At 42.8% G+C, this 144,179-nt stretch overlaps 2 protein-coding genes across 4 annotated transcripts; one reads left to right on the forward strand and one right to left on the reverse strand.

Moving 5' to 3' along the window:
* Positions 1-10,384: 10,384 nt before the first annotated feature.
* Positions 10,385-64,908, forward strand: LOC147464406 (uncharacterized). 3 transcript variants are annotated; one of them, XM_086514740.1, is made up of 4 exons: positions 10,385-10,567; positions 10,773-10,888; positions 63,400-63,501; positions 64,347-64,908. In XM_086514740.1, the coding sequence occupies exons 1-4, from the start codon at positions 10,491-10,493 to the stop codon at positions 64,775-64,777; spliced, it is 726 nt and encodes a 241-aa protein (XP_086370866.1). In that variant the 5' UTR covers positions 10,385-10,490; the 3' UTR covers positions 64,778-64,908. The 3 variants fall into 3 exon arrangements, with proteins under 3 accessions (XP_086370866.1, XP_086370871.1, XP_086370881.1); XM_086514745.1 differs by having other exon boundaries at positions 10,386-10,567; positions 64,356-64,908; XM_086514755.1 differs by having other exon boundaries at positions 10,430-10,567; positions 10,778-10,888.
* Positions 64,909-72,665: 7,757 nt separating this feature from the next.
* On the reverse strand, positions 72,666-76,102 carry LOC147464407 (U-box domain-containing protein 13-like). The gene is made up of 4 exons (XM_086514733.1): positions 75,580-76,102; positions 74,767-74,883; positions 74,200-74,643; positions 72,666-74,080 (listed from the first exon to the last, which is right to left on the reverse strand). Exons 1-4 carry the CDS (start codon positions 75,856-75,858, stop codon positions 73,022-73,024), a joined length of 1,899 nt encoding a protein of 632 aa, XP_086370859.1. The 5' UTR covers positions 75,859-76,102; the 3' UTR covers positions 72,666-73,021.
* Between the last annotated feature and the right edge of the window lie 68,077 nt (positions 76,103-144,179).

A 144,179-nucleotide genomic window follows, 5' to 3' on the forward strand; every position in this document is an offset into this window, starting at 1 on the left:
GTTAGAGTTGTTTCGCCTATGATACAGATATCATAACAGAAAGAATCGATCGTGTCAAGCAATGTCAATTGAAATTGACCAGTACTGTGTGGGAAGCATCCTCTGTCAGCTGCTGCAGGAAATAGTAAGAAGGAGTCGGCCATGCCGAGCAACTTGCTGCCTTGAACAAGTCCAAAAATAGGCCATGCCTGTCTCCTTGAGATACCAAAAAAATTACAAATTTACTATGCTTTATCATCAAATTGAACCGTTGATGAGCCGTGCTTCAGATCAAGGTGGTAGGTACTCAAGCCATGCTTGAGTTGAATGAGTAATTGAATCATTGGTCCCTGGTATGCAATCAAAATGTAATGCTTAAAATAACTGTCACAAGCCGTGTGTGTGCTCGGAGTGCTTTAAGTGTACTTCCCTCGATTGCATGCGAGCCTTGTGAGAAGGCAATGCAAGCCTTGCTTACCCAAAATGTTATGTAAATTGTAAAGCAACAATGCAGCATACACCTGATTTAGTTGCATGTGCAAATGATGATCATGCATGCTAGCAAAACCATGAAAATCAATGGATATTGATATCCTGTACAACAGCCTTGCTGGACAAGAATCATTTATCATGTTCGAACAATTTGCCAAACAATTTTAAAAAAAAATGCATACCTCATTACTGACTTGTGCCGACTGACCTTGGTAGCTGCATGGCCTATGTGGTAGCTTTTTCCCTGATCCTTGCAACCCATGTTGAAACTTGAAGCTTGTCTTGCCCTCATGTACTCACATGGAGGTTGGTTGCAAGGCTTCTCTCGGAATGCGTTGCCGTACATGAAGAGCGATAATGGATCGTGAAGATAGTCATGCTATCTTTCGTCATTTTTAATGTACTCCACCAGAATAAATTCGTGGTTTTGCATATGCTTTGGTAAGCAATCGCATGGCCACATGCGAACATGCATGCTGCATGCAGTCTGATTTGGGGAAAATATCGTGTTTGTGCACGCTCCATAGCCTCATGATTTTGCAATAGCCCCTTGATCACCTTTGAAGTTCTGTCATACTACTGCGTCTTTAATCTCTGCAGTATGATAGTTTTGCTGATTTGTTGAAATCCCGAGCAGATGCGGACCCGTCGAGATGCCATGGTCCTTCCTCATGCCAAGGCTACGAGGGGGGGGGGGGGGGGGGGGGGGGGTTGGCCCGTGGGCAGCCTCCCTTAGTCAAATTTAATTGCCCAAGGCCAAAGGCCTTAGGGCGTTTTTCGTGTGAAAACAAAAAAAACTTTGAAGTGATGGTGTTCTCTGCTACTTGCGTAGGAAAAGAACCCGCGACCATGCGTTGCAGAGCCCGAATCCGAGGCGGCCGTAGTATCGAACAAGGAGGAGCAGGGCAGGGCGAACCCATAGAGCCCGTCCACGACGTGTTTGGAGGTGGCCGACCTGCCTTGCTTCCTCTGCTAGGGGTGCTTGCACACGATCGATTCAGCATGCTGACGGGTCCCGCCCTCGCCTGCTAAGGGCTCCTGCCCACGGATTCTTGAGCCCGCCATGGAAGCTCTCATGCAAAAGAGAGATAGAGAGACAGAACATTCGAGAGAGGGAGAGAGAGAGAGAGAGAGAGAGAGAGAGAGAGAGAGAGAGAGAGAGAGAGAGAGAGAGAGAGAGAGAGAGGGAGACAGAGAGAGAGAGAGAGAAAGACCTTCCCCCCTCCTCCATGGCTCTCCCCTCCCCCTGAGCTCTGATACCAATGTAAGGCCTAGGGAACTGAGACATAGGATCCTCCTCCCTACCGCCCTTTATATAGGCCTAGCTCGTAGCTCTTGCCCTAAGCGGATCCCCAGTCCACACTGGTCCAGTCCAGGACCTTGGCCTAGGTCCCTGACCCCCTAGGTTGGGCCTTGCCCCGTAGGACGCTTGTCCTGACAGCTATGTGGACAAAGAGGACTTCTTTATCTCTCCTCTCAAGCATGAGGATGTAATCCTAGGGGCACCATGGTTTGATCGCATGGCTGCCAATGTTAAAATCCCTGAAAGAAGAATCTACTTTAGGTTTAGGGAAAAAGATATGTACATAGATGCCAAGCAAATGGGTAACACCATACCCATTGTACATACACAAGCTTTCAATAAGTCAATAAAGACCTCTATTTCCATGTACATGATTTTTGTTAAAGATTCTCAAAATGAACCTAATGTTTTAACAAAAGAAAATAAACACACTCGCAAGGAATTAGAGTTATCCAATTTTCTCAAGGGGTTTCAAGATGTCTTTATTCAACGACATCCCTTGTGGCAATGATGACCATGCAATTGAACTTCTTCCAGGAAGTTCACCGCCTAACAAACCTCCTTATAGAGTTTCTCAAGCTCAACAAGAGGAGATTATGCAGCAAGTGCATGAGTTAGTTGAGAAGGGCATGGTTAGGCCTAGCTCATCTCCATTTTGTTCTCCTGTGCGTTTAGTGCAAAAGAAAGACGGCACATATCGTAGTGTGTCAACTATAGAGCACTAAATAGGATCACTATCAAGAATAGGTTTCCTCTTCCACCTACTTTAGTAGGATTGACCTAAAAAGTGGCTATCATCAAATAAGGACAGTTGATCAAGACATTGTAAAGACCCCATTTTGCACTATGTTTGGTCTTTACGAATATATTGTCATGCCTTTTGGCTTGACCAATGCACCAACCACATTCAACCGCTTGATGGAGAAGCTATTCAGGCCTCACCGAAACTTTACTGGAGTGTTCTTTGATGATATCATCATCTACTCTAATTCATTAGACGAACACAAGCAACACCTCCAGGTAATATTTCAAGTTCTAAGAGAGAATAAACTTTATGTTAATCGAAAGAAAAGCGAATTTTTCTTGCAAGAGATTCAATATTTAGGTCACATTATCTCTCAAGATGGCATCCAAATGGATCCATCAAAGTTAGAGGTAATAAGAGGATGGCCTAAACCAAGGAATCTTCATGAACTAAGAAGCTTTATAGGTGTGTGCGCATACTATAGATGCTTCATAGAAAAATTCTCACAAATTGCAGGACCATTACATGACCTAAAAAATAAAAATGTTAGGTATACATGGTCTGCCAAGGAGAACAATGCTTTCGAAAAGCTTATCTCTCAACTTATGCTTACACTAATGGATCTCTCAAAGCCATTTGAGGTACAATGTGATGCTTGTGGTGATTGCCTTGGAGCTGTTTTGCTCCAAGAAGGGCATGCCATAGGCTATGAAAGTCAAAGGCTCGACACTGTTGAGCAATCTCTAGGCATATATGAAAAGGAACTTCTCACAGTTCTACATGCCTTAGACTCATGGAAGCACTATTTATTGGGGACTCCTTTCATTCTGTGAACGGATCACCAAAGTCTTAAGTACTTCATGACGCAGCCCAAGCTCTCCGACAAACAAATGAGGTGGGAAAAATTTCTTTCACAATTTCATTTTCATATTGCTCACATTGTTGGCAAGCATAATCAAGTAGCCGATGCACTCTCAAGACGACCGAGAGTGAATGCGGTTTCCATAGCAACTCACAATGATCTATCTTCTATGATAGATGAGTATGCTATTGATCCCGATTTTAGAAATGTGATTTCAGCCCTTGCACTAGGGAAGAAAGAGGAACTATTTACTTTACATGATGGTTATCTTCTCTATGGCAATAGACTATGCGTTACTAGCTCACTACGTGAGAAAGTAATGTATGAATCTCATGCTCCTCCTTATCCAGGGCATAGAGGGATTCAGTCTATTCTAAAAGGGATTGAAACATATTTCGATTGGCCTACCATGAAAGCAAACATACAAGAGTATGTTTCTAAATGTGTGGTGTGCTAAAAGACGAAGTTTGATAGAGGGAAGCAACCGGGATTGCTTCAACCTTTGTCAACCCCTAATTCACCACGGGAGAGCATATCCATGGATTTTATCTTTGGATTTCCTAAGTCGATCCATGGGAATACGGGAATATGGACTATAGTAGATAGGTTTAGCAAACAAGCTCATTTTATACCTGTCAAAAAGACTATCAAAGACCATCAAATGGCAACCCTCTTCATTTCATAAATCTTCAAGTACCATGGCTTGCCAATGTCCATAGTGTCGGATAGAGATCCTAGGATGACCAATAATTTTTGGAAGGGTCTCTTTGAGAATTTAGGGACAAGGCTAAACTTCTCTTTGGCCTATCACCGGCAAACGGATGGCCAAAGTGAAATAGCTAACCTAACAATTCTTGATCTACTAAAAGCCTATGTAACGGAAGTAGATCAAAGATATTAATGGGAGAAGTACTTACCCTTAGTGGAGTATGCCTACAATAACACTGTACATACTTCCACGGGAAAAGCACCTTTCGAGGTAATCGAGGGAAGATCAAAAAATCCCCTGCTACTTAAGGTACATGGGAAGATCTTCGCTGCAGATGAGTATAGCCGAGACCTACAAGAATCTTTCCAAAAGATTAAGGATGCTATCTCTATCTCACAGCAAAGGAAAAAGACTGCTGCTGCTGATAAGCACAGGAGAGCCCAAGCCTTTAAAGAAAATGAATGTGTCTTACTCAAATTTCCCAAGGCTCGATTAAGGCACACGACGGGCAAGAATCCTTCGGGACACCAAAAGTACTATGCTAAGTTAGCAAAAAGGTACTATGGTCCCTTCCAGATTCTGAGGCCAATCAATGAGATGGCCTATCAACTCAAGTTGCCTAGCCATTGGCTCATACACAATGCTTTCCATGTGAGCCTTCTAAAGCCTTACAAAGAAGAACCACTAGAAGAACCAACTATTGAAGACCCACCGGAGATCGAGGACCAAGAAGAGGTGCTGTAGCCCGAGTCCATTCTCCGACATGAAGACAAGGTACTAAGAGGTGGTAAGACTATCCGACGATATCTTATTAAGTTTAAGAATTATCCTTTTGAAGATGCTAGATGGATGCAAGGCATACAATTAAAGGATAACCTAAACCCTGTCAATGATTACAATGCTTCCCTAGAGTAAGCAAATGTACAAATGTTTAAAATGAACAAAGTTTTTGTCTTATAAGACTCTCTTTTTCTTTATTGTGCACAAATGTGAAGTAGTATGGATGCTTAGATCAAGTTTGCAAAGACGACGTCTCCCAAACACCAAGTAGAGCTTCTCACTCTACTATGGAATATTGATAGGACTAATGTGCAGACATGCTTGCGGCACTTAGGCTCTCAAGCGCCAAATGGACTAGTCATCCATTCTGGAACAATGTCGTAGCGTAACATAGGGATCCTCTACCTGCTAGCAAAAGGACTAATGAATATGCTTTATCTTCTCTACCCTATAGTCGAGGATGACTATAATTTCAAGAGAGAGGTAATGTCAGAATAACTAATATCTAATTCTCCTAAATGATTTTCTCATGTTAAACTGATCATTTAATATGGGGAAGTGCTAGGGGAGAAAAAGCTAGAATATTGGTTAAGCTGGCAGACCAACCACAGTAGGGATCCAAAGGAGGGAAAATAGGGATCCAAAGGGGGAAAATAGGGATCCAAAGGGGGGGTCATCTGCAAAAGAGCTATGTGCAACAATGGGCTCCAAAGACCTTAGGGTTCAGCCCATTAAGACTTCCAAAATGCTCAGGTTCCAAAATTCAAAGGTTGTGTCCAATGGTCAAAAGCTTAGGAAATTGGATGCTTTGTGTGTGTCCCAAAAAGTCTTCCCAAGTCCTACAAAGGAGGGACGAGCCCAAGAAGTAGGGAATGAGAGAGACTAACACACACACACAAGCTCCCTTTACACAAAGGGAGTGAGGGACACATGTCAGCTCCCTAGGCCAGATGCCCACAAGGTGTACTCAAATCCTATTGGATGGCCATGGAGGTGGACCAATGAGAATTAGGCTAGAGTAAATATAGTTTAGTTAATTTAAAAACACTTAATAAAAGAATCAATAGGAATTAAGCTCTCTAGAAGACTATTGGACAGTCTCCTCTCACAAAGGGGAAAGGGGGACACATGTCAAAAGACTATTACTTATGCTACTTAACTTTCATTGGCTAAGCTGGGAGAGGTCCAATGAGGTGCTAGCAAGAGCAAATAGCAAGAGGGGTCGACCAAGAGAGAGAGAGAGGGGGTTGATTTTTCAAAGGCAATTATCCACACACACTCACACAAGCTCATGTGTAGAGTAAGAAGACTCTCTCTCTCTCTCTCTCTCTCTCTCTCTCTCTCTCTCTCTCTCTCTCTCTCTCAAGCTTTAATGGAAAGCTTATCACCTACTCCAAGCTTGTGAGAAGGGAGGCCTACACCAACAACTCTTGGCTTTGTGATGCAAATCCAACCAAGAGCCAAGCTTCAATGCATGCTCATCTCGTCTACCATGCTAATTACTAAGCTAAGCTATGTTAATACGAGTGATTATATGAACAGATGTACATCTTTTTCGTAAGACTACTCCTTCTTCCTCTCAATCTACTCTCATACCCCGCTAGCTCTCACCATCTTCGAAGGTGTGTGAGGTCTTGGGTCTGAGACCGTGAGGGAATTGATGTTGTGTTTGATAAGTGTTTGCTTAGTGCTTGAAGTTTCCATCTTCATTGCACTAGCTAGTATTGAAGGAACACAAAGAATTGTATTGTAAAATGTCTCTCTTGATGGGAGAAACCATAATACAAAGCCTTTTGGAGGGGGGACCGGCTCCATGCAAATCCAGTCCTCAACTGTTTTCAATTGCTTAATTTCTCTCTCTTTTGAAGTATTGTTCATGCTATCTAACTAGGTGTTATACTTTTTGTTGCTCTCTCCACCCAAGCACTCTTGTTATTCTCATTAGGAATCTATTCTAATGAAATGCTCACTATGTTCATACTATTTTCCGCTACACACAAGTTACTAGACCATTAAATGTTGCAAGACTAGATAAGGATATTAGAGCCAAAAGAAGAATGATGATAGCTGGGGATTTTCTTCAACTAGAAGAATCTCTCTCCAAAGCTGACCCTCCCCCTATAGGCTCCTACGACTTCAAGATTCTCTTAAGCAGGAAGAGCTCCTTGAGGCTAATAGTGCCCTTGGTTTCACTAGAGAATTTTGGGTTGGTAAAATAGATAAACCTACTAAGGCCATGTATGATCTATTGAAGAAGAAAAAATCCGAAGACTTCATCCCTTATTTGAAGGACAATTCTAGTGGTTTGGCTAAGTCTCATAAAGACAATATTCAAATAGTCCACGAGTTCTTTACAAATATTTTCTCTAGTCTCCCAAAGAGAGATAGGTCTATTCAAAAGGCTAGATCTTACATTGCTTAGGTCATAAGGAAGAATGTGACTCCCAATATAACACACTTCCTTGACTAGCCTTTCTCTCTAGGAGAGATTGAAGAAACTATTTGTAACCTCAAGACTGGAAAATATCATGGAATAGATGGCATTCCCAATGAATTTTACATTCAATACAAGGATTTTATTTCCCCATACCTTCTCTTGGTGTGGCAAGAAGCTATTAGAAAAGGAGCTCTTCCTGCTTATATCAATACTGGTGTTGCCAACTTGTGCATGCGAAAGGAGGCAAGGAGGATCTCAATAATTGGAGACCCATTAAATTTATGGCTTCCATTTATAAAGTGTTTTCTCTTTCCTTGGCTAGGTAGCTTAGCCCTCTTGTGTCTAATTTTACTCTTCAAGATCAAAAGGTTTTATCAAGGACATATTCAGTTTGGATGCAATCATTTCATTGTGGGAAGGCATGGAACATGCTATTGAGAATGGGGGGGATTTCTTTTTCTTCAAGGTAGACTTTGATAAAGCATATGATAGAATGAAGTGGGAGTTTATCTTGCAGTCTCTTTATGACATGGGTATGGGAAGAAGATTCATTAAATTTGTGCATGTACTCTTTGGTAATGCTTTTCCTAGAATCTCAGTTAATGGTGAATTGACTAATGTAATTGCACTTATGAGGTCTATCAAGCAAGGTTGCCCTTTGGCTCCTTTGGTTTTTGCTATTGCCTCTGATGCTCTTGGTTGGCTATGCTACAAACGGAAAACGCTCTTTATGAGCTTTGGCCATTTATGACCGGTCGGCCAGTTTGTACTCACTTTGACCATTCAAAAAATCTATAAAGTAAATACGTGCAAGAGGGAAATGGTCACTCTTGCATGGGAGAAGATTGCACCCAGTGTCTGCGTTATTCTTCTCTCCTCTCCACTCTTCTCTCTCGTGTGCGGGTATAGCACTCCGCTCTAGAAGGTTCGCTGCATGTGCTCTCTCACTCTAACTCTCTCTCGGTCTCTCTCTGTTCGCGTTTAGCTCGATCATGGATTTGTGCGAGTCGTCAGGTCTGCAGATTTGTTCGTTTATGACTCATAGTGTGCTAGTTTGGGTATTTTGCAGGGCCGCCGTGTTTTCTGTTTGTAGCAGGCTAGTCAAGAAGAAAATGCAAGATGGAAGTCTCAAAGGGATCAAAGTTGCTAGCTCTCAAAGTGACCTTTGTTTACAGATGTTTGCCGATGATACAAATGCACTTCTTAATGCAGATGATAAGAAAACAGATGCTTTCATGGAATGTCTCACTATATTTTGTTAAATTTGCTGGAAAGTGGATGGTCTGAGCTATAAATAGTAATGATTTTTGGGCTTGCTTAATCAAAAGACACAACCCTAACTTTAATTTGCAGGAATACAAGGTCTAGACCAACCTCTCAATGTAGGACCTGATCACTACCAAGTGGAAAGTAAAACCAATTGGAACTATTGTCTCTATTAGAATGTGGAATGCTTGGTTAACAATTAAAGAAGGCTTGTATTTACCCGAGAATGTTTTACTTGACTACTCTCTTTTGTGTCAGGAATCTATATGGATAGGCTGGTGTGCAAAGAAAAATGGTAGATCACTGTTTATCAAAGCACACAATTGCTTCAAAGATGGAATAAGAACCTAGGGATATATCCAAAGGAAGGGGCTCTGGCTAACTCCATAGCAGATCACTAACCAATTTAATATCTCTAATGGCTGTCTTAATGAAATTTTATGTAGGTTGGATGACTTAAAGAAAATCCAAGGTCAAGCTGAACTTAGACATAGCGAGAGTTGCACTCTGGTTGACATAGCAAATAAGGCTTACAAGCTATTCTTTTGCATCCCAGACTTTGATGAGGAGCCCATAAAGAATCTTAACAAGAAATGGAGTCTCAACTAGGGCTCTAAACAATGGATTTACATGTTTAAGTATTTGTGGGGATTCTCAATTTCTGTCAAACATAGCTTTTTGGCCTAGCTAATCATACATAAAAGGGTATGGACTGCTCAAAAAGCATTGAAGGCCAGCTTTGGAAATGGAATGTGCAGCAGATGTGGTGCTCCAGAAGACCTCAAACACTTATTTGTAGAGTGTCCATCCAACACCAGAAAGCTTCATGTGTTAAGTAGCTGCTGCAAGGAGCTTCATCCCAATCATTTTTCTTCATCCCAATCATTTTTCTGCTCAAGAACTCCTGATCAGAGACTGAAAAGGATGGACATACCATTATGGAATATGTGGAGACTATCCTATCTATGGGCATGTTGGACTCAAAGGACTGAAGCTGTCTTTCAATTGAAGGTAGAGGGAAATGCTACAACATTTATCATCCAGCTCAAGAAATTGTCCGCCTAGTGCGTGGGGAAGATGCGAGATGTTTTTAATTGTCCCCTATATACTCTCCAAAGAAGCCATAGCTGGCAATGTTGGAAGGAGCTAATGTTAAAGTTCTACTTTAGAGAGAGATTCATTATGGCAGAAACCTGTCTTGCTCTCTAATTTTCCTTTTCTCTCTCACTTGGGATGCCTCTCTCCCCACATGTGAGGCAAGATTGTAATTTTTTTCTCTCCTTTTGATCCATTTTTGCTCTCTTCTTTAAGAAAAGGGAAAATTACCAAAATACCCCTCAAATTTCAAAAATTCCCCATATACTTCTAATGTTTTGTCATAAATTCCCAAAATGCCCTTCAAATTTTCCAAAATTCCCACAATACCCGTGATTACTCCAAAGATAAAACAATTTGTACCTTTTTATAAGAAGACTGATTGTCTATCAATAAAAGATGCTAAAACTAGAATTTGAGTTGGTTATGTAAGCTTTGGAGATGAATTGCCTCCTTATTTTTAGACATAATTGCCCTTTTTGCGAGGTAAATTTATGACAAATTACATACTAAGCACTCAAAAATAAACCTCAATTGTCAATAAGGAATAAAGATTATAAAATCTTGAACAATCCAACCAAAATAAATACAAGGGTATTAAGGGCATTTTTATAATTTGAGGGGTATTTTGGGAATTTCCACAAATTAGAGGGGTATTTTGGTAATTTCCAAAAAAAAAAAGAAAAAAAAAAGCCTAAGTTTACTTGAGAACAATGAGCTCGCCTACTAACGTTGGGTAACTGGGATGAAGGAGTAGTTTTGTCTGGGATCGCAGGTCCTCGAGTGTCAATTAGTCACAGCTCTAGAAAGGCCCAGTTTTTAATGGCGGTCTCTTCTTCAGCGTCCAAGCAGACCGTGAATCCGTTTTTACGATCATGGGCTTGGAAGAGGGAGCACAGGTCTCTCTCTCTCTCTCTCACACACACACACACACACACACACACACACACACACACACACACACACACACACACACACACACACACACACACAAACTTTCCTTAGCATAAAATAGAAAAGGCTATGGTAACAAACACGTTCTCACCAGACGTAGCAGGTTTTCTCTCTTTAGAAGATTTTTTATTGATGTTGTCTTCTTGTTAGGCCAGATAAGGATCGTTTTGATCGCCCTTACATTCACAAAATGGTCGTGGATGGATGCCAGCACACGCTCTCCATTATTCAGGCCCCATTTTCTATCCGAGGGTTTGCATCTACAGGTGAAGTCCCTTCTATCTCATGTTTGATAGATTAGAGTATGAACTATTCTGGCTTAATTTTTATTAGTTTAGAGAGTGGAGTATTTTTTATTACCATTGTACTTTTCACTGGTGAGATGTGGCTATGAGAATAGTTGCTTATGTAAGGGTGGCCCTCTGAAAGTTATAGCATCTCAAGTGAATAGCACAATGTGATCCCAATATTTATTTTGCCTTTAGGTATTTATTTTACTTATTTGTCAAAGTCTTGGGTAGGGAATTTTAGTGAGGGGGTACATAAGGGTCCCTAGGCTAGTATATAAGAAACCAGAGTTACCCGGAGTGCGGAACAGGAACGGCGACGGGCCTCCTTGTGGAACAGGGGAATGGGAACGGCGCGGAACGGGAGGCTAAAAAAACACCCAAATATTGTTTTTTTTAGCGTTATGTGTTTGAATACAACTAGTAATAGAGTCCTTTGACTCTAATACCCATAAAAAACACGATTCGAAGACCATTCAACCTTATTATGACTTGATTGGGATGTGTGGCGCCCAGAGTACATAGCACATACACAACATTGAGCAAACACAATGCCCATACACAATTGTCAATAACATATGTAATTACAGATTAGAGCTCTCAAATAATTGCAAGAGTAGTAGTCAGAGATAACAATTTTCGCTTAATTATGGCTAACAAGGCCCGCCAAGGCGCTACAAAAAAACCAAAGGTGACATACCATAATGAGAGTCGAGACTACAAGGGGGGCAAACCAATGACCACAATACCAAAAGACTGAAGGTGACAAATACCATAAAGATGCTAGTAGCTACAAATGTCAAAGAGGGCAAGACTCAAGCAGCCATACAAAAAAGTAAGGATAATGGATGTCACGTGACACATCCAACCCTATATGTCCGTGGCCAAGCTACAGCATGATCAGGGTTCAGTTCAGTCCAGTCAGTCTAGATTAGAAGTGATCTGACACTTGTGTGAGTCTATTCGTAGACCGTGCATGCCCAGTCACTACATATCCTCTGGTTGTACACAACATGATCATAAGAATTCCCATCAGAATCAGTCAGGGGATTTTTCCAGTGCATTTAGCCTATTTTCCCTATTTTTGACATTTTTCACTTATTAATTTAAGTGACTTTCCAACAAAAGTAGGTAGGGCAATTTGGGTAAGAAAATATATAAGCAAACCAAAGCTAGCACTAAATGGCAGAAGAGGTAACATGAGCCAAGCTCAGCAGGCCACTTCTCAGCAAGACCAAGCCTTGGTGGCTCCCTCCAAGCAACAGATCCCCCCATTGCCTAGCGTTTCCAACAAGAACCATCGCCAGCCATCCACATTGGCGTTTTTGCATCAGCAGGTCCTCGCCAGAAGAACACAGCATATAGCGTTTTTGTATCAGCATCCTCGCTAGCAGAAACATCAGCCTAGCGTTTTTGGTCCAGCTTCAGCCTCTGGCGTTTTTGGTCCCAGATTCAGTGTTTTTAGATTCACAAAGGCAGCGTTTTTCATCATCAGAAGACCGGCAAGATCAGCCCTAAAAAGGTAGCAGATTCAGCCTAATAAGACCATCAGTTTTCAGCCTTAATGAACCTCAGTTTTCAGCCCTAAACCTGCAAATTTTCAGCGACAAAGACTCACAGAAACAACCCCCAAATGAGCGTTTTTGGACTAGTCGCAGATTTCAGCCTATAGCGTTTTTGGACAGCAGTAGAAAGATTGCAGATTTCAGCCCTTAGGTCGACTTCGTCATCACTGTCGTCATCGTCGACATAGCCTAGAATTGCATCAGTCTCATGCATACCATTTGTATCAGATTGTGCAATCATAAGTAGACCACTCTCGCCGACGAGAGTGGGGCCTTTGGAGGAGGGTTTTACAACGTCTCTGGTGTCGTATCTCTCTTCTCTCTCTATCTCTCAGTCTCATACACTTGCACGCATAGTGTCCATTCACTTTAAAGGTTTGTGATCATAGCATTCTCTTATTAAGAACGGAAGGCTCTCCCTTCCATAAGAACAAAAGGAACCTTGAGCACAGTTCGGAGCACTTATCTTGAGCAAAGTGCAAACATTCATTCCGCAGCACCTAACATTGGTATCAGAGCTTTGGCAGTGTTGTGTATAACTCAAGGAAAGAACCACAAGAACCATTTTTTTTTTTTTGCTTGTTGAAGTCGCACGAACCTAAGTTTGCTTGGGCGTGTCGATTCCTAATCGTGTTTTTGAAGAGTGACAGGAATCCCAAGAAAGAAGGGCTTGTCCAGCCTCCCCTTGTGTCTCCTTTCGCTTATTGAGAGCGGACCGCGCACTTAGCGGCCGGCCAATCGACGCGAGGTGGGAAAAAGCAACCTTGGTGTGAGCGCAAGGGGTGCGCCCGCAAAAAGAAGTAGAACTCGGGTGAAGAGAAGATCCTTCTCAAATGCGGTTTGCAAGCGAAAGAAAACCTCAAGAACCTCAAGAACCAAGACCCCCAAGAACCCAAGTTCCTCGTGAACTTAAGAACCCACAAGAACCCACGACTTCAGAATGGTCATCACTCGAAGCGGAATGGATACTTCGCTTGGAGGTGATGAGCATGAGAGAGACGAAGAAGAATTTTCCCCACCATGAGGTTTTTTCGACCCTCCCCCTTCATCTACGCCAAGGATTGCACTAGCTCCTATGGAGGAGTTGGAGTTGATGTTTATGGAAAGAAATTTAGAACGCGAAGCAAGAAATGCAGCAAGAATGACAGAAATGAAATGCAGACACGCAGAAGACAAAGCAGAAAGAAAGGCAAGACAAGAACAGCGCGACCGACACATGCAAGAGTTCTTGCGACTCTTTTCTCAAGTGTCGGCACAGATGCAAGAGATTCAGGAGACGGAGACTCTCTCAGTCTCTTTTTCTCCAAAGCATGACACACAGGATTTGAATGATAATGATTTGCATGATGATTTGAATGATGAGCATGGTGATTTGATTGACAATGACAAGCATGATGATTTGCATGATCAAGATGTGATTTCTCACAAGCATGATGATTTGCATGATCAAGATGTGATTTTTCACAAGCATGATGAGTTGCATGAAGATGATGTGATTGTTCACAAGGATGATGTGTTAGTTGATACTTTCTCCAGTGAAGCTAACCTCATTGCAGATTCGATCAATCACGAAGAACCGATCTTGGCTCTCGAGCTTCGGTCCAAAGAACCCTCACAGGAAGTATTATGTGTTCGCATGATTGATACGCACGCATTGTTCAAGTGTTTCATTCGTGATCGTTTCCTGTATTTTAGTCAACGTCTTTATGTGATCCCTTTTCCTAGGCATGACATATTGTACGTTGAGCACGTTTCAGTCATGAATGAGCACGAATGTATGCGGATTTTTCATGAAAAGTTGAAAAGTATGCATTCAAGGAAGTCACATTCCCTGTCTCTTCCTTGGCATGACACATTCGTAGAACGAGCACATGAAAGTATGAGCACCAAGCATGCGCATTTCCGTTGTGAATTGCCACGGTTGATTGCTCTAGACAAAAGAGAGAGATTCGATCTCATTGTTTGCATGTGTTTGATGAACGGTTTGTCACTCCGTCTCTTTGTTCATCTATATTGCATGCACAGTCTTTTCGGAAGACAAGATTTTTTCCATTCACTTTACATGGAATGGGTACGTTCATGGTTTTGTGTTGGAAATGGTTTCAGGAATTTTCAGCCATGGAGATTCTTGACGAAGAAAGAAGCATGACTCGACGAAGTTGAAGCATTGTTAGGTGCAGCGAAATGATTGTTTGTGCTTTGCTCAAGATGAGTGCTCCGAACTGTGCTCAAGGTTCCTTTTAGTTCTTATGGAAGGGAGAGCCTTCCGTTCTTAATGGAAAGTGCTATGATCACGAACAAAGTGAATGGACAATGTGCGTGCAAGTGAATGAGACTGAGAGATAGAGAGAGAAGAGAGATACGATCACCAAAGACGACGTAAAACCCTCCTCCGAAGGCCCCACTGTCACGAGGACGTGGCAGTTATTAACCATGTCACAGAGATGTGGCAACTGCTAACCTTGGTTGTTGGTTTCTTTCCAATGGGGTTTATTTTATTTGTTTTGAGACCCTCTTTTTGAAGTAGCAAACGGTCAGACATTGTATGGCCAATGTGAACGGTAGATTCACCCGCAGACGGGAAGTGGTCGGCACTGGAATTCGTATGGTAAGAGGATGTCTAGGCTCAGAGCAAGATCATATAGGTCCCCCCGTCGCACTTAGCAAGTTGGTGGATACTAGGAAGTGAACTCAATTAAGGCGTAAAGTCAAGGTGGGACTACAAACAAAAAGTATCCGACAGTTGGGCCACATTGCATTGTTGGATGCGGTCCCAATGAGGATAGATGGTCAGAAGACCAGTAGGAGCCCAACGGAAGCATCTCCTAAAATTTAGGAAACTGCTATTTTGGGCCGTGAAATGTGTTCGCGTCATTACCTCCGGTATGACTAGGGGAACATTTTATAACTCTGCCGCGAAGTCAACTGACGCGTCGGTTGGGATATTTTTAAGCGGCGAACCCGAAACGGGAAAATGCTTGTAAATGCACCAAGTGTCACATTTTCAGGGACTTGCCTTGTCACAAAGTGATGACGTGGCGGACAGCAGAAACCCTAATTTCTGCCAAAAACCCTAAATTTCGGAAATCGCGGAGGCGGATTATTATTTTTTTTTTTTGGGAAAATGATGAGCGACGCGAATTTTGCTTTTGCTTTTAAAAAAAAAAGAAAAAGATAAAAGACTCTCTAAGAGAGAGAGAGAACTGATGCTTTTGATTTTAAAAGCTTTTGGGGCTCTGCTTTTGGGCATCCCTTGTAACCTTTAAATTAGTGGTGAGGGCCTCACTTCTCAGGGCATCTGGACGCAAAGTCTGAGAGTGAAACCCTAACCGCTCTCTTGTACTTTGATGATTGATTAATATAAAAAGAAATACCGAAAGGGGCGCCAGTCTTTGGGGCCAATATCTCTAGGCACGGAACTCCGCCGGGCCAGTGCAAATCTATTGTGATCTGTGAATTGTTTTGAAGTGGTTATTTGGTGCTGTCGCTGAAACCGGCCTGTTCAATCCAAAAAGGGCGGTAGACTTTACTTCAAACCTTGATTTAGCTTTCACCCATTATTAGTCGTCTATTTTACCTGTACTTTCAAGACACAACAAAGGGGAGAGGGATACAGGCTGCTAGATTGCACCTGTATGAGTAGACGGACACCAGATTGGCCCCTAACTTAGGCGCCCCTTTCGGTATTTCTTTATTGTTCAAAAGAGGGAATAAACGCTGTGGTTCCCTACAAGCTGCCCCGCACAAACTCGGCTGAATTTCCACTGTTCCAGCCCGATTTCGGCAGCATAACTGTACTAGAACCCTTCACAGTCAGTATTCCCACGCATTGGCCGACTTTCCCGACGCATACGGGCACTTTGCAAAACCTGGCGAGAATCTGCAGCACGCTGAATTCTCTGTTTTCAGCCCTGAAATTGCGCCAGATCACCTGTACAGCGGTCCCCTTGCGTCCCCGAACCTCCTGGGGGTATTAGGGTCCGTTTAGGGCCAAAACCCTAAACCTGCAAAAATACACAGCAGGCTGTAATTCACTGTTTCGGGCTCCGTTTCGCGATCCGGTCGCATCCTTAGCAAGTCCTCGAGCTCCCGCACCTGTAGGGCTACTTGCCCTTTGAATCGGACGAGATTTCTGGAGTGAAACCTCTCCGAATTCACTTGTACCTGCAGGGGGATTAGCCGCTAGCTAATCCAGTACCTGTGCAAGAGGCTCTTGCCTCGACAATCGCGCATGAACCCACACAACTGTACATTGGTCAAATGAAGAGCCCACTAGAGGGGCATAACATACTGCCAAAGGGGAGAGAGAGGGCAGTGCGTAGCGTGCAGGGCATCACTCCTGGCACCGCACTGTGCATAAGAGGGAAAGCAAGCACTCCATAGCTCTTAACCTGTGACAGAGACTTGCAAAATGAGCCTCCCAGCTATAAATCACGTTTTTGCCTTCTCTATAAGTAGTAAACTGGCCTCAGAGTGCCAAGTGTCACTCATTTGTGCATTTTCCCGCTTTAGACCCCCGGGTCTAAAAATATCTCACCTGCAGCCTCTGTTGACTTGGCCACGGATTAACAAAATGATCCCCATGTCAAACTGCACGTAATGACGCGAAGACATTTTCAGGTCCCAAAATAGCAGTTCCCTAAATTTTAGGAGAGGCTGCCATTGTATCTTTCTAGGTCATCCGACCCTCTTTGTACACTGCGGCCACATCCAGAACTGAAATGTAGCCTCTGTAGCAAAGGATTCCACTTTGGCTAGTCAATGACCCCACTTGGCTAACCATAGTCCTTGTCCAACCTTAGTGCTCTCTTGCCCTCAGGCCTGGACTCCCTCTGGACAGTTCCACACTAGCTATGCAATGCAGGGCAGTTAGATTTTCCGAGGGGTGTTTCCAAAAAGTGAAAGTAACTAGATAATAAGAAAGAAATCAACAAAAAGGATAGATAGTAGTCACACGCTGGTGACAGTCGCGGTTGATTCTTGACTTGGAGTGTCTAAGTCTGTTACAGTGGTATCAGAGCACGGCCGATTTCTCTTCTATGGGAAATCCGATCTCCGAATTTTTTTTCCGCGGCACCTATGGCTTCAGGCAATGATCAGTCGACTCCCTCTGCATCTGGAGATGCGGGCTGGGATTACAACGAAGATTCAGGCAGAGAGTATGGCCCGCCTTGGCCTACTTAGGCGGAGCGGCGAGAGATAGAGCGTCGCCAGTTGATCGGCGATGCAACAAAGATGATGCTCAATTTTGCCAAGGACCCGAAGATGGCAAAATATATGAACCAGACCTCTTTGAAAGAGGTACAGATGGAGTGGCAGAGAACCACAACACCACTCCCGAAACCCGCTTTCAAGAAATCTTCTGCCTCCAAGAAAATATATGGAGCAGGAACTGGAGAACGTGGTTGATGCACGGATTGCTCAGCTTTTTGACTCGCAAAAGAAAGCCAAAAAGCACGGCAAAAAGCAGAAGAAAGGCACTGACTTCCCGGGATATTTGGGTCGTCGGTTGACATTTGACAAGGCAAAGAAACGGAAGAAGCGTGTTCGATTTGAAGGAGTACCCAGTTCTTCTTCTTCTTCTTCTGACAGTCCTTCTAGCTCCTCGGATTAGAGCGAAGAAGACAGAAAAGGTAAAAAGCGAAGCAAGAAGCAACGCTTTGGAAAGGGCAAGAGAAAGGCAAAGAAGGCTAAATCTCGCCCAGAGACTCACAGTTCTACTGAGGACTCGTCTACAGACAGCTCAGGTTCCGATGACGGAAAGTTTTATGCGAACAAGAAGAATTTTTACAAAGCCAACCAGTATGACTTTCTCGAAGATAAAAGCAAGAAAGTCCGAGAGTTTAAGGAAGGTGGCCACTCGATCAAGTTTGATACTTTTCAGGATACTCAGATGCTTCGAAGGCTTTGTCTTTTATACAGCAGTTTGACATCGCTTTCGCAGGAGGACGCTATTCAGAGCACTCCAAGATTCGGAGAGCTGCCTCTTATTTTAAGGGGAATGCTCGCACTTGGTGGTCCACGCTTCTATTAAGCAAGACTGTGCCAATTACATGGCTGAAATTCAAGAGGCTTTTTATTTCTTCTTGGTTGACTCAAGAGTTTGAGCGAGATATACGAGCTGCTTGGAACCATCTCCGGATGACCAAGAGCGATACAGTGAATTCTTATTGTGAAAGATTCTGGAGCTCTTTCCTACCCGCCTCTTCATTCAAGAAGATCTCATTCAGAGAACGGATTGAGCGGTTTACCTTGGGTCTACTTACAGAGATCCGAGATCACTGCTTGGAACAGAAGTCAGCTTCTATTCAAGAGTTGATGAGTCATGCGAAGCGGGGCTTTGCCATTCACTCTGGCAGTCTGACCTACCCCACAGATGAGGCCATGACACAACGAGCCGAACAGACTTCTGGGAATGAAAGTAGAATGAAAAAGAGCAACCCAGAGAAAAAAAAGGATGCACGACCTAAGCTTACTCCTGAGGAGAGAGCTCGCTTCATCAGAGAGGGGAAGTGCTTTGGATGCGGGGAACATGGACATATTTCCGCGAAGTGCCGTGATAAGGCACAGAAAGAACATAATGATAAAGACGACGACAGGTCTGAGAGTTCGAGAGCAGTTGAGGAATGTGGCAGACAAGGCAGATAGAAAAGTAGAACTGGTACCACATGGCGTGGGACTTGCACCGAATCAAATGAATGAAAGTACAAACTTTGCCGCTTTTTTTTGGGGCAAAGTGAAGGATCAGGAAGCTCTTTTGAAGGAGCCAAGGCCAACTTCTTTTCACTTGGAATTGGCGGCTCGATTTGGAACTACGCCCGACAGACTGACGCCACAGGCGAGGGTAGTTCGACTGGTACCCGGATGGGATGTTGCCATTACACCGAGCATTGGCAAACTTCGTTTGCAATGACAGGGGTGTTCAGGGCACGTGAGTGACGTTCTACTCGGGATCCCTTGGTACCACAAGAACTACGCCGTGGTTGACTACCGGGCCGAGAAAGCGACTTTGATAAATGAAGGGCTTAGAGATTGTACTTGATGAACTTCAGTTTTCTTACTCATTCTTTTGGGAGAACTGAACGATGGATAAAGGTTGAATATGTTTTGACCTGAAGAAAAGAACGCCAAGATTTTTTTTTTCTCCACGCTTATGCCGATTGCTTTTGAGAGGGCCTGAAGATCATACCATTGATCTGATATCTGGAAGCACGCCACCGAATCGGCCACCTTATCGTGTGAGCCGAGTACAAGATGAAAAGATTATGAACTCAGTGAAAGACCTCTTGGAAAAGGGTCTTGTCCAGCCTAGTACTTCACCGTATTGCTCTCCAGTGTTGTTGGTTTTGAAGAAAGACGGATCTTGGAGAATGTGCATCGATTATAGCACTCTCAACGAAATCACCATCAAGAACAGATTTCCGATTCCTAGGATCGATGATATACTCAACAGGTTACAGGGATCCTCGTGCTTTAGCAGGATTGACTTGAAGAGTGGATATCATCAGATCAAGATAGCACCAGGAGATGTCTACAAGACAGCTTTTCGGATGACTTTTGGGTTATTTGAGTTTTTGGTGATGCCTTTTGGCTTAACCAATGCTCCTGCGACATTTAACCGGATGATGGACAGGATTTTTCGAGAGTACAGGCTATTTGTTGGCACTTTCTTTGACGACATCATTGTTTTCTCGAAGAATGAGGCAGAACACAGAGATCATCTGCTTCAAGTCTTTCAGGCATTACGAGATCACACATTAGTGATTAATGCTAAGAAAAGTGAATTTTTCCTACCAGAGATACACTTTTTGGGACACATTGTGTTAGCAGCATAGCAAGAGTGAAAATGAACCCGGCCAAGATAGAGACTATCCGTGATTGGCCCGATTTGAGGAATGTCCATGAAGTTAGAAGCTTCTTGGGACTGTGTTCGTACTACAGGCGGTTCATACGAAAGTTTGCAGAGGTTGCTTCGCCTTTGCATATCTTGACACAGAAAGGAGTACCTTTTTCGTGGGGACCCACAGAGGTGACTGCCTTTCAGACATTGAAAGAGAAATTCACTACAGGACCAGATTTGACTTTGCCGGACTTGCAGAAGTCATTTCAAGTATTTTGTGATGCTTGTGGTCGTAGTCTGGGTGCGGTCTTGATGCAAGAAGGCCATGTCATAGCTTACGAGAGCCGTTTGTTCTCTAGGCCGCAGATGACAGCACAGATCTATGGGAAAGAGCTTTTGGCGGTTATCCACGCTCTTACTCAGTGGCGGCATTACCTACTCGGAGCGGATTTTACTGTCTTTACAGACCATCAGAGTTTGCGCTACTTCTTGTCACAGAAGCAGCTTTCGGAAAAGCAGATGCGGTGGGTGAACATCTTGTCACAGTTCCACTTCCAGATTGTCCATGTGCAGGGACATAAGAATGTGGTGGCAGATGCTTTGTCTGGGAAACCGTTGGTTCTGGCTATTTCCGCGATACATCATAGGAGCTTCGAGGATATGGTCGATCAGTGTGCCACAGATACAAATTTTGCAGATATTTTCACATGGATACGGGATGGGGAGACAGTAGCTGGATACTCCCTTCGGGAAGGCTACTTGATGAAAAAGACTATGTTGTGCGTTACACAGCCGTTGAGGGAAAAGGTTATGATTGATTGCCACTGTCCACCTTTTACGGGTCACCGCGGCATTGCTACCACCATGAAAGGGGTAGAGAGAGATTTCTTTTGGCGGAGACTGAAGAAGGATGTGGAAGAGTTTGTGCGCAGTTGCTTGGTATGCCAGGAGTTCAAGTTTGACAGGCATAAGGCACAGGGATTGTTAGAGCCTTTACCCATACCCACCCGCCCCTCGGAAAATATTGAAATGGATTTCATTTTTTTGATCTCCCAAGAATACAGAATGATCACGATGATTTTCCGATTACATGGCACGCCTGAGACGATTGTCTCCGACAGAGACCCCAGATTTATGAGTTTGTTTTGGAAGGCAATTTGGGAGAACATTGGCACGCGGTTGCAGTTCTCGTCATCATTCCACTTGTAGACTGACGGGCAATTTGAGATTGCCAATTAAGTGATTTTAGATTTATTGAAGTCTTGTATCTCGGATCAGAAGACTCAATGGGAAAAGAACTTACCTTTGGTGGAATTTGCCTACAATAACACGATACACTCTTCGACGGGGAAGACACCATGAGAGATTGTTGAAACTGCTGCGAAGGTTCCATCCTTCCTGAGCACGAAAGATTAGAAATTTGAAGCGGATGAATATTCGCGAGATTTGGATACGGCTTTTGCCAAGGTTCGCGAAACTTTGCAGGAGTCTCAAGAACGACAGAAAAAGGCAGCGGATCGCCATCGTCGCGACTGGAAACTGAAGGAGGATGATTGGGTGCTCTTACTTTTGAGAAGGCACGCCTAAGAAAGAAAAAGGGAAAGGAGAGGCTTTTTCCAAAGCTTAGTATGTGATACTACGGACCTTTCCAGATTACTGACAAGATAAATGATGTCTCCTTCCGATTGGAACTGCCAGATACTTGGAGGATTCATAATGCATTGCATGTGAGTCTCTTGAAACGTGTTAAGGGTGATGTGCCTGATGATGGGGAGCCTGATGAGCAACCCAAAGTGGAAGAAAACGAGGAGATCCTTGTTCCTGAACAGATTTTGGCACATAATGATACGAAGAAAGGTAAAGTCCGAAGGCGGTTCTTGGTTAAGTTCAAGAACTTTTCTGCATTTGATGCGAAGTGGATGGAGGAGGAGGACCTAGCAGATACTCCTCGGATTGTGAAACTTTACCTCGATGTTTTGGTTTAGCATAGTCTACTCCAAACGGAACCCAGAATTCAGCTTGGCCGGAGATCTGGTGCAGTGGGATGCACAAGAGGGGAGTCACTCCACTCCTTTGTCAACAGATGCCTCGATTTTGATACTAAAGTCACTGATGGCTCTTTGAGCTTCAGGGATACTGAGAGCTGACAGTATTCTGCTGGATGACTTTATGAAATGGAATTCCTGATTATGATACTGATTTGTTCTTGACTTCTTGTGAGTGCAGGAACTGATAGACGAAATGACTGCAGCATTTTGGTCTACTTGATCTCGAATAGACATGGTTGCAATAGGGGTTAGTCAATCGGACATCGATGAGGTCCCGATTGGACCTAGATGTGATTGCTAGCTACATTGCCGATAAATCATGGTCTAAGATCCGAATGAATGTTGAATGTCATGTGATGTCCTGTGATGTCTGGTGATGTCCTGTGATGTCGTGTGATGTGACTGTCGATTTTGTACATGTGCTAGATGTGTGTTCCTAGTACGTAGGTACTAACAGTCAGTGTCTGCTAAGACGGTTTATGGCTTTTGTCGGTTTTGCAGGGGTAATCGCGGTCGATTACAATGCTTTCAAGAGGGGGGTATGTCACAAAGTGATGACGTGGCGGATAGCAGAAACCCTAATTTCTGCCAGAAACCCTAAAATTCTTGCAAACCCTAATTTTTGCCAAAAACCCTAAATTCCGGAAATCGCGGAGGCGGATTATTAATTTTTTTTTTTTTGGAAAATGATGAGCGACGCGAATTTTGCTTTTGCTTTTTAAAAAAAAAAAAAAGAGAAAAGACTCTCTAAGAGAGAGAGAGAACTGATGCTTTTGATTTTAAAAGCTTTTGGGGCTCTGCTTTTGGGCATCCCTTGTAACCTTTAAATTAGTGATGAGGGCCTCACTTCTCAGGGCATATGGACGCAGAGTCTGAGAGTGAAACCCTAACCGCTCTCTTGTACTTTGATGATTGATTAATATAAAAAGAAATACTGAAAGGGGCGCCAGTCTTTGGGGCCAATATCTCTAGGCACGGAACTCCGCCGGGCCAGTGCAAATCTATTGTGATCTGTGAATTGTTTTGAAGTGGTTATTTGGTGCTGTTGCGGTTGATTCTTGACTTGGAGTGTCCAAGTCTGTTACATGCCTCTTCCAGAAAAATGGGTGCTGAATTTTTAAGCTGGGATGAGCCTCCTTTTGCATTTGTCACAGGTTAAGAGCTATGGAGTGCTTCCTTTCCCTCTCATGTACAGTGTGGTGCTAGGAGTGATGCCCTGTACACTACACACTGCTCTCTCTCTCCCCTATGTGCAGTTACGTGATGCCCCACAAGAGGGATACTCATTTGACTGATGTACAGTTGTGTGGGTTCATGCTTTTGTGCTGAGGCAAGAGCCTCCTTGAGCAGGAACAGGGGTAGCTAACTGCTGCTCCAAAGCAGGCACTGGTGAGGGTCATAACCTCACCGTACAGGTGCAAAATCAGCGCTGTGTATGCGCTGTAATTTCACTGTTTTTCAGCCATATGGACGCCAGGACCATTGGGAATCGTGCCCCACTGGCAGAGGACAGTTAGGGGACTGTTTGGGGCTGAAAACAGGGCAAAAACCAGTAAATACAGCGTGCTGAATTTACTGTTTTTGGACAGGAATCAGAGGGTATACGCCAGTGCAAGTGAGTTCTAGCAGGGGAATTGGTTTCGCGCAAGTTTTGGGGTTGTTATGCTGCCGAAATTTGGCCAAAGCAAATGGTATCTAGGTGGATACACGTGAAGGATTCTCAGGACCTTACCTTGTAATTTACTCTCCTAAAGAATAAAGAAATACCGAAAGGGGCGCCAATTTTGGGGCCTACAGGTTGTCGGTGTCTGCTCGGGGCATTCTAGCTCCGAGGCGTGTGTGTATTCAAGTGTTAATTCCCGTCGCAGGTTCTCTTTGCAAAGTGCTCTGTGTGTGTGTCTAAAGTAAAGAATTTCGGGTGAAAGCCAATGCCTACCGCCCTACGGGCCGGTTTCATGGTTCCGTTGCCGGGACATCAATCACTTTTTCCTCAAAGAGTGAGCCTGGATTGTTCAGGGTAAAGACACAGTGCAAGAACACGGGGATTACACTATGGCCGACAAGGGGAAGGGAATTATGGAAGAGGGTTCCTCTTCAAAGGACAAGCAGGAGATTCCTATGGTTTTTGAGATTGGCGAGAGCTCACGGCCACGTCAGTCTATACCTCCTGTCAACGTGAATGTCCCTCCAGTAGTACAGGGCTTTATGACAGGGCAACTTGAGGATGATGCGTTCAAGACTCAGTTAGTTGCCGCGGTGAATGTCTTTTCGCAGCTGGTGCAGAATCCGAGGTTTATGGAATTCTTGCAAGCGCCACCAGTGCAACAGCAAAATAGGCAACCTACACCGCGTACGGAGCTTGTTGATGCCCAAGCCCAGGTACTTCATGTGACGCAGGAGGAAAGGGAACACTCGCATGTTGCGGAGTCGGGGGCTTCAAAGCAGGTTTCTCCCGTGCTTGAACAGGTGGCTAGAACGCCTATTCCACAGGTTATGCCGGTTCAGCCCGCCACCTTTCAGAGCCAGCATGCTGTCTTGAATGGGCAGGGAGCTGGATACCAGGCTATGCACTCAGTTTTTCCACCACCCACGGTACATCCTGGGTATTTCGGGGGTGGATTAGTGTTCCAAAGTATGGCTGGTTATGCGTTTGGAAGTCAGCCGTACATGCCAGGAACAGTGTTCAGGGGTATGCAAGGCATCATGCCAAACCCCATGTATGGTAGTATCAGCATGCAGCAAGGTTTCCACTGCAACCAGGGCCAATTTGGGGTGCCACAGGCTCATTTTGGCATGGATGGTTTTTCTGGACAGCAGCCAGATATCGCACCTCCGACGCAAAATGTGAATGGCCAACACGTGCCGATCATGCCCAGTACAGTGCCCATGTTGGAGACCATTCCGTATGACAACTTGGGGGCACTAGAGAAGCCGAAGGCTTACAAAGAAGGTGGTGCAGCGGTAAAGTTCAATACCTTCAGTGATTTCGAGGATAAGACAAAGGCACTCACTTTCCTCCAGCAGTTTGATACAGCTTATGCGGGAGGGAATTTTAAAGAGGCCTCGAAGGTCAGGAAAGCTGCCACTTTCTTAAAGGACAATGGGGGCACTAGAGAAGCCGAAGGCTTACAAAGAAGGTGGTGCAGCGGTAAAGTTCAATACCTTTAGTGGTTTCGAGGATAAGACAAAGGCACTCACTTTCCTCCAGCAGTTTGATACAGCTTATGCGGGAGGGAATTTTACAGAGGCCTCGAAGGTCAGGAAAGCTGCCACTTTCTTAAAGGACAATGCGCTTACATGGTGGACGACATTGTTAATGCAAGGACAGGCACCCGCCACTTGGGTTTACTTTAAGCAAATGTTTGCATCTGCTTGGCTATCAAATGAATTTGAAGCCGATGTCTTGACAGATTGGCACCAGCTTACTTCAGCTTCGTGCAAGAGCTTGGTGGAGTACAATAGGAGGTTTTGTAAAGCATTACTCTCAGTGACCTCCTACAGATTTGTGCAATTGACAGAGCAGATAGAGAAGTACTGTTGTGGGCTGCCTAAAGGGCTTCGCGATTACTGTACAAAGAACAGAGTGGCTACCCTTACTCAGCTTATGGAAGTTGCGAACATTGGTCTTGCCTTGTTGAAAGGAGAGGACAGTGGATTTCCGAGCAGTGACAAAGGAGGGCAACAAAAGAAAAATTCAGTGAAGAAGCCCTTTGTGAAGACGGCTCCTGATGCGTCACAGGGGTCAGAAAAGGCCACCAAAGACAAGGATTCAGCCGGGACTTCTGGAGCGTAGGCAAAGAAACAAAAAAGGAAGCCTTTTGTGCGCAAGTCGCTCGAGGAAAAGAAGGTCCTAATGGTTGAGAACAAATGCTTTATATGCGAGCAGCCTGGTCACTTTTCTATCAATTGTCCACAAAGGAAAAGGCCAGCTGACTCAAAGGATAAAGAAGACCAGAAAGGCAAGAAGCCAAAACCCACGGCAGGTTTAGTGCCAGACATGGTGGGTGACAGGCCCAACACAGATGCCAGTGAGTTATGCAAGGCATGGGATAAAGTTAGGGATCAGACGGCACTCATCTTTTTTGATCCAGGTGCCAAAGCCAACTTTATCTCACCAGAGTTAGCTATGAAGCTCGGCATCAAAACTGAAGAGATGGGGTACACAGCAGAGGCAGGGTTGGCATGTCCTGGCCACTCAGAGTGTGTTACTCCCATCATTGGAAAACTGCGTCTGCATATTCAGTCGTATGTGGACACTGAAGAGTTTTACATCATGCCACTGGAAGGTTGTGACGCCTTGTTGGGGATCCCGTGGATGTTCCGAGTGCATGGAGTCTTGGATGCCTACAACAAAAAGATCACTGTACAGCATAGGGGCAAAACTCACATCTTGGATGTAAAGCTTAAAGGAGAGTCAGTCCCTATTGTATCTGCTTCTGCTATCACTTTTGTAATAAAGAATCATCTTTCTGTGTACTTGATTTTTGCACGTGATGTCTCAGATAGTGATCAGTCAAATTTATCTGTGTTAGATAAAGAAAGGTCAGCATTTTTGCAAAAGTTTAGTGACTGTTTTTCTGATTCACTACCGTCGCAATTGCCGCCAGAGAGACCTGAGGACCATCGGATAGATTTGGTGCCAGGGTGTAGCCCACCAAATAGACCTCCCTACAGGGTTAGTGCGGCGCAGCAGAAAGAGATTATGGGCCAGGTTGAGGAGTTATTAGAGAAGGGGCTGATTCAGCTTAGTTCTTCACCCTTTTGCTCCCTAGTGCTCCTAGTGCAGAAGAAGGATGGCTCATGGCGCATGTGTATTGATTACCGTGCGTTGCATAAGAATACCATCAAGAATAGGTTCCCTATTCCTCGCATTGATGATATTCTCGATGGTTTAGAGGGTGCTGCAATTTTCAGCAGGATAGACCTTAAGAGTGGGTACCATCGGATTCGTATAAGGCCAGAGGATGTGCACAAGACTGCGTTTAGAACGACATTTGGTCTTTATGAGTTTCTAGTGATACCGTTTGGGCTAACAAATGCTCCTGCCACGTTCAACAGAATGATGGACCGGATTTTCCGCTCGCATCAACAGTTTGTTGGAACGTTCTTCGATGACATGATAGTGTATTCGAAGAATGAAGAGGAGCATAGGCGTCACTTGACCATTGTGTTCGAAGAGCTGCGCAGTCACAGGTTACTTGTCAATCCTAAGAAAAGTGAATTCTTCCTTGAAGAGATCCACTTTCTGGGCCACATAGTCTCAAAGGATGGTGTTAGAATGGATCCCGCAAAGGTCGAAGCTATCAAGACATGGCCAGACTTGAAGACTGTGCACGATGTCAGGAGCTTCTTGGGATTGTGTTCCTACTATAGAAGGTTTATCAGAAATTTTGCAGAGATAGCATCGCCTCTTCACGCATTGCAAAAGAAAGAGGTCACTTTCAGATGGACCCAAAAAGAGATTTCAGCTTTTAGTCTCTTAAAGGAAAAGGATCCAGTTATTGTTTTGCCAGATCTTAGGATGTCATTTGTGGTCCAGTGTGACGCATGTGGCAGTAGCATTGGAGCAGTGCTAATGCAAGACGGACGGGTAGTAGCTTATGAAAGCCGAATTTTGCAAGGGCCAGAGAGGACTATGCAAGTCTATGAGAAAGAGCTCTTGGCTGTGATTCATGCGCTTTCTAGCTGGAAGCACTACCTCTTAGGTGCTGATTTTGTTGTCCAAACAGATCATCAGACCTTGCGATACTTCTTGACACAGTCAAAGTTATCCGAAAAGCATATGCGATGGGCAAACATTCTTTCCATGTTCCACTTCCAGATTATGCATGTGGAAGGCAAGAAGAATGTTGTGGCTGATGCGTTATCAAGAAAGCCACAAATTTCAACTGTGTCAATTCCTTATCATCATGAGTTAGATGACATGAAGGAAGAGTATACTGCTGATGAAGATTTTGCAAGGATCTTTGAACAGTTACAAGAGGGGCAACATCACGAGCACTACCTCCTCAGAGATGGTTTTATGATGATGCACGGCAGACTTTGTGTCACTAGGCCACTGCGACATAAGGTCATGGAAGAGAGTCATGTCCCACCGTATGCAGGGCATTGTGGCATTGATGCAACAGTTAAAGCGGTAGAGACGTTCTTCTATTGGCCTACCTTGAGGAGAGATGTGGATGCCTTTGTGCGAGCATGCATAGTTTGCCAAAAGGTCAAGTTTGATAGGCAAAAGGCACCAGGGTTGTTACAACCATTGCCGATTCCGGATAAGCCATGGGAAAGCATTGCTATTGACTTTATCTTTGATCTTCCAAGGACGCCAACAGGGAATGATGGTATATGGACCATTATCTGCAGGTTCAGCAAGCAAGCCCATTTTATCTCTGTCAGGAAGAAGATAAAATCTGATCAGATGGCACGCTTGTTCATGTACAATGTGTTTAAGTACCATGGTATGCCACTGTGACAAATTGTTGACGTGTCGACCTACTAAAGAACGGAGCTACCGGCCGAGGGACCTAAACCCTAAGAAGAACAAGCAACAGAGGAAGTGTCACAGAGTGATGACGTGGTTGCCCGAGTGCAGAAACCCTAATTTTGAAAACCCTAATTCTGGAAACCCTAACCCTAAAACCTGCAAACCCTAATTTCTGCAAGAAACCCTAATTCTGAAAACCCTAACCCTAAAACCTGCAACCCTAATTTCTGCCAGAAACCCTAACTGCTGAAACCCTAATTCTGCTACCAGAAACCCTAAAACTGCAGAAACCCTAACCCTAACCCTAAGGACAGATTTCTGCGTTTTGCGATGGCTGATGATGTGGCAGGCTGTACGGATTTCAATGTTTTACGCTGGCAGCTTTTGGCATCGCTTTTTGGACGAGAAGCTTTTGAGTTTGAAAGCTTTTCATGTAAACTGCTTTTTGGACCAGAAGCTTTTGAGTTTGAAAGCTTTTCATGTAAACTGCTTTTTAGGCCAAGGGCCTTTAAATATGAGGCTAGGGCTCATTCTCTGGCATGCTTCAGTACGAAGGTGCAGAGTCTGGAGTACCGGCTTGTACTGTGTTGATGCAATATAAAGAAATACTGAAAGGGGCGCCAAGGTTTGGGGCCAATACTCTCTGGGGTGGAATTCCGCCACTCCGTGTCGCGTGTCGTCTCTCTCTCTCTCTCTCTCTCCATTCAGTTCAGTTGTTATTTGAAGTGCTTAAAGTTTTTCAGTCTGTTCTTTTCTATTGGCACGTGGTGCCAGCCGTGTGACAGTGGTATCAGAGCATCAGGCGTGTGCTTTTCTAAAAGCATACCGGTCCTACAAAAGAGCAGACAGAGCTATTGGAATTTGATTCGAGGTATCTTCGCCCTCCAATCCAGACTTACTAGCCACTCCCACCCTTACTTCATCACGCATCGGGCGCGCTCCCGTCTTCACCGCAGTGTCTTACAGGGCATAAGCCAATTAAGATCACTTGCAAGAGAAGGATCCAGATTTGTTTCAAGTCACAGTTTTTTTTCTCAGAAGCAGTGTCATGCAGATGTTGATGTCTACAGCTACCAAGCAGCATACTCCAAGTACTTGGCAAGCTTTCAAGAAAATATTTGCCCGAAGTTATATGGTTTCTGACATCTTCCTTCGGAGTGCAACTTCTAGCAGAGTGGGGTATCTTGAAATGCTTGCCATGGAAACCCTAGCAGATTATAACTTGAAGTTTCTCGACATCTCCCAGTAGATGTCTCTTCACGAGCAGATGACCTTGGAGATTCGGTGCGATTGCTATCATGGGACTACCATCACTGCCAAAGAAACACTGTTTGTCCAAGAGCTGATGGACCATGCTGTGCTCGGCTATGACCTTATGGAATGAACCTAACCCTAATTTTTGGTGCAGGTTCCAGGATGGAAAGTCAGTCGACTTTTCGAGCTCAATTGATGTCGAGATTGCTTTTTAAATTTGAGTTCTGTTTGAGCTTGTTTGGTGATCCTGTTTGGAATTTGTTTGAAATGGATGGTATCTGTTTTGAACCTGTTTTGGTGCCGATTTGAATTGTTTGACTCTGGTTTGATACTGGTTTCAATGATTGGTGATTTTACTCCCGGGTGGAGAAGTGGTAAATACTGTTTTGGTATTGTTTGAACCTCGGAACGACGCAGGCCGATGCCTGGGGAGCGTTTCGCTGTATGTTTGAAAACCTCCGAACGACGCAGGCCGATGCATGGGAAGCGTTTGGTTGTATGCTTGTAAAATAATTATTGTTGTGACTCCCGGCCCGGACGTGGATGGTTATGCGGGAGGAGTATTAAGAAGTCTGAGCAGTGGTTACTCTCAGCACCTCCAAACAATGCAGGCTGCGGTCTGGGGGGCGTTTGGTTGTAAAAGGTCTCTATATCTCCCGGCCCGGACCTTTTTAGGTTATGCGGGAGGAGTGATGAGGGAGTCGTTGAATATCTCCCGGCCCGGACCTTGTTAGGTTATGCGGGAGGAGTGTTCATCGGCGGCTTTATGTTTCTATGTCTTGTAACATGTATATGTGAGCATTTGTGTTGCATTGTGATGTGCCAAACAGTGAATATTCCTAATTGGATGAGATTGCCTGGGTATGTAATTTTAGTACATCAAGACACCCGAGGAAGATCAGTATACGGTCTGGGTGTGATGGCTAATTTTACTACGCCGGAATATCAAGAGTTCCGATCTGGACGAAAGGAGAAGCTAACTCCTTGATCAAAACAGCCGAAAGGAGAAGCTAACTCCTTGATCAAAACAGCCGATAGGAGCAGCTAACTCCTTGATCAAAAGAGCAAAAAGGAGAAGCTAACTCCTTAATAAAAAGAGCAAACTGATTGTCCCTCGGAAATTTTTGAACTAACTTGAGTTGTTTTGCAGATATGCTGTAATCGCAGACGATTACTCTCTTTCAAGAAGGGGAGATGTGACAAATTGCTGACGTGTCGACCTACTAAAGAACGGAGCTACCGGCCGAGGGACCTAAACCCTAAGAAGAACAAGCAACAGAGGAAGTGTCACAGAGTGATGACGTGGTTGCCTGAGTGCAGAAACCCTAATTCTGGAAACCCTAACCCTAAAACCTGCAAACCCTAATTTCTGCAAGAAACCCTAATTGCTGCAAACCCTAATTCTGAAAACCCTAACCCTAAAACCTGCAACCCTAATTTCTGCCAGAAACCCTAACTGCTGAAACCCTAATTCTGCTACCAGAAACCCTAAAACTGCAGAAACCCTAACCCTAAGGACAGATTTCTGCGTTTTGCGATGGCTGATGACGTGGCAGGCTGTACGGATTTCAATGTTTTACGCTGGCAGCTTTTGGCATCGCTTTTTGGACGAGAAGCTTTTGAGTTTGAAAGCTTTTCATGTAAACTGCTTTTTGGACCAGAAGCTTTTGAGTTTGAAAGCTTTTCATGTAAACTGCTTTTTAGGCCAAGGGCCTTTAAATATGAGGCTAGGGCTCATTCTCTGGCATGCTTCAGTACGAAGGTGCAAAGTCTGGAGTACCGGCTTGTACTGTGTTGATGCAATATAAAGAAATACCGAAAGGGGCGCCAAGGTTTGGGGCCAATACTCTCTGGGGTGGAATTCCGCCACTCCGTGTCGCGTGTCGTCTCTCTCTCTCTCTCTCTCCATTTCAGTTCAGTTGTTATTTGAAGTGCTTAAAGTTTTTCAGTCTGTTCTTTTCTATTGGCACGTGGTGCCAGCCGTGTGACAGCCACAATCGATTATCAGTGATCGTGATCCTCGCATGACCAGTTTGTTCTGGAGAGGATTGTTTGAGAACATGGGCACTACACTCAACTTTTCGTCTTCGTTTCATCCACAAACTGATGGACAGTCAGAAGATGCTAATTCTACTGTCTTAGATATGCTGAAATGCTATGTGTCAGATAATAAGGGCAAGTGGGAACAATATTTGCCTATGCTTGAGTATGCGTACAATAATACGGTGCATTCGTCTACTGGCAAAGCACCTTTTGAGATTGTTGAAGGCGGCAAAAAGGTTCCTCCCATTTTGCATACAAAGGACAAGATCTTTGAGGCAGATCGATATGTTGAGAACATGGATGAGATGTATAAGAAAATTAAAGTTGCCTTGGAGAAGACTCAGGCAAAGCAGAAAAAGGCTGCTGATCGTCACCGTTGTGAATTGTTGTTATCACCTGGTGATTGGGTTTTGTTAAGGTTCGAAAAGGCAAGGTTAAAGAAGATGAAGGGCAAGGAACGGCTGTTTCCTAAGCTCAGCATGCGTTACTATGGGCCTTTTCAAGTGCTTGACAAGATCAGCGATGTGGCTTACAGGATGAAACTGCCTGATGCGTGGAAGATTCATAATGCGTTTCACGTGAGTCTTCTAAGACCCTTCGTGGGTGATGTGCCAGAAGATATGCCAGTTGAGGATCAACCAGAAGTTGAGGAACTTGATGAGATCCTGGTACATGAGCAAGTTTTGGCACATAAGGACATAAAAGTTAAAGGACAAGTTGCAAGACGCTATTTGGTGAAGTTCAAGAACTATCCACCTATGGATGCAAAGTGGATGGAAGAGCATGAACTGTCAGAGTCACCAAATGTATTGCACCTTTACCTTGAAGCCTTTGGGTTACAGCCTACTTATGCCCCAACCCAACGTGTGCAAAGGAGGGGTAATGATAGAGCTAGTACATCAAATGTACATATGAATTCAGTGCCATAGATGGAAATGGCAAAAGTATGAAGGCCTCATTAAGTCATTTGTATCTATGTATGTTACGACCTTTCTTGCGGATACATGCGATGATAAAAGAGTGTTTATAGCACAAGATCATCAGTGGCGTGTATTTATGGTATGCAATCGAGGACGTTTGCGATTTCAAGAGGGGGGTATGTCACGAGGACGTGGCAGTTATTAACCATGTCACAGAGATGTGGCAACTGCTAACCTTGGTTGTTGGTTTCTTTCCAATGGGGTTTATTTTATTTGTTTTGAGACCCTCTTTTTGAAGTAGAAAACGGTCAGACATTGTATGGCCAATGTGAACGGTAGATTCACCCGCAGACGGGAAGTGGTCGGCACTGGAATTCGTATGGTAAGAGGATGTCTAGGCTCAGAGCAAGATCATATAGGTCCCCCCGTGGCACTTAGCAAGTTGGTGGATACTAGGAAGTGAACTCAATTAAGGCGTAAAGTCAAGGTGGGACTACCAACAAAAAGTATCCGACAGTTGGGCCACATTGCACTTTTGGATGCGGTCCCAATGAGGATAGATGGTCAGAAGACCAATAGGAGCCCAACGGAAGCATCTCCTAAAATTTAGGGAACTGCTATTTTGGGCCGTGAAATGTGTTCGCGTCATTACCTCCGGTATGACTAGGGGAACATTTTATAACTCTGTCGCGAAGTCAACTGACGCGTCGGTTGGGATATTTTTAAGCGGCGAACCCGAAACGGGAAAATGCTTGTAAATGCACCAAGTGTCACATTTTCAGGGACTTGCCTCTTCCAGAAAAATGGGCGCTGAATTTTTAAGTTGGGATGAGCCTCCTTTTGCATTTGTCACAGGTTAAGAGCTATGGAGTGCTTCCTTTCCCTCTCATGTACAGTGTGGTGCTAGGAGTGATGCCCTGCACACTACACGCTGCTCTCTCTCTCCCCTACGTGCAGTTATGTGATGCCCCACAAGAGGGATACTCATTTGACTGATGTACAGTTGTGTGGGTTCATGCTTTTGTGCTGAGGCAAGAGCCTTCTTGAGCAGGAACAGGGGTAGCTAACTGCTGCTCCAAAGCAGGCACTGGTGAGGGTCATAACCTCACCGTACAGGTGCAAAATCAGCGCTGTGTATGCGCTGTAATTTCACTGTTTTTCAGCCATACGGATGCCAGGACCATTGGGAATCGTGCCCCACTGGCAGAGGATAGTTAGGGGACTGGTTGGGGCTGAAAACAGGGCAAAAACCAGTAAATACAGCGTGCTGAATTTACTGTTTTTGGACAGGAATCAGAGGGTATACGCCAGTGCAAGTGAGTTCTAGCAGGGGAATTGGTTTCGCGCAAGTTTTGGGGTTGTTATGCTGCCGAAATTTGGCCAAAGCAAATGGTATCTAGGTGGATACACGTGAAGGATTCTCAGGACCTTACCTTGTAATTTACCCTCCTAAAGAATAAAGAAATACCGAAAGGGGCGCCAATTTTGGGGCCTACAGGTTGTCGGTGTCTGCTCGGGGCATTCTAGCTCCGAGCCGTGTGTATATTCAAGTGTTAATTCCCGTCGCAGGTTCTCTTTGCAAAGTGCTCTGTGTGTGTGTCTACAGTAAAGAATTTCGGGTGAAAGCCAACGCCTACCGCCCTACGGGCCGGTTTCACCCACTCTCGTCGGCAAGAGTGGTCTACTTATGATTGCTCAAAGTGGTACAATGCGGATGCAATGGACTGATGCAACTTGGGACTATGCTGATGACAACGACGGTGATGACGACGAGGACGACACTAGGGCTGAAATCTGCAATCTTTCTACTGCTGTCCAAAAACGCTATGGGCTGAAATCTGCAAATCTTCTATCTGCTGAATGCTGACTCTATGTCGGTGACGATGTCGATGACGACGATGCGACGACGACGCGCTGAAAACACAGATGCTGAAATCTGCGTTTTCCGGGCTGAAACTGTAAACCTTGCGGAAACTGACCGTGCGGCGAGAAACTGCTGCGGGAAGGTGAGATTTGCGAGGTTCGGGACTTGATCTGTGAAGTCTAACTGCTGAAAACTGAAAACGCTGATGGTTCTGGAGTTTCCGTCGCAATGATGGTGCAAAACGCCGGGGCTGATCTGCAACCAAAAACGCTAGGCTGAACTTTGGGGTTTCTGTCGCCGGGATTCTGCAGATGCAAAAACGCTAGGCTGATCTGCTGGGGTCTTGTCGCCGTGGCTTTGCAAATGCAAAACGCTGGCCGGTCTGCGGTGGTTTGATCCAAAAACGCTAGGCTGTTGCTTGGGAGCAAAAATGCTAGGTCACTTGGGGGGTTCTGCGGGGGTTCTGCTGAGAAGGTGCGTGTTGAGCATGTGCTCCTGCTGCCTCTTCTGCCATTTAGTGCTAACTTGGGTTTGCTTATATATTAACTTAACAAAATTGCCCTACTTACTTTTGTTGGAAAGTCACTTAAATTAATAAGTGAAAAATACCAAAAATAGGGAAAATAGGCTAAATGCACTGGAAAATTCCCCTGATGGAATCTGATGGGAATACTGATGATCATGCTCCGTGCAACCAGAGGATATGCATCCACACTAAGTGACTGGGCATGCATGGTCTATGAATAGATTCACAAAAAGTGCCAGATCACTGCTAATCTAGACTGACTGGACTGATTGAACCTTGATCATGCTGTAGCTTGTCCACGGACACATAGGGTTGGATGTGTCACGTGACATCCCCTTCTTTTCAAAGTGAGGTACTGGTACCAAACTGTATGGCGTCGAGGGAGATCGCCAATAGCATCCGGAATCCTGAAAGGGACTCTTTGCCGGCCCACTCTGATGTGTGGGTTGTGCGGTACTTGAACTTCATAAAGGTCTGCAACGCTTGCTTCTTTGGGCTGCTCCGAAAGCGACACAAAGTCTTCTGTGGCTCCTTCAATGCTTCAACTTCGTCGAGAGTCATGCTTCTTTCTTCTTCAAGAATCTCCGAGGCTGAAAATTCGTGAAACCACTTCCAACACAAAAACATGAACATACCCATTCCATGTAAAGTGAGTGGAAAAAAAATTGTCTTCCTCAAAGAGTGTGCATGCAATGTAGATGAACCAATAGACGGAGTGACAACCCGTTCATCAAACACATGCAAACAATGAGATTGAGTCTCTCTCTTTTGATTTGAATCAATCCACTGTGGTAAAACACAATGGAAATGCCCATGCTTGGTGCTCATACTTTCATGTACTCGTTCGCAAACTGTGTCATGCCAAGGAAGAGATATGGAATTTGACTTCCTTACACACATACTTTTCAGCTTTTCATGAAAAATCCGCATACATTCGTGCTCATCCATGAGAGAAACGTGCTCAACATACAATATGCCATGCCTAGGAAAAGGGATCACATAACGATGCTGACTAAATATAGGAAACGATCACGAATGAAACACTCGAACAATGTGTGCGTATCAATCATGCGAACACATAACACTTCCTGGAAGGGTTCCTTGGACCTAGGCTCGAGAGCCAAGATTGGTTCTTCCTGAATGATCGAATCGTCCTGTGGGGGTTCTTCGGACCTCGACTCGAAAGTCAAGATCGGTTCTTCGTGATTGAACGAATCTACAACGAGGTTAGCTTCGCTAGAAAAAGCATCCAGTAACACATCATCCTTGTGAACAATCACATCATCTTCATGTAGCTCATCATGCTTGTGAGAAATCACATCTTGATCATGCAAAACATCATGCTCATTATTATCATCCAAATCATCATGCTTATCATTGTCATTCAAATCATCATGCTTTACACAATCATGCAAATCCTGTGTGTCATGCTTGGGAGAAGAAGAGACTGAGAGAGTCTCCTTTTCCTGATCCTGTTGCATCTGTGCCTGCATTCGAGAAAAGAGTCGCAACATCTCTTGCCTTATTGCTTTGTTCTCACGATCTATGGTTGCCATTCTTTCTGTGTAGTTACGCTCTATGGCTGCCATTCTTTCTTTGTGTTCACGCTCTATTTCTGCTTTTCTTTCCTGGTCCAACTCCTCCGTAGGAGTTAGCGCAATCCTTGTCGTAGATGAAAAAGGGGGAGGGTCGGAAAAACCTCCTGGTGGGAAAAATTCTTCTTCGCCTCTCTCATGCTCATCACTTCCAAGCAAAGTATCCATTCCGCTTTGAGTGATGACCATTCTGCAATCGTGGGTTCTTGTGGGTTCTTAAGTTCACAAGGAACTTGGGTTCTTGTGGGTCTTGAGTTCTTGAGAGTTCTTGAGGTTCTTGAGGTTTTCCTTTGCTTGCAAATCGCGTTGGAGAAGGATCGTCTCTTCACCCGAGTTCTACTCCTTTTTGCGGGCGCACCCCTTGGTGGCCTTGCGCTCACACCAAGGTTGCTTTTTCCCACCTCATGTCGATTGGCCGGCCGCTAAGTGCACGGTCCGCTCTCAATGAGTGAAAAGAGACACAAGGGGAGGCTGGACAAGCCCTTCTTTCTTGGGATTCCTGTCACTCTGCAACAAAACACGATTAGGAATCGACACGCCCAAGCGAACTTGGGTTTGTGCGACCTCAACAAGCAAAAAAAATTCTTGTGGTTCTTGTGGTTCATTCCTTGAGTGGTACAAAACACTGCCAAAGCTCTGATACCAATGTTAGGTGCAACGGAATGATTGTTTGCGCTTTGCTCAAGATGAGTGCTCCGAACTGTGCTCAAGGTTCCTTTTAGTTCTTATGGAAGGGAGAGCCTTTCGTTCTTAATGGAAAGTGCTATGATCACGAACAAAGTGAATGGACAATGTGCGTGCAAGTGAATGAGACTGAGAGATAGAGAGAGAAGAGAGATACGATCACCAGAGATGTAAAACCCTCCTCTGAAGACCCCACTCTCGTTGGCGAGAGTGGTCTACTTATGATTGCACAAAGTGGTACAATGCGGATGCAATGGACTGATGCAACTTGGGACTATGCCGATGACGACGATGATGATGACGACGACGACACTAGGGCTGAAATCTGCAATCTTTCTATTGCTGTCCAAAAATGCTATGGACTGAAATCTGCAAATTTTCTATCTGCTGAATTCTGACTCTATGTCGGTGATGATGTCAATGACGACGATGCGACGACGACGCGCTGAAAACGCAGATGCTGAAATCTACGTTTTCCGGGCTGAAACTGTAAACCTTGCGGAAACTGACCGTGCGGCGAGGAACTGCTGCGGGAAGGTGAGATTTGCGAGGTTCGGGACTTGATCTGCGAAGTCTAACTGCTGAAAACTGAAAACGCCGATGGTTCTGGAGTTTCCGTCTCGATGATGGTGCAAAACGCCGGGGCTGATCTGCAACCAAAAACGCTAGGCTGAATTCTGGGGTTTCTGTCGTCGCGATTCTGCAGATGCAAAAACGCTAGGCTGATCTGCTGGGGTCTTGTCGCCGTGGCTCTGCAAATGCAAAACGTTGGCTAGTCTGCGGTGGTCTGATCCAAAAACGCTAGGCTGTTGCTTGGGAGCAAAAACGCTAGGTCATTTGGGGGGTTCTGCGGGGGTTCTGCTGAGAAGGTGCCTGTTGAGCATGTGCTCCTGCTGCCTCTTCTGCCATTTAGTGCTAACTTGGGTTTGCTTATATATTAACTTAGCAAAATTGCCCTACCTACTTTTGTTTGAAAGTCACTTAAATTAATAAGTGAAAAATACCAAAAATAGGGAAAATAGGCTAAATGCACTGGAAAATTCCCCTGATGGAATCTGATGGGAATACTGATGATCATGCTCCGTGCAACCAGAGGATATGCATCTACACTAAGTGACTGGGCATGCATGGTCTATGAATAGATTCACAAAAAGTACCAGATCACTGCTAATCTAGACTGACTGGACTGATTGAACCTTGATCATGCTGTAGCTTGTCCACGGACACATAGGGTTGGATGTGTCACGTGACGAGCATTGAAGGAGCCACAGAAGACTTTGTGTCGCTTTCGGCGCGGCCCAAAGAAGCAAGCGTTGCAGACCTTTATGAAGTTCAAGTACCGCACACCCACACATCCGATTGGGCCGGCGAAGAGTCCCTTCCAGGGTTCCGGATGCTATTGGCGATCTCCCTCGACGCCATACAGTTCGGTACCAGTACCTCACTTTGAAAAGGAGGGGATGTCACGTGACACATCCAACCCTATGTGTCTGTGGATAAGCTACAGCTTGATCAGGGTTTAGTTCAGTCCAGTCAATCTAGATTAGAAGTGATCTGGCACTTTTGTGAGTCTATTCATAGACCGTGCATGCCCAGTCACTTAGTATAGATGCATATCCTCTGGTTGCACACAGCATGATCATAAGAATTCCCATCAGAATCAGTCAGGGGATTTTTTCAGTGCATTTAGCCTATTTTCCCTATTTTTGACATTTTTCACTTATTAATTTAAGTGACTTTCCAACAAAAGTAGGTAGGGCAATTTGGGTAAGAAAATATATAAGCAAACCAAAGCTAGCACTAAATGGTAGAAGAGGCAACAAGAGCCAAGCTGAGCAGACCACTTCTCAGCAAGACCAAGCCTTGGTGGTTCCCTCCAAGCAACAAATCCCCCCATTGCCTAGCGTTTCCAACAAGAACCATCGCCAGCCATCCTCAACATTGGCGTTTTTTCATCAGCAGGTCCTCGCCAGAAGAACATAGCATATATCGTTTTTCTAAGATTGCAGATTTCAGCCCTTAGGTCGACTTCATCATCACCGTCGTCATCGTCGACATAGCCTAGACTTGCATCAGTTATGCATACCATTTGTACCAGATTGTGCAATCACAAGTAGACCACTCTCGCCGACGAGAGTGGGGCCTTCGAAGGAGGGTTTTACAACGTCTCTGGTGTCGTATCTCTCTTCTCTCTCTATCTCTCAGTCTCATACACTTGCACGCACAGTGTGAACAATCACATCATCTTCATGCAACTCATCATGCTTGTGAGAAATCACATCTTGATCATGCAAATCATCATGCTTGTGAGAAATCACATCTTGATCATGCAAATCATCATGCAAATCATTGTCATTCAAATCATCATGTTGCTCACAATCATGCAAATCCTGTGTGTCATGCTTTGGAGAAGAAGAGACTGAGAGAGTCTCCGTCTCCTGAATCTCTTGCGTATGTGCCGGCAGTTGAGAAAAGAGTCGCAAGAATTCTTGCATGTGTCGCTCGCGCTGTTCTTGTCTTGCCTTTCTTTTTGCTTCTTTTTCTGCTTTGTCTTCTGCGTGCCTGTGATCCATTTCTGCTTTTATTTTTGCGTGTCTGCGATTCAATTCTGCTATTCTTTCTGCATTTCTTGCTTCGTGTTCTAAGTTCCTTTCCATAAACATCAACTCCAGAGCCTCCATAGGAGTTAGTGCAATCCTTGATGTAGATGGGGAAGGGGGAGGGTCGGAAAAACCTCTTGGTGGGAAAAATTCTTCTTCGCCTCTCTCATGCTCATCACCTCCAAGTGAAGTATCCATTCCGCTTCGAGTGATGACCATCCTAAAGTCGTGGGTTCTTGTGGGTTCTTGTGGTCTTGGGTTCTTAAGTTCACGAGGAACTTGGGTTCTTGGGAGTCTTGGTTCTTAAGTCCACGAGGAACTTGGGTTCTTGGGTTCTTGAGGGTCTTGAGGTTTTCTTTCGCTTGCAAACCGTGTTCGAGAAGGATCTTCTATTCACCCGAGTTCTACTCCTTTCCGTGGGCGCACCCCTTGGCGGCCTTGCGCTCACACCAAGGTTGCTTTTTCCCACCTCACGTCGATTGGCCAGCCGCTAAGTGCACGGTCCGCTCTCAATGAGTGAAAAGAGACACAAGGGGAGGCTGGACAAGCCCTTCTTTCTTGGAATTCCTGTCACTCTTCAAAAGCACGCTTAGGAATCGACACGCCCAAGCGAACTTGGGTTTGTGCAAGCGCAACAAGCAACAAAAATTCTTGTGATTCTTGTGGTTCTTTCCTTGAGTGATATAGAACACTGCCAAAGCTTTGTTACCAATGTTAGGTGCAGCGGAATGATTGTTTGCGCTTTGCTAAAGATGAGTGATCCATATTTGCTCAAGGTTCCTTTTAGTTCTTATGGAAGGGAGAGCCTTCCGTTCTTAATAGAGAGTGCTATGATCACGAACAAAGTGAGTGGACACTGTGTGTGCAGTGTATGAGACCGAGAGATAGAGAGAAGAGAGATACGACACCAGAGACGTAAAACCCTCCTCCGAAGGCCCCACTCTCGTTGGCGGGAGTGGTCTACTTATGATTGCACAATCTGGTACAAATGGTATGCATGGGACTGATGCAAGTCTAAGCTATGTCGACGATGACGACGGGGATGACGATGACGACGGGGATGACGAAGTCGACCTAATGGCTGAAATCTGCAATCTTCCTACTGCTGTCCAAAAACGCTATGGGCTGAAATCTGCGACTGATCCAACAACGCTGATTTCGGGGCTGTTTTCTGTTGGTCTTTGTGGCTGAAAAACTGCAGTTTAGGGCTGATACTTGAGGTGTCTTTAGGTTGAAAATCGATGGTCTATCCGGGCTGAATCTGCTACTCCTTTTAGGGCTGATCTTGATGAACTTTTAGGGCTGCAAATCACTGTATGTGCCGGATCTGCAAGTCTGAGAATGAAACCAAAAACGCCAAGCTGTTATGTTCCAAAAATGCTAGGTCTGCTAGTTTTCCAGAACGCTGTCAAAAACGCAAATTCTGATGCTTGCTTGGGCGATGAAGCTGGATGCAAACGCTGGGGATGCTTGTGGATGGCGCTGGCTTCTTGTGGAAAGAAAACGTTGATGATGGGGTTCTTGCTTGGAGGAAATCCACCAAGGTCCTGTTGAGAAGTTGCCTGCTGAGCTTGGCTCCTGTTGCCTCTTCTCCATTTAGTGCTAGTCTAGGTTTGCTTATATACAAACTTACTCAATATGCCCTACCTACTTTCCAACAAAAGTCACTTTTCAAAAAATAGAATCTTTTAAATATAAGGAATCTAATGGCATGCTATATATCAATGGGTAGATCTCCATGAGTCCATTCTAAATTCAAAAGGTCCGACAAGTTTTGATTTCATTTGTAAAAAATTTACAATGCGTCCATTTTTGGACGAGAGAGAGAAATTCAAAGTCCTTATAGGGTCCATTTGAGAGTCCAAAATAATTTTCCTAATGATCTGGCACCTAAAATAGGCTAAGCTGCATTGTACGTGGTACGTATAATACGATTTAACCAAGAACACCATCAATTCAATGGATGTATAATACCGTGCCACATAAGCAAGCTCATTGTATTGTTGAATTTCTTAGTATTTTGATGAGAATATATTGTTCTATATTAGAATGATTTGTGAGCCATTTACCATTGTGAGCTTCTTTATTGAAAACGTTAACTTGAGTTCAACCTAAAGGTGAACTTTGAAATTGTAAAACCAAAGAAAACTTTTGTTTTGTTGATTGAACTTTTAATTATAAATAAAGTCTACTTTACTAAAAATAAAATAAAATAAAATATTAACTTTAATTTTTTATAATAATAAGTGAAAAATGTCAAAAATAGGTAAAATAGACTAAATGCACTGAAAATTCCCCTGAAGGATTCTGATGGATTTTGATGGGAATGCTTATGATCATGCTGTGTGCAACCAGAGGATATGCATCTACACTAAGTGACTGGGCATGCACTGTAACAGACTTGGACACTCCAAGTCAAGAATCAACCGCAACAGCACCAAATAACCACTTCAAAACAATTCACAGATCACAATAGATTTGCACTGGCCCGGCGGAGTTCCGTGCCTAGAGATATTGGCCCCAAAGACTGGCGCCCCTTTCGGTATTTCTTTTTGTATTAATCAATCATCAAAGTACAAGAGAGCGGTTAGGGTTTCACTCTCAGACTCTACGTCCAGATGCTTTGAGAAGTGAGGCCCTCACCACTAATTTAAAGATTACAAGGGATGCCCAAAAGCAGAGCCCCAAAAGCTTTTAAAATAAAAAGCATCAGTTCTCTCTCTCTCTTAGAGAGTCTTTTCTCTTAAAAAAAAAAAAAAAAAGCAAAATCGCATCGCTCATCATTTCAAACAAAATATTTTATTTTAAGCCTCCGTGATTTTCGAAAATTAGGGTTTCTAGCAAAAATTAGGGTTTGCAAGAATTTTAGGGTTTCTGGCAGAAATTAGGGTTTCTGCTGTCCGCTACGTCATCACTTTGTGACATACCCCCCTCTTGAAAGCATTGTAATCGATCGCGATTACGCCTGCAAAACCGACAAAAGCCATAAACCGTCTTAGCAGACACTGACTGTTAGTACCTACGTACTAGGAACACACATCTAGCACATGTACAAAATCGACAGTCACATCACACGACATCACAGGACATCACCAGACATCACAGGACATCACATGACATTCAACATTCATTCGGATCTTAGACCATGATTTATCGGCAATGTAGCTAGCAATCACATCTAGGTCCAATCGGGACCTCATCGATGTCCGATTGACTAACCCCTATTGCAACCATGTCTATTCGAGATCAATCAGACCAAAATGCTGCAGTCATTTCGGCATCAGTTCCTGCACTCACAAGAAGTCAAGAACAAATCAGTATCATTATCAGGAATTTCATTTCCTAAAGTCATCCAGCAGAATACTGTCAGCTCTCAGTATCCGTGAAGCTCAAAGAGACATCAGTGACTTTAGTATCAAAATCGAGGCATCTGTTGACAAAGGAGTGGAGTGACTCCCCTCTTGTGCATCCCACTGCACCAGATCTCCGGCCAAGCTGAGTTTCTGGGTTCCTTTTGGAGTAGACTATGCTAAACCAAAACATCGAGGTAAAGTTTCACAATCCGAGGAGTATCTGCTAGGTCCTCCTCCTCCATCCACTTCGCATCAAATGCAGGAAAGTTCTTGAACTAAACCAAGAACCGCCTTCGGACTTTACCTTTCTTCGTATCGTCATGTGCTAAAATCAGTATCAGGAACAAGGATCTCCTCGTTTTCTTCCACTTCGGGTTGCTCATCAGGCTCCCCATCATCAGGCACATCACCCTTAATAGGGTTCAAGAGACTCACATGCAATGCATTATGAATCCTCCAAGTATCTGGCAGTTTCAATCGGAAGGAGACATCATTTATCTTGTCAGTGATCTGGAAAGGTCCATAGTATCACATACTAAGCTTTGGAAAAAGCCTCTCCTTTCCCTTTTTCTTTCGTAGGCGTGCCTTCTCAAAAGTAAGAGCACCCAATCATCCTCCTTTAGTTTCAAGTCGCGACGATGGCGATCCGCTGCCTTTTTCTATCGTTCTTGAGACTCCTGCAAAGTCTCGCGAACCTTGGCAAAAGCGGTATCCAAATCTTGCGAATATTCATCCGCTTTCAATATCTAATCTTTCGTGCTCAGGAAGGATGGAACCTTCGCAACACTTTCAACAATCTCACATGGCGTCTTCCCCGTCGAAGAGTGTATCGTGTTATTATAGGCAAATTCCACCAAAGGTAAGTTCTTTTCCCATTGAGTCTTCTGATCCAAGATACAAGACTTCAATAAATCTAAAATCACTGAATTGGCAATCTCAAATTGCCCGTCAGTCTGCAAGTGGAACGATGACAAGAACTGCAACTGCGTGCCAATGTTCTCCCAAATTGCCTTCCAAAACAAACTCATAAATCTGGTGTCTCTGTCGGAGACAATCGTCTCAGACGTGCCATGTAATCGGAAAATCATCGTGATCTTTCTGTGTTCTCGGGAGATCAAAAATGAAATCCATTGCAATACTTTCCCAGGGGTGGGTAGGTACGGGTAAAGGCTGTAACAATCCCTGTGCCTTATGCCTGTCAAACTTGACCTTCTGGCATACCAAGCAACTGCGCACAAACTCTTCCACATCCTTTTTGAGTCTCGGCCCAAAGAAGTATTTCTCTACCCCCTTCATGGTGGTAGCAATGCCGCGGTGACCCGTAAAAGGTGGACAATGGCATTCAGTCATAACCTTTTCCCTCAACTGCTGTGTAACGCACAGCATAGTCTTTTTCATCAAGTAGCCTTCCCGAAGGGAGTATCCAGCTACTGTCTCCCCATCCCGTATCCGTGTGAAAATATCTGCAAAATCTGTATCTGTGGCATACTGATCGACCATATCCTCGAAGCTCCTATGATGTATCGCGGAAATAGCCAGAACCAACGGTTTCCGAGACAAAGTATCTGCCACCATATTCTTCTGTCCCTCACATGGACAATCTGGAAGTGGAACTGTGACAAGATGTTCACCCACCGCATCTGCTTTTCCGAAAGCTGCTTCTGTGACAAGAAGTAGCGCAAACTCTGATGGTCAGTAAAGACAGTAAAATCCGCTCCGAGTAGGTAATGCCGCCACTGAGTAAGAGCGTGGATAACCGCCAAAAGCTCTTTCTCATAGATCTGTGCTGTCATCTCCGGCCTAGAGAACAAACGGCTCTCGTAAGCTATGACATGGCCTTCTGGCATCAAGACCGCACCCAGACTACGACCAGAAGCATCACAATATACTTCAAATGACTTTTGCAAGTCCGGCAAAGTCAAAATAGGTCCCGTAGTTAATTTCTCTTTCAATGTCCGAAAGGTAGTCACCTCTGTAGGTCCCCACGAAAAAGGTACTCCTTTCTGTGTCAAGGTATGCAAAGGGGAAGCAACCTCTGCAAACTTTCGTATGAACCGCCTGTAGTACGAACACAGTCCCAAGAAGCTTCTAACTTCATGGACATTCCTCAAATCGGGCCAATCATGGATAGTCTCTATCTTGGCCGGGTCCATTTGCACTCCTGCTGCTGCTGACACAATGTGTCCCAAAAAGTGCATCTCTGGTAGGAAAAATTCACTTTTCTTTGCATTAATCACTAACGTGTGATCTCGTAATGCCTGAAAGACTTGAAGCAGATGATCTCTGTGTTCTGCCTCATTCTTGGAGAAAACAATGATGTCGTCAAAGAAAGTGCCAACAAATAGCCTGTACTCTTGAAAAATCCTGTCCATCATCCGGTTAAATGTCGCAGGAGCATTGGTTAAGCCAAAAGGCATCACCAAAAACTGAAATAACCCAAAAGTCGTCCGAAAAGCTGTCTTGTAGACATCTCTTGGCGCTATCCTGATATGATGATATCCACTCTTCAAGTCAATCCTGCTAAAGCACGAGGATCCCTGTAACTTGTCGAGTATATCATTGATCTTAGGAATCGGAAATCTGTTCTTGATGGTGATTTCGTTGAGAGTGCTATAATCGATGCACATTCTCCAAGATCCGTGTTTCTTTAAAACCAACAACAGTGGAGAGCAATACGGTGAAGTACTAGGCTGGACAAGACCCTTTTCCAAGAGGTCTTTCACTAGGTTCATAATCTTTTCATTCTGTACTCGGCTCACACGATAAGGTGGCCGATTCGGTGGCGTGCTTCCAGGTATCAGATCAATGGTTTGATCTTCAGGCCCTCTGAAAAGCAATCGGCATGAGTGTGGAGAAAAATCTTTGCGTTCTTTTGATCAGGTCAAAACATATTCAACCTTTATCCATCGTTCAGTTCTCTTCCAAAAGAATGAGTAAGAAACTGAAGTTCATCAAGTACAATCTCTAAGCCCTTCATTTATCAAAGTTGCTTTCTCGGCCCAGTAGTCAACCACGGCGTAGTTCTTGTGGTACCAAGGGATCCCAAGTAGAACGTCACTCGCGTGCCCTAAACACCCCTGTCATTACAAATGAAGTTTGCCAATGCTCGGTGTAATGGCAACATCCCATCCGGGTGCCAGTCGAACTACCTCCGCCTAACTACCTCCGCCTGTGGCGTCAATCTGTTGGGCGTAATTCCAAATCGAGCCGCCAATTCCAAGAGAAAAGAAGTTGGCCTTGGCTCCTTCAAAAGAGCTTCCTGATCCTTCACTTTGCCCCAAAAGCGGCAAAGTTGGTACTTTCATTCATTAGATTCGGTGCAGGTCCCACTCTATGTGGTACCAATTCTGCTTTTCTATCTGCCTTTTCTGCCACATTCCTCAGCTGCTCTCGAACTCTCAGACGTGTTCGACACAACGAGCCGAACAGACTTCTAGGAATGAAAGTAGAAAGAAAAAGAGCAACCCAGAGAAAAAAAAGATGCACGACCCAAGCTTACTCCTGAGGAGAGAGCTTGCTTCATCAGAGAGGGGAAGTGCTTTGGATGCGGGGAACAGGGACATATCCCCGCGAAGTGCCCTAATAAGGCACAGAAAGAACAGAATGGGTAGGTCAGACTGCCAGAGTGAATGGCAAAGCCCCGCTTCTCATGACTCATCAACTCTTGAATAGAAGTTGACTTCTGTTCTAAGCAGTGATCTCGGATCTCTGTAGGTAGACCCAAGGTAAACCGCTCAATCTGTTCTCTGAACGAGATCTTCTTGAATGAAGAGGCGGGTAGAAAAGAGCTCCAGAATCTTTCACAATAAGCATTGATTGTATCTTTCTTGGTCATCCGAAGATGGTTCCAAGCATCTCGTACATCTCGTTCATATTCTTGTGTCAACCAAGAAGAAATAAAAAGCTTCTTAAATTTCAGCCATTTAACTGGCGCACTCTTGTTCAAAGAAGCGTGGACCACCAAGTACGAGCATTCCCCTTAAGGTAAGAGGTAGCTCTAAGAATCTTGGAGTGCTTTGAATAGCGTCCTCCCGCGAAAGCGATGTCAAACTACTGTATAAAAGACAAAGCCTTCGAAGCATCTGAGTATCCTGAAAAAGTATCAAACTTGATTGAGTGGCACCTTCCTTAAACTCTCGGACTTTCTTGCTTGTATCTTCGAGAAAGTCATACTGGTTGGCTTTGTAAAAATTCTTCTTGTTCGCATAAAACTTTCCGTCATCGGAATCTGAGGTGTCTGTAGACGAGTCCTCAGTAGAACTGTCAGTCTCTGGGCGAGATGTAGCCTTCTTTGCCTTTTTCTTGCCCTTTCCAAAGCTTTGTTTCTTGCTTCGCTTTTTACCTTTTCTGTCTTCTTCGCTCGAATCTGAAGAGCTAGAAGAATTGTCAGAAGAAGAAGAAGAAGAACTGTGTACTCCTTCAAATCGAACACGCTTCTTCTGTTTCTTTGCCTTGTCAAAAGTCGATTGACGACCCAAATATCCCGGGAAGTCAGTACCTTTCTTCTGCTTTTTGCTGTGCTTTTTGTCTTTCTTTTGCACGTCGAAAAGCTGAGCAATCTGTGCATCAACCACGTTCTCCAGTTCCTTCTCCGTATATTTCTTGGAGGCAGAAGGTTTCTTGAGAGCGGGTTTCGGGAGTGGTGTTGTGGTTCTTTCCCACTCCATCTGTACCTCTTCCAAAGAGGTCTGGTTCATATATTTTGCCATCTTTGGGTCCTTGGCAAAATTGAGCATCATCTTTGTTGCATCGCCAATCAATTGACGAAGCTCCATCTCTCTTTGCTCCGCCTGAGTAGGCCGAGGCGGGCCATACTCTCTGTCTGAATCTTCGTTGTGATCCCAGCCCGCATCTCCAGATGCAGAGGGAGTCGACTGATCATTGCCTGAAGCCATAGGTGCCGCGGAATTTTTTTTTTCGGGGATCGGATTTCCCGTAGAAAAGAAATCGGCCGTGCTTTGATACCACTGTAACAGACTTGGACACTCCAAGTCAAGAATCAACCGCGACAGCACCAAATAACCACTTCAAAACAATTCACAGACCACAATAGATTTGCACTGGCCCAGCGGAGTTCCGTGCCTAGAGATATTGGCCCCAAAGAGTGGCGCCCCTTTCAGTATTTCTTTTTGTATTAATCAATCATCAAAGTACAAGAGAGCGGTTAGGGTTTCACTCTCAGACTCTGCGTCCATATGCTCTGAGAAGTGAGGCCCTCACCACTAATTTAAAGATTACAAGGGATGCCCAAAAGCAAAGCCCCAAAAGCTTTTAAAATAAAAAGCATCAGTTCTCTCTCTCTCTTAGAGAGTCTTCTCTTAAAAAAAATAAAAAAAAAAGCAAAATTCGCGTCGCTCGTCATTTCAAAATTTTTTTATAAAAAATTTTAATAGCCTCCGCGATTTCCGGAAATTAGGGTTTTTGGCAGAAATTAGGGTTTGCAAGAATTTTAGGGTTTCTGGCAGAAATTAGGGTTTCTGTTGTCCGCTACGTCATCACTTTGTGACATGCACGGTGTACGAATAGACTCACAAAAGTGTCAGATCACTTCTAATCTAGACTGACTGGACTGACTGAACCCTTGTCGTGCTGTAGCTTGTCCACGGACACATAGGGTTGGATGTGTCACGTGACATCCGCTCCTTTTCAAAGTGAGGTACTGGTGCCGAACTGTATGGCGTCGAGGGAGATCGCCAATAGCATCCGGAATCCTAGAAGGGACTCTTCGGCGGCCCATTCAGATATGTGGGTTGTGCGGTACTTGAACTTCATAAAGGTTTGCAACGCTTGCTTTTTTGGGCCGCGCCTAAAGCGACAGAGTCTTCTGTGGCTCCATCAATGCTTCAACTTCGTCGAGAGTCATGTTTCTTTCTTCTTCAAGAATCTCCATGGTTGAAAATTCTTGAAACCATTTCCAACACAAAAACATGAACATACCTATTCCATATAAGGTAACTGGAAAAAATCTTGTCGTCCTAATAAAGAGACGGAGTGCCAAACTGTTCACCACACACACGCAAAGAGTGAGATCGAATCATTCTCTTCTGATCTAAATCAATCAACTTCGGCAATTCACAACGGAAATGCTCATGCTTGGTGCTCATACTGTCCTGTGCTCTTTCTACAAATGTGTCATGCCAAGGAAGAGACATGGAATGTGACTTCCTTGAATGCATACTTTTCAGCTTTTTATGAAAAATCCGCATACATTCGTGCTCATCCACGAGTCAAACGTGCTCAACGTACAATATGTCATGCCTAGGAAAAGGGATCACATAAAGACGCTGACTAAAATACAGGAAACGGTCACGAATGAAACACTCGTACAATGCGTGCGTATCAAACATGCGAATACATAATACTTCCTGTGAGGGTTCTTGAGACCTAGGCTTGAGAGCCAAGATCGGTTCTTCCTAAAGGGGTTCTTTGGACCTAGGCTCGAGGGCCAAGATCGATTCTTTGTGATTGATCGAATCTGCAACGAGGTTAGCTTCGCTAGAAAAAGCATCAACTAACTCATCATCCTTGTGAACAATCACGTCCTCTTCATGCTTGTGAGAAATCACATCTTGATCATGCAAATCATCATGCTCATCATTATCATCCAAATCATCATGCAAATCATTGTCATTCAAATCATCATGCGTATCATTATCATTCAATTCATCATGCTTCTCACAATGCAAATCCTGTGTGTCATGCTTTGCAGAAGAAGAGACTGAGAGAGTCTCCTTCTCCTGAATCTCTTGCATTTGTGCCTGCACTTGAGAAAAGAGTCGCAACATCTCTTGCATTCTTGCTTTGTTCTCGCGATCAAATCTTGCTTGACTTTCTTTTTCTTCCAAGTCGTACTGACGCTCTATGGCTGCCACTTCTTCTTCGTAGTCACGATCTATGGCTGCCATTTCTTCTTCGTAGGCCTTTCTACCTGCTTCTCTTTCTTCGCGTTCTAGCTTTCTTTCCATAAACAACTGCTTCAACTCCTCCATAGGAGTTAGTGCAATCTTTGTTGTGGATGGGGAAGGGGGAGGGTCGGAAAAACCTTCTGGTGGGGAAAATTCTTCTTCGCCTCTCTCATGCTCATCACCTCCAAGCGAAGTATCCATTCCGCTTCGAGTGACGACCATTCTGAAGTTGTGGGTTCTTGTGGTCTTGGGTTCTTAAGTTCACGAGGAACTTGGGTTCTTGGGGGTCGTGGTTCTTGGGGTTCTTGAGGGTCTTGAGGGTCTTGAGGTTTTCTTTCGCTTGCAAACTGTGTTTGAGAAGGATCTTCTCTTCACCCGAGTTCTACTCCTTTCTGCCGACGCATCTCTTGGTGGCCTTGCGCTCACACCAAGGTTGCTTTTTCCCACCTCACGTCGATTGGCCGGCCGCTAAGTGCACGATCCGCTCTCAATGAGTGAAAAGAGACACAAGGGGAGGCTGGACAAGCCCTTCTTTCTTGGGATTCCTGTCACTCTTCAAAAACACGATTAGGAATCGACACGCCCAAGCGAACTTGGGTTCGTGCGACCGCAACAAGCAAAAAAAATTCTTGTGATTCTTGTGGTTCTTTCCTTGAGTGATACAGAACACTGCCAAAGCTCTGATACCAATGTTAAGTGCAAGGGAAAGAATGTTTGCGCTTTGCTCAAGATGAGTGCTCCAAACTGTGCTCAAGGTTCCTTTTGTTCTCATGGAAGGGAGAGCCTTCCGTTCTTAATGAGAGAATGCTATGATCACAAACAAAGTGAATGGACATTATGCATGAAAGTGTATGAGACTGAGAGATAGAGAGAGAAGAGAAATACGACATCAGAGACGTAAAATGAAACCGGCCTGTTAACTTCAAAAAGGGCGTTAGACTTTACTTCAAACCTTGATTTAGCTTTCACCCATTATTAGTCGTCTATTCTACCTGTACTTTCAAGACACAACAAAGGGGAGAGGGATACAGGCTGCTAGATTGCACCTGTAAGAGTAGACCGACATCAGATTGGCCCCTAACTTAGGCGCCCCTTTCGGTATTTCTTTATTGTTTAAAAGAGGGAATAAACGTTGTGGTTCCCTACAAGCTGCCCCGCACAAGCTCGGCTGAATTTCAATTGTTCCGGCCCGATTTCGGCAGCATAATTGTACTAGGACCCTTCACAGTCAGTATTCCCACGCATCGAATGACTTTCCCGACGCATACGAGCACTTTGCAAAACCTGGCGAGAATCTGCAGCACGCTGAATACTCTGTTTTCAGCCCCGAAAATGCGCCAGATCGCCTGTATAGCGGTCCCCTCGCGTCCCCGAACCTCTTGGGGGTATTAGGGTCCGTTTAGGGCCAAAACCCTAAACCTGCAAAAATACACAGCAGGCTGTAATTTACTGTTTTGGGCTCCATTTCGCGTGCCGGTCGCATCCGTAGCAAGTCCTCGAGCTCCCGCACTTGTAGGGCTACTTGCCCTTTGAATCGGACGAGATTTCTAGCGTGAAACCTCTCCGAATTCACTTGTACCTGAGGGGGGATTAGCCGTTAGCTAATCTAGTACCTGTGCAAGAGGCTCTTGCCTCGGCAATCGCGCATGAACCCACACAACTGTACATTGGTCAATTGAAAAGCCCACTAAAGGGGCATAACATACTGCCATAGGGGAGAGAGAGGGCACTGCGTAGCGTGCAGGGCATCACTCCTGGCACCGCATTGTACATAGGAGGGAAAGCAAGCACTCCATAGCTCTTAACCTGTGACAAAATCTGAAAATGAGCCTCTCCCAACTTCAAATTCAGCGCTACTTCTTGTTGCATGAGGAAAGTGCACCAGAAGGTGCCACTTGGCACATTTACAAGCATTTTCCCGTTTCGGGGTTGCCGCCTAAAAATCTCTCAACCGGTTGCCCAGTTGACTTCACGGCAGAGTAAGAAAATGTTCTCCTTGTCATTCCGAAGGTAATGATGCAAACACATTTTCAGGTCCCAAAATAGCAGTTCCCTAAATTTTAGGAGATGCTGCCATTGTATCTTTCTAGCCTCTGTAGCAAAGGATTCCACTTTGGCTAGTCAATGACCCCACTTTGGCTAACCATAGTCCTTGTCCAACCTTAGTGCTCTCTTGCCCTAAGGCCTGGACTCCCTCTGGACAGTTCCACACTAGCTATGCAATGCAGGGCAGTTAGATTTCCCGAGGGGTGTTTTCAAAAAGTGAAAGTAAATAAATAATAAGAAAGAAATCAACAAAAAGGATAGATAGTAGTCACACGCTGGTGACATAAAACCCTCCTCCGAAGGCCCCACTCGTCGGCGAGAGTGGTCTACTTATGATTGCACAAACTGGTACAAACTGAATGCATGTGACTGATGCAAGTATAGGCTATGTCGGCGATGACGACGAGACTGACACTAGGGCTGAAATCTGCAGTCCTCTTTATCTGCTGTCCAAAAATGCTATGGCTGAAATCTGCGGCTAGTCCGAAAACACTGATTTTGGGGTTGTTTTTGTAGGTCTTTGTCGTTGAAAATCTGCAGGTTTAGGGCTGAAAACTGAGGTTCTTAAGGGCTGAATCTGCTACTCTTTTATGGGCTGATCTTGCAAGTATTTCATGGCCGAAAAACGCTGCATGCTGAGGTCATACCTGTTGAAAACACTAGGCCAGAACTCTGTCAAAAACGCTAGCTGATGGGGTCTGTGGCAATGATCTTCTGATGGAGAAACGCCAGGCTGATGCAGGTGATGGCGATGTTCTCCTGCTGAAAACGCTAGGTGCTGATGTCTTTCTATACCAAACAACTACCATAAAGATGCTAGTAGCTACAAATGTCAAAGAGGGCAAGGCTCAAGCAGCCATACAAAAAGGTAAGGATAATGGAAGTCCTAAAGTCGCAACTCTCGAGCCTCAAGACTCAAGACTCAAGAGCCACTAGCCTGAGAGCCCTCCCAATTCGTAGTAGCTGGCTGTAAATCATGCACATACTCCCATTCCTCATCATCGAGCTCTAGGGCCCGCTCGATCTCAGCCACGAATAAAGTACCTGGTGTTGGTGGATGTGCATCTGCCTGAGGAGCCTCTTGCTCCATCTCCCATTGTGTAAAAGGATCTGTCTGTTTGTCTGTACTCTTACAAAGCATTTTCAAATTTGCACTGACAAAGACAAGAACATTAGCCTTCTCCACTCCAAACTGATTCCTCTTCTTGGAAGCAATGTGGCTAAAGGTACTCCACAATTGCTCCAAGCATGAGGTACTAACTGATTGGCTGAGAATATGGATCGCCAATCTCTGAAGCTCAGGGCCATCATAGCCATAGTTCTCCCACCATAGCACTGAACCTATCTTCTTGCGATCAATCTGAGCATCTGGACCGACACATGACTTCCGCATCTCTCTGTACTGTCTCAACCGATCTCTGACAATGCATCGCCATTCTTTGTCTAGAACCATCTTGTTTAAGATCTCTGTAAATTGGTTCACGACTTCTCTATCTGTCTCTTGCCCTGCACCTTGGAACTCTGGATCCACCATGTACGCTGCCGCGTGTAAAGGAGAGGCATATGAATTCCACCTTGAGCTGCAAAGCGCATGGATCTCCTCATATCGCTTTACTGTCGGCTCAAGCTGTGCAAGCTGCTCGATCATGCGGTCCATTGCCTCATAAATCTTCCTATGCAAGGATCCATGCCATCCAGAACTCGAAGCAAATGAACCACCGGTTTTACCTGTGCGTCTAGACTCTTGAGCTCCTTCCACAACTCAAGATCCTTTACCTTATCCTTGCACAAAATCCCTACAACTGTCTTTGCATAGGGGGAGGTGGTGAACTCATCACTAATGAAGACCTATTGGACCGCATTTTGACATTCAGACAGCCTGCGCGCAAGAAGAAAGTTGAACGCGAAGCGGGTGTCTGAATACTTTAGAAGCACTTTGCCGCCCGACCTCTTGAGATACTCACTCCGAACCAAGTTGATTGTTGATGAAAGTAATAATCTTCACTGCATCAGCAATGACTGGAGCGATCCAGTCTAGCTTGCCGATGTCTTTTAGAAGGTTGTTCAAGCAGTGTGCCATGCAAAAGCACACTATCACATGCGGATAGTGGCCCTCTATAATAGTTGCTGCTGCTCTGTTTGATGCCTCCCCATCTGTGACAAAGGCCACCACGTGTTGCTCACCGATCGTTTCTATGGTCGCTGTCCACTCTGTAGAGAGGACATCGGCGGACTTGCCACTTTCGGTGGCATCATGAGAGTGCACAAAGTACACCTCTCCACTCGAGTATGCGACGAGACCATGGATAGATCTCTTCCTTGTATCGCTCCACCCGTCGGCAATGAGGGAAATGCCATGTTTGGCCCAAAGACGCTGAATATTGAGTGTTGCTTGCTCCAGGATAACCTTCTCTCAATCGAGCAAAGAGGTTCGGAGAGCCTCTGAAGATGGCGGCACATAGCAGGTGCCATACTCTCCTATCCATTGCACCATGACTTTCCAATACTCTGACCTATTTCGATCAAACATAGAAGAGGTTAGTATCAAAAAGGCGGAAACGACGATAACAGAAGAAATGAGAGAGAAGATTGATAAATCATAAAACATACCTCATCGCAACAAATGGAATATGGTCGTGGTAGAAGAATCGGACCACTGCCGCATCCACCTCTTCCTTCTTCTTTGGGTCCCAAGAGGTGGCAAGGGTCCTTTGGCGACGAATTGGACCCGATGAAGATCCACTGGCACCTAAACCGGGTAGAGAGGAAGAAGGGAAAATGAGGGTCTTTGGGTCGATACCTTTGCGTGCGGGTTTGGCTTTATGGTTGAATTGCCAATCCTTTTCCTCGAGCTCCTTCCTCTTCTTAATGGCTACGTTGGTGCAAAATTTCACCTCACGTCCCGGCACTCGAAGAAAGTGTGCCCTCACTTTGTCATGCCCCCCTTTCCGCGTGTAAGAGCATAGCTTGCATGCCCATGCACGAGAACCTCCCGCCGCCGACAAGGTGTCCTCTGAGGTCACTTCATCCCACCACGATCATTCCTTCGCCTTTTGAGTGTTGCCCGCATGAACGGAGGGGGTTGTACGAGAAGAAGAGGCCATGGAGTGATGGATGATGAAGACAAAAGAGAGTCACGATAGAGAGCTTGAGAGAGGCTTCACTTCTTGAGAAGTTGAGAGTCGAGCCCAAGGGAGAGCGTGAGCCTTGAAACCTTGAAAGTTGAGAGCAAGAGAGAGCTTGAGAGCCTTGAAGCAAGAGAGAGCTTGAGAGCCTTGAAGGCTTGAGGCTTGAGAGCTTGAGCAATGAGTAGACCGTAGTGCTGAGAGGAGGTTGAAGCTTGAGAGCAAGAGAGAGAGAGCCTTGAGAAGTTGAGAACTTGAGAGCAAGAGACTCGAGTGAGCTTGAGAGGAAAGGGTGAGGGGGTGGCTAGTTATATAGGAGAGCCTATGAGGCCTATGAGGCGTTTTTACAACTTGTTCAAAAATGGCCGTTTATGACCATTTTTTCAAAAATGCCCGTTTCTGTCCGTTGCAAGCCGTTCCGGGTCCGTTCCGGACTGTTCTGGACCGTTCCGGCCATCCGTTCCAGTTTCGAGCTGTCTGTCGGAACGTGCTGTCGTTCCGCAAAGTTCAATCTGTTTCCAGCCGGCCGTTCGGGCGTTCCAGGCATGAAATTGTCCGTTCCCCGGTAACTCTGTAAGAAACACCTAGCCCCGTTGTATAGTCACTAATTCTTTGCCCAATTGGTTGGTTCAGCAATCTCTCTCTCTCTCTCTCTCTCTCTCTCTCTCTCTCTCTCTCTCTCTCTCTCTCTCCCTGTTGCTCTACGCTTCTACATTGTTGACTCTGACATGGTATCAGAGCCCCGTGGATTTTTTATCCTTGAAGGAGAGCACGCGTTGAAGATGAAGACTTTGGGTAGTGTGTTTTTTGGCTTGAGGATCAGCAATCTTCCTCGTTGTGTATTAGTAAAAGTAGGCGAGTTTCTCAGAGTATTCCAAAACGCTGCCAGAGGTTGAGGGCTTGTTGAGGCAGCGTTTTAAAATGCAACCTCTGATAAGGTCCCTGACCGTGCCCGTCTCCGGTTTCTTGCGATGACTTTTTGAGGCGTCGATAGTTGAAGGTGCTGTTGTGAGCGTTTTGGAATGCTCATCTAGAGTTGTCGATAGAGCAGTTGTAATGGGATAGTATCACGTGCCAACGGAAAAGAACATACTGAATAGAATTTAAACGCTTCAAAACAACTGAACTGAAAGAGAGACACTTTACACGAGACACGGACTGGTGTAGTTCCACACCAACATGTTCTTCTAGCCTAGGTCTACATGCAGGTCATGCCAGATGCCCACCAAAGTGTAATAACATCTGTCAAAATGCGTATACAAACCATTTATGCAACAGGGTTCCAAAACTGGAAAACCTAATCTAATGGACTTGTGTGGACGTGCAGGTCTTGCAAGTTGTAAGGTGCAGCGGAAGTGAATGTTGAACTTTGCTCAAGATGAGTGCTCCGAACTATGCTCAAGGGTTCCTTTTACTTACGGAAGGGAGAGCCTTCCGTTTCTTTAGTGAGAGAGTACAATGGACACAAACAAAGTGGTGAACACTGTGAATGAAGGTGCTGAGACTGAGAGATAGAGAGAGAAGAATACGACACCAGAATGTTGTCAAACCCTCCTCTGAAGGTCCACTCTCTATGGCGAGAGCAGTCTACTATTGATTGCACAAATCTCTACAATGCTTTGGACTTGCCGACGATGTCGACGACGATGAGGATGACGACGAGATGGCTAAAATGTGAAAAGGCTAATGGCTGAAATCTGCAAATCTTTATTTGCTGAATTCCGACTCTATGTCGGTGACGACGGCGATGACGAGGATGCAACGACGACGCGCTGAAAACGCAGATGCTGAAATGTGTGTTTTCCGGGCTGAAATTGCAAACTTCGATGGATCTGACCGTGCGGGGAGGATCTGCTGCTGCGGGAAGGTGAGATCTGTGAGGTTCGGGACTTGTTCTGCTGTGTCTAAATGCTGAAAACTGAAAACACTGGTGCTCGTGGGGTTCGGTCGCGGTGGATCTGCAAAACGGTGAGATGCCAGGCTGATGCAAAAACGCTAAGGCTGATTTTGTCTTGATCTGCAAAAATGCTATTGATCAGCTGGTGCAAACTGCTAACGCTAGGGCTGATCTGTGATCTGTTGTTGCTAGGTTGCTGCAAATGCAAAAATGCTGAGCTTGTTTGCAATGCTGAAAACGCTAGGTTGATGATGCAGAAAACGCTAGGTGCCCTACTCCAAAAACTCTAGGTGTCCTGTGGGGGTCCTGCTGAGAAGGTGCTAGTTGAACACGCGGTTCCTGCTGCCTCTTCTGCCAGAAAGTGCTAGCGCTGGGTTTTCTTATTTACTTCCTTGCAAAATTGCCCTACCCAGTTTCACAACAAAAGTCACTTAAAAATAATAAGTGAAAATTTGCTAAAATAAGGAAAATAGGTCTATGCACTGTAAAAATGCTCCTGATGGGTTTTGACTATAATTTGATGATCATGCTGTGTGCAACCAGAGGATATGCATCTACTGTAAGTATCTGGACATGCACGATCTGCGAACAGACCCACAAAAGTACCAGATCACTTCCTAATCTAGACTGACTGAAGTAGCTTGTCCACGTACACATAGGGTTAGATGTGCATGTGACATCCCCTCCTTTTCAAAGTGAGGTACTGGTACCGAACTGTATGGCGTCCAGGAAGATTGCCAACAACGTCTGGAATTCTGGAAAGGACTCTTCGCCGGCCCACTCTGAAGCGTGGGTCATGCGATACTTGAACTTCATAAAGGTCTGCAATGCTTGCTTCTTTGGGCCGCGCCGAAAGCGACACAAAGTCTTCTGCGGCTCCTTCGATGCTTCAAGTTCGTCGATACTCATGCGTTTACCTTCTTCAAGAATCTCCGAGGCTGAAAATTCCTGAAACCACTTCCAACACAAAAACATGAACATACCCATTCCATGTAAAGTGACTGGAAAAATACTATTCCTTGGAAAAAACTGTGCATGCAATGCAGATGAACAAATTGACGGAGTGCCAAACTGTTCATCAAACACACGCATACAATGGGGTTGAATCTTGAGTTTTTGATCTAAATCAATCAACTGTGGCAAAACACAATGGAAATGCTGATGCTTGATGCTCAATCCTTCTTGTGCTCTTTCTAATACTGTGTCATGCCAAGAAAGAGACATGGGCTGTGAATTCTTTGGGTACAAACATTTCATCTTTTCATGAGTAATCCGCATACATCCGTGCTCATTCATGAGTGAATCATGTTTAACATACAATATGTCATGCCTATGAAAAGGGATCACATAAGGACGGTGACTAAAGTACAGGAAAGCATCACGAATGAAACACTCGAACAATGCGTGCTGACTAATCATTCGAACACATAATACTTCCTGTGGGGGTTCTTTGGACCTTGACTCAAGAGGCAAGATCGGTTCTTCGTGATGGATCGAATCTTCCTGTGGGGGTTCCTTGGACCTCGACTCGAGAGCCATGATCAGTTCTTCGTGATTGATCGAATCTGCAATGAGGTTAGCTGCACTAGACAAAGTATCAACTAAACCATCATTCTTGTGAACAATCACAGCTTTTTTCTGCAAATCATCATGCTTGGGAGTAATCACATCTTGGTCATGCAAATCATCATGCTTATCATTATCGTGCAAATGATGTGTGTCATGCTTTGGAAAAGAAGAGACTGAGAGAGTTTCCTTTTCCGAATTCTTTGCAATGTTCGCCTGCACATTAGAAATGAGAGATGAAGAATGAACAACTTGCTCTCCACAAATGATAAGGGGAGAGTCACGTTTGGCATTGAAAGTGAACGTATTTTCCGCCCAATCAATGAGAGGGTTATGCTCATGAAACCATCGAATGCCCAAAAGCATATCACATCTTGAAAGAGAAGAGACTACAAATTTTGTGCGAAAGGACACTTGTTGAACAGTGAACAAAACATCAAGGCACTCTTGCGTGATGAGAGAGTCCATACCGGGAGAAGCCTGACACCTCGAAAGGAGATGTCTTGCGAACCTCCAAGCGGGCTCTTTGAACAAGAGAGTCACTAATCAAATCATGCATACTGCCTGGGTCAAACAATATGACAAAACGTTGACTTTTCACATGACCATAACACTTAATGAGAGACTCATCAATGGGAGGATCATGAGAGACTCATGTTCTCATTTATTGCATTGACAGAGGAAGTGGGTTCTGTGGGTTCTTTAGTTTCATTAGTTTCAAGCTTAGAACATGTTCTTTTTATGTGACCCTTGATGTGACAATGAAAACAACGACCTTCCTTAGAATAAATGCTTTGTTCTTCCGACGTGATGTATCCTCCTAAAATTCCTTATTCTGCCTTTTCATCTAGAGTGAGCTTAGGTTTAGCAATGGTGTTAGCTTTACCCTTAGGTTCATTTGGAGAGTTCTTTTCTGAGAGACTATTGGAAGATTGGTTAGAAGAGTTACCATTCTTACCGTTCTTACCATTCTGAGGGTTCTGAGAAGTCTCGGAGGTACTTTGAGACGACTTGTTCTCCTTAGGCTTGCCCTTGTTGTGCTTCATCTCTTGGAGAGAGCAATTGCTATTGCCTTGTTGAGATCCGTGGGGTCGAAGACTTCTACATCAAACTTGATATATTCGTCCAACCCAAAAAGGGAAGCCTCTTTGCGCTCATCATCCGATTTGCATAATTGGGTGCCGAGCTGCAAAACACGGTTAGAAAAGGACATGACTGATATACCATTTTGCTTGGCGCCAATCCTCTTTCAACTGCGCTAGGTACTGTGGTGGCATAAACTGCGCCTTGAGCTTGTCTTGGAAGTCGGCCCAATTGAAGGAAAGGGGCCTGCCTTCCTCGGCTTCCTCTAGGTGCGCGGTCAACTATGCCTCTTGCCACGCGTGGTACCAATTAATGGCAACACCGGCAAGGTACATAGTTGGCGTCAAAACCTTGCTATTTCTTGTCTTCTTAGTTGTCGCAAAATAAGCATTAAATTGATGTAACCAAGAATGAATAACACTAGCATCCATCTTACCATCATACTTACTGAAAGTCAACTTCTTGGTGACTGTGTTGTTGGAGTCCAAATCTCGGCTTGCGCCACTTGATGAACTACCAACATCTTTGGTTGGCTCGGACTTCGAGGTGAGCACGTGTCGGATCAACTCTTGCATGTGTAGTTCTCTCTGTGCCTCACGCTCGGCCTCCGAGGCCGCTCGTCTTTCTTCGGCCGCCTCCTTTCTTTGTGTTTTTCATTCTTTTCGTTCCTTGGCCGCCAAGCGCGCTTCGCGGTCCAAGGTTTCGTGTCTGTTTTGGCGTTCACGCTCCATGGCAACGCGATTTGCTTCTTGTTGTGCCATCGCAACGCAATTCGCTTGTTGTTGTTGTGCCATCACAACTCGATTTGCTTCTTTTTGTTGTGCCATCATGTCCATCATCGACTTGACCAAAGCCTCCATAGGATTTGGTACAATCCGTGGCGTAGATGAGGAAGGGGGAGGGTCAAAAAAACCTCATGGTGGAGAAAACTCGTCTTCGCCACTCCCATGCTCACCGCCTCCATGCGAAGTATCCATTCCGCTTCGGGTGATGATCATCCACTGAAGTCGTGGGTTCTTAAGTTCACGAGGAATGTAAGGTGCAGCGGAAGTGAATGTTGAACTTTGCTCAAGATGAGTGCTCCGAACTGTGCTCAAGGGTTCCTTTTACTTACGGAAGGGAGAGCCTTACGTTCCTTTAGTGAGAGAGTGCAATGGACACAAACAAAGTGGTGAACACTGTGAATGAAGGTGCTGAGACTAAGAGATAGAGAGAGAAGAATACGACACCAGAATGTTGTCAAACCCTCCTCCGAAGGCCCACTCTCTATGGCGAGAGCGGTCTACTATTGATTGCACAAATCTCTACAATGCTTTGGACTTGTTGACGATGTCGACGACGATGAGGACGACGACGAGACAGGTTGAAATCTGAAAAGGCTAATGGATCTGCAAATCTTTATTTGCTAGATTTTGACTCTATGTCGGTGATGACGGTGATGACGACGATGCAACGACGATGCGCTAAAAACACAGATGCTGAAATCTGCGTTTTACGGGCTGAAACTGCAAACTTTGATGGATCTGACCGTGTGGCGAGGATCTGTTGCGGGAAGGTGAGATCTGTGAGGTTTAGGACTTGTTCTGCTGTGTCTAAATGCTGAAACTGAAAACGCTGGTGCTCGTGGGGGTTCCATCGCGGTGGATCTGCAAAACGGTGAGATGCCAGGCTGATGCAAAAACGCTAGGGCTGATTTTGTGTTGATCTGCAAAAACGCTATTGATCTGCTGGTGCAAACTGCCAACGCTAGGGCTGATTTATAATCTGTTGTTGCTAGGTTGCCGCAAATGCCAAAACGCTAGGTTGATGATGCAGAAAATGCTAGGTGTCCTGTGGGGGTCCTGCTGAGAAGGTGCCTGTTGAACACGCGGTTCCTGCTGCCTCTTCTATTAGAAAGTGCTAGCGCTAGGTTTTTTTATATACTTCCTTGCAAAATTGCCCTACCCAGTTTCCCAACAAAAGTCACTTAAAAATAATAAGTGAAAATTGGCTAAAATAGGGAAAATAGGTCTATGCACTGTAGAAATGCTCCTGATGGGTGCTGACTGTAATTTGATGATCATGCTATGTGCAACTAAAGGATATGCATCTACTCTTGGAGATGCACGGTCTGCGAACAGACTCACAAAGTGCCATATCACTTCCTAATCTAGACTGACTGAACCCTTGTCATGAAGTAGCTTGTCACACGTACACATAGGGTTAGATGTGCACGTGACACAAGTAGGCTCACAAAATTGCCAGTACTAATCCTCTTAGGATTCTAGACACTTCTATCTAGATATATGTACAGAATTGGCTTTGGAAGTCAATGAAGCATGTCCACATGGCACACAGAGTCATGTGCACGTGACATTTACTCAACAGCGCGCGCGCACACACACACACACTGGACAAGTGCCCCCAGCCCCTGCCTATACAGTAGATGAGAGCTGGATCGGGCAATGTCCACCGATAAACCGAACAATCCAGGAATATGGAAAATCTATGAAAATAAGATAAATGGATGTAGGACCTCAAAAACTGTGCAGTTGGACTAAAAGTGTGCAGCTAGGACCAGATGCAGCCTTAGTGCGTATGCAATGGGCGGCTAGCCGGGGCCACACACTAGCTGTACAAGCATGCCCTAGACAAACGTGAAGCACCAAAGTGGTGTAAACTCTAACAAAAGAAGTATTCTCTTTTCAGAGTGCTGTGAACTAACTCGTCTCTTGTGTTCTCGTTCAATTCAAATATGTTGTTTTTAGTCTGTTCGTTTTGGTGTTGCTCTATTTTACTCCCTCGTCAGCTGACTTGCCGTTTCAATTCAATTGACACAGCTGACAAATGCGAATACACGGCTCTAGGGCTAAGCTCTATTACCTATATGTGCCTTTTAAACAAAAACTTGTTAGAGGATATGATAGCTAACTAATGCACTACAAAACATGTTTTAATTCTATATGTAAATGAAGCCATATCCCTATTGGGGTGCAGAACACGGGGAAATTGAGTGTAACTGCCATCTTCCAACCACTCTCATTCATGTGTTTGTGTGCCTTTACTTCATGCAGAGAAACACTAGCTTGATGCATTCGTTGTGAATTTGCACACAGTTTGGGACAGTGCAATCGTGCTGAGCAAATATCTGGAAAGGTGGCCGTTGCTGGTAAATGGAAAGCGATGCATTGAGCTTGGAGCAGGCTGTGGCTTACCAGGTGACACTTTCATTCAGCATGCCTGTTATTTTTTGCTGACGTGTTGCCGTAGTTTAAGCTGCTTCCTGCTTCTGCACATATGCCGTTTATGTGCTGGTTCCTGGAAAATATCTTTGTGGTACACTGCTGCGGAATTGTGTGTGCAGGTCTATCCCTGCTAATGTAGTAGTTGAGAATTGAGGTTGCAGCAAATGGACTTGACTAGTTAAAGTTGCTCAACAGAAAATCAGTGAAACACGAGTAGACGTATTGTTAGAGTTTACACCATTCTACTGCTTTACCATGGTTTATGGCATGCTTGTACGGCTAGTGTGTCTCCGGAGATGGCCACCCTGGCACCCACTGCATATTGCATCTAGTGTGCATTTGGCCTGGCCACCCATTTATGTCTGGCCATGTGCACGCGTAGTTCCATGCAGCTGTAATACTACTCCCAGACACATAAATGAAACAAAAAATATGCAGGGCCATGGAGCACCTTCTCCCCAGATTGTGGATCTTGTATCTGGCACCCTCATTAGGGCTTGTGGTCATTGATAATTACGGCCGATCAGCCCCCTCTCCACTGCTCTGGCGTTTTCTTTCTGTCTCTGTGTCTGTCTGTCTGTCTCTCTCCTCTCACGCTTCCATACTTGCGCACTTTTACACATTTGTCGTGTTTGAACATTCACCACTTGAAGTGCAAGTTCTTGATGGTAATGAAGAAATCTCACCCTTCAGATTCTGCCCAATGACAAGCACAAAAAATGTGCCTGAAAACTTGCTCCCAATTTCACCTTCTTATGCAATCTTTTCAAGCAGATGCAAATGTGCTCACACACCTCCAATGCTGGCTTACGTTTTAGATTTTGCAGGGATAACAGCGGCATATTTAGGTGCTGCACACGTTTTGCTAACCGACTTATCAGAAAACCTCCCTCTGTTGAATCAGAATGTTTTAAAACACAATCTTGTGAACAAAGTTTCGGTGGCTAAGCTTGAATGGGGCCAGCAAGCTGATTTACACAATATCCAGACTTATGATGTGATTCTTGCTGCGGACATTATGTATGATGCTTCTCTGACTGCGGCACTTTTAACAACTGTCCGATGCATTGCATTAGCCTCGACACGTTTTTTTTTGGCTTATGGAAGAAACCGGCAAGCAGAGGAGACCTTCTTTGAACAGACCAAGCAGTGGTTTTCAGTTGAGAAGATTGACGCAGAAAAGCTGGATGATATTTATCAGTGTGTGGATGTAGATGTTTTTGTCATGCAAAAGAGGCGAGATTTGTAGGTGTAGATGTTTTTGCCATGCAACTGAGGCAAGATGTGTGGTTCAATGTCTGCTTGCTCTCTCTCTCTCTCTCTCTCTCTCTCTCTCTCTCTCTCTCTCTCTCAGACACACACACACACACACACACACACACGATATAATGCCATGTCTTGTTATATCTTGCTGATTGTGTTTTCATTTGTGTCAGCATACCATCAAATGTTTTTTAGAGGAACTCCTATCAAACTACTCTGGTTTTTGTAATTTTTCTGTCAATTTCTTTATAATGGTTGACATGACAAGCTATACACGTATCTCATAGCTGATGGGTGTCTAGAAGGTAGGAGTTGGATTTTGGTGTAAAGGCCGTATCAACTACATTAATGATTTGATGCTTTGTTAACATGTGCGCAGTGAATCATATGTACTTCATGGTCCTTGGGCAAAGATATGAGCATATCAGAGAAGTTTACATTGACATAGTACCTGAAGAGGAGGTTGAGGATTCAGGAGCAGAACATGTGGCAATGTATTCGTGTTGATGTATGATCATGTGTTTGTGCACGTGTGGTGTTGGTAGCATATGTTAGTACCTAGTTCTACACCCACTATTGGGCACTGATGACGTCAGTGGGGATGTTGTATTTAGTCAATAGTATGCATGATGAAGTTGATGGTTATATTGTCTTATGTGTGACTACCATGAGTCTGTACCTGCACTTTTCTTCATAGGTGAAATTGGGCTCTTCTTGGATTCATCTAGGTGTATATATAGATAGCTTATGCCATGGCATATCAGTAATGTGTATGTCTTTGGACCTAATTATACACTAATCATGAATTTTTTTGAGGTAATATTGGGTATGTGTGACATCTCATTTCTAGCATTCTCTTTACAAAAATTGACTATCACACTCTTGTTTAGCTTTTTAAGCCTAATTTTCTCGAGAGACATTTAGTACGCTTCTTTTGAGAACTCCGACCTGTGAGCAGGGCATATACTCCAGACTCACAAAACTAATGAAAGGATGTGGAGGTGGATATACTCTTTTTGGCTCTAATCTTCTCTTAAATTGATTGCATGTGTGCGTTCCTACTTTTTGGTGCGTGCAAATAGAAAGTGGAGGTAAAGAGTGGATCTTCCAAATTTCTTCCTCTTTTTTTTGCAATTTGTCACCATCTCTGCAAACTAAATTTATGTTCTGGGTATGTGGTGGTGTATGGAATTTGAAAGGAACTTGGACTACATTGCGTTGATGAATGTTAAATTGGGTGAAAGTCCCAATTAAGGACAATCAAATGTTCCCCTATAGATCTCTTGCATTAGTGACAATTTTCAAGCTGTCGAGTGAAATAACTTATATGAGTCGCCTAATCAAGCCTTGCATTCGGTAAAGATAAATCTCGTTGCTGGCAATGTTCTATACACAAAGTAATTGAACAATTTCAAGATTTGCATGTGATTAAAAGAAAAGGGGGTGTAAAGCATCCTTTAGTGTTCGGCATAGGGACAAGAAGGCTTGAAATCCTGCCCGTCCCTTGCAAGTGGAAGGCTCTACTTTGGGCATGACAATGGTTTTGGCTGAAAGTACTTTCATGCTTGGGGTGTAAGTATTCTATTTTTAGAACCATCCTGCTATTTGGCCTTGACTCTTGGTTTTGAGGTGGCTGTAATGGCAATCCTTACTCTCGTGTTCCTAAATTGGTGTCACCCTTAGTATTTGTTCAAGTCTTGTTTGAGCTGCAATGTGTGAGGAGTATTTCTCTGTCAATCCCATGTTTACTCCACTTCTTCCATGATTGAGCGATGCATGAATGTAGCTTGATATGAGGACTTATTTCAATGAAATTTTGAGAAGTTTTATATTGTCAAAGTGCCTTTCAAAAAAATAAGACCGGAATGAGTGTTGCAAAGTATGTGTGCAATCACAATACTAGTTCTTGTATATCCAAAATTTTGACGGATAGAAGTGTGTTGTTTCTCTTTTGAGCTTATAAATATGGAGGTAATATTCTTTAGTGAGGTAATGCCCTAACTAGTGAAAGGATGTAGTATGTAGAGTCCCCCCCCCCCCCCCCCCCCCCCTTTTTTGTGTATGTTTAATGTAAGTTGGTTCCTTGGAGTGTAAGTTGTGGTTGTGTTGGAGATTCATGAGAATTTACTCTTCAAGCACGTCAAAATTCGTGCTGGAGATTCATGACAACTTGCTCTTCCTGCGTGGCAAAATTTGTCACTAATTAGCATTCTTTCTCTGACATTATGCTTCCGTCTCGCGTTTTTCATCTCTAGCAAAGAGAGGCCTCATACTACATTGCATGAAAGGAAGCATAGAGTGGAAAGAAAACAAGTTACATATACATGTGCTCTGAATTAAACTACTAGCTTCAACATCGTTTTAGTAGTTGCTGGAGGATTTCCCTCTTGCTTCATACATCTTTGTTGCAAGGCCATTGGCTTGGTGCAGCCTCTATTAAGACCCGTGAGTACCATAACATCCAAGCACAAACTTTAAAAACAAAATGGGTGATAGTTCTTTATCCTAGTCTTCAGCATAGGTGTACATATCTTTACCTTCAATGCTTAGGTATAAGGTTTTTTTTTTTTTCCTTACAAGGACTTGCTCGCTTGGTGGAGTTTGATGAGATTATGTTCATAAAACCTGGAAATTATTTGCAATCTTTTGTTTGAAAAGAATTCATTGATGTATGAGTGCTGAATTAGAAGCCCTTACATGTAATGAGCTTACATTCCTCTTTTTGCTGTTGTAACGAGCTACTTATTGTATGCTTGAGAAATTCCATCTTAAGGTAGTAGATAGGAAATCTATTTTCATGTTATTGATTTGCTATTAGTGAAATTCAATTATTGCAGAGAGTGTGTAATAATGATGTGTACATTGATTTCTAATTTGGCTAATTTAACTATATTCTATCTAATGCTAGGCCTTATGGGGAGTGACGGTATCTGCTACAAGTTGTTGCATAGGTAATGGTGTTTGTATATTCTCCCTACATTCATATTAAGGAGGCTATTTTTGGTGTGAAAAAAATGGCATCACTTTGTGCTTGATTGTTAATTGAGCTTTGGTTGTGTGACATGTATCCATTTGATATGTTGTCCATTCTCGAAAGTGTTAAATTGAAACATGCCACTGGACCATTGGCAAGTCCATCTTAATGGCATGGTTGCTAGAATCATACACGCCTTTAGCTATATTTGGGTGTGTCTACCACATTAAATTCACGACACACAGTATATGAATTCTCATGACAATTTACAATTGAATATACATCCACATCTGACTCTATGATGTATACCATGATAGCATCATTTGATAAAAAGCAATGGCTCATAAGAGCGTAGTCCATTGGAGAAGTTGCTGCTTCTCCTAGTTAGGCGAGAGAGTCCCGCTATTACTTGCCACCATCCAAAAAAGAAAAGTGAGAACTTGGCTTGTCCTTGATGGGAAGATAGGTGTTGATACCAAACGTTGGTTGTTATCCTTGTCATACCAACAAAGAGTTAGCAAACCACCTATCCTACAAACAAAGAAACTGTAATATAGCCTGCCAAAATTTTAGCAAAGTTTTGTTCCAAAAAAACCAGCTCTCTTCATCAGAGACCTCACATGAGAATTTATATCACACAAAACCATACATCATGTAAATCTCAACCATGTTGAGCTTAACAAACCTCATGTCTTTCTGGAGATACCAAACGATATCAAAGTATAAATTAAGTCTCAACAAGGTTAAATGTGCATAACCCCTTATCTCTTTAAAGTATGATTTGAAATCAAATAGGGACACTTTTAAATGTATAAATTGGATGTCAACAACCATGGAGAAACTGTTAGGACAATGTTTCAAGACAAGACTCTTTTATCTATGTACCTTATATTCTCATGAGATAGAATCTAGTTCTCTTAGTCTGGTCGTGAAAATATTAAAACAGGTTCGTTAGTTCTGTAAATATCATGTTTTAGTATAATAAGTCCTATAAAAAAAAAAGCACTATTTGATTATGTAATATAGATTTTAACAATTGTTTCTAAAACCACAATTCTACTCCACAAGCTTACCTAAAGTTAGGCCAATAATATGAAGCTTATTCAATTTCTAATAATTTTATGGATCAAATATCATGAACAACTTATAAAACCTTGTTATTCATACTTTGGCTATAAATGATCTCAAACATGGTCCTTGATTTTTGGAATTTGTGAATGCTTGTATCCATTGTAAACTTCATGGGAAGTGACTTGCCATCAATAGGGCTGCATGTAGATTGCCGACTTGGAGCTTTCTTTTACTACCTTTGTGAAGGAGCGTCAACTTTGTGAAAGTGACTTCCAAGGGGAGGGAGAGGCAATACTCTCCAGCCGCTGTGTGTGTGTGTGTGTGTGTGTGTGTGTGTGTGAGAGAGAGAGAGAGAGAGAGAGAGAGACTCCTCTCATGTGCACTTTAGATAGGATAAGGGTTCTCAAAATAGAAGGCTTTGGGATCATGCACTTGCATGTGTATACGTGTGTTGCGCAAGTTTGGTACCGTTCCACGCTTTTGCCCTCTTTACTACTACCAAAACTACCAACTTGATCAAGGAGAGAGAGAGAGAGAGAGAGAGAGAGAGAGAGAGCACACTCTCTCTTCATTGATTCCCGTACTTCCAATGTTTGCATTGGTTTAACAAAGTAACAATATGCCACTTTTCATGCAGTCCACTGCTTTTGTCCATTGTATTTTTTATTTTATTTTTTTAATTGTGCATAATGAGCATGCAACTCAATGCATGAGGTGTAGGACATAGATTAAATGGTATCCATCCTTTAAACCCATATACTTTTGATCATATTATGAGTAATCTCCTGAATTTCCCTAAAAAAATTTAAACTAATAACCGTCCAAAGTGTCAACTAGTACTAGCGAGTGAGACAAAGTCATCATTATTTCCATTGAAGATGTTCTTATATAGGTATACATATGTGTGCATGCGTTTGTGAGATATACCTGGATGAAAATATGCACATGGTAGTCAATGCCTCGCATGTAGGTAGATTTTAATAATGTAGTACTCATCAATGAATCTTTACATCATGATATCTATGTTTAATCAGAGCAGGTAGAAAGTTGGAAAGTTGTATTTTAAAGTTAGTTAAACGATTGTTATGAGAATGTGTGTGCGTAGCTGTTTTTACTTAAATAATAAGACATAAATGAACTTTAGCATTCAAAAGACAACTGAATTTATAGAAAAGACAATGCTTAGTACAAAAACAACTCTTTTAGAATTATCTTTGTACATGGCTTATGAGAATGAAACCTCATTCTAGTATACAATGATAGTGACTCATTAAAGAAGTACTTCCCAAGTAGTAGGAGCAAGTGTAATCATGGATAAACATTTGCTTTAAGCCAAAAAAATTCTAAGAAAAGGTAGAGTCCTCACTTGCATCCATCCAAACAAAACAATAGATATGTTAGCCTTGGATGTTTTACAAATGTCAATGGACTATATCAATTGTTATCCATGTCCAACTTACAACTTTTTAAACTTAAAACCACTATCCAAAGTGTTCATGTATTCTAGTTCTTTGGTTATTTTGTAAAAAAGATTTATAAAAGTACTTATAAGTATGGTTTCTATATATCCCCATTTTTTATTAGATAGATAATAGCTTACATATCATTCTCATTAAAAGGTCACCACCCCTTTTGTCGCCATCGCCATCCCCTACTCCTACTTCTGTTGCGACTGGTTTCATTCTTCCCTCTTGCCATTGCACGCCACATGCATCCATTCTCCCCTTTGACCATCGCACGCCACCTGCACCTGCACCCCCTACCCGCTAACCTGAAATCTAAAGGATCTTGCAAGATTCGTATCAATAGGCATTTTTTAAAATCATTAGCGCATATTACTATATTACTAATCGGTCTAAGTTCACTTGATTAGATGGAATCTAACAAGATGCCAATATTGCTCCCCCCCCCCCCCCCCCAAAATCGGCGGCCCCCTTTTTTATTGCCACATGACAGAGGAAATCACAATTCGGCTCCTCTTCTCGTCCTCTCTTCGCATGGCCGGCAAGGGGGAGAGAGGCGTCACACTACCTCACGACAGAGAGGATCGGATTCTCTCTTCCTCAACCTTCCCCTACATTTTTTTATAGCTGATCTCTTCCATTCACTCTCTTTATGTGCTTCAGTCACATTCCCTTGATCATGTTCCACCCTCTCCGTCATTTCAGGCCTCTGCTACTGCGAATGTATCACCATCACCACCATATTTGTGAGATCACCATATTGATCAAATTCAATGTCAGTGGAGAGTCCCTCACGACGTTGTACATGCTTGAGAATATCCATTCTTCCTCTTCCTTGCCGGCCGCCTTCTCCTTCACGCCCGCCTGCACCTCCTTCATGTTCAAAGCAAAAATACACACACACACAATTTGGCACATGCGACAGATTTTTTGCCTCGGGCTCATAGCAATGAGACAAGAGAGAAGAAGAGAATTTTAATGGCGTAGGAAACTATCCCAAGAGACCTTAAAGATCTATCCGGGAGAGAGAGAGAGAGAGAGAGAGAGAGAGAGAGAGAGAGAGAGAGACCCTCATGTGCACGCGCCTACACACCTACAACAATGAGAAAGACGTAGACCAAGACCCAATCTCTTCACACGTGTGGAAAGAGGGGTTCTAAATGCTTACTCATATGGACGTGTTGAGTATGAAGGTGTCCTTGACGTTTTCAGAGATGATCTAAAACTCATCTGTATGCATAACATCAAGAAGTATGAGGGAGGAATGTTTCTCTACTTGTGATAAATTGGATGCAAATAATGTGGTGAGGAAGTATGGAAAAGGATACCAAAGATGTGATTGAAAATTATGATGTCAAATCAAGCGCAAATAGTGATATGGACTCGTGTATGGTTTGTGGGAATATGTACATGATAGATGAGATGATCTACATTGTTTTCAGCCCTCATATATGTGCTTGTTTTGAATGCAAATGAAGGAGGGGTGCATCAGGGGAGCCAAAGCATGTAAATGGAACAGTTGGAAACGTTCAATGGCTTGTTGGGGAGGCAATATGCGATGTGTTCTTGTCTTGTAAACTGATGTGCGTCACCCCAAAAGAGTTTTAGATATGATTTCTTATGCTTTACATGCACATAAATCCAACATTTAGCAAGTGTGCAATGTACATGAAAACAATAACAAAAAAGATCTTTTCTCATTTTTTTCCTATCATGAATGAGCTTCCGTTTTTTCTATCGAGGGGTGGAGATTGCAACACCTCGCACATGAGGCACCATGGTTGAACACTTTTCTGATGCGGCAAGTTCAACTTGCTGGTTGCGAAATTGATGAGGAAAGCTTGTACCATGGTACAGCATCGTAAGCAACTTGCATTCAAAAATCGGTGCTTTCTCGGTGGATACTCCCATAGTTCTCCTATCACGATAGTATCTCCTGTGCTAAGGGTGGTAGTCATGGTCAAATAAGGCATACGATTAGCATGTACAGCTAGAAGAGAGCTGGTGCCCCTATGCAGTGAAAACCACACTAATGAAACGATCGACAATACCATTTGAGCTCAACAGCGAGAATGGTGAGGACCAACTGGAGTTACTCTTGATCATTTGTGACACACTGACTTTTAAAATACCCAAAAAGAAAGCCACGAGCTGATGAGATCTCCTTCAGGGCCACGCCAGTCAGATAAAATGCTGATATTTAATCTGATGACTACTTGGCCAATACCCAACAGTTCATTGTGGTAAGCATATTTCACATCGACCTATTAGAGTCCGTCTATCACAAATATCGCCTATTCTGCTGGTGCTAGTGTGTCGTGCGGAATTTAGATTGAGAGAGAGAGAGAGAGAGAGAGAGAGAGAGAGAGATGCAAACATCACCAATCATACCAACAATCGGATATTTCCAGAGAACATGCAACTTGAAACTGCAGCTGGCAATTTCAAACCAGCAGCAACAAATCTCATGTTTAGGAAAACAAACTATACAAATCAAGTAATAAAAGTGGGGTTCCTTTGAACCATCCACAAGGCAACACACAAAACCACTACCTCTTACCACAACACTCCACCAAAACCACCTGAAATTGATTCCCTCAGCTCGAAAAGACTAGCAGCCTTTTACATAGCTTACTCAGACTCGACGGAGAGAGTTTAGTAAAAGGGACTTCTCTCAATATGGGTACAACCAAACACAACTCATGGGCAGCTTGTGTTCAATTTACCCCTGTTTGTGCAGAAGCTCTAAAAGGCTGGTCGCCTTTCGTTTGGCTCTCGCTGTTCCAGAAACTGTAAGCTCCACAAGAGGCCCTTCAGCTCCAAGCTGACAAGCTCTCACTAGATGACTTGGGTCACTGTTGCTTAACGCAAGAAGGATAGCAGCTGCATTCTCCTTATTGCGTGGTGAGCTATCCTTTATAAGCTCTACCAGAGCTGGCACAGCACCAGCATTACCAATTGCAGCCCTTCCTTCTTGATGCGTTGCAAGAATTGCTAGGATTGCCAACGCCTCATCCATCATCCCTGCACTCGGGTCTGTTAGCAGTCTCATTAGTGGGTCGACTGCTCCAGCTCTGACTGCTCTCGGCTTGTTTCCTTGGTATATGGAAAGGTTAAATAATGCTGTTGCAGCATCTTTTCTTCCTCTGGAATTACCAGTCCGGAGCAAGTCAACAAGTGCAGGAATAGCTCCTGATGCTCCAATTGTCATCTTGTTTTCATCTATAACAGATAGACTGAAAAGGGTGGCAGCAGCATTTTCCCTCGACTCCATACTTCCATGTCTCAATACTTCAACGATCGCAGGAATTGCACTAGCTTGCACTATTGCTCCTTTATTGCCCTCATGGATTGACAAATTCAGAAGGGCAGTGACTGCATGTTCCTGGGCTCGAGAATCTTGAGTAGAAAGAAGACTCACTAAGTGTGGGATGGCACCAGCCTCAGCAATGCAAATTCTGTTCTCATTATTTTGTTTGGCAAGTGACCTGAGCTCTCCAGCTGCGGCTCTTTGGAGATCTATTTGTCCACTGCGGAGATGCTCAATGAGCACATCAACAGCACCTCTATCTTTTGACACCACATCTGTACCACCAGGTTTACCAGCTCCACTTACCCATGCCTTTCTGGGAATTTCTATCCCATTAGCCTCACACCATTGCTCTATAAGGCTGCGGAGTACATAGTTAGGTGTCAAAACTGTGTGAGCAAGAACTAGCCTTGTTTTGGGACAGGTTCTATGTCCTTCCAGCCATCTCTCAATGCTGGCTCTCTCATAAGTCTGCAAGACGACAAAGAATAATTAGAACCAGAGAAAACCAACTGTGCTTGATTAAGACAAGCATAGGCGCACTTGACAAACAAAATCTCTCACAATAAGGGAAAAGAACAACTACTAACTTGTCCAGTTGCAACAATGACCGGATCCTTCATCAACTCGAGGGAGATAGGACATCGGAAATCGTTGGGTACGATTGGAGAGCCAGGCTTTTCAACAGAAGCCACTGCAGACAATGAGAGCTTCTCGAGGTCAACAGCATCTGCCTCTGTACATTCAAGATCTGTAAGACCTTTCAACCTTCTAAGCAAAACAGACATCTGCTCAAGAGTCTCATCAACTTCTGGACCCCTCTCTTTGATTAACCGTTGCAAAGCACGGGCCTCAGCCTTCAATTCTGAAATCGTTTTGAGCTGGATTTTGTCAGCCAACCTCTGTAATACAGCTGTGTCAAAAATCCGGTCATCTGTCTGTGACATCACCAACATAACATCCACAAAGAGCTCTACATCTTGGCTGTCTGCTCTGCCTTTGGCTCTTTTGATCTGAGCGTGAACAAGCTCCACCTACAATAACCATGAGCTCATATATAAGGACAACCGTACAACAGTTTGCATGGACTAGAGAGTTCAATAAAGGCTGCCAGTAAAAAAACACATCGAGATGCTTGCAGATCAGCCGCTAATTACCTGTTCTCGTACTTCATCGGATACATCAAGACAGTCCCAAGGCATACCATCAAAAGCTTTGTCCATATCTTCAGTCACTGCATAAAACCTGTTTGCTACGGCTTCACTCTCTAAAACCTATTCAAGCAAACAACATTTCTCATAAATAATAGATACGCTGGACAAGTGAAGCTAAAAAGTTTCAGAGACAGGTAAGAACATTGATATCCACGGCCAAGAACCATGCTTGTTATGCAAACACATGCACACATTCTCTGGAGTGTTTGATGCTCATTCACTAACATATGAAAACTTCCAAGTAACACACAGATACACATCAACTATTGTATAAATAGATGTAACAAAAAATAAACTATCTATACTTATGGCAAGTTAATAAACAGGTTAGTGTCTCCCTCTATGCGTGGCCATGGCATACTCGCATCCACTGTCAAGATAAGTGCTTGAAATTCAAATGATTGCTGTTTACTATGTGTAATCAACCCACAGCCCCACTCTTTCAACAGATATTAGTGCCTGGACTCAAAAAATAACTCCCGCTACGCAATGAAAAGCTAAGCTTTCTGGCAAGCTGGCGAACTGAACTTCCGGCTCTTACAATGCAAAAATGAGCAACGTTTCGATAAATGCAGGAACAAATTAAAGCATGCCAGACAAGGCTTGATGCCTACAGACGATCAGTAAAACAGTTACATCAGGTTCGACATCCAACAAAACATGAAACCCCACAAAAGGAAAGGGACAAAAACTTACTTAACAAGGATACTGCTTCGAAGAGAAAAACAAGAAATGCATTTCCATGATGGTACTCACCAGATAAATCTTGCTCCCATCACGACAAAACTGAAGAAGCTGCTTGGCCGCCTGTAATGCCTTTTCTAAAAGAGAGAAGGCGGGAAGTGCAGCTTCAGGAATAGATGTATGTGCATCTTTCACTTCCTCAAAGAGCGGCAGCATCAGCTTGACTCTACGGACAAGGTTCTGGCATTCACGCTTATGAGTTCGTCTGAAGTCAGTTATCAATGTGATTTCATTCACCGTCTTTATTAAGGACCTTAAAACCCGAGCTCCCTCCCCACCTTCACCGTCCATCTCGGCCACTTTGAATGTCAGTAAGTGCTACCCCAAGCCCCTCCTGGCATGCACTTTTTCCAAGACCACTTGATGAAATGGGAAATGCAAACACGCAGGACCTGGTAACCTTGTAGGAGATGGCCAAGCTCGAGCTGTTTGAGCTTGAAAATTGTCGGAACTAGCTCAGGCGACTTTGATCTAGAGCAAGGCGAGGAGATGTGAAGGTCCTTGCACAGTTGAAGGAATCACGAGCCCGGATTAAAAGCGGAGGCGCAAGGAAGGAGCACAGTACCTTGGTGGTCGATCTAGGGTGAGGAAGATGGGAGGGACGGCCGAGCGGATGGCTTTTGCTGTCGAGCTCGAAGCTTTGTCTGTGTACTTGGCGGAGTAAAAATGAGAGTCGAGATCAAAAAGGTTACCTTGATGGCAATGGCTAATAAGCGCAGCAGAAGGCTGTGACCGAGCCTCGAGGACGAAACCTTGCAGAGGGCAGGCAGGGAGACACGATGCGTTGTCTGTGTGTACTAGTTCGAAACGGCTATGGATGCGGAGAAAGAGAGAGAGAGAGAGAGAGAGAGAGAGAGGAAGAAGAAGAGAGAGCGCTTGGCTATGGAGCTAGAGAGAGAAGGGGGCTAGTTTTAGTGGATGTGTCAGACAGCACTGCTTTTAAACTATATCTTTCCTTGTGACCGGCTTGGCGCCCCCTTGGCTGCACACGGGGACCTATCCAATGGGCCTGCCCCACGTGGAAAGAACCCATATTCCTCTTGTTTCTTTTATATAGGTTCAAGGACCTTTATAACGTGTGTGTGTGTGTGTGTGTCACTGTGGAGAAATGCGGGTCACCTTATATATAAGATGTCATATGTGTGCGTGTCGTGTGAGTGTACCTATGCGCTTTTGTAACTTTTGTAGGTTGGACCTCACCATGGGCATGAAATCATGTGGTAAACACCTTGCAACGGAGTGTTGACGGTGTGAGCTTTTGTACTTGTGTGTGTGTGTGTGTGTGCGCGCGCGTGCGCACTATCTTGCCAATGGCTCAAGAGTTAAGGCGACGGTGCGGATGCACAAACGAACACGATGAGCCCACAATCGTTCAAGTTCACTTGAGTTCGATTCTTATTGATAGACAAAGAGCTATTCATCACGTCATAAAGACCTTGTCTGTGGCTATGTTTGTGTGCACGGGGGCCTAAGATGCTAACTTGTCCATGTTTGTCTTTGCAGTGCTATGTGTGTGCGCCTAACATTGCCTAGCAAAGGCCCTGTATGTGGCTATGTTTGTGTGCACGGAGGCCTAAGACGCTAACATTGTCCATGTTTCTCTTTGTGGTGCTATCTGTGCGCGCCTAACATTGCCTAGCAACTTAGCAGGCGTGAGAGACTATGTGTGTGTGCGAACGCGCGAACACATGTGTAGGCTATCTAAGCTTGAAATAGTAGTATAGTACCAACACCTCTGTGAGCTTTTGAGTTAACTTTTGCGTAGGATTGGCACTCTTCTAGGAAGTTGTTGGGTTGGCAGGGGTCTTCTTTTTGGGGCACTTTGGAGTCGTTGCAAATTGCACATACCTATCATACGTGCAAAATGGCACCTTTTGCAAATTCACTCATATGCATTGAGAATCTCATAGAATCGAATTCTTGTCAAAATAACCAAATTAAGCTATCAACGTGATTCCTTTTGGATAATGTAATACAATATTTTTATGCAAGGATCACTCAACAACAGGCAGCCCAATCTGTTTTGGCATGCTAAAGCATGCTTAGAAGAGAATAGAGATAGCCGGACATACTTTCATGGAATGCTCACATATCCCCTGTATCGCTAGGCCTAGAAATGAAAGATTTCAATCATAATCACATTGAAATTTGATTTCTAAGGTCACAATTTGGACAACGCGAGTATGTGGGTACGATATTTTAAAAAAAACTTGTGTAGATGCTTTCCTCTTTTACTCTATTCTCTCAATTTTAGTCGGGGACTCAACTCTGTGTGTGTGTGCGTGCGTGTGTCATAATGTCAATAGGTCAAGCCCTTTGTGTGTGCGTGAGGCTGGGCCAAGGGAAGAGGCAAGAGAGCCAAAGGGCACAAATCTCTCTCTCTCTCTCTCTCTCTCTCTCTCTTCCTTCCCCCCCCCCCCAACGCCCCATATCTCCCTCGATAAGCTGTTTTTTTCAAATGTTAGGGGAAGGCCTTGGGAAGTGCAAAAGATTCAGTCGAGGGTTGTTGTAGGAGAGGGTGCAGAAAATGATTATTAGTCGGGGGTTGTTAAAGAAAGTTGTTGTGAGGGGAGGGGTCCTATAAGAGAGAAGGGTGGGGTGATGTGGGGACGAGGCGCGTGGGGAGTGGGGTACTATCTAAGCGAATCTTACTACTCAATGATTGTTTTAAAGTGTAGCAAGTATATAAACTAGCTATATAGAAATTATAAATCACGCCAAATAGCTTTGTTTTTCATAATCCCCGCTTGTTCGTGTAAAAAACGAATAGCTTCGTTTTTTCATCATCCCTGCTTGTCTAAATAGTTTGCCCTTAAATATCGAGGTTGAAAATGGTTTTCTATGAGTGAGTTTGTGTGTCCCTATAATATTCAATGGGCTATGTGAGTTGCTCTCTTTTGGCCTAACCCAAGGGGGTAATGCCTTAATGATGCCTTCACTTTTTGCTAACAAAAATGGGAAGGTAATTTTAAAAAAATTGAACAGTTTTTCGATTGGTTGGTAGAAATAAAAGGCACTCATTACAAACACAAGTAAATCTATTCACATCCCATTAACTAAATGTGTAACCAAATATGGCTATAACATTGATTGTAGCGTAATTAAAGTAACAATAGTGAGCATTTCCTTCAGAGAATTCTTAAAGAGCATAAGGAGAGTACTTGATTAAAGGTAGCAAAATGAACATTATACCTAGTTAGCTTGGCATGAACAATACTTGTAAAAGAGAGAGAGAATTAGAGAAATTGACAACATTTAAAGACCGAATTTACTTGGAGCCAGTCCCCCCTCCAAAAGGCTTTTGTATTATACATTCTCCCTTGAAGAGAGACTTGGTACAATACATACTCTGTGTTCCTTGAGACCTTGTTGATGCCATGAAGATGGTAAGCTTCATGCACCAATATTATGCATGTAACTAACTTGCAAAAGCATTAACTTGTCCCCGGCCTCAATCCCAAGACTTCAAAACACCTTCAAAGGTGGAGAGAGCTAGCAGGAAGTGAGGGAAGGGAAGAGGAAGAAGAAGTAGCGTACGAAAAAGAAGTACTTTCCTCACCATAGATTACTCTTGGAGCTTAGCCTAGCATAGTAATATAGGTGGTAGAGAGGATGAGCATGCCATTGAAGCTTGGCTCTTGGTTGGATTTGTATTTTATAGCCAGGAGGTGTTGGTGTAGGCTCTCTACTTCTCTACCTTGGAGAAGGAGATGGAGTTCTTGCTGAACACAATGAGAGAATGCGTGAGTGTGATAATGAGCCAAAATGAGAGCCCTAGCCTTGCCTAGGTCGACCCCTCTCTCTCTCTCTCTTTACTCTAGCTTGATCCCTATTGTCCCTTGCCAAGCTTGGCCAATCACAAACTATGGTCATTTCAAGTAGTAGGGTAGCATTTGGACAAGTGTCCTTCTTTCCCCCTTAGAGAGAGAGAGAGAGAGAGAGAGAGAGAGAGAGAGAGAGCTTAATTATTTACATGCATCTAAATTCTCATTGGACCTCCTAAAAGGCCATCCAATAGGATTCAGGCACACCATGAGGGCAACATGGGTAGGGGCTTTACATGTGTCCATATTGCCTCGTGAGTCTTGGGCTTGCCTTGAGTATGTGTGTGTGTGTGTGTGTGTGTGTGTGTGTGTGTGTGTGTGTGTGTGTGTCCATAATTGGAAACAAGAGTCGCCAGGATTGGCAAGAAGCACTTAAAGCTCGATAGCAAGGCTATATTGGCAAGCCTATAGGTGTTGAGGATTGCAAGACGGCGGCATGAATGACCATTACATTGCAAGACAAATTGGATTAACAAGAAGTGCAAGGCATTTTGGCACCGATTCAAATAACACCATGCTCATCAAGTTCATGCAAAAGCTATGACAAGTAAAGGGCATCTCACAAAAGCATGCAAGGCATGCTTAAATTGAACCAAGCTAGTATCAAAAGGCAAGTCGAGGCGAGTACTTCAGAAGGTAAGCAGTAGCTTTCTTTTTGTTTGATAAATTTTGTTGCATACCAATATGTGGTACAATTTGACAAGGTCTATAATCTTTGAATGCTTGACAAGGTCAACTTTGTTTTGCTATGACATTGTAAATTGGCAAGAGTATCTGTTAGCTATGAGCACCAGACCTCCATGCATAATTATGTGAAGCAAGGCTTCCCTTTTGGCATTTCATCGTGGTTTCCAAAGTTAGGAATCTGCCATTAGCATAAAACTTGGGGAAACTTGTAAGATGTCTACAGATTTTTACAGCACACGAGGACGTATATGATACGTACGTTAACTCACTCAAGCAGTACATACGGCTATGAGCCAGATTCGAGCGAATTACCAAAAACTTGGCCACAAGTGGGCAACAAGGTTAGTAACTTTCAAGTTGTGCTTGTTTATTCTCAACTGTGCAAACCAAAGTGCTTTGCCAGATTTCATGTGAAGTAAGGCTTCTCTTATGTGCCAAGGTATTATCGATTGACTTCAGATCAACAATAATGGCACGTATCTTTGGCACTACGTGGATATAAGCTCACAGTTTATGCAACATTGCACTCTGAGGTATCCATGCCAGTGTAATTGTGCAAGGCACGTATACGAGAGGCTCACATGGTTGAGATTGTCATTGAAGCCATTGGCTTATCATTCTATTTTTTGATATGTATGCATGGTGTGCTAGTATGATGGATGTACAACACCCCATCATTGTATATGTTTCTGCTAGAGCACTAGCTACTCTGTCAAGGAAGATCTCAATTATGGATGTTTTAAAATATTTTCTTTTTAATGTTTATTCACATGCAAAGTGCCATACTTAAGTCACTCTGGTACAGTCATGACCATGTACATATACACTAGGTGGGTCCAGATGTGAATTATGATACCTTTCTCTATGAGAGTGTGGTACAAGTGCACTGTTGTACACTTATACGATAAGCTACCACACAGCCATTGTTTGCACAGAGGCATATGCAGGGGGCATTCAATACAGTAGAATACGGGATTTTCCTTAGCCCAGCATTCTCTCTCTCTCTCTCTCTCTCTCTCTCTCTCTCTCTCTCTCTCTCTCTCTCTCTCCTTTCTAATTCTTTATTAGAAAGGTGAAATTAGGCATGATTTTACTAAAATATTTATATGTTGATATGGTAACATGAAGGGCTAAGAGCCATCCATTCTTTAAGGGCTAAGAGTCCCCTATTTTGGAACGCCTAAGAGCCATCTATTTGTAATCCATCAGTGATTGCTTTGAAAATCGAACAATTATATCCAATTGAGTACCCATCGATTTTAATAGACAAGCAAGATTCTTGCCGTTACTAATTTTTTGGCTGTTATTTTAGCACTACACACTTTGAGTGTGAAGATCAAGTTGAGTTTTTGAACATTGAAACAAGGGCTTATCTCTACCAAGGTGTATACATGAAGCCAACATTTTTGACACCACGGCTATTCACAAAGACCCAAAATTATGGATTTTTGGGTCTAGAAAAGATCCAATTGTGAATACGATTCCAACTTGAGTGGATCTCCTATTTCATCTACAACACTAAGAGTATCTATACGAGTATAATTTTGAAGTAACACCCAACTCGTGATTACCAAATCACTTATAAAGTGATGATGGTGAATTTTTGGAACCTTCACTCTTGCACTTTCAAGGAAAGAAACCCACAAGTTGCCAAGGGGTACTGGACAATTTCAACTTTCAAAGTTGACTCTTTATTACTATTGGCTGCTAGTTGAGTAGTTTCCCTGTAAAGTCTAACCAAGGGGTTTGATAATGTAGAGATTAACCAAGGGGTTTGGATTGCAAAGGCAACACCAGGGTTACATGTGTAATACTACTTGAATTTCACTGATTTTCAAATAGTGTTCCTAGGCCTTTGCAGGCGGGAACTTTGGGGCAATTTCCTTTGACTACAGGTAAGTGAACACTATGTTCAATCTCCAGGTACGCATATGATTTGGTTTATTTCCTTTTTTGCATATGCTTTGCTTGACTTTTTTCAAGTTGGATGAATAAGCTTGAATGCTTCATCCATTTCTTCTCTTCAGAGAGATGCCAAGGTCATGTAAGAGCCAAGAAATTTGGGTTGTAGTGTCCAAAATAATTTTTTGCATTACGCAGTTATGGACCCACTTGTAGGGTTTAATTTGGCACATGTTGTCACATGGGATACAACATGGTCTAGGAACTCAAGGAGTTCGGTTTAGCCAGTGTGGAGCATGGATAATGAGGGTCCCTCTCATGCATGTCGCATGCATGTTTATAGTTACTTCCACACCCAAGTACATCTCGTACTTGAAGGATGTTCTTTTTTCATACATCCTTACCTGAGACATATTCCACATGTGGAGGATATGAGTCTCTGGGTCTGACACTGGAATGCTTCTTCAATTATGTGCCGCGACGATGTCCCTAGGTGCTGATCGAATCTGTTTTCTAGACTATTTTTAACACGTCATATCAAGAACAATTTTAGTGGCAAAAAATTGTTGGATACTGAGTACGACTTGTTAAGGCTACAAGTGTGCTAAACAACATTAACGAATGGTTGTTTGAACAATTTTTTGAACATTAACGGATGGTTGTTTGAACAATTTTTTGAACATTAACGGATGGTTGTTTGAACAATTGAACCATACTATAAGGTAAACATCAATCATTTCTAGGTACAAACAATGAAACCTTTTCAATAACAACTCATAGCCTTGCTATATGCAACAGAAAGTATTTAGTTTCTTTCATAACTATTTACACTACTCTTTAATGTGTGCTAGGATCATCACATTCGCCGTATTGGCAAGTAAGATAATGGATATGGAGGTTCGGAATTTTTTGTGCTAAATGCATGCACACTAGGTGTTATGGGCCCTAGTGTTTAGCAAAGGCTGGTTTGGAGCGCCATGCATATTCATCACAGTAGTTGATTATGAAGCATTTTGCACTCTATGTGCAGTATCTCTATGAGATTGTCTGTAAATCGTGGAGAAACATGCCTCAATACTGTCAGTATCCAAAGAGGATAGGCAGATTACAAAGTGTAATCTTTTGCTAAAGGATATGCGAAGTGAGTACATTAGCACCAAACAATTTTAATTAGAAAGCATTTTTTGCGACTAGGTTTAGTCTCTTCATATATAATTCAGGTTCTCAACCTTGAGCAATGGTTATGGTGGGGTTGCTTACTCGTACAAGAAGATGACAAGTCAAGGATTTAAACTTGGCTGATGAGTTACGTCAGCAAGTTACTTTCATGGAAAGTGAAAAGAGGTACTCTCTTGGGTACATCTTTGTTGTGATCACTCGTTTAGCATGCTTGTGTGCGTTCTGAATGGAGTATAGACACTAGGTTGGATAGGAGCCAGTAACACAAGATGGTTGCAAATGGACAACAATGTGAAAAATCAAGATGTTACTCTTGGTTTCATTGAACCTCCTACTAAAGCGTGTTCTGGTCAAGCGAACAGCTGAATCCATGACGGATTCCACTATGGAAAACATTAACATATCACCCCTCTTGTTTTCGAGGAAAAAAAGGCTTCTCCAAGGGGGGAGTAATGTCATGCCAAGGGTAGGACCGAGCAGGGCCAAGGGCGAGGATGTACATACAGCCAAGGGGGTCCCTATGTTTAGCAGACCAAGGGCCTATATAGGGCATGGCTGGGTGGTGATGAGCATGCTCCAGTCCCCTCTCTCTTACACTAGATGAGTGTCAGCCTTCTCATACCAAGCACGAGGAGATTGCTTCAACCCATACAAAGCTTTCTTACATTTGCAAACTTTATCTTCCTTCCCTTTAATGACAAAACCGCGAGGTGTGTTACATAAACTTCCTCAAATATGTCACCGTTCAAGAAAGCACTAACAATGTTTGACTTATGTACATCCCAACCAAAATGAGCTGCCAATGCACATAGAAAATTCACAATAGTCATACGACAAGTGGGAGCAAAAGTCTCTTCATAATCTATGCCTTTTTGCTGTGCATAACCCTTTGCAACAAGTCAAGCCTTATAGCGATCAATCTCACCATCTTGCTTGCGTTTCAACTTGTAAACCCACTTTGTACCAATGACCTTTTTGCCATGAGGAAAATCACATAAAGTTCATGTGTCATTTTCCATAAGTGCATCATATTTTGATTGCATGGCAGCCATCCAATTTTTTGAACAATGTGCTTCATCAAAAGATAGAGGTTCCTCAACATCACATAAGCTAGACATAACCAAAGCATAGCAATCTGATGCATGGGATGCATGGAGAGAACCTAAACAAGTATGACTAGACAAAGGTGCATCCAATTCACTATCATGAAAAGTATGCACCAGTCCTTTTGGCATACCTCTAGCCTATTCATTCTCAGCCCTTTTCTCATCAAGTACATCATGTATATGTGCATCAGTAATAGGCTCGTCTGTAACATTTTCAGAAACCCCCATAGTCTGTACATTTGCCTCATTGGAATTTACATTTGAACTTCCACCATTGAAAAGAGGAAACAAAGTGTCATAAATGTCTTGTGAGCTTACATTATTGTCTCTAGTACATGACAATAAGGGATGAACATAATCTTCCACAAACACAACATCTTGTGAGACAAAGATACACTTTGTTTGCAGATGATACAACCTGTAACCTTTGCTTTCAGCACTATAACAAAAAAGATTACGTTTGACAGCCTTATCATCCAATTTTCTGTGGTGTGTTTGTGGCGCCAAAGCATATGTCAAACAGCCAAAACACTCATGTGCTCAATAGAAGGCTTTCTATCATGCCATGCTTCGCATGGAGTCATAGACTGCAAAGCTTTTGTAGGAAACCTGTTAAGTATGTGATTGGCACACATGATGGCCTCAAGCCAAAACAAATGCGACAAAGCTTGACTTTTGACCATACATCGTGCCATTTCGTAAGTGACATATTTCTCCTCTCAACAACACCATTTTGTTGAGGCGTATATGGCACTGTACATTGGTGTTTTATCCCATGAGACATATACTCCCCCCTTCGATCTGAACAGAGGGTGCCTATAGTACATTTCGATACATTTTCAGCCATAGCCAGAAATTGTTTGAAGGACATAAACACTTCGTCTTTGCTTTAAGCGGATACACCCATGCATGCCGAGGGCAATCATCAATGAAAAACACGAAGTAAAGGTAATTTCCCAAGGACGGAGTTTGCATGGCCCTCAAACATCACTATGCACAAGTTTCAACCTGCATGTGGCCCTAACCGAGCCATCCTTTGGAAACTTTGAACGTTGCATCTTACCCAAAATACACCCTTCATAAGCATGTTTGACAATTGCTTCAAGAGGCAACAAAGAAGCAACCATATCAGATTTTCGCAAACGCAACAAATTGGCAAAATTCAGATGTCCAAAACGTGCATGCCAAAGTTTTGCGTCTGAAACAGCCTTTGAATCCACAACAGCATTTGCAAAATTCTACCCACACTTGTCATACAAAGTGAGCTTATACAGCTTACGCCATAAAATGCCAGATGCAACAATTTCATCACCAAAATTGAGATCATGTACTGTACATTTTTCATCCACAAATTTGACTACAAGACCAAGTCTAGCAAGTGCAGATACAGATAAAAGATTCTTCTTGATCCCATGTACATACAATGCATCAACAAGTTGTGAAAGAATTGCCATTTGGAGCAATAAGCACAATCTTTCAAACTCCCTGAACCAGATAAGAGGCATTGTTGGCACAAGTGAGCAAATTCCCGTGAGGGACAGAATCAAGAGAGGTAAGAAAAATCACAATGTGAGGTAATGTACTTTGTAGCACCACTGTCAACATTCCACACATGTGAATCTGTAGTAGTTGACATGCATGCATCATGGATAGCATGATCAGAAGTACACTCTACACTAAAAGCCCACTCTGCATCTACATCAGCATCACAATCTCCTTTTACAGAAGACTCCACAATAGCTACCCTTGTATTGGACCCTGTAGTTGATCCAACCTCTTTCCTTTTAGCCTCGTTTGCCTTCAATTTCAGACACTGCTTGATCAAGTAATCATTAGATTTATAATAATGGCAACGCATTTTCGTTTTGCCCTTTTTACCAAAATTCCCAAACAACTTATTAGGAGCAGGTGATTTACCACTCTTAGAAGAACCATAAGAAGTGGCTACATTACTGTTACCACCTTTTCTTTGAGCATTAGTAAAGGCATGTTCATCTGCACTTTGTCTAGTCATGTTTTTTTCTAGAAAGTGACTCTTGCAGCAACAATGTGCATAATGCATCAAACTTGACAAATTTTGGATTTCCTTGGGTCATAAGTCTCCAAGTACTAGCAAAAGTTTGGTAAGAATCTGGAAAAGCATCAAGAACAGTCTACACAAGGAAACTGTAAGAAATTACTTAGCCTACAAAAATAAGCTTCTCATTGATATCCTTGACAACAACAAGGAAAGTGTCCATCTCATCTTCCTCATGCATAATTTTTGACTCCATCGCTTTATGCAGCAATGCACTTTTAGCCCCATTGTGACTTGCATTGTAGCCAGAATATCCCAAGCCTCTTTTGCACATTTTGCTGAACAAATATGAGGAGTTATAGTGTGCTTCACATACAACGTAATCAAAGCATGAGCTTGCACATCTTTTACATCCCAACGATCTGCTCAGCTATATGAAAAATAGCTCAAGCAGCAGCAATCCTGCCACCACACCTGCAACATCGCCTACATTCTTAGAATCAGGACATACATCAATGCCTTGCACAATATTCCAAACGGACTTTGACACAAGGACATGTTGCATCATATAAGCCCACATAGGGTAATTGTGACCATCCAATATGTTCTTAGTAGTAATATCTTGAACACATCTGTGTTGTTATTAGCCATGGAAAATGTTGCAGCTGATGTGAAAACTGCCGAAAAGAGGAGACATGAAGTAGGAAAAACATGTGCTATATAGCACAAACCGTAGAAGACTGCAAGGGACCTTTTATGCAAAAAATGGCACTGATAGAAATTATGCAAAAAATGACAAAATTGCTTGCACAACATTGCTTGTAGTGGAAACAAAGGATGAAATGAGCCCGAATAAAAAATATGAGAAAACTGACCTCTACAAGATTTCCCAAATGATCTTTTGACCTACTGACGCTCGCCAACGCTCATAGAAATACGAGAAAGTGAGCAAGCATGTGATGGAGCTGCTAGTGACTAATCCCGGGAGGACGCAACCTGCTTGACACCAATTGTTGGAATTAGGGTTGTAGGAAAACACACGTAGTTTGGAGAAGACAAAGGAAGCTTAAGGTACACAATAGAGAGTGTATTACTTAGTGTGCAATGGAAAGATAAGATAGCCCTAGTGTGATGTGTGTATATACAATGCATGGAGGGGAAAACCTCCTAGTGAGGGAAAAAATTCCCCAGGGGTCCTAAGTGTGTTCACACTCATCAGTGCCACATGTATATGGCAGTGATGTGTACATGAATTTGAGGTCCCTGAATCCATTGGATCATATCGAATCTATTCAGGACTCTCCCACTGAATTCAAACACAAGCGTAAGCTAAGCTTGCAAGGATAGTTGTTTCTTGATAAGTATTGGTGGAATCACTCTACAGTGATTGCCTCTACAACCTCAACCTGCTGTGAAAGAGATTCTTAAGAGCACTATAGGCCCGATCATCCAACCCTTCTTCTAATACCCCACTGTATTTGGCCTATGAGCTAGATCTTTTGTAGCCATTTGAGTCTATCTCCAACTGTCTATTCACCTCCTTCAGCTCCTATTCGAGCCGAGCCTTGTCGTTCTTTTGTTTTTCATGTCCCCCATCACTTGGTGGATCAAGTGATGTGCCTTTAGTAGCGTCCTTGGAGCGAGGACCCTTGAATATGTTTGCAAATGAAATGCCTGGTTTGAGAGTTGAGGTATCGGCTGACTCTCTACTTCCATTAGCAAAAATCTTTCTCGGAGGCACACCTTCCTTCGGGTCTTCACCTCAAACTTAAAGCCTTTAACAGCAGACATTTGATTGGCGCTTTTTCATTGAATTTTTCAATGTGAGTCTTCCTTATCTTTGGTGTTTATCATCACCCTGACCCCTTGAAAGAGCTTCACCCATTCTAGAGGTCTCGTGTGCTGGTCGCAAATTAACACACGAACAACGTGTGGCCACCTTTGTCCATCAGTGCGTAGCCGTCGTTCTTGCTACAAGCTATTACGATAATTTTTCTATGTCCTCGTCCATGGGCACGTCCATGGGAAATTTGTCTACTTCCATGGCTAGCAGAGCTAAGGTGTGAGGAGACGAAAATGTTGGGATGCACAAGGAGGGGAGAAGCCCAAAAAAAAAAAAAAAGGTTAATAGCTACAAGAGGGGGGAAGCCAAAAAATGCGATTAATTAATAGCTCCAAGAGGGTGGGTTATCACAAAGGAAAAAAACAACAATAAATAGCTTAAGCTACTAGTCGCTTTTAGAGATACTAAAGTCCCTTGTGAGAGGCAACTCAGAGCTCAGCACGCTTTGGGAGCAATAGCACAAGCTTTACAAAAGATAATAAGCTAAGCAGGAAACAGAGTGCAACAAAATACTTCAGTGCTCAAGAGAACCCAATGGGCAATACATTCACAACAATACACCAGCCCACACGCTCGCACTAGCACACACACTCAAGACACCCTACTGTAAGCATCTTGCCTCAACTTGCTACCTCGCTCTCCATGCTCATCTCCCTCTATGCCATTGCTCCAAACCCAGAAAGGGCCACTATTGTAGCTTATGACAATATAAAATAGCCACAAAAGTATATACGATAACTAAAGAACCTAACTTTTGTATACAATATGAAATAGCCACGAAAGTATGATTTTAATATGTGAAACAAGTGATGAAATCGTGAGGCCTGCCAACCAACAAGATATACCTAGGGGAATGCCCATACCAGAGCTTCAAAGCAAGAAACTATATTGCTCCACAATAATGTGTCAATGGGACCTTCCCAGAGAGTTGCAAGCCAACACTTTACGTGCTAAGTTGAATTTTGAGCGCTCACGTTCACTACTTGCAAGCTCAACTCCCACCTTCAAAGCAAGCAAAAAATACTACTATTCCACATCCCACAAATGAGTCAAATATCTCAAATGATTTTTGCTTTGTGCTTATTACCATTTATTAGAAAGCTCCATTGCAATACACCCTAATTTTCTTCACTCTACTTAGAATTATATGTGTGTTGATCAACCAAATCTCTCAACAAATGCATCTATGCACCACCCATATAGCAATAGTGACAACAACTCACCTCATGCCAAACTAGCATTGCAAGCGCACGAGTATAATCTGAGGCATGTTTGAGGATGTAGTTCAATATGATGCATGAAACACTTGTAATCACACCCAACCAGTCTCAACCTTGCTAATTATTGCCCTAAGATCCCCGAAACTGAGCAAGATTCTAGAAACTGAATTTAAAACACAAAACTAGGGCATGTGTTGAAGTCAGCAAATGAGCTAACCAATCTCAGTGTATCAAATGTTGTGAGGTAGATTGACCAGCGCAAAAGAACAAACATTCATGAAACGAGGAAGATTATGCTAACAACGCCAAGAAGATGATGTGCCCATTGGATAATAAGTAAATTCAATGGTTGGCTGATAGATAGAGGTGTGTTATACCACGTGACTGGCTACCAAGATTGGAGGGCATGTATAGAATCAATGGAGAATCACCATTTCTAGGCAATTAAAGCCCAGAAGGTGGGTCATCAACTTCGAAGATATGTTTTGTGGCAACCCAAACACTAGTGGTAAGAGTCAGATGTTCAATGGACTTGCTTTCAAGATTCTAAACAAGGAGCTCAGATGCTAAGAGAGATTTAAAATTTATTGATTTGAATGGCTTGGCACTATGTTAGAATTTTGCTCCTTCAATAGCAGTAAAGTTGATCCAAGGTTTCTCATAGAAGAAGGCATGCATTGAGAGATTCCAAACTGGAGATGGACACCTCCACATCCTTTTTTCATGAACCACTCCTACCTACGTGCAGCACCATCCTCAGGGCCCTCCAAAGCACCTATTACCTAGCTCTAGGCCACGTGTTGGATTGCGTTCAACTTGGTTGTTTGGCTATGCCAATGTCCTGCCAATGTCTCTCCCCTCTGAGCGTCGCCCTGGACCCCCCTCATACTACTAGCTTGTCCACATGCTAGCCAACCTAATATGTATACCTAGAGCCACCCTAATATGCACACCTCAAGCCACGTGACTTCCAACATCATGCTGATGGCACGGGAAGGACCTCTTTGCTCAGAGAGAGAGAGAGAGAGAGAGAGAGAGAGAGAGAGAGAGAGAGAGAGAGAGAGAGAGAGAGAGAGAGAGAGAGAGAGAGAGAGAGAGAGAAGGGGGCTGCATTAACTACCCTTTCCTTGCAACCATCACAAGATGGACCCCTGTCATCGTTCATTGGATTGTGCAAAGGTTAAGTTTGGGAGAATTGGGTAGATCAAAAACCACTCATGAGATCATAACATAATAAACTTGAAGGATTCACCCATCATGTCTTGATGCTAGCTCCCTAGTCTTGTGCTACCAGTTTGTTTTTCAGTGAGAAACTATCAACTATGCACAACATTGTCCTCAAGGATCTGCCTATTAAGAACCTACCACCTAGCTCTCTCGATGCCGTAGAGTACCTTTGCCTTGAACGTTTGGCTACCCTAGCATCCTCCAGTTCCCTCTTGAGTGGCGCTCTGACCTCCGCTCCTACTGCTCTCGTTGCCATCATCCCTAGTTTTCTTCGTCCAGCTGCCCAACAACCTTTGCAAACCTCAGGGCCCATAGACACCTACCTATAGCAAAGTTGGTGTTTGTAAAGAAGGTTAGGATGTGGCCAATGGCATAGGAGGGAACAAGCAATGGCAGGTGCATGAGCTCCCCGTACAAAACTGGAGAAAGAGCAGGAAAACGAGAGAAGGGGAGACTCATTCCCATGTAAGGACCACGAGAAGACGACATGGTAAGACATTACCCATAGGCAATGAATAATGATGAGAGAGAGAGAGAGAGAGAGAGAGAGAGAGAGGGGGGGGGGGGGGGGGGGGGGGGGGAGCGGGCTTGGTCTCCATTGCAAGCTGCAACATTGTGGGAATCTTTGTGTCTCTCCCAGCATGAAGTGCCACGACCGCAATTCACACAAAAATCTCTCTTTGCCTTTACGCTCTTGGTGACTTATGACATTTCTTTCCCTCTCTTTGACATGGCCCTCTCTAATCCTCAACACGCCATCTTTGTCCTCCCTTAAACTTAAATTGCCCTAAATCATCCTGGGTGGCGAAAGTAAGAAAAGGGAGCTTAAAAAATAAATAAAGCTTCACCATCAATGGCGGCCGCTCTACGCAGAGAGATGCAAGCTCCAACGCTCTCTACAAACACCAAATGAGGCCAATGCAGGGTCGTGTTGTCCTCCTCTTGGCAGCGCAAGCTCGTAGAGTACCAAAACACCCGATTTTGTGTAGAGTCGATGGGTAGCCTTCTTTGTTAAGAGGCCTTGCACACAGGTTTTGTCCTCTTCATCTTCAGCTTGCCAAGCTGTCATGCCCACGGCCTGTATCTGCTTAGTGATCCCGCCATGAAAATCCCCATATAAGGGGTTGCTCATGCGGCTTCGTCCTCAACTGGCCCCTCCATGGAAGCTCTCATGAAAACGAGAGAGAGAGAGAGAGAGAGAGAGAGAGAGAGAGAGAGAGAGAGAGAGAGAGAGAGAGAGAGAGAGAGAGAGAGAGAGAGAGAGAGAGAGAGAGAGAGAGATGCAACAAGTCATGCAAGGCCATCTTCCCCCTTCCTCCATAGCTCTCCCCCCTTAGCTCTGACCCAACCATGCCCTATATAGGCCCTTGGCCTACTAAACATAGGAACCCCCTTGACTACATGTCCGTCCTGGCCCTTGGCCTTGCCCGGTCCTACCCTTGGCATGACATTTGGTCAAACGAGGCTTTTGTAACAGTCCAACAGAAATCACATTGTATGTAAAGCGCGAGGGTGATGTACTTCTCATTGTGGTTGTCTATGTGGATGACTTGCTGATCACTAGACCAAATGAGAGACATCTTGCTGAATTTAAGGCTGATTTTAATGCTACTTTCAAGATGAAAGTTTTGGGACTTCTGCATCATTACTTGGGTATACGATTTAAGGAGTGTGATGGTGGTATTTCCTTGTGTCAGACAAGTTACATACAGACATGCTATGTAAGTTTGAAATTGAGGATTACAAACCTATTACCACTCCCATGAAAACAGGTTTGAAATTGAGTCTTCATGATGTTGGTGATCCTGCCAATGCCACTCTTTACCAAACTGCTATTGGCTGCCTTATTTATGTATGCAACACGTGGTCGGATATTCAATTTTTAGTCTCACAGGTCAACACATTTATGCATAGCCCAGGGTCTCAGCATTGGCAGGCTATCAAGAGGAGTTTTTGCTACTTGAATGGCACTTTACATCTTGGATTGTTTTATCCCAAGGGGGGATCATTGCTGCCAGATTTACATGTTTTTTTGGACTTAGATTGGGCTGGTTGTTTTGACATGCGAGTGTCCATGAGTCCTTTTTGTTCATGCTTGATAGTTCATGCATATCATGTTTGAGCAAGAAGAAACCTAGTGTGGCCACTTCTAGTTACAAGGCTGAGTACATGGTAGTCTTCACAGCTACGGTTGAGTGTGTATGACACAGATGCCTTATGGTAGATTTGGGTGTTGGATTGGACACTGCAACACTATCTACACTACTATCAGAGTGCATTGGCAGTTGCAAGGAACCCAATTTTTCATGCTCGTATAAAGCACATTGAAGTGCATTACCACTATGTCAGGGAGAGACTCTTAGAAGGAGATATCAGCTTGGCTTATGTTCCAACATAGGACAACCTTGTAGATCTTTTCACAAAGGCATTGTCTTGTCAGAAGTTTGAAGCTTTTCACAAAGCTTTAGGCTTACTCCCGTTTGTGGACTGATCATGTCCTCAGGGCATGACACTTCCCTATACTCTGTGCCAGCTCTCGTTCACCGCATCACTCCAAGGGGAGAATTGTTACCGTATACATGTGGTAGTGATGTGTGTGAACACACTTAGGACCGTCATGGCATTTTTTCCCTCACTAGGAGGTTTAACCCCCCATGCATTGTATATACGCCCATAACTCTAGGGCTATCTTATCTTTCCATTACACACCAAGTAATACACTCTTTGTTGTGTACCTTAAGCTTCCTTCGTCTTCTCCAAGCTATGTGTATTTTCCTACAACCCTAACTGCAACACTACTTAACTCACCAAGGGCTTCTGCTTAGTCAGATTCAAAGATGGCTTGGATGTCTCAAAATCCCTTGATAAAGGGCCCCTTATCTTTAAAAGGACAACTATTTGTGTGGTACCATGGGAGCCAGTTTTTTACTCCAAGGGATTCATCCTGTATGGGTTGAGTTTGTGGGTTTGCCTAGTTGGCTCTGGGATAACATCAGGTTGCTTGCTAGTTAGCTGAAAAACCACTTTGTTTATTCCTAACAAGAGGAGTCTAGGCAGGACCTCCAACCAGGTTTGCATAGGTTGGAATGTTTCTAGGACTCCACCTAAGACATGGTGATCAATGTTGGCGTAGGGCTCATAACAATCCCTCTCAATTTCAGAACCTACTTTGGGGCTTGCTTTGAGTGCAACAAATTTGGCCACTTTGCCAAGGATTGTCCCATGAAGGCTACAGAAATTACCAATCCTAAAGTGCAAAAGTCTAATTTAGGGGTTGGCAGGGAAGCAACTATGGAAGGGAGAAATAGACGAAGAAATAGCCCCCTCAACAAAATACAAAAGAGACAACGGACAAAAGAATAGTGGGAGGAAGCCATGGAGAACATTTGGAAGCCAAAGTGGCCACAGTTCATAAAGATATTTTTATGGAAGGTGATGTGGGTGCTCTACCGACGATGTAAAGATCCAGGAGAGAGGAATGGGTCAGATCAATGCCCATGGTGCAGCATAACTAGTGAGGATCTAGCCCACCTATTCATGGAATGCCAAGCGATCAAAGGCTTGGTATGGAAAATCTGCAAGTGGGTCCAAAGGACATGGCATATCAGATTCTTCAAGACTGATTTGTTCCTTGGTGGAAAGAAGTTGGGAAGTTGTGCTCTTCTCATCTGCATTCAAACTACTAGATACTTCTTCTTACATCATATATGGTAGCGCGGAACTGCCATGTGTTCAAAGAAAATTTAGACATGGCAAGCTTCACAGAGATTATACAAGAAAGCAAAGTGGTGATCTATACGCTCGGATGCAAGCAAGACTCGAAAGACTGGTCTAGGGCTACCCATGCTATATTGTCAACCTATTATAAGTAAGCCTAGGACTACGGTTCACCTTCTTTGTTAAGCCGGTGATGATAAGCCTCGATGAGAGGCGTTAGAAATCCAACTTGTAATCTTTAGCACCTCAAGGTTTGGATCTTGATGTTGTTTTGTTACTTCATGGTGTGCTTAATATAATACACTCACAAATTGTGAGCCCCCCCCCCCCCCCCCCCCCCCCAAGAAAAAGCTACTTTAGTGGCCCAGGCCACTAACATGATCCAAGGGGCTTTTGTGTATATGTTCTAAGAGCCACCACTAGCTTGTTTATACATACGTCTTAAGCCTAGTGTTAATAGACCCCACCATTCTAGCATTTGGTCAAAGATTGATTACATTTTAAGTACTTCCTTAAAATGCCATCTAAAGAGGTCCTTATATACCTCGTTCTCTTCCTAATGTCTATAAAGGTTAATTGTACTATTAGCAACCACATGTGTCATGTCCACATTGTATATTTAGATGTCATTTATTTAGAAATACCAACAATGATCTTTCCTTTGGTTTATAGTGCCTTATGACTAACCTTTCATTTGCCACTATCGACATCCAATTATGTACAAGAATGTATCAACTACAAAAGTTTCTAACTGACATGAACCTCTACACAAATTTTTGTGGGGCGTAGAAAAAGTGGGAGAAACTTTAGTATTTTGAAACAAGAGCACACAATTAACCACTACTTGAATGACAACATAAAGAATTTCAAGACAACGACAAAGAGTAGTATAGAAAGCAAAGAGATGAACATTGTAATATGGTGAAGAATGTATTGCATAATTACCAAAGTGTATCAACCCACTGCTTAGCATATGAATTGTTCTACATAAGTTTTCCATACATAGGAAACATAGCTAGGCTCTTAGGTCTCTCTCCACCACCATGATGAAGGGTCCTCTCTTTTTATCCTATTGCTCCACCTTTTTCATTTACAACACTTTTCTTCGTTATAACTTTAGCAGACACCAATTGATTCTTGGTTGTGGAGGTTTGGTTCTACACTTGAATGTTCATATTAGTTTAGTTGGTTCTTGGTCTTCAACAACCACTAAGTGATTGATTATATCTCTCTAGGGCTTGAGCATTCAAATATTCCAGACGTAATGCCCATGAAATTCCATGTTATTGACTTTTGCGAAACACCTTCTGCAAATCAAACATGGACACAAAGATGTACAATATCAAAAGCTAATTACAATGTGAGCTTCTTAAATCCATAACTGAATTCAATTACAATTTGAAATTTCATCACTTTATCTATTCAAAGAGTAGGCCAATTCATACTTGTGGTCTACATTGACAAAATTCATTGGACTCAAGTTTCCTAAAGCATTGATAAGCAACTTACAAATGACTCTTTTGGAGGTACTAGTACCAATTTTCATTGTGATTAAATTTATAGAACCTGCTAAAAGAAAATAATCCAAATGGTTATTTTTGTCGTCTTCTCATGGTCCTTATCAAATGATGTGATATATTTATCAGTGGTTAATTAGGTGTTCAAGAACCCGTGATAATTAGGAGAAGCTCAGAAAATTAATCTAGCTAATTACTTTAGCTAAAATACCCTGTTTTTTGAGTAATTTAAATAGGGAAAATTAGTAAATAGAATTCAAATGATGTGATATACTTATCAGAAGCTCAGAAAATTAATCTAGCTAATTACTTTAGCTAAAATACCCTATTTTTTGAGTAATTTAAATAGGAGAAATCAGTAAATATAATTCAAATGTCTTAAATTTAAAGATGTCTTAAGTTTAAGATGTCTATTTTCTAAAAGAATGCTTTCAATGCTGTCTTTAATAATTGATTCAAGGAATTAATTCGACGGAAAGTTAAAAGAAACCATTATTTTAAATGTTTAAAACGATGTGATAGTAAGATAAATGAATCATGTGTGAGTGCGGGGTGGTAAGTGGGGATTGACTAAGGTTGTCAATCATGGACGGGTGGACCTGATTAGTCAGATAACTATCCATCCCTGCGCACTAAAATGTTTAGAAAACTTCTTCACTTGGAGAGGAGTCCACCAACGGCTGTGCCTTCACATCTGTTAGAGGGAAAAAAACGTTGGCTGAGGATACCTTAGCCCAATATGTGGAAGTTATAGGGCCGAAAGACTTTTGGGATTGTTAGTATGTTATCCCGTTTTCGCTGCGAGGCAGGACTATGTCTTCTTCTAAGGCTATAGACCCAAGCCATTGTCAATGGCAAAGGTTTATTCCTTGGATTTTTCTTGTCTAGAGACTCCGATTTTTATAAGGCCTAGAGACCTGTCAAGGATCCCATCCCGATCACGGTATAGGCGGGTTGGGGACCTTACAAGTGGTATCAGATCATGTGTTAACTAAAGTCTTGGACCTAGGGAAAAGTTTAAGGCGTTAAGTTGAAATAAGTAATCTTTGACAAATCCAATTAAAGACGTATTTAATTAAAAAGAGGGAGTGAAAGGAAAAAGAGAATTATCCCTATCCTTGCAGTAAAATTTCCATCAGGCCTACTTCAAATTCTTGGATTTCAACATTAGGTTTATGAGGGCTTGCCTATCCCGAGACTATTCAATGCGAAAAAGCGTGATGAAATGGCTGGATAATAGATTTTCTACTCGTGAGATAATCCCACTAGTAGTCCATCTTGGGAAAAAATGAAGCAGGCAAGCAAAGAACGTTATCTCCCTCCTGCACATCAGGCTATCAAAATGAAGGAGTTCTTTGATCTACGCCAACTAGGACTTTCATTAGAGGAGTATTACATTAAGTTCGTGTCTTTACGACGCTATGCTCCCCAGATGACCATGGAGCAACAAATTGCCTGTTTCTATCAAGACCTCAACAAACCCCTGAGTACACGTTTCGAAGCCATGAGGCCTACACCAATACAGGATGCCCTTCTCAGGGCTAAGCCTCTTGCAGCCGAAGGAACCAACTCCATAAGGAACTATAATGGATTTAGTAACTTTAGGGGAAGAGCCAGGGGAGCTTTCAACCAAGGATACCAACAACGTAGACTAGCTGCAGTAGTAAACCTGGAGCAGACCTTCCCAAACGTTAGGTGTTATGGATGCAATCAAATGGGACACTATAGAAATAACTGTCCTGAAGAGCAAAACCCTCGAACTGCTGCTACAACCATTTCTCAAAATCAAGGCGATAATGTAAGAGGAGGTATAAATGGAGGACGAGGTAGAGGAAGAGCACGAGGAACCGGATCGTATGCAATCATAGGAGAACCAACCTTATGAATAAGAAAGATAAAAGAGCCACTCGCTTGGCCATAGTTAGCAATCTTAGAGCTTTGTAAACCACTATAAATCAATAATGTAAAAACTTGAGTTACTTATATATTATAATGGAATACATGATTTTCTTCTCCAAAATTACTTAATGAATCTAAAGTAAGTTAGTATTCAATCAAAAAAATTGAGGATTGATCTAGCCAATGAGACAGAGGTTCCCAATAGTATGAAAAGAATTTGAATTTTGAGAATAAGATAGCTATCAAGAAACCAACTCACATTCTTGTGCACATGATAACCTTCCTTAGAAAATGACCTAGATATGAAAGTATTAAGGTACGAGACTAATAGGATGTTAACCCTCACGGCTCACGGATACCCCATCACCTACGACGAACGTGTATTATGTATTTGGTAGAGTCAGGTACCGGGCTTGTCGGACCAATAGGAAAAGGGTAAGAGTGATCGCCGATGAGAGGCGCACTCTAACTAGGACATTCAAGGGATTAGTTGGCTAAGCATGGGCGCCCAAGTGTGAATGGGGTGAGCTCATATAAAAGCCAACTAAACCTAAAATTCACTTATTCTCTCATTTGTGCAATAGAAGAGTGCTCTTGCTCCATCTCCATCTCCATCTCCATCTTCTTCTTCTTCACCTCCTTGCGTGTGTGTGTATGAGAGAGAGAGAGAGAGAGAGAGAGAGAGAGAGAGAGAGAGAGAGAGAGAGAGAGAGAGAGAGAGAGAGAGAGAGAGAGAGAGTGCGATCGAGCATTGCGGCGGCACGACGGCGGTGAAGCGGTTGAGCGCGACGTAGCGGCGTCTCCTTCTTCTTCGCGGCGAGGAATCCTCCATGGCAGGAGCATAGAGCGGTGAGGGACACACTATTGCCCTCTTTTGAGCTTACTAGTTAAGCTAGTTGTGTGCTTGGAGCCGTCTGTGGCTCGCACACAGTGTTAGGCAAGGCCCTTGCTTCGACAGTGTGGCAAGGAGCACACATTTTTGGCGCCGTTGCCGGGGAATCGCCCTGCACTAAGCCCAAGAGGCACTTTGTGCTTCTCCTATGAGTTGTTTGTAGTAGGAAAGAAGAGGAAGAGGAAGAGGAATGAGTTATTTTTCTGCAGGTTGTTAATTTCTGTATTGTCTGCAAGTTCTGTGATTTTTGCATAATGTTGTGTTTTCGTTTGCACACAGTCTTTGCACAATTAGTAGTCGTTAGCTTGTTCGCAGTGAATGAATAAGTAGGTAGACAGTTAGCAATTTCTGTTTGCACACAGTCTGTACACAGTTTTCTGTCACGGTTTGCCTACACAGTCTTTGCACAGTAAGGTAGTGAGAGAGGAAGTAGGTGGACAGTTAGCCCACTGCCAGTAAGCAGTTAGCAGAGTGGTTAACAGATTAGTTAGTAGATTAGTTAGTGGTTAGCAGCACTGTTAGTAAGTAGATAAGGTAGTGAGCTGTGGACAGAGAGGTTAGGTAGGTGTTGACAGTGTGTGTGGCCAAGAAAGGGTCACCTAAACCGCGCGCGGTCGTCGCCTCAAGAAAAAAAAAAAACCAAAAATATTTAAGCTTGAGTGACTGGGGGGGCTACACTAAAATTTTGATCGGGATCATTTCCCCAAGCCCAAGCCCAAACAAGCAAGCCCAAGCCCAAGCCCAAGCCCAGGCCCAGGCCTAGGCCTCAGTCCTCAGTCTTATGATATAAACTAGACTCACTCTTATATATATACCCTACCCCCTCAAGAGGGAATGAGAGCATGTGGGGCAAGTCCTCCACTCTCCTCCCTTCTCTTCCCACTTACACCCTTAGTCTTTCTAATTTGGGCCTAGTTCCCTACTAGAAATTGACGGTTTTAGGGATTCCGAGGGCATAAAGTGACCAAACGGAGGGCTGTAAAGCACGGAACGTCCCTCTGACTGAGACGCTCGTTTTGAGCTATCATACGTTCTATTCTATAGCTGGGTCTGAAAAAAAGGACCAAAAAATCAAAAAATAAATAAATAAGAAAAGACTTGGGTTGCAAAACACCCAAAATTACTAGGTGAGCAGCCTTCACGGGCACTCACTGACACTTCTAGGGGTCCAAGTCATATGAACCTACGCTCTGGACGAGTGTTAGAGCACGAGCATATTGGTAGTGCCTCCATTTACGCGGGCACCCATTATTCCTCCACCCTAGGTTCTAGACCTTCGGCCGGGACTCAAGGTAGCGCGACCCAAGATCCTCATATCGCGTCTAGTGATTCTTCCTCTGACTACGAAGTCATGGAGGGGTATCCTACACCAAACCCTGATAGTTCAAGTCAAGACATGCATGCCATGGGCCCACGGCCCGGGTCCAGCGTGTTTAGCCACTTAAAAGAGACCCTTAGTAGAGCTACTCGCTCCGAACATGCGGTTAATGAAATAAATGAAGGGAGTGGGGAAGTAAATTCGTCATTCATGCATAAAATAGACCCTATGCTTCTTGAGAATGTGCATGTGAATGTTCCATCCACTGCACCTCCTGATCCTTTAGGACTATCTCCCTCTGAGGTTTTACTACCCGATGGTAGGAGTCTTGCTGAAGTACAAGAGATCGAACGCTATATGCAAGCAACAAGGGAGAGGAAAATTGAGAACCTACAAAGGCTAGAACAAAGTCGAGCCCTGAAAGCAAAGGCTCCTATGACAACAATCATGCCAGCCGAGCAACAGAGTGCTCCCAAGGTAGCAGTCATGGAGGGGCAAGCGATGGGGAGCAATAATGCTTCCACTTCGAGGGAAACCTCCAACACGCCAAGCCTAGATGGGATATTCCTAAACAAAAATTGGGAGTATGACCTACAAGCAGAAGCTTTAACTGATCGGTACACAGGACACACCTATCATGTGGGTTGGTTAGATGTTCTACGATCCACATCGGGTGCTACTAGCATAGATGAGCAACAACAGAAAGTCTGTGATGTCCTCCATAGGATTGTCGAGTTAGAAAGACAGAACACAGGGATCAACATGCCTTCAACAGGCCTAATGAGATTCTTGGATACGGGAAAGGCCAACCAACCAACCCTATCACAAATGGAGACTCCCTCACTGAGCCCCATTGATCCTCCATATGTTGTTTCGCCAGGAGCCTCAGTACAATCTGAGCCCACAAGTGGCAGCTTTACCTTCCCGGATCTAGCTCATCTTTCTCTTAATGACACTACGGCTACCATGCATATCCCAATGGTGAGCATGACAAGAAGTACACCATGGAGTTCATTTGTTAACACTGCGCCGATGCCTAGTAGCACAGTGCCCCCAACTATACCTACATGTATGGATCAATCGTGTGCACCTGTCATACCTCAGCCTCATGTAGCTCCTACACCTCCAATTATTCCAAGAGCTTACAATACACAATGGCATTATCCAAGCTCTTATACAAGTGGAGCCATGCCATTTAATAATAACATGCCATATCAGGCACCCCCTATGCCTAGGGCCACTCCTGTAAACTTTGGACCACCGTCTGGTACACCACCATACGAAATATGGGACCCAAGAGCCGCGCGTATGCCAAGGCCAAGGCCAACTCCCATCTCCCATGTGGTTCCAAGAGCACATACACCCATTATACCTGCTCAAATAGGAGTTTTGGCAGCATTTTCTCAAACTATCAGTCGCTCTATTGTGGAAAACATGCGTAGTGCACCTGATAGAGAGCCTAGGAGCAAGGCAATTCAAGTAGCTAAGCTCACACAGAAATTCAGTGGAGACGAAGATGCTAGAAATCATATGGAAGTCTTTGAACATGTGTGCAATTCCTTGGAAGGCTTTGAGTTTGACCCTAAGCGGAAAGGCTGGAGATTGGTATAGAACCTTAAGAGTAGAAGAGAAAACGATCTACTCTACTCTTAGGAGATTGTTCTTGAAAGAGCACATACGAGAGGGAGTACTTTGGGGTGTAGCCTCTCAGCTCCAGAAAGCCCAACGAGAAGAAGGTGAATCCGTGAGAGACTTCATTAGTCGCCTAAAGAATTTGAATTCTCGATGCAATCCAAACGAGCGATTCAACAACAACCAATTTCTCGATAGATTCATTAGGGGACTACGACATGAAAGTATCTATAATGGCCTATTCATTAGAGGTATCACTACTTGGGAAGCAGTCGCCATGAATGCAATCCAATTGGAGGATAATTTAACGATTGCAGGAGAAAGAGTGTCTGTCGAGCCGAGGTCTAGTAGCTCGCAAGCATCAGGGCATGAGCCAATGAAGATAAAGCCAATCGTGAAAGAGCAAACGATATCTGAGATGACTTTGGCAGATCTCACCAAGGCCATCCAAGAAAGCCTTAGGGGTAGTCGTGCTCCACAAAACACTCATATGTATCCAAGAAGGGAGCATCAATGGTGCTCAATCTGCTTGGGCCCACACTCTATGAGTGAATGCCCTACTTTCAGAGTAAAGTTTAACGGGACTTGTAACGCGTGTGGTAGGTATGGCCATCAAGCTAAGGATTGCCTAATGCTTAAACGCATCATAGAAAATAGACCGCCTATAGCTTGGGCAGACTCACCTCGAGTTCCTGCATTGATGCCTACCCCACCCATGGAGCAACAATTGCCATTACAACACATGGTCCCTAGAACCCAAAATGTGGTCCAAACCACACCGTTGCCACCTCCAGTGCTAGGACCGCAACCCCCTCATCCAAGAGTTACACCTATGAACCAAATAGGTTGTGAGTCATCTAGTACTTATGTAGATTGCGAAGAGGACATAGACTCTAGTATCACCTATGGAGTCGACATGCTTGAGGAGTGTCCCATGTACTATATGGAAGACCATTGGGGACAAATCAAACCGGTATATCAAGCTACTACGCTAGCAGCAAGAGGCCAAAACATTAATAGTTTTGCCAGGAGACCGCCTCTTCAGTGCTTCGAATGAAGTGGACCACATCGAGTAGTTGAGTGCCCCATTAGAATGCAAAAGAATGCTGCACTAATGCAAACAAGTCAAGGGAGTGCATTGGCAATGCCAATACTCATTTGTAATCGTTGTGGCATAGATCATTTGATCGCATAGTGTCCTAACAATCCAAACGCGCCAAAAATCACACCATTGAACTTAATAGAGATTGTTGATGGGACACCACCAACTATAAACATAGCACCAGTGAATGCACTCACACGGTCGATGCTCCAAAAGCAAAATTACATCCTCGAAGAGAGAGATGCTGCATCCATTGGCCGAGCGAGAAAGAAGAAAAAACGAAGAAAGAAATCCCTTAATGCTTCTAGCTCAAAACCTAGTTCAAAGACTAACATAGGGACAGGAGAGGATCCCGTGTATATGAATGACCCTGAGGATGACTCAGAGTCGATAGAGACCACGGAGACCAAAACTGTTACTACAAAGGAAAAAGCCAGTGAGGAGGATCGCGAGAGGGAATTACGACGAACACCAAAAGAGTATTCAAAGTTAAACCACCCAGTTGCGAACCCCCAAGATAAGCCACGAGAGACAAAAAATGAGGATTGCAAGAGATAGATTGGAACCTATCCAAACCCAACAGTGGAAATTGAACGAGTCCAACAACTGAGGGGTTTGGTGGAAGAAACTCAACGAACATTAGAACCTGAACCCAAACATATCTAGATGTCGGACACAGTGTTTCCCACACAAGTTCAACCTCACAAGAACTACAGGCCGTTAGCTATACCCATTATCATTCGGGAAGAGAGCGAGGGTAGGACATCTGAAAGTGGACACACACCTTTCCTACTAGAGAGAATGTTTGGTGAGGGAATGCCCGACCCCCTTGAGGAAGTGGAGATTCCATCTTCACCATTCTCTTGTCAGGGTCCTACGTCCCACAAGATGCCATTAAATGTTGCCAAATTGATGGATTTCATGTCTTCAGAAGTTAGAACCACCATCATGTCCAAACTATATAAAGACCCCGAGCTAGTCTCAGCTCTTCGAGCCTTCCTCAATGGAGAATTACAGGCCGGATTACCACAGTTTGCACATATGAACAAACCTGACTCGGTAATGAATGATGAGGAACATTTAGCACCACCATCTGACCTAGCGGGACATGAATCTGTAATTGAAGTACCCGTTAACAAGTTGGGGCAATACTTTGAAGGTGATGAATCTAATGCTACTCTACCAATCACTACTAAAGGATTAACTGTAAAGGGGGTCCTTGACGGTGGTGCGGGAGTCAGCATGGTGACAAAGAGTTGTTGGGAGTCTATGGGGCGACCTCACCTTGAAGCCACAAGCGTAGTGGTAAAAATGGCTAATGGATCTATTGTTACGCCTATTGGAATGCTAAAGGATCTCAGAATCAAGGTCTTGGGACACAAGGTAAGGCAGACTTTCATTGTTATGGATTTTTCCAAGCATCCTATGTCATTTGAGATGATCTTAGGGCGTCCATTCATGAGGGAAGCAAAAATGGTGCATGACTGGTCCAAAAACCACGTCTACTTACAGTTCCAAGACTCTGTCATTCGAGTTGATCTTTTAAGTGGTCGAACGCATCCTCTAGGAAATAAATTCATCATTAATAATCGATCAGACACAATAATTCACTCAGCTCCATTACAATATTGTTACACGTGTAACGAAGACACGGATATTGGGGAGAACTCTCCTTATATGGATATCCTACCCGGAATGGCTGAGTCAGACAATGTCGATTGGGTACACCTAACGGCAACTATAGATACATGGGGAGCTAGAGGAACAACCTGGGTAACACCAGATGGGGAAGAGATACCACACATTGCACCAGTAAACATGTTAGGTGTAGCGCATGTAAGATCCGATGATAAGAAAGAGGCACACCTACCTGAGAGTGAAACCGATGATTCCTCAAAGGCTTCAGGCCAATACACATCAGAAACGGAATCTCAGGGAGAAATGGATTTAGAACCTGAGGAGACATTGAGTGAACCAAGTATAGAAACTGAACACTCAAGGCCTAGTACGACCATCTATGGTAATTTATATGAGAGTGAAGAAGATACAATTGAAGACCTATCAGGCGAGTCGAGTTCAAACATTTACCAAAATCAAAACCTTAACAAGAAACAAAGGTCATATAAGAGACGACGATATCGAGCAAATGTGAGAGCTAGGATAAACAAGGAAAGATCTACTGCAGAATGGCTTAGCTATCTAGGGGCATGTGATGCTCATCGAAAGCTAGTAGACAATTGGGGTGAACATCTCCAGAGTGTCATGTGGTGCAGCCCGCGACCCTTTGACCTCGCTCAATTGGAGGTTACAGAGCCGAAATTGAGTCGAACTATAAGAAGACGTCAAAACTGAGAGTTAGCACAACGACAAAAGGAGGCAGAACTAAAAGAAAGGTCTCCGTCAGGACAAGAGCCTGCTGACTTACATACGGCTCCTGAACATTTTAAATCTTATACCACGGGGGAGCGAAAGGTTGTGTATGCCAAAGCCCAACGAATACCTACCAATGGAAGCAGTGGAGTCTATGATGGTCCAATCATAGTTAAAGAGATAGAATTAGCAGAACCAGGTGAGGAGTCTAAACCAGTCTTTATTGCTCAAGACCTTACCGAAACTGAAGAGGCTGTACTTAAGGAGCTCCTCAAGGAATACAAGGATATCTTTGCTTGGACATATCATGACATGAAGGGCGTTCCACCTTCTGTGGTGCAACATACAATTCCCATGATCAACATTGCTAAACCCGTCCAGCAATGACCCTATCCAATGAATCCTAAGTACGCCAAAATTGTACAAGAGGAGATTGAAAAACTTATCCAATGTGGATTCATATACCCTATTTGAGCACTCAGAATGGGTTTCTCCAATAGTCATTTTGCCAAAAAAGAATGGGAAACTAAGAGTGTGCGTGGACCTCAAGAAAGTTAATGCAGCTACTAGGAGAGATCATTATCCCTTGCCATATTCAGAACATGTGCTTGAAAGAGTTGCGGGCAAGGAAGCTTATAGCTTTTTAGATGGGTACTCTGGTTACAATCAAATCACAATTGCATTAGAGGACCAAGCTAAAACTGCTTTTATCACAGAGTTTGGAGTGTTTGCATTTCGTGTTATGGCTTTTGGCTTAACAAATGCCCCTGCTACATTCCAACGATTAATAAACACTGCGTTTAAAGAATTTCTAAGGGAGTTTTGTGAAGCTTTCCTAGACGACCTTTGTGTTTATTCTTCTTGGGAGAAGCATTTGTTATATCTACGAAAAATATTTGAAAGGTGCAGATTTTATCGCATCTCATTGAACCCTTTCAAATGCCAATTTTGGGTTAAGCATGGAGTCATTCTAGGGCATATAGTGTCCAAGAACGGGATATCCACAGATGAGAGTAAGATTAAAGCCATTGCCGATTTGCCACCACCTACAAACTATAAAGGAGTTCAAAGATTTATGGGCCATGTTGGTTATTATCGAAGGTTTATTTTAAACTTTGCCGAGATAGCGCGTCCATTGTACAAGCTTCTTATCGAGTTTCACTGGACGGAAGAATGTCATCAATCTTATGAGTTATTAAAGAAGGCCCTAACAAGTGCTCCAATCCTGCGAACACCTGATTGGAATGTACCTTTTCATGTGCATATTGATGCATCAAATTTTGCTATTGGGTGTGTTCTAACTCAACCAGGAGAACATAAATTGGACTACCCTATTAGCTTTGCAAGTGCCAATTAAATGATGCCGAGATGAACTACACTACTACAGAGCGCGAAGGTCTAGCTATGATTTACGCAGTAAAGAAATTTCGCTATTACCTTCTTGCTACCAAGTTTGTGTTTTATGTTGATCATCAAGCATTGCTATATTTGGTAAACAAGCCGTGTTCCACAGGTCGAATTACACGATGGTTGTTAATTCTTCTTGAGTTTGACTTCACCGTTGTTGTGAGGCCTGGGAGAAATCATGTCATGGCGGATCATTTTTCTCGTATCCCTAATGGCGAAGCTCCTACGGGGGTTGATGATGAATTGCCTGATACTCCTTTGTTCATTGTTGAGACAATGCCTGAATGGAGTGAAAAGATTGTTAACTTCTTAGTTAATGGTTTTCCACCCAAAGAGCTGCGAAAAGATATAGCTCGAAAATTAATCAAGGCACGCGAACCCTATTGCTTACTGGTTGGAACTCTCTATAAGAGAGGAAAAGATGATGTTCTTAGACGCTGTGCCTGCGAGGATGAGTATTTATATATTCTACAAGAGGCACACATGGGCGTAGCTGGTGGTCACTTTTCAGGAAAGTTGACTACTCGAAAGATCTTACAGTCAGGCTATTGGTGGCCCACTCTGTTTAAGGATGCATCACTTTTTGCAAAGGGATGTGATGAATGCTAACGCTTCAAGGAGCAACAAAGAGGGGATAGGATGCCTCTACATCCCATCAAGGTAACCCAACCATTTGAAAAGTGGGGCTTAGACTTTGTAGGACCGATTAGTCCGGCTGCACGTAACACGCAATCACGATATATCATTGTGGCTATCGACTACGTAACCAAATGGGCTGAAGCAAAAGCAACAGGAAAGGCGGATGCAAAAACAACAGCTAAGTTCCTCTTTGAGAACATTATCACACGTTTTGGATGTCCCTTTGAACTTGTGAGTGACAATGGAACTCATTTTATAAATGAAGTAATAAAAGAACTCACATCAAACTTCATGATATCTCACCACAAGTCTACACCCTATTATCCCCAAGCAAATGGCCAAGCTGAGAGTACCAACAAAACTCTCATCTCCATTTTGACAAAGACAGTCGAGGCTCATCGCACTGATTGGGACCTAAAGATTACATCAGCTTTATGGGCTTATCGTAATGCGTATAAAGTTACTATTAATTGCACACCGTTTAAGATGGTGTATGGCCAAGAAGCAGTTATGCCATGGGAGTTTTTCATTCCTAGTCTTCGAGTAGCTTCTCAAGAAGGTTGGGATGGTAACCCCTTAGTTGAGCGATTATATATCCTGGAAAGGCTAGATGAAGAGAGGCAATTAGCTATGCGAAATGCTCTAGTGGAGAAGGATAGGAGAAAGAAGTGGTTTGATAGCCATTTAAAGGATAAAGACATCAAGGTTGGTGATAAAGTTCTTATGTACGGGGTACGTAATGAAAAGAAGAAATTAAAATACGCTGGTAAGGGACCATATCGAGTGTGTGAAATTACCCCGCAAGGTACCATTCGTGTGGAGACTCTAGATGGAGTTGAAACCATTGGATTCCTTAATGGGAGTAAATTCAAAAGATATTATGATCCTCTAAGTGAGGAAGAGTTGCAAGCCATCCATCAAAAGAAAACTGCCAAGGAACAAGCAGAGCTTAAAAAAATCCAAGCAAGAGTTGAGGCTCGAAAACGACAACAACGTCTTAGACGCCAACGAGAGGCTAATCTGGGAATCACGCAAGCATTTTTCGAGGACACAGATGACGACTCATTAGAATCTGAGCCACCCCTACGATACCCAATTGAGCTAAGTAGCCCCTATGGGAAAGTACTATACAATGCCTTATTAGATACGGGAGCTAAACACAATTTGTTGTCCTATGGAGTTTGGTGTCAATTAGGGAAACTGACCCTATCCCTGAGTACGATGCAAGTCAAGGGCATTAATAAAAAGAAAACTGCTATTCTTGGAGTCCTTCAGACCCCTGTTGTCTATGACAATGGAAGCATAGTGCAGAGGTTTCTAGTCATGCCCGCGGGAGCTATGGAAGGCAATGTAAACCTGGGACGCACGTGGATGTTGGCAACCAAATGCACTATTGATTGGGATACTGGTAGTGTCACGACGCGACCACCAACTCTTACCCCTATCATTCAAGCAAAGTCACCTACGTTGCAAACTCTAGCAAAGTTGAAGGATAGCCAACATTCACAAGCCAAGGTGGTTAACTCGTTTTTGCCGGCTACCCATGAACCTAGCACTTCAACACTTGTAGTTGTAGCAAGCAGTAATATTGCAAGTACTCAACCTGCACGACCTAAGAGTACATATCAATGGGTCCCCAAGGCCTTACTTCCAACAACCTCAACGCTCCCATCCATTCCAAGAAAAAATTTCCCTGGAAAACCAAGAGCGCGCCCTAGGAGAGTCAAGACCAAATCACGATGGATTCCAAAACGACTATTAGAAGCCCAAGGCTACTATGATGGAAATGAGCAAATCTGGGTACCTAAACGTAAAATGTGTCCTTCCCTATCGACAACAAACCCATATGAGTCAAATAGTGTAACGCTAAAGCCAATTGCAGACCGTGGGAAGGGAAAGATCACAGAATGCTACACACCTAGTCCAGAGCTAGTTTGGGCTCCAAGGCAAAACCAATTTATTTTACCTAGCTCAGGAAGGGGGGAGTTCCATGAAGCTTCTAGCTCCTCATGTAATACATCCATAGAGGTAAAAGCTTCTACACAGCCTCCATCTATAGTAGTGGACCTCCATGAAGCTACAAAAGAATCCACACCTCCGAGTGTTCAAGAATCACCTGATGAACCACTTCAAGTTCCTGGGAGAGTACCTTACCACCCTTGCAACTTGACAAGGCACCTAGGGTAATAGAAAACTACTGGCAAAAATCCTCACCTATTACCAACTGGAACAATTGGTTTCAAAGGGTGACGAAATCATTTCAAACGGTATGATCTACCCAAGGGAGGGGGGAGTGTTTGTTGATATCCATTATTCACTTGCTTCCCTCTCAACCTTTCTCCCTGACCTCTTAATCTCCAATCTTAGGGAATGTATATATAAAGCCTTATACTCACAAAAACAAGATAAAAAAGTAAAAGAGCAAGAGCCATAACAAAAAATCATAAAAACAAATTATGCACAAGAACACGACCCTTGTAATATTTGCACTCTAACCATCATCTATTTGCGTGTACAGATATGGCTAGTACGCTAGAGTCATCCGTTCCTGCCTTGGGTGAGAGGTACCCTCGTTACTTTTCACAAATATTTCACATGGTCTTTCCAGTGCTTGCATGTGAATGGGATTTGATAGGTACGCTAGCATGTGAGAGGAATTTTGAGAAGTTAGAATGGCTGATACGTCTCTTGACCACGTCTGATCCATACTTAGTAGAGAGCGTTTCTCCCATTTCACAAGCCTACCCTTTTGACCAAGATGACTATAGGCGTCTAGCGACCTTCTTAGTAAACATGGGCACCTATGATGAAGAAGAAAATTTACAGGACTACACGGATGGCACATATGGTCTCATGGATGATGACTTTGTTTATCTCGACGACGAGGATAGGGGTTTAGCCTTAGGGTTCCCCCCCAACCTCTACAATATCCTATTCCCTTGACTCTCCAGGGGAAGTGAAAATAATTAGGTTAGGGTTCCTTATGTTTTTTGTTGTGTTCAATAAGTGTTGGTATCTTTTTCCACTAATGTGCCTCCTGGAGGTATTACTTTTGTTTCCTAGTGTGTACAGGAGCGTGTTGCTATTGATAAGATTTGGACCTTCATGGAATCTTTATCTCGAATCACTCTTCAAATCAAGCACGAAATCGACACAAACAGGTGTTTCTTGTCCATTACCATTGCCCCTTATCTTTTTTGCATCTATGATTGTCTGCTTTAATTGTGATTGGTAGCCTAATATTCACAGCATTTGCTTAGTATCAAACATTTAATTCAATGTAATTTTTTGTCATAATCACTTGTCTAGGTTTAAAAATCAAGCAGTCCGACTAAGCTAGTTTGACCAAGTTAGGTGTTAGAGATCTTCTCTTAATACCACGGGGATGCCTTCCTAATAATTAATGGTTACTTAGGTTCTTGATTTGATTTAGGCAGCATTGTGTGAAATGTACTAGGGCTTTCTAGTGGGCTTGACCCTATTGACCTTTAGCTTAAGTATTATAAAGGGAGTTTACTAGTGAGATGAGCCTGGGGAGGTGTATCAGTGTTATATGACCCCCCAAAGTTACAAAATTAAAATGATGAAAATGAATAAACAAAAAATCAAAGTGCCACAATGTAAAATCTTAAGCTGGAAGAGAAATCTCAGCTTGATTTGGTACTTCACTCACATGTATTGCCTATGGTACTAGAGCCCTAGAGGTTCCCAGTGTGGGCGCTTTTCCTTGAAAAGCAAAAAACCCAAGGCATACAAAATAAGCACACACATCAAATTGAATCACTGTGAAAACACTTTGGGGGGTCAAAGAAAAGGTAATCAGTCAGGCGATGATTTCATGAGAAATTCCTTTTATCGTAGCTTAACTACAAGGTCCTCTAGGTATAGCCTCTAGTCAGCCCTCGAACATGAAATACTTGGCTCTCGCGATTAAACAACTTAATTAACCAGAGAAAATTAAGAAGCTTACCCATGGTATTAATATTCGATCTCTAGTGCCTTTCGATCGTCAAATTAGCGACCCCAGACTTGTTTAATTTTTTACCTTTACATCTGTTTATGCATTTGATTACATTGCAATTTAATGTTCATTGCTGACAAATTGTTTGAAATTCTTTTACCAATCAATTTGTCTACCTAAAACTGCATATGCTTTTTAATCACTTATGAGAATGCAATTACTGTGCCAATGTTGTTTGATTTTGCAGTGACATTCATCTCAAATGCTCTTCCACCTTGACGAACGAGCTTCAACTCAATAGCTTCCGAGACGGAATCTACATCAGGAAGGGGGACATGTTAACCCTCACGGCTCATGGACACCCCATCACCCACGACGGACGTGTATTATGTATTTGGTAGAGTCAGGTACCGGGCTTGTCGGACCAATAGGAAAAGGGTAAGAGTGATCGCCGATGAGAGGCGCACTCTAACTGGGACATTCAAGGGATTAGTTGGGTAAGCATGGGCTCCCAAGTGTGAATGGGGTGAGCTCATATAAAAGCCAACTAAACCTAAAATTCACTTATCGTCTCATTTGTGCAATAGAAGAGTGCTCTTGCTCCATCTCCATCTCCATCTTCTTCTTCTTCACCTCCTTGTGTGTGTGTGTGTGTGTGTGTGTGAGAGAGAGAGAGAGAGAGAGAGAGAGAGAGAGAGAGAGAGTGCGATCGAGCATTGCGGCGGCACGACGGCGGTGAAGCGGTTGAGCGCGACGTAGTGGCGTCTCCTTCTTCTTCACGGCGAGGAATCCTCCACGGCAGGAGCATAGAGCGGTGAGGGACACACCATTGCCCTCTTTTGAGCTTACTAGTTAAGCTAGTTGTGTGCTTGGAGCCGTTTGTGGCTCACACACAGTGTTAGGCAAGGCCCTTGCTTTGACAGTGCGGCAAGGAGCGCACATAGGAAGTCGAAAAGAACTCTTGGTATGATACTTCTTAAAACCCTTTACATAATGTTGGTCAACCAGGTTAGAGCACAGAGAACGTACCTCTGGTGCAATGGTGGAAGCTTGTGCCGAACGCAGATTGCTCAGAATGGCAAGAACACGCCGAGCGCGTTCAAATTGGCAAAGCTTAATTACATGATACTTGTTGAACGCTGATTGCTCTGAATGGTCAGTTAGACCAAGCACGTTCATGTTGACAAGGTGGATATATGGATCTTTTATGGAATTGATTTAACCTGGTTTTTGAGACGATACAAATGGGTTGTAAAGGTTTTTAAGATGGGCTCAACACTAAGAGTTTCTTGAGGAAAAATTGGCTAGCAAGTAACTCCAACCAGAAACTGGAAAGAGTGGAAAGGTTATCCCTTCGAAGATGCCACTTGGGGAGGATGAATTTCTCTTCTCAAAGATTTTCCCAATTTCGGTTGAGATGAGGACATCTCAAATTCTTAAGTTGGGGTGATTGTAAGGTTTCCAGTTTCTGAAACCTTAAAGGTTGTATAAAGCTTAATCAAACTGATAAGATTATGGAAAAAGCAATGTAGAATTGTTCGACCATGGCAAATCTTGGTATTTTTGTAATCTTAAGCGCAACAAACCCCGGGCTAGAAATTTTCAGAATTGAATTCCGATAAAAACTGGCATAGTTATGACCCCTGGAAGTTTACACTGTGAATTGAGTAAAATAGGTAAAATTGAAGGGTTGCAGTAATCATTTAAGCATAGACTTTATTAAAGTCCTCCTAGATATTTACAAGATATTTATCAATTAAGCAAAAATAGGTGCATAATTGATATTTTAAAAGCTGGCAGGTAATGGGAGGGTCATCACTGACCTGCCAGGGACTCATTTAGCAACAGGGGTCATTTTTTGATCCGTAGGGGGCTGCTTGAACTGCAAGCAATTGCTTTTTTAAGCCTGTGAGAGCTTAAGAGTGCCAGAAAACTATAAATAGGACCCCTAGCTTCACATTGTACACAGACTCAGAGCCTTGATACTCTCTCTCTCATCTAGAGAGAACACTACGCAGAAATCATTAGAGATTAATCTCCAAATGATTAACCTAAACGGTAATTAGTCTAATCTTTCTTAATTAGCAAGGTTAGATTAAGATATTTGTTAATAAATCAACGATTAGGCCTATGTATGCTCCTCAAACCTCTCTTAATTAATTAATCTCTGCTGATTATTAGAATTAAGCTTAGTAATACTAAGCTAATTAATTATCCTATTATAATAGGACTGAAATTAGCCAAATTAACCATGAATTAACGGTAAATATATTAGTTAAGATTAGATTAAGATGAAGTCATTATCAGAGATACACTAGACAGTTACTAATTTAGGAAAATCATCCTATAATTTTCAGAGAAGTTTTCCTAATTAATTAGGCAGAATTATTTTGTTTTTTGAGAAATTTTAATAGGGGAAATTAGTAAATGAATTTCAAATGTTGTGATATATTTATCAGTGGTTAAATAGGTGTTCAAGAACCCGTGATAATTAGGAGAAGCTCAGAAAATCAATCTAGCTAATTACTTTAGCTAAAATAACCTATTTTTTGAGTAATTTAAATAAGAGAAATCAGTAAATATAATTCAAATGTTGCGATATATTTATCAGTGGTTAATTAGGTGTTCAAAAACCCTTGATAATTAGGAAAAGCTTCGAAAATTAATATAGCTAATTAGTTTGGAAGAAATACTCTATTTTTTGAGAAATTTAAATAGGGGAAATTAGTAAATAGATTTCAAATGTTGTGATATATTTATCAGTGGTTGATTAGTTGTTCAAAAACCTGTGATAATTAGGAGAAGCTCAGAAAATTAATCTAGCTAATTAATTTAGCAAAAATACTCTGTTTTTTGAGAAATTTAAATAGGGGAAATTCGTAAATGGATTTCAAATGTTGTGATATATTTATCAGCGATTAGTTACGTGTTCAAGAACCCATGATAATTAGGAGAATCTCAGAAAATTAATCTAGCTAATTAATTTAGAAGAAATACTCTATTTTTTGAGTAATTTAAATAGGGGAAATTAGTAAATGGATTTCAAATTTGTGATATATTAATTAGTAGTTAATTAGGTGTTCAAAAACTCGTGATAATTAGTAGAAGCTTAGAAAATTAATCTAGCTAATTAAGTTAGAAGAAATACCTTGCTTTGTGAGTAATTTAAATAGAGAAAATTAGTAAATGGATTTCAAAATGTTGTGATATATTTATCAGTGGTTATTTAGGTGTTCAAAAACCCGTGATAATTATGAGAAGCTCAGAAAATAAATCTAGCTAATTACTTAAGCAGAATTACTATGTTTTTTGAGTAATTTAAATAGGGGAAATTAGTAAATTAAATTCAAATGCTGTGATATATTTATCAAGGGTTAATTAGGTATTAAGAAACCCGTGATAGTTAGGGGAAGCTCATATAATTAATCTAGCTAATTATTTTAGTCAAAAAACTCTGATTTTTAGACAAATTAAATAGGGGAAATTAGCAAATAGATTCAAATTAAATTGACTTATTTTTTAGAGGTTAATTAGAGGTTATGAAATCCGTAATAATTATTCTGATCTCAGATAATTAGTTTAACTAATTATCTTAGTGGAATTCGCTGTTTTTAGGGATAAATTAAAGGAGGAAATTAGTAAATCATGTTCTATAATTACATGCTATTAATCAGAGCTATATTATAGGGTAAAACAGCCGTGATAATTATTTCAAAGTTAAAAAAGTAGTATAGATATTTATCTAAGTCAAATTACACAATTTTTAGCTAAGAATTAAAGAGGGAAATTAGTAAATCATGCGATATGATTACATGATATTTATCAGAGCTATATTATAGGGTAAAGAGGTCGTGATAATTATGCCAAGGTTCGAAACATAGTAAAGGTATTTATCTATGTCAAATTACACTATTTTTAGCTAAAACTAAAGAGATAAATTAGTAAATCATGTGCTATAATTACATGCTATTTATCAGAGCTTCACTATAGGGTAAAGAGACCGTGATAATTATGCCAAGGTTAGAAAAGTAGTATAGATATTTATCTAAGTCAAAATATACTAATTTTGGTGGAAATTGCAAGGGAGAAATTAGTAATCATGCTGTATGATTAAATTCTATTTATCACAATTAGCTTACATAGTAAAGAGGCCGTGATAAATATTTCAAGGTTAGAAAAGTAGTAGAAGTATTTATTTAAGTCAAATTATCCTAATTTTAGCTGAAAATTGAAGATGAAAATTATATAATTAAGTTAGAAAATAATAAGATAATTATCAGAGGTCAAAAATATCATAATCTACTTGTGGTAATTATACCATAGTTAAATTAGTGAGGTTATGAAATTATAATTGACCAAAAGTCCCATTTTTGGCAATTGATTAATTAAAATAAATAGACTTTGTGGTTAAAAGTTTTTAGAAAAATTATAGTAAGTGTAAACCTATGATATCAAGTTAAGGAAATGAAATCTTTAAGATAAATTAAATACAATAAATATTGAGCCCAAAATAAGTAGATTATTAGCTTAAAAGTTGATGGGAAAATTAGGAAAAAGATATAGAAAATTATAAGAAAGTTAGGAGAGCTTAGAAAACCCTTAGGGAAGCGGTGAAAAAAGTTATAATGTCTATATAGACAAATAAGAAATTACTAGGTCAAGAATTTATCAATTAAGACTATAAATTTAACCTTGGATGGGTTACGGTTGAATACAAAGGTTAAGTTTAGATTTTGAACTATTTACCTAATGATTAGACGACCTTTTTATAAGGATAAGAAGTTATGATACCAAAAAGAACCCGAGAAAATCCTACATATGATGATGAGGACGTAGCTTCAAAACGAACTAGAGCGTCGCACGACGACGAAGCTAGGCCTAGTAGTAGGCCTACAGAGGAGAGTCTTCAGGCACCAGCGCAACAACAGATGGCCAATCAATCCCAGGTGGGTTTCTCATTATTCAATTAAGTCTTTAATTAGTTTAAGTTCTTTTATAAGTTAGCATTGCATACGTAAGAAGGATAAACTGGCTGAAAACAGAAGGTAACTTCCAACGTGCATTGTTTATAAGGTAGGGAAGAATTGTTTGGGTTAAAATTGGTTGAATTTGGAAGGATATGTTTGATCATCCTTAAGACAGCTTGTCTCAAGACACCTCCGACTCTTTAGTATAAATTGATGATAATGATTTGCTTTCTAGCCACGGTTAAGTCGGTCACCCCCATGAGCGATGAGTTTCTACTCCATGTCATGTCTTAATGTTTCTACATAAAGTAGGATACCGTTTTTTTATCCTAGGGGAGCCGCTGGTTGTATGGGCAACTGGTTTGGTGTATGGGCACCCGTAACCTTGGGTGGGGGTTTATCCACTCCGGATTTGAATAAGGAATGGGTGCCGTTTTTCACCCTTAGGTGGTCTTGAGACAAAAAGAGTACTGGTCATGGTTATTATAGATAATGTTTTGATTGATAGTACCCTGTCTTAAGTTTAAATATGTCTGTTTTCTAAAAGAATGCTTTCAATGCTGTCTTTAATAATTGATTCCAGGAATTACTGTGACGAAAAGTTAAAGAAAACCATTATTTTAAATGTTTAAAACAATGTGATAGTAAGATAAATGAATCATGTGTGAGTGCGGGGTGGTAAGTGGGGATTGACTAAGGTTTTCAATCATGGACGGGTGGACCTGATTAGTCAGGTAACTATCCATCTCTGCGCACTAAAGTGTTTAGAAAACTTCTTCACTTGGAGAGGAGTCCACCAACGGCTGTGCCCTCACATCTGTTAGAGGGAAAAAAGCGTTGGCTCAGGATACCTTTGCCCAATATGTGGAAGTTATAGGGCCGAAAGACTTTTGGGATTGTTAGTATGTTATCCCGTTTCCGCTGCGAGACAGGACTAGGTGTTCTTCTAAGGCTATAGACCCAAGCCATTGTCAATGGCAAAGGTTTATTCCTTGGATTTTTCTTGTCTAGAGACTTCGATTTTTATAAGGCCTAGAGACCTGTCAAGGATCCCATCCCGATCACGGTATAGGCGGGTTGGGGAGCTTACAAACTCTCTGCCACATAGAAATCATGCCTCAACCTACAACAAATCCATAAAAACCATGCGTCAACCTACAACAAATCCATAAAAACCCTACAAGTGTGCAATAGGCTATGGTGGGCATTTTTAGAGCGTCTCTGTCTTTCATGCTAAAAAGTGTGCAAAAATCCTCATCCCCATTTTTGTGGTTGTTCTAGAGAACTCTTCATCTCTTGCTTCCAATGCTTGCGTATCACTTCATGACAACACCCCTGTGGGTGGATATGCTGTTACCCCATCTGAACCCATCCAATTAAGAAACAACATGCAAAATGAATGGTAAGCAGCTAGCTGTCCCAATATGAGTGGTGGCTAATTAGCAGCACTGGCCTGTGAGAGGCTATGGTTCAATCAATATGCAAGCCACAACATATTTGTATGTTGTCAAGATAGTGTCAATTTGTCATAGAAAGCGGCTATGCTGGGGGGTTGTAATGGGAATTTCACCCAATTAGCAAAGCAAGCATGCAGTTGGTCTTGATTGGAGGTTAACAAGATGAGGAGAGGAAGATATGCATCTGGGGGCCAAAGAGGTAGAGTGTTAACGGCTCACCGACACCCTATCACCTACGACGGACATTGTATTATTTCCTTGGTAGAGTCAGGTACCGGGTTTGTCGGTCCAATAGGAAAAGGGTAAGAGTGATGGCCGATGAGAGGCGCACTCTAACTGGAACATTCAAGGGATTAGTTGGCTAAGCATTGGCGCCCAAGTGTGAATGGGGTGAGCTCATATAAAAGTCAACTAAACCTAAAATTCACTCATTCTCTCATTTGTGCAATTGAAGAGTGCTCTTGCTCCATCTCCATCTTCTTCTTCTTCATCTCCTTGTGTGTGTGTGTATGCGAGAGAGAGAGAGAGAGAGAGAGAGAGAGAGAGAGAGAGAGAGAGAGAGAGAGAGAGAGTGCGATCGAGCATTGCGGCGGCACGACGACGGCGAGGTGGTTGAGCGTGGCGTAGCGGCGTCTCCCTCTTCTTCGCGGCAAGGAGTCCTCCACGAAGCAAGCGTAGAGCGGTGAGTGACACACCATCGTCATCTTTGAGCTTACTAGTTTAGTCTTGTTGTGTGCTTGGAGCCATTTGTGGCTCGCATGCGGTGTATCGGCAAGTTTCTTGCATTGACATGTGTGACATACGCACACATTTTTGGCGCCGTTGCCGGGGAATGCCATACACTAAGCTTAAATGGCACTCTGTGCTTCTTTTGTGGTGCAATTTTAATTGTAGGAAAGGTAAGGAAGGAGGGTGTGTGTGTTGAGAAGAAGGATTTTGTGTTATACTGTGTATTTTTTTTGTTAATGGAGTTTTCAAAGATACTGTGTTTATTCTCTGTGTATTAAGGTTGTTAGTTTTCTTTGTTAATGGAGTTTTCAAAGGTACTGTGTTTATTCTCTGTGTATTAAGGTTGTTAGTTTTCTGTGTACAGTAAGTAGAAAGTAGATCTGTGAGAGCTAATAGAGTGTGTTAGTGTGTAACAGTAGGTGTATTAGTTAGAAGTAGGTAGATAGAGTGTGTGTGTGCTCTTGCGCAGGCCGCGGTGACCTTATCCTTTAAATTAAAGAAAAAACAAAAATAAATTAAAATAAAAAAAATTAAAGGTAGGGCCGGGATCGTGAATATCTCCCAGACCCAAGCCCAAGCTCACGCTCAGGCCTAGGCCTCCGTTGCCTTTTAAAATTACGAATTTTAGCTTCACACGTAGCTAAAAATCGATTTTTTGAGGACCAACGGAACTTCAGATGCCCGAAAATTGTGTTGTAAAGCACACAACGACCCACTAAGTGATACGCTCGTTTCAAGCTATCACACACTTTAATAAAAAAAATCAAACACTATCAAACATTAAAAAATATTAAAAACGTAAAAAACACGAGTGAAAACGGACGCTTAAAAAAGGTAAGCGGTTAACCTTCGAGGTTATTCGCCGACGCTTGTAGGGTGCCAAAGGCACATGCATCTGTGCTCTGGTCATGTGCTAGAGACGGAGCAACTAGAGAGAATTTCGACTTACGCGAGTTCTCAATATCCACCTACTTTAGGTTCCGGACCATCGGCGGGGACCCAAGGTAGTACAAACCAAGACCCGAACATAGCGGCTAGTGACTCTTCCTCTGACTAGGATGTCATGGAGGGTTTCCCAATGCATAACCCCGATAGCTCAAGACAAGACATGCATGCCATGGGCCCGCGGTCCGGGCCGAGCGTGCTTAGCCGCTTGAAGGAAACCTTTAGTAGAGCCACTCGCTCCGAACATGGAGCTAATGATGTAAATGAGGGCGGTGGGGAAGTAAATTCTCCATTCGTGACCAACGTAGACCCTATTTCCTTAGAAAATGTGCATGTGAATACTTCATTCACTGCACCTCCTGACTCTTCAGAGTTATTTCCCTCCGAGGTCATATTGCCCGATGGTAGAAGCCTTGCCGAAGTGCAAGAGGTTGAGCGGTATATCCTTGCAGCGAGGAAAAAGGAAGTCGAGAGCTTACGCAAGGCGGAGCAACGAAGAGAGTTAAAAGCGAAAGCCCCTATGTCAACATCCTTGCTAAGAGAGCAATCAAGTGCTCCTGACTTAGCAACCGCTAAGGGCCAACCCCTAAAAAGCAACATTGCATCTAGCTCAAAGGACACCCCTAGCACCTCAATCCTAGATGGAGTGTTCATAAATGAGGACTGGGAGTACGAACTACAAACGGAAACTCTCACAGACCTATACATTGGTCACACCTATCACGTGGGTTGGTTAGATGTCGTACAATCCACAATGGGCGCTACTAGTGTGGAGGATCAACAACAAAGAGTTTGTGAGGTCATCCATAGGGTCATTGAGTTAGAGAGACAGAACAAGGGGATCAACATGCCTTCAACGGGTCTCATGAGATTCTTGGATACAGGAAAGGCTAAACAACTGACCTTAACGCAAATGGAGACTCCCTCGGTAAGTCTGATGGATCCTCCATATGTTGTTTCGCCAGGGGTCTCAATGCAATCTGAGCCCACAAGTGATAGCTTCACCTTTCCAAGTCTAGCTCATCTTTCCCTTGATGACACCACGGCTACCATGCCTACCCCAATGATGGGCATGCCGAGAAACACGCCATGGACCTCATTTGTTAGTAAAGCGCCGCTACATGGTAGCTCAATGCCTGCAACAGTACCTACAAGTGTGTACCAATCGTATACACCTATGGGTCATCGCACTCATGTAGTCTCTACTCCTCCCATTGTTTCAACAACCTATGCTCCACAGCCTCAACACCCAAGCTCTTATTTCCATGGGACTATACCGGCTAGCATTTGCATGTCACATCCGACGTTTCTTATGCCTAGGGCCACACATATGAACTATGGACCACCACATGGCACAATACCGTACCCAATGTGGAACCCAAGGGCTTCCTATGGGCCAAGCCCAATGCCAATACCTACTCCATATGTAGTCTTTGGAGCACCTCCATCCACGGTGCCTGCTCACTTAGGTGACTTGGCAACGTTTGCTCAAGCTATCGGTCGATCTATTGCTGAGAATATGTGTAACGCGCCTGATAGAGAGCCTAGAAGTAAGGCAGTACAAATAGCCAAGCTCACACAAAAATTTAGTGGAGACGGGGATGTGAGAAAGCATATCGAAGTGTTTGAACAAATATAAGTGGAAAGGCTGGGGATTGGTATAGAACCCTAAGGGTGGAAGAAAAAACGATTTACCCTACTCTTACGAGACTTAAAAGAATACATACGAGAGGGAGTACTTTGGGGTGTAGCCTCTCAGCTCTAGAAAGCCCAACGAGAGGAAGGAGAGTCGGTGAGAGACTTTATTAGTCGCTTGAAGCATTTGAATTCTCGATGTAATCCAAAATGTGCGCTTCAACAATAACCCATTGCTTGATAGATTCATTAGGGGATTACGACATGAGGATATCTACAATGGCTTAGTCATTAGAGGTATCACCACTTGGGAAGCAGTCACCACCAATGCGATCCAATTGGAGGATAATTTAAAGATTCAAGGAGAAAGAGTGTCTGTTGAGTCTAAATCTATTAGCTCACAAGCATCGGGGCATCGGCCAATGACCCTAAAGCCTATTGCTAAGGAGCCAAAGATATCTGAGATGACTTTAGCAGATCTCACCAAGGCTATTCAAGAGAGTCTTAGAGACAATCGTGCTCCGCAGAACAATCATATGTATCCAAGTGCTCAGTATGCTATGGACCACATAGAACCAAGGAATGCCCTACTTTTAGAGTAAAATTCAATGGTTTTGCAATGCATGTGGAAGGTATGGTCATCAAGCTAAGGATTGCATAGTATTTAAGCGCGCAATGGCCAATAGACCAACCTTAGCATGGACAGACACACGTCGAGTGCCTGCATTGATGCCGGCCCCACCTCTTGAACAAACATCACAACACATGGTCTCTAGGGCCCAAAATGTTGTTGAAACAATACCTTTACCACCTCTAGTGCTAGGACCGCAACCACCACATTCAAGAATCACTTCTGTGAATCAAGTGGGTTGTGAGTCATCTATTTCTTGTTTGGAAGGCTGTGAGGAAGATATAGTTCCTAATATTGCCTATGGGATGGATGTGCTTGAAGAAAGTCCACAATACTACATGGAGGACTATTGGGGACAAGTCAAACCTATATATCAAGTAGCTGCTCTTGCGGCAAGAGGCCAAAATATCAATTACACTACTAAGAGACCACCTCTTCAATGCTATGAGTGTGGAGGTCCACATCGTGTAGCCGAGTGTCCTATTAGGTTACAAAAGAACGCCACACTAATGCAAACCAATCAAGCAAGCACGTCTACAATGCCGATACCCATGTGTAATCAATGTGGCATAGATCATTTGATTGCCCAATGTCCAAATAATCCAAATGCACCAAAGATCACGCCATTAAACTTGATTGAAGTTACCGAGGAGCCATCACAAAGTACACCTGTGGTACCAGTAAACGTACTCACACGATCGATGCTCCAAAAACAAAATTATATTCTTGAGGAAAGAGACAGGGCATCAATTGCCCAATCTCAGAAAAAGAAGAAAACATGAAGAAAGAGATCGCAAAAAGCAGCAAAGTCAGACCCCAGTTCAAAGACCAACATAGGGACCGGTGACGATCCCGTATATATGAATTACACTGAAGAGGATTCTTATTCAGGAGAAACCATGGAGACTAAAACGACCAGTAAGATAGAAACCAACAAGGAAGATCTTCATGAGCCACAATGGCCAGAATCCAAGAAGAAGATAGGAACTTATCCAAACCCTACAGAGGAGATTGAGTGAGTCAAGCAATTAAGGATTTTGGTAGAAGATACGCAAAGGGATCTAGAACCAGCACCTAGGAAGATCCAGATTACAGACACTGTGTTCCCTACGCAACAACAACCTCACCAAGACCATAGACCCTTAGCCATACCTAGTGTCATCCAAGAAGAAAGTGACTTAAAGTCATGGGAAAGTGGGAGTACTCACTTCTTGATGGAAAGAATGTTTACCGAGGGACTACTTGATCCTATCGAAGAAATGGAGATCCCATCTTCCCCACGTCAAGGGACTGAAGTCCAAAAGGTGCCGTTAAACATTGCCAAATTGATGGATTTCATGTCTTCAGAAGTTAGAACCACCATCATGTCCAAACTATATAAAGATCCTGAGCTAGTCTCAGCTCTTCGAGCCTTCCTCAATGGAGAACTGAAGTTTGGGCTACCACAATTTGCACAGATGGAGGGATCTGGGGAGATGCCAATAGAGGAGGAACACTTAGATCCACAACCCAACCTAGATGAGAACCTTGTTATAGAAATACGTGTTAACAAGTTGGGACAATACTTTGAGGGTGATGAATCCAATGCGACCATACCAATCACTACTAAGGGATTAACTGTGAAGGAAATCCTTGATGGTGGTGCTAGTGTTAGCATTGTGACTAAAAATTGCTGGGAAACTATGGGAAGACCTCACCTTGCGACGACAACCATAGTAGTGAAGATGGCCAATGGGTCTATTGTTAAACCTATTGGGATGCTAGAGTATCTCAAGATCAAGGTCTTTGGACATAAAATAAGAGTTACCTTCATTGTTATGGATTTCTCCAAGCACACTATGACATCGGAGATGATCTTAGGACGTGCTTTCATGAGGGAAGCAAAAATGGTGCATGACTGGTCTAAGAACCATGTCTACCTGTAGTTCCAAGATTCTGTCATTCGAGTGGATCTTGTGACGGGTCGAGCACATCCTCTAGGAAATAGGTTTATAATTGATCATAGATCTGACACCACAGTTCACTCGGCCCCATTGCAGTATTGTTACATGTGTAAAGCGGACCCTGATGTTGGGGAAGATTCTCCTTATATGGATGTACTACCTGGGATGACTGAGTTGGACAATGTGGATTGGGTCCACCTAGTAGCAACCATAGACACTTGGGGAAATAGGGGGCAACTTGGGTAACACCTGAGGGGGATGAAATGCCACAGCTCGTACCCTTAAATATGCTAGAATCAATGCATGTAGCTTCTGTCAAGACTCATCCTCATATAACAAAGAAAACATACAAGTGGGTCCCTAAAGCTTCTTTAGCAACCATAGCTAGTGCTAAAAAACAAAAGCCTTGTAAGAAACATACCACTCGCTCCAAGAAAAGTAAGAGAATGTTGCGATGGATTCCTAAACGACTATTGGAAGCCCAAGGTTACTATCAAGGAAATGATCAAATCTGGGTGCCAAAACATAGATTATGTTCTTACCTATCACCTGACCCATGTGAGCCAATCTTGTAGCTCCAAAATGAATCAATGATCGTGGAAAGAAAAAAGTCACAGAATGCTACACAACCGCTCCACAGCTAGTTTGGGTACCGAAGAAAGAACGTTTTGTTCCACTTAGCTCAGGAAGGAGGGAGTCCCATGAAGCTTCTAGATCCTCATGTAATGCATCCACAGAGGTAAAAGATTCTCCACAGCCTCCACCTACAGTAGTGGACCTCCATGAAGCTACAAAGGAATCCACACCCCCTAGTGTTGAAGAATCACCTGATGAACCACTTCAAGTTCGATCCTGGGAGAGTACCTTACCACCCTTGCAACTCGACGAGGCACCTAAGGTAATAGAAAACTACTGGCAAAAATCCCCACCTATTACCAACTGGAACAATTGGTTTCAAAGGGTGACAAGCTCATTTCAAACGGTATAATCTACCCAAGGAAGGGGGGAGTGTTTGCTGACAGTCATCATTCACGTGCTCCCCTCTCAACCTTCCTCCCTGCCCTCTCAATCTCCAATCTTAGGGAATGTATATATAAAGACTTATACTCACAAAAAACAAAAATAATAAAGAGCAAGAGCAATTAGCAAACGAGTATGCACATAAAAGTCAAAACATTGACCCAGACCTACACATTCACCTCCGGTACACTGAAAATAGAAACCTACGTCATCAAACACCCTTGATCCTCAACACTTGAGTGATGGAGGGTAGGTAAGATTAGTACGATAGAAGTGTTTCTGTTTTAGAGTTGAGTGATTACCAAAGTTCTTTTTTCCCACTGATGCGCCTCCTAGAGGTATTCTTGTGTTTCTTAGTGTGTACAGAAACGTGTTGCTGTTGTTAGGATTTGGACCTTCATGGGATCTTTCTCTCGTTCACACTTCAAATCAAGCGCGACCATCAACACAAACAGGTGTTTCTTGTCCATTATCATTGTCCCTTATCTTTTTGCATCCATGTTTGTCTGCTTTAATTGTGATTGGTAGCATAACATCCAGCACATTTGCTTAGTATCAAACATTAAATTCAATGTAATTTTTTATCATAATCACTTGTCTAGGTTTAAAATTAAAGCAGTCCGACTAAGCTAGTTTGATCAAGCTAGGCGTTGAAGATCTTCTCTTAATACCATGGGGAATGCCTTCATAATAATTAATGGTTACTTAGGTTCTTAATCCGATTGATTTCTAGTGGGATTGACCCTATTGACCTTTAGCTTAAGTATCATAAAAAGAGTTTACTAGTGTGATGAGCTTGGGGAGGTGTAACAGTGTTCTATGACCCCCCAAAAGTTACAAAATTAAAATGCTGAAAATGAACAAACAAAAACAAATGAAAGTGCCACAATGTAAAATCTTAAGTTGGAAGAGAAATCTCAGCTTGATTAGGTACTTCATTCACATGTATCGCCTATGGTACTAGAGCCCTAGAGGTTCCCAGTGTGGGCGCTTTTCCTTGAAAAGCAAAAAACCCAAGGCATACAAAATAAGCACACACATCAAAATTGAATCACTGTGAAAAAACTTTGGGGGGTCAAAGAAAAAGTAATCAGTGAGGCGATGATTTCATGAGAAATTCCTTTTATCGTAGCTTAACTACAAGGTCTTCTAGGTATAGCCTCTAGTCAGCCCTTGACCATGAGATACTTGGCTCTCGCGATTAGACAACTTAATTGACTAGAGAAAATTAAGAAGCTTACCCATGGTATTAATAGTCGATCTCTAGTGCCTTTCGATCGTTAAATTAGCATCCCCAGACTTGTTTAATTTTTTACCTTTACATCTGTTTATGAATTTGATTATATTGCAATTTAATCTTTATTACTGACAAATGGTTTAAAATTCTGTTACCAATCACATTGTTTGCCTACAGCTGCATATTCTTTTTAATTCTATGTGAGAATGCAATTACTGTGCCAATGTTGTTTGATTTTGCAGTGACTACAGAAGGCTAAGGACATCCATCTCAAATGCTCTTCCACCTCAACAAAAAGATTCAACTCAATAGCTTCCGAGGACGGAATTACATCAGGAAGGGGGGCATGTTAACCCTCACATCTCACGGACACCCTATCACCTACGACGGACATTGTATTATTTACTTGGTAGAGTAAGGTACCGGGCTTGTCGGTCCAATAGGAAAAGGGTAAGAGTGATCGTCGATGAGAGGCGCACTCTAACTGGAACATTCAAGGGATTAGTTGGCTAAGCATGGGCGCCCAAGTGTGAATGGAGCGAGCTCATATAAAAGTCAACTAAACCTAAAATTCACTCATTCTCTCATTTGTGCAATTGAAGAGTGGTCTTGCTCCATCTCCATATTCTTCTTCTTCATCTCCTTGTGTGTGTGTGTGTGTATGAGAGAGAGAGAGAGAGAGAGAGAGAGAGAGAGAGAGAGAGAGAGAGAGAGAGAGAGAGAGAGCATTGCGGAGGCACGACGGCGGCGAGGCGGTTGAGCATGGCGTAGCGGCGTCTCCCTCTTCTTCGCGGCGAGGAATCCTCCACGAAGCAAGCGTAGAGCGGTGAGTGACACACCATCGTCATCTTTGAGCTTACTAGTTTAGGCTTGTTGTGTGCTTGGAGCCATTTGTGGCTCGCATGCGGTGTATCGACAAGTTCCTTGCATTGACACGTGCGACATACGCGCACATAGAGGCTCGAACTAGGACTAGTAGCTAGCTACAATGGTGAATTGAGGGTTCCCGTTAATGTGGTGGAATTGTCGTAGGTGTCGCGACACAAGGCAGACAGTCGAGCCAATTTGGCAACAATCTAGGTCAAGGGAATCAAAGGAAGTAGCAGGCATGTAGCACACAAGGGTGGATCAAACATTTATCTAGGGCTAAGAGTACGGATCTGCAATCTGCCTTTTTAATGAACCTACAACTTCCACCTCCCTATATTATTTATATAAAGAGCTATAGATTTAGCATGCTATTGCTAGCTTGTATTATTCATAGAATATGGTAAAGATTATGAATTTTTTTATTGCTTTCAATCCCTGACAATTGGGCCTTCCCGTTTTCCTCTTTAATTAGTAGCCTTAGGTTACTATGACCAATGGAATTCAATTGGTGTCATTTGTTTATTATGCTATCACTCTAACCCTTCTTTGCTTATTCAAGTCTCCCAAACTCTAGCATAACAAGAATAAACTACCTTACTCCTTAACCTGCCATGGACTACAAGTCAACTATGTTGGTCATTCTGACCTTATCTTTCTAACTACAATATGTTCTAATGCCAACATTTACATTTATTCTCAACCTGTGTCAAACTTGAATCTTATTTGTTGACAGTACATGCTACAAGGTGCTTATTGATGAGATGAGAGGTTTGCGCTCTTGTTTGAGCCCAATGTTATTGAGTCAAATAAGCAAGACACTACATGTCTTGTGAACCTAGTATTGCACTCACTACTCCTAATTCCTAGTAGTTAATGTAGAGTTCATGGAGGAGGAGTGTTTCTAGCATTGTGATATTGGGCCTAGTGGTTAATGTAGAGTTCATGGAGGAGGAGTCTTTCTAGTGTTGTGATATTAGGCCTAAATGTTCGCATTATTTTTGTGTCTTTCCATTGATCGTTCTTGACCTTCCTTGCCAATAAAGTAGCAACTCCTTCTAGAAGAAGAAGGTGATACTTTTATGCCACTAAACATAATTTGTTTATGCAAGTCAATGCACATTCATGATGCATATTAAATGTCTCCTATTAAAGCATTTATGTGATCCAATTAGCTATGTTTGGAATTTGTCACAACCATCCTCCACCATACATAAGAAAGCCAACAACAACATATAGAAAACAACACACATGACACATACAATAATCATGTCCCACTCATGCACACCGCTCACACACATGCAACAAACATCACACACAAAAACCAATCAACCACTCACACAAAAGGAACCACAAAGAAAAAACACAAACATGCATCAAAGACATAAATATAGCAAACCACATTGCAAGAAAGGAAAATAAAAATTCACAAGGGCAATTAGAGGAGGAGTAGATCCAAGGGAGGGGTGAAACGACCCCCGATGTTTGATGGTTTCCATGAATGAAAAAGCAGGAGTAGCCTATCAAAAGGAGCAATAGAGAGTGGGTTAAGAGGAGAAGCCAATAGCTTGATCTAATGTAGGAGGAGAGGAGCATATCACCGATAAAGTGATAATGAATGAAACCCTCCTTGTCCTCTCTCTCTCTCTCTCTCTCTCTCTCTCTCTCTCTCTCTCTCTCTCTCTCTCTCTCTCTCTCTCTCTCTCTCTCTCTCTCTCTCTCTCTCTCTCTCTCTTTGCTCCCCTTCTTCTGTACTTAATGGAGACGCTATTTTTTTGATGTCTCTCTTCTTCAAATGATGACATGGCATTGGATTTCGGCGGTGCTAGTGTGGGAAACAAAATGCTTGAGGTGCTCTCTTTTTTAGTCTATGCTCTTCTGTGTGTGTGTGTGTGTTCCTACTCCATTGCGAATTCACATCTTTAGCATAGTTAGAGGCTCTAGCAAATCATATATATGATGGCAATGAGAGTCCTTGATGACGAGGGAAAATGAATGTGATCTGTTGGATTATGGATGCCTTGTTGGAGCATGAGCACTTTTCCACTTGGATCATCACCAAAACTTCTGCTTATTACCTTTGGATTGAGATTGACAATGAGGCCTAAAAGGAACACATAGCCTAGGCTCTTTGGAGGGCTAATACCAATAAGTATTGCTATATGGAAAGAACAAAGCCCAAATTTGATCCTTAATAAACTGGCATAATTAAAGGATTCAAGAATGAAAACAAAAATTAATAATACCATCATGGAAATCATGTTAGAATTAGTTGGAAATCATCAGAGTACTTGACATCTTTGGACATAAACATAGAGTTCAAGGGCCTCTTGCAATGTACCTCACCCTCATCAAAACCACTTCTTAGTACCTTGTTGTATTCTCTTATTTTTGATTTTTGGCACGTACAATCATTACTGGTTGAAGAATCTAGTTCTGACAAAGAGTTGGAGGAACATCTTCTCTCGACAACAACCAAAAGCTTTTACAACGACAACATTAAGAGTCCATGAAGCTTCTCAAATCCATGCGGAGAAGAATTTGCTAACCATCATGGCAAAAGGTAAAGCTAAGTTTAATATTGAATAAGATCAACCTCGCAAGACGACTTTACCTCCGATGAGCCTCTATTCAACTTCCACCGTAGCCTCTACATCAAGAGACACACCATCGACAATTCAATGAAAACCAAAGCAAAAACTCTATCAACCTAAGTTTCACGACTTTACATCGACAAGCCTCCATCCAACTTCCACCGTAGCCTCTACATCAAGAGCCACACCATCGACAATGCAATGCAAACCAAAGAAAAAACTCTATAAACCCAAGTTTCCATCACAACAAAGCTTCCAAAAGAAGTCAAGAGAATCAACCAAGTCAAAGAACACATCAAAGTCAAAGACCCACTTTATATACATCAAGCACTGGCTCAACCTCAACAACAAAAGGTGGCAGGGTGGGTAGCATCAAATGAGTCAATCACGGATCAAGGCTACTTCCAAGGAAACACCAGTGTTTGGGCCAAAAAGCCTAAAATAACAACTTGGATCTATTCACCTAAAGAGAGAAGTTCTACAGAGAGCGAGTCAAGTTATCAACGGAAGCCCAACAAATCAAGCAGGAGAAAGAAAGACCACAAGAGGGAAAAGAAAAGATCAAAGAAACAAGCAATGTGAAAAGTGTGGGTGTCGAAGTCAGATATTAGCCAAGCTATCCAACATAAATAGGTGCAACAATGGATGATTCCAATGAAGCTACTCAAAGCACAAGGATTTTACAAAGGTAACACTCAAATATGGTTACCCAAAGTTTTAGCTCAACCTGGAACAACAAAGTTTAGTCATGTTGCATAGGGCTCCACACAAAGGCAAGTAACAATAGCCAAAAGCCAATAGAAGCCTATCGCAACCAAGGGTGATACAACCTCCAGATGGATACCCCGTCTTCAACTACAAAAGCAAGGCTTCTACAATAGAAATACCCAAGTATGGTGCCAAAGCCTAGTTTCTATCAAGTTACAGAGAATAAGGAGCAAATACAAAGGACGATTGCACACAGACCAAAGACAAAATGGATTCAAAAATCTCTAGTGGGAACTCAAACACAAAGAACCCACACACATCTACATCCGTTTCTCATGGGAGATAAAGCAAAAGCTCCAACAATCACTACGATAGCAAAAAAACTTGTTTCACAAAGCAGTGACAACATACAACAACAAGTCAAGAGGAGCTAAAGTATGCCAACCTACTTGACAAAATGGTGGCAGCCATAGACCAACACAATGGAAGGGGCCTACATCTGCAAGAACTTATGGAATTGGGTTTTTGCCCTTGAACATGTACTTCGAAGTTGCCATTAAAAATACATGGCATTAGAGTCATAGTCGCGTAGCTAAGCCAATAAATGAGAGAGGCATTAGTACCAAAGCTTCAAGTAATATTCTCTCTGGTCTAAGCATCTTAGCTATTTTAGGTGCTGCTCAATCTAGAAGAGTTTATCATAATTACGTTGTGTTGCTCATGTTGGTATAGGTGAGCATAAGAGTCAATGTCTATGTATATTAAGTTTGGTGAAGTGAATGAAGAAGTCTAAAAGACACTCACGCACAAAGCATAGTAAGGTATGAGTGGAGAAGCTGCTACATTGCAAACCCTTCTTGGAAACGTGGAAGCTATTTGATGTCCCATATGCTACACCCGCTCCTTGAAGCACCCATTGACTCCATCTTTCATATTACATGCTTTGATAAATTTCTCATATGCATATAGAGTGTCCCATAATTGGTGCTTGCATTAGGCGGCACACTTCCTTTGTTTCTCCCAAGCACTCACCCTGCATAAGCACTTCAAGTTGAAATTCTCAACTCCAATAAGAGCGTATACCAAAGGCACTTTTTTTCCACCGTGATTTTTTTTCTTTTTTCATCCAAGTTTTAGACCCTAATATAGAAACTCTTCACCATCCTCTTGTATATATTCCTTCTACATCAGCAATAAGAAAAAATTTACCCTTGTCAATCATAAAAGAGAGAGACAATCACGGATCTCAATCATGATTGTTAAAAGAAACTCTTACCTTCATGGACATCAACGTAGCTTCAACAAGTAATGGCAAGACAAAGAATGTCCTACAACAATAAGCAATTACAGGTTTTTCAAGAGCGCTATCCACAACAATCATACGGAGCTCATAGTGCTTCAAAGTTAGTCAAATATTGAAGAGGCTCACATTGTAGTGGACCTCAAAGACAATATTCATCATCAAGTCAACGACCCAAAGAACCTTAGTTCCAACAAAGCTCGGTAACCTCAAAAGCTATCTTCACGGACACAAGTGGCAACAACGAGGAGAATTTGCACATAATATAAAATTGCCTCAAAAATTGAAGCCTAAAATACACATCAACAACAACCCAACAGATATGAATCACTCAAGAAAGGGGGGAGCATCAACAACAAGAAACCACTTTCAAAGCTAAGGACCACGCTTGAAGACACAGCTAAAGACAACCCCTACAACAATATTGTGCATGGTCGTGTCAAGGGATGCAATGAGCTAGGAAGGGGGAAATGTTAGCAGATTGACTAAACAAGCACCCACCTGGTCGGACACGTAGCCGAACACCACATTCGTACTCTATTATTTTTTCGAGCTAGTGTAGCTACCCTGTATGTAAATCCTGATTCCAGAGTAGTAGGTCGATTCCTTGAGTTTGCAATTCTGTCATGATAAGTGTAAAGGGTCATATGAGACGACCACCAAACATTTAGAAAGCCCTAGCTATAAAGGTCAATAAATGTAATGTGAAAGAAGGTTTTTCTTTTGGGGGAGAAGAAATGAGATTTGCAAAACGTACACTCAAGCGACTAAGCTGCTCCAACTTGTAATCAACTATTCTAATGATTGGATAATTTGATTTTGATTTCAAAACTTTCATTGTGTTCTTGTCTCTTTGCTCTTTCATTCAAGTGTAAGCACTGTCATTTTTGTTGAGGTTCGTGTCTATGAGTTAGTGAGCCTAATCCTTAAATTTGAGTTCTTAAATCTATGTTTTTTGACGTTTTAAACATAGGAGAGTGTTCCTAGACCATAGGGCAACCTTCTTGCATAGTTTTGTTGTAGTTTTCAAGACCTTTTTCATGATGGATCATGATTTTGGTACCTTGTTGGATTGCGACTAAACTTGGTAGGATAGTGCCCTAGGTGTCTTAGACCTCCTCCTAAAGTTTCTTTGCATTTTGAGTCCGTTTAAGTGCCAAAATGGCATGAAGACCTAGAGCAGTGAGAAAGGACATACGCAAATTTCCTGATCTTTGAGTGGTGGTTTGCTTGTTGAGTTTGTATGATTGCTTGTTATATTCACTTCTTGAGGACTGACAACCTCAAAGAGTCTCCATGCCCCATCTAAGGCACTTTACTGAGTATTGAAATTATGGTAGTGCCAGATAGCTATGCTACAAACGTCCGGCGACCAGTTAACATTGATCATATGGATGGTTATTCTATAGATCATTCTATGAAGTCCCATGCTGAGCTTAAAAGTAATAATTTTCATGCCTTGAATGTGGAATTGTAGCCCACATAAATGCATGAGGTTATGCTCTTTGATGATGGTATATCAATTGGTGCCTTGTTTGGTGAGCTACTTGTTGTTACAAGATCCAATGTCAAGCAAGGTAAACTTTTAGAGAAAATTATGAAGATAATGAAAGATGGATTCTTCTTGGAAAGCTTGATGAGATGGATACTAATATGTTTTTTTGTTAATGGCTTTTATGTGTTTTCCAAGTTGGATGATGGAGTGCTCAAGTGTGATTGGCAAGATAAAAAGCTGTTTCATGTTTTGGTTGGGGTTAAAGACGGCCTTTGCCCTGAGCTAGACATCTGGTGTTTGTTGGCCACTCACTAAAATGTTATTATTCTATGTATATATATAGAATAAGGAGTGAGTCTCACTTTGCCCTCTACTCCACCCACACAATGCCCTTGGTCTCGCGCGTTGCAGACATGCAATGCACACTCACACTTTTTCCACATGCTCTACACATGGTATCAACTTATCATAGTGTGGGTTACTTTATGTATGATAGTGTGCTCGTGTATGAAACTGTAGGGCATTGCAGACATGCAGTGCACACTCACACTTCTACCACATGTTCTACACATGGTATCAAAGTATGATAGTGTGGGTTACTTCATGTATGATAGCGTGCTTGTGTATGAATGTAGGTTACTTTAGAGAGTTATATGCATGGATTTGTGCGGTTTATGGATATGTATACCATATGCAGATACATGTGAGCTAGTCATAGCTCATAGGCTACATATTCACAGGTATACTCATTTTGGTGGACTGGGGACTTGTCTAGATAGATCCTTGTGCAAGATTGAGCTTGTTTTTCCATAGCTTTGGCGGTTGATGCATTTTGACATGCGGATTTTTTGTTGACACACTTTAATGCCAATTTTATGCTTTATGCACTTCATTATATCCAACAATTTGTCTTGCTTCTCTCCATCGTGTTCATAGAGTGTTTTGGTCAGGTTTGGCTAGGCATATGACAAATTTTGGATGAGAAACTAAGTCTTTGTTAATGCACATAGCAAAGTTGGCTACACTATTCCTTTAATGTATTTTTGTGTTGCCAATTTTATGGCTAAACCTGCTGTACCACTGTTTGCATAGACTTTGATGACACCTACTGTGTCTCACTAGAGCACTACTACTCTATCTCTAACTCTATAGAGTCTACATGCATGTCTTGTACATCTAGAATCTCTATGTACTAAGCATATTGGAGCTCACTCACAAAGGAGCACACTCACAAAGGAGACACATCTCATCTCTCACCATCACATGGCATATTGTGAGTGAGCATTTTGGAGCTCACTCACAAAGGAGACACATCTCATCTCTCACCATCACATGGCAACAAAAAAAATCAACACTGTCATTTTGTTCTTCATATACATGCATAGGGTAGACCAAGCCACTCCAGGATCCCATGGAAATCACTAGCGATCCACAATGCATTTAGAAAAACTACTCTTTAAGCAATATCTAACACCCGCAATTAACTGTCTCACTAAGATCAAAGTGTGCCTCAATTGAGGAACATAACACACATGTTGAAGTGTATATGATGCATCACTAGGGTAATGACATACATCTCTTGGTCTTTTAATGTCAAACACCAAACCATTGGCCCAAGTGCACTCAACCAAAACTCCCAATAGAAAAGTAATAAACCACTGATGACATGGTGCGATGTGGAAGACTACACTATCATCTAGCAACCACCAAGAAGAAGTGCCACTTACATTAGACATGAAAGCATGAGGAACAATAGAGGCAAGCGTGATATCACTAGCATATTGAGCCATCTCTCTAGCTTGTGCCAAAATTGTATCTGCATCTCGCATATATTATTTCATTTGCCTCATACTTCGGAAGAAACAATGCCTAATTTTCCCTGTGTGACCACAATACCAACAATGCAAGTATAGGAATGAATGAGACCTCCATCTTTCATGAGTCACCAATGTTGACCTTGAAGTGTCACACATGATGGATGTAATATCAGTGAATATCATAAATGCTTCAAAGGTGTATGTTGATGAAACCATGCCTAATTTTCCTTGTGTGACCACAATGCCAACAATGCAAGTATCGGCATGAATGAGACTTGCATCTCTCACGAGTCACCACTATTGAGTCTGAAGTGTCACACAGGATGGATGTCCTATTAGTGAATAGTGCATATGCTTCAAAAATGTTTGGTGACAAAACCAAAAGTATGGTGAGAAATCCTAAGAAAAGTAAAAAAGTCTCTCCTATAAACTGAGTAAAATCTCAAAATCTCAAATCATAGGGGAAAACTCTGCTAGATTTTTCTGAGGTTCTCATCATAGTTTACTCTCTAATGGTATAGTGATTGAGCATTACTCCCACTTTGATAGTGGTTGAGTTTGATTTGTAGTTTTAGCAGGTTTTGTTAGTTTTGAACACAGATTGGTGCTCTTGTATCCACTATGGCAAGAGTGAGATTTTTGTATGCTCGTTGTGGCTACAGATTACAAGTAGTCATGGTGTACATGCTCTATAGATTTATAGGTACATGTTTACGTAGTTGTCAGTCTTTGTAGGCAGTTTTGTGGGATGTGTAGTTAGCGTTGCATTTGGTATTTGTTTATGCATTTGGTCATGCATTTTATGCTTAGTTGAGAGCTGTTTATCCCATCTTGAGTCTTTTCTACTCGTTGTGCTTATGTTATCACTTGGTGCTTGATTATGTGTAGTTTTCTACTGGGTTTGGCAGAGGTTGGACACTATTTTTTCTATGGTTTCTTTGTAGAGAAACATTGAGCTACAAGTTGCATATGTGTTGATGATGGTTATGATTGTGTCGTGGTCAATGTGATCTCCCACTTTGGAATCTTTGATGCGGTTTGTGGTTGATATTTTGCTCAATTTACAGGGGAGCCTATCAAATTTCTCCTAGGATTTCTTGCCATATTTTTGGTTTTATTGCCGTACATCGTTGATGCATATGTGTTATTCACTGATATGACATCCATCATGTGTGAAAATTTTGATGATGTAGTGTATGAAGATAACATTGAGGAGGCTAGGATAGCCAAGATTGTGTAGGTTTTGTCCGCAATTGGGTGTCTCATATATGACCTACTAGTGTTGAGGCCCAACCTAGTAGCTACAATGGAACATTTTTAGGAGGGATTGCCAACTGTACAATGGTTGGAAGTAGCATGATGCATTGTGGAGCTATGCAATTATACATAGATGCTTGCAGGATTGCACACAAGCTTTAGCATGGATACACAAGGTTGCCTATCACTAGAGCCAATACAACTACACATCAAGTGAGCGAGTTAGAGGGCATAGGGTTGAGACCGTCCCTTACCTATATTTTTGTATATACTAGTATTAGCCAACAGGACGCATTTATCAACACATTTGTCTTTAAGTGGGAGGCCCTCTATAGGTTTGGCATGCAAAGATACCTTGAAGTCTTGAATAGACAATGTATGATTGAGACTCTAGAAGTGTGGATAGATAGGTTTAAAAGTAATGACTTCTATAAATTGATGCATGAGGATTTTGGCTAGGAGTCTATGCAATCTGATGTGTATGATAGAGGGAAGCGGCATGTGCTTGATTTCATGAGCTTTTACTTTAATAAGAAAATCTCATGGTGTTTAAATGGTCCTTGGATGCATCATGTAGGTGGATGGTGAGAGAATCTATGTTGTTTTTATCTCTCACTTTACATAGTGGTTCTTTTGTGGGATGCAAAATATGTGGATGCCTACAAAAGCTATAGTCTATATATGGAACACTTCAAAGTGTTCCATGCTTGTTGGGGGATAAATTTGTGACAAATGATGAGGAGCACCCCAAAATTTTTGAAGAGGTTTTTCTTAATGCTTTTGGACTTCTCACATGTAATAAAACATGCTCGTACAAGAATTTGGATCGAAGAGCCTGGCATTGGCCGGAAGACAAGGTGTTCCTACTCTCCACAAGGCCTAGAGTACATATAAGGTGTTGGTGTACAAAATGGATTGATTTGCCTCGCTCAAAAATATATGGAAGAAAACTGGTCAGAAGAATGTTGACAGAGGAGTGTTAGTACCATTTGGGAGATTAAAGGGCCGGAATACATAAAGGTATTCATCTAGAAAGTGTTATGGGGAGACTTGCCTATTGTGATTAAGGTGCATGCTAGAGGAATCAGCTCTGACACTTGCTCTCACTGTAGGGAATCTTGTGAAGACCCCCTGCATCTACTCAGCCAGTGCCCTACTTGACGGGGGCTAGCCGCTAGGGTTTGCAAATCGGTAAGAACGACTTAGAAGATCATTTTCTATATGAAGTGTGCATGCAATTTATTAGATATTGTTACCTGAACCAAGTCTGGAAGACTAGGAACATTCGAATTTTTGAGGGCAAATTGGATGTAGCTCATTTTGACAATATTGTGCGTCAGAGCATTGAGCTCATGCATGGCATAGGAGCAAGAGGGGCAACTGACAAGGGTGAAGAATGGAGGTTTGCATTGAGCTGCTTAGAACTCTCAAGAGGGTAAGAGTATCTTTTTTTGTGTTCAAGCCTCTGACGGAATCCTAGCCCCTCAAGGCACATGTACTGCTTGAGGAAATTGTATTCTTTTTGATTTAATAATAAGTCTCTCAGCTCGGAATTTGAGTATGGCCAAGAAAAAAAAAACATGCTCATACAAAGTTTGCAGCTATGGTTTTTTTGAAGTATTAGCTTGCATGGGTGACAATCGTGCGGGTGTGCTGTGAGTGGAGACTTAGTGTGTAAGTTGATTCCAAGTTATCGACAAGTAGGGGGGTGCTTATTTTACCTCCTTATCTATTTTGGGTTGTGAGTGAGGGAGGCCTTAAAATTGCGGAGGAGAAAGCCCGTGTTGCTATAGCTAGTGGTGGTGGGTGGGGGTTGTGTAATAGGGTTGTTCATGTATGTGTGCAAGGGTCTAGATCCTTGATTAGAGAATGTATCTCTCACCAAGAAAGCCATGAATAGGGATGTTGATTTGTGCTTTTTCACCCTTCTTCATGTTGTTTGGCAATGAAACTCTGCACAAACTGGACTTTATCATAAGTGCATGTTTGTGACTTGGTTTGTGAGTAAAATCACTTTGCTTACCTATGAATGGGAGAGTGTTTATCCATTTTAGACATGGCTTTTTTTATTTTTTATTGGCTAAACATCATGAGTTTTTGTATAAGTCCTCATTGGGATAGTTTTTGATGAGCTTATGTACGTTGCCAATTTAACTTAGTGGTGTTTTTTCTTCCTTGAGTACAATTGAGCATATATGGGGCTACGGTATTGTAGATGAAATCTAAGTCGAGCGGTGTAGATGGGTTTGTGTGTGTGCATGGGTTTGTGTGTGTGCAAGCATGAGTAAATTTGTGAGTGGAAATAAGCTCACAACTTCTTGTCAGAGCTGATTTTTTCATTCTTGTAATGAGCCGTTGTTGCATATGTTTTGGAAGTCAAACGCATTAGATACTAATATATGCTTTTATTTAAAGAGATTTGGAGAAGCCAAATAATTATTCGCTTCCATGCGTCATTGCCTAGGTATCCTTCTTGGGAACTCCTCACCAACCTTGCCTTGGGATGCTCCTTTTTGTGTGTGGTGCTTCCTGCTATGGTTCAACATTTTAAGTCAAAAGAGCTATCACATGCCATGCGTGTGTGTGTGTGTGTGTGTGTGTGTGTGTGAGAGAGAGAGAGAGAGAGAGAGAGAGAGAGAGAGAGAGAGAGAGAGAGAGAGAGAGAGAGATTTTATTATCATCCTCCAAGGCCAAATATGACCTATGGGACCAAAGTTACATGTGATGTAGTATGTATGGGGATGATGAGTGATTTTGATCTTCCAAAATTGTGGTGATGAGAGTCACAATGGAGAGCCCACATTGTGGCCGAGAGAGAAAAGTGTGTAGGTCTAAGTCGAGGGAAGCAAGTTCGGATGTGATCAAAAGCTGAGCACTCTAGTAGTGTGTTGTATTAGACTCTCAAACTTGCAATGAGCATAATGTGCACAATTGATTTGACTCTTTTCCTATGCTGCAATGGTGCATATCATTAACAAGGGGATAGGCTCAAGCATATAAGGGTGTACAATTTTCTCTTTCAAAACAGTACATGGTTTTGTAGTTGGGGGCAGTATAGGTGGCATAATATGTGAAGCGTGACCCACCCAAGCCATAATACATTGTCGTTGTAGAAAATCTTCATTCTGTTGGGAGTCTATCGAGGTATCATGTAGCAAGTGTTATGCATCCCATCTCCCAAACCACTTATTTATTTCTTGCATCCATCCCGTGTTCATGATCTTGCTTTTATGCGTCTTTTGTGGACTTTTTTGCTTACTTTCCATGCAATTGTAGGAAGTCAATGTGAGGGGTTTTGATGCATCTTTATCATGTACTCCACAACCCTGTCCATGCCCATAACCTCAATTGAAAAAGATCTCAACTCACAAAGTAAGAGCATATATGGTGTTTGTGTCTTACCTTGGACAAAGTTTGTAAGAAACACTTTTGAAATTTCTCAAAATCTTTTTGAGTAGACTTTCCTACCCCAAGGAAGTTGGAGCTTCTTAATTTTCCTATGCTATCCCTTAAAATTGCAGCGGGTCAAAGCATACTTGGACGTAAAGGTATGGATTTTTTGGACGTAAGGTATGGATTTTGTGGCATATGAGTAAGACAATCCCCAAGTTTTTTAATTTGAGTATGGGTAGCTTTGGCGCTTTCTGACAAGAGTTATTATTTTTCTCCTTCCCAAATGCCTGCTACAAATGCCACAAAATTACGCAATATGCTAGGGACTATCATGAGTGGAAGTTGCTCACAATTGACCAGGACCTAGAGGCGTGTTGCCAGGGAGGTCAGACCCTCAACAAGTGACCCTAGGCTGGAGGATAAGGCCAGTGAGTAGGATCTAGCTGTCAAAGAAGCGACTATAAAGACATGATGCCCGTCAATGAAGATGCAAGAGGAACCTGCTGCACCTATCCCATTGTGGACTTGTTTGCTGTGATGCAAGATAAACCATAGCCAGTCGTTAATCTCACTTTTGAGACTTTGATTGAGAGTCAACATGACTTGAATACACGTTGAACTCAGAACCTTAAGCTAGATCTCATCAACTATGGAGCTTTTGTTTCATCAACCCCATAAAGAAGAAACAATGTCACCAATGTGTCAAATATATACTTCTTGAGAACCCAACATTTGACATTCCCCCCATTACACATGTTCTCAAATGCATAGTACGCTCTCTTCCCAGCTTCCAAAGGACACATAGCACATTTATTCCACTTGAAATTGGCCAAAAACTAAACACCAAGGTACTTAAAGCTCTCAACAATTTCAAGTGTCTCATTGTTGTACACAATGCATGACTTCTCGTTATGGTTGGTTTTCACAATCATAACCTTTGTTTTAGACTCATTCACATCGGTCTACTATGCAAGAAAAAGTTCTCAAGGACAACCATAAGCTATATTTCATCCTTTAAAGTGTGGGCAAGAAGTACTACATCATCCACATAAAAACAAGAGCATGATTACTGCATTGCAAAGAGTGACCTCTTCAATGTCTTCTTCTTGCGTAAAGTCAAGTAGCATTTGTATCAACATTTGATTGATTACAATGCATAGACCAAAAAGAGTTGGTGACAATAGAGATCCTTGTTTGACTCCAATAGTGCTTGCAAGAATTTTTGAAATTCCTCTTCCCTTGCCCAAGTGACACATCACCTTGTGTGTGTGTGTGTGTGTGTGTGTGTGAGAGAGAGAGAGAGAGAGAGAGAGTTAAATTCTCTGAGTGAGAAACATGCACCCAAATATCTATGGTCAAGTGTGGATCGACAATCATATGTTGTTGTAGCACCAATATATATGGGGAATGATGAGTAGCAAAGCATATTGGGATATAATTGCCATCTTTGCCAAGCATGGGGGAGGAGGGCACCAATGGGAACAGTCCCTAGAAACCTCAAAGATTTAAGAGAGAGAGATAGATAGATAGATAGATAGATTCATTATCGTCCTCGGAGGTCACATATGACCCATGGGACCTGAAAAAGAAGGGATCATTACAAAACGGGGTTTTCACAGGGGTACATATCAGTTAAGGACTGAGGGTCCATTGGAAGGAAAAAGAGACAAAAGGAAATAGTAGATCCTAAGGGGGGTCGGGAGATCAAGGTGCCGGTTTAGGAGTTCAAAATTCTTGGATGATGGCTTTACCGCCTCAATAGACAACCCATTTACCTTGTTTACGAGCTTCGTGCATCTTCTTGAGCTCACTTGCCTTGAGCTTGAGATGATTTGGGTCAATTCCTCGGCAATCCAAAGTGTTCTTCCCTTGAGGAGGTGAGATTGTTGTAGTAGCTTCATTCGGGTGTCCTTGTCCTTGAATGTAAGAATACATTGTTTAGGTGGCATGGGTTTGTTCGTATCGTTGATCCAAGAGATAGAATCAGGCTCAATGTGAATTGGTTGGAGAATATCATTGAGCTTGGTGATGGCTTCTTCGAGTGTGTCTTCCTTGGTGCACCATGGGGAGTTGAGCCCTCCAATCCTGACCTTCAATCCGAGAGACTCTTGCAGTCGATTTTCTTGTAGTGCTTTTTGTATTTGAGTGCCAAGCTGCTTGTGTGTTACCTCATGCATTTGTTTTTGTACTGCCACAAGAGTTTCGGTGAGGGAAGCTTCAACCTTATGGGATTTTGCAAGTAGATCTTGACTCTAGGCTTCCTTTGTTTCCTGAAGTAACTGCAGACGTTGCTTAAGCGACTCGTTCTCCTTGATTAGCTCTTGGATTTACGCCTCTAGGATTGTGATCCGTGTATCTTGGTGAGCAAAGGGGTCTTTTCTTGGGGCAGCTGCCCATCGCAAGAAAGCTCTTGCGATTGTGGGCTGGGGTACTAGGAGAAGACATGGTCCGATGGATGCAAGGTTGCACACACTGCCACAGGGGACCTTGTGAACAGTCCCTAGGGTTTCACCCCACCAAAAATGCAAGGTTAGCCTTAGGGTTGCTAAAATCCCTTGAGTGGAAAATGGCACGCAGGAGTCACGACTGTGCAGGTAGCCGGGATGAGCAGTAGACACGGTACTTGTTGACGCGCTCCATAGTCGCCCTCCACATTCGCTCCACAGTTGAAGCGCTCTGTAGAGTTGTGCAGCCTCTGTGTGCTGAACGGGGAGAGGTGTGTCGCAGGCTATGAACCGAGTTGGGGCGGACTATGCAGGCTATCGAACTGAGGCAAGGGGCAAGGTTAGGTTCCTAACACCCTCCCAAGGGCTGCCCTCACCCAAGGGGGGACATGGGTAGCACAGGGCGAACGCTAGGGCAGAAGAGATGAGGAGGAGGAGGATGAGAGAGAGAGAGAGAGAGAGAGAGAGAGAGAGAGAGAGAGAGAGAGAGAGAGAGAGAGAGAGGAGGAGGAGGAGGAGGAGGAGGAGGAGGAGGATGAGAGAGTTGTTTAACCTTGTAAAAATTATCCCAAGAGACCTCAAAGATCTATCCCATGGGGGTTTGAACTCAAGACCTGGTAGTCAAGAGAGAGGATAGAGGAGAAGTTTTGATTTCAAAGGAACAATCCTAAGAGACCTCAAATATCTATTTGACAAGTCTTAACTCAAGAATTAATACCCCATATAGAAAAGAGGAGAATTTAACATCATAGAAACAATTGGGAGTGACCAATCTTGAGAGAGAGAGAGAGAGAGAGAGAGAGAGAGAGAGAGAGAGAGAGAGAGAGAGAGAGAGAGAGAGAGAGAGAGAGAGAGAGAGAGAGAGAGAGAGAGCGATGTTGAAATTATTGGGAGCGATGTTGAAATTATTCAATGGAAGCTAAGTGAGCGTTCTGCTCACCTTTATAAGGTGGTGTCCAAGCCTTGCAGAATCCCCCAACCAGCCGTGGAGCCCGCTCTGGAGCACATGGATTCTTTTACTGGCATCGCATTCGAATGCCCACCCACCCGAGCTCGTGCGGTGCTAGTTGCATGCACCCCAAAGATAGCAAGCGGCGTCTGCATTAGCCATCAGAGCCGCTTTGATGTTTTGTCACGCCACACTGTGTCTTCAGATATGATTAGTTTTCTTTACCAAAAATATTATAAGACCCCAAAGTATAGTTGGCGCCCAAAAAAGGGGCTTTTCACACACTCCATGGCCAACCACGGCCATATGGTAGAGAGTTACCATATGGTATTACACAAACAATTTCCCGACCTAAATAAGTTATTTTTAAGCTTTGAAAGAGGGGAGCCCAGTCAGGCCATAGGGTCATAACCTGGTAGTTTCAAACCTCAGACTTGTAAAATATAGAGAAAGAGAAGGAAAGAGAGAGAGATATATACAGAGAGAGATGAAGAAAGAAGGCCATTCATTCTCCAGATATAGCATATAGTGAATCAGTTCAAAGGTTTAGCTAGTGTTAGACCAAGCCAGAGGTAGGATGTGGTGAATCATATGTCAAGAGAGAGAGAGAGAGAGAGAGAGAGAGAGAGAGAGAGAGAGAGAGAGAGAGAGAGAGAGAGAGATTTGAATTCTTTCAATGAGCAATAGGCACCAAAATACCTATAATCAAAAGTGGATTGTCAATCATATGTTATCTAGCACTGATGAATAGAGGGAATGATGAGTAGCAAAGCATATTTGAACAACTGCCATCTCTCCCAAGCATAGGGGAGGAATAGGCTGACATGCAAAATCCTAGACACCTCATATATATATATATATATATATATATATATATATATATATATATATATATATATAGAGAGAGAGAGAGAGAGAGAGAGAGAGAGAGAGAGAGAGAGAGAGAGAGAGAGAGAGAGAGAGAGAGAGAGAGAGAGAGAGAGAGGTGAAGAGCGGATTGCTTAATGTGGTCTAAACCAAAACCTTCCATCACAATCTACTAAGCTAAGGTTTTGTTACTTTTTCTTGAAGCAGAGTTTCTTACTCGCAACATGTAGAAGTTTTTATAATTTTTGAGCTTTATTGTATTCAGCATGTCAATGATAGATTTCATTTTTTTAATACGACTACCAGAGTTGGTTAAATGTGTGAGTTTTTGACCTTATCCATCGGCTTAGATAAATTCTATCTCCTTCAAATACTCCAAGTACACTCCATGCATACAATTTGAACAATTCTCTCTATAACAAGGGCTTAACTTAGCCATGTCTTAGAATCAAGAAATCCCATTGTTTTTATATCACTCTTTGCAGATGACTTCCCCTAAAATGTAATAATTATGATCATGAACATACATATATTGGAAATTTTCTCACTAATGAACAATTTGCATTAATCTCTCATGATAAAAGATGAAAGGGGAGAGAAGAGAATATATTTTTTTGAAAATCATAAAAACAATCCCAAGAGACCACATAGACCCATATGGCGAGCTTTTAACTCAAGATTATAACTCAATAGGGAGCTAGGATATTTGTATGTGTTAGAGAGAGAGAGAGAGAGAGAGAGAGAGAGAGAGAGAGAGAGAGAGAGAGAGAGAGAGAGAGAGAGAGAGAGAGAGAGAGAGAGAGAGAGAGAGAGAGAGAGAGAGAGAGAGAGAGAGAGATTTGTGAGTAGTTCACATAGATAGGAAATCAACTTTTACTCTGAAGAACAAGCATTGATA

The sequence above is a fragment of the Adiantum capillus-veneris genome, chromosome 1 (assembly GCF_014529385.1).
Source record: "Adiantum capillus-veneris isolate H3 chromosome 1, ASM1452938v2, whole genome shotgun sequence".
NCBI classification, from domain to species: Eukaryota; Viridiplantae; Streptophyta; class Polypodiopsida; order Polypodiales; family Pteridaceae; genus Adiantum; species Adiantum capillus-veneris.

Excerpts from the sequence above, each read along its gene's own strand:
- LOC147464406 (XM_086514740.1), top strand. The coding sequence starts at position 10,491 with ATGGCGGTCTCTTCTTCAGCGTCCAAGCAGACCGTGAATCCGTTTTTA. Across the intron at positions 10,568-10,772 it reads GCTTGGAAGAGGGAGCACAG|GCCAGATAAGGATCGTTTTG; the intron begins GTCTCTCTCTCT and ends TCTTCTTGTTAG. Across the intron at positions 10,889-63,399 it reads CCGAGGGTTTGCATCTACAG|TTTGGGACAGTGCAATCGTG; the intron begins GTGAAGTCCCTT and ends ATTTGCACACAG.
- LOC147464407 (XM_086514733.1), bottom strand. The coding sequence starts at position 75,858 with ATGGACGGTGAAGGTGGGGAGGGAGCTCGGGTTTTAAGGTCCTTAATA. Across the intron at positions 74,884-75,579 it reads ATGGGAGCAAGATTTATCTG|GTTTTAGAGAGTGAAGCCGT; the intron begins GTGAGTACCATC and ends TTGCTTGAATAG. Across the intron at positions 74,644-74,766 it reads CCGATGAAGTACGAGAACAG|GTGGAGCTTGTTCACGCTCA; the intron begins GTAATTAGCGGC and ends TGGTTATTGTAG.